Here is a 110,329-nt window from a genome sequence, read left to right as displayed (position 1 = left end):
TTTTTTTTTTTTTATAGAAATTAAGATCGATGTAAAATCAAAAGATAAAAATAATAACTGTCAGCAAATATAAACAAAAGACAGTTATTTTACCAATTCGGTTTAGTGATTGTGTTTTGTATTTTAGATGAAAAACACGCAGACCCGTCTTAGAATACCTAAGTAGAGATACACACAATAACTTGAATTTCACAAGTGCTATAAATTAGATGTTTGTTTTGCAGTTTTCCCCACAAACTTTCTATATATTTCACCCTATCTACATTAAAATTCCAAAGATCAGTACCTACCAAAATCGTCTCTTCTTCTCTACCAAAATCTCAAAGCCTTTAAGCCATGTGTTTTGTCTAAAGAAAACCAAAACACAATCTTTAAGTGTTAGAATAGATCAATTTTAAAATAATTTGAGTTTTGAAGAATACCACATATATATGTTGACGAAGTTTATCTTTTTTAGCTTTCCCTAAACATTGGACCAGACCAGTATTACATCCCAAGTTTTTCTTTTGGTCGCTTTTCTTTAAACATGGACCGAACCACACTATACCGCTTGACATCTCTACATGTTAGTTAGTATATGATTTAAACATACGGAAACAATGGAGGGAATAAGTTAATAACCACACTAAGAGGTAGAATCTGTCTTATATGTAAAACACACACACACACATATGATATGTGACATATCACATCACATATATCGATAACGGCCTAAGTATAATTTAGAAATCGAATTAAACAAAGAATTGATTGAAAAAAAAGTGGAATGAGGCGTGGCCCTCGGTTGTTGAGAATTCTTTGTTGACCTACTTTGACTGATATTATTAGAAAAATACATTTCATCATTCTCTAATACCCAATCACAAGAGTTATAGGGACTAGTGTGGTCCATCCCCTTATCATTTTTATAACACACATTTTCTTTAATGATTAATTACAACAAATATTCATTTGTTGGATGATATAAAAAAAAAAAAAAAGTTGATTCCCAAAGCAAAGAAAACATTATTTCTTTCTATTTTTTCTTTCATCATTACCTTACCACCCATGGTTCTACTTCTATTATAGTCCCAATGTCCAACTTCAAATATTAGCATATAAGAAAATGATACATCTTATATTTTAAAACTGAGAGTAAAACGAATGATTTATTCAAATGATGTGATATGCTACGAGTCTGTAATATACGACTGTTGACTATCTAGCGAAATCAAATAATTGAGACTCAAAAGAAGTTTGGTATACGTACGTGTAGGTTTTATAATGTGGGTTTCTTACTTATGTTTGTTTCTGACTTATAGTCTTATCTTCCATATAACATAAGCTATATCTTAAGAATTTAGCCATAAATAAATTTAGAACCTTTATAAACCATGATATAAGTTTCTATACTAAATATAGGAATATATAGTGTATTTTCTACTATGTATTGAAGCAAAAATTGTTTAAATACATGAAATTCATGAAATTCAAATGTTTATCATACAATTTGAATTTTTTTATATGTAACTATCTTATTTTGTCTTTTATTTTCAATAATCATAAAGATTTAAAATTTGACACGTAAATGTTTTAATATTAGATTTAAAACCTCTCAAATTTAAAATATGAATGGTTGTGTTATAACTTATAATAGATGAACTAGCTCCGTACTTTTTAACATGACAAGAATCACAACACCACCTAATACTTATTTTCTTATAGTTAAAACATTTCTCTTCGCTTCCATGAATGAAGTATGTTTATAGACATTGCTATAATATTATTAGAAAACATAAGTTTTTTTTATAAAAACATCTCCAACCCATTTCTATATTTGCTTTTTAACTCTATTTTAGAGTAAAATCTGTTCTAACCCATGTCTATTTTTACCTCTATAATAGAGATCTCTATTTTTTCCTTTATAATAGAGTTGAACTTTTTTATTTATAAAATAGTCTTTGAACTTTTAACATTTTTATATTTATGATCAAAATAATTAAAATATATATTTAAATAGTCTAATTCCTATGTTTTATTATTTTAAATGATGCAATGTATTTCTTTTAATAAATGTGATATTTAAATAATATTTATGAGTATTAAAATTTTAAATAATATCATAATTTTATGAAAGTTTCATAAAATAAATGGGTTAGTTTGCAAATTTTATTAGTAAAAGGTATTAATAGTAAAATAAAAAAAGAATCTCTACAGAATATTCTTTTTTAGAAGAAAAATAGAATTATTCATTGGAGTAAAAGTCACCTCTATTATAGAGTTTTTCTATTTTAGAAGTAAAAATAGGAAAAACCATTCGAGATCCTCTAAGGACAAGAAAAAAAAAGTGAAAAGGATAAAAATAAAAAGTTGAGGCTATACATTGTCATGTGTGTTTGTGTCAACAGTCTCACGCGTGGTTGGATGGATGCTTGGAATAATTACAGGCACCGCAGGCTCACCCTTTCCTAGGGTTTCTCCAATTTAATAACATTTCAATTTTCTTAACTATTTTTCCTCAGATGTAATATTATAACAACAAGAATATCATAAGGCTAGTACTTAATAGCTACGAGTTACATAGTAATAGACTTTTTTTAACATCTTAAAAGCTATACATTTTATTAATTCAATTCAATTATATAACTAATATTTGTATTATTATATTCAGTTTACATTCGTAAAATTAGGAAATAAAACATTAATTTCGCATAGGCAATATAAACATTTATCTTTGCAAAACGAAAACAAATCTCAAAGCATCCATCTTATAAAACTATATATACATATTAACCATTGTCACACAAAAAAGAAGTGTCTAACGAATTAATAGTGTAATTTTTTATGGGTCAAACTAATGAAGTGTCATAACTAAAATTAAGTGTCATAGTATTCAAGTAGTCAAGTGTAAATAACGTCGAGACTAACGGCTAGGACTTGATATTATATAATGGCGTACATCTGAATTGTCTTGTTGCTTAGTATATTGGTAATTCACTTTCACTACTTCAAGAAAATTTTAGTTATTGTTCTTTTTTATTTTTAGTGGTAATTAGCAATATTATTACAAAGGTAAACAATATTTCGGGACGAAAGAATTTAGAATACTTAAGTGACAATAAACATATTTTCATAAGTACATATAGACTACAAAAATAGCTAGTCTATGTCAAATAAAATCTTAAACATTCTTGGAATTATATATCTATAAGCATGATAGTCTATATTTTTATTACAAAACTATGATATGTGGCATTTTCAATGTAAGACCAACAAAACCAGATGCAATTATTGCAATACCTCACGAAAACAAAGTACGAAATGTGTGGTAAGGCAACTTCGTGCATGTGTAACTGTAAACAAATGTGTGAAACCAAAATGTAATAAGCACCACTAGGTTTATAAGATACAAGGGTAGTTCACAAGTTATATATACAAACAGATTCATAGAATCGATATGATTGAAAAGATACAAAAGCTATCTGAACCGTACGGGAATGTAATAATTAGCTATCGATATAATCAACCATTTCCATTTAAAAAATAAAACAAAATGCCAAACTGATGTGAACACAGAAGAAATCCTCGTAAGACGTGTTGTGATATGACAAACATGTGTACTGGTAAAATACGAATTGAAAGAACGGAATCTGATGGTCACCAACAAATATCTATCAAAGGAATATATATGGAAATTACAAGACGAAGCCATATGATGGAATAGTGATGTACCTCTAATCTTGTACACATGATGAGGCAATGAATAGAGAGACTTCTACAAGCTCAACACAATTCAATAGATACCATAACATAATTACAAAAATCTGTATATATATATATATATATGTATGAGGATATGCATGGCTCCTCATACGCCATCCACGGAGGTCATCGATACTCGATGGGCTAAGCGTATGGCATACAGGGAGCCAGGCATACATATATAATACATCTACCTATGTATATGCGTCATGACGACGTATACATGTTATGTATGGAAACTAATTACCTAAAACAGATGTCTAATTCTATTTTGAAGTAATGCTCTTTCCACCTGGACATGCATGAACAGATATACGCAATAAATAAGGAGGAATAGAAACTATCTATAGCATGGATTGTGATTTGCATGTACGAGAATGGAATTGAAGATCTCTCTTTTCTTTGTTATCTCTCTCTCTCTCTTCTGGAGGGATTGGGTTGGTGTTCTTGAAGCCTTAAATGACGATTTGTTGAAAGACAAAAAAAAGAAGATGAGAATCGACAGACAAAATATGGAGGTGAGATTGGGGATCCAGAGAGAGAGAGAGAGAGAGATTGAAGGTGATTGTGAAAGGAGGAGAAATGGTTTATATAAAACAATTAAGGGTGGGATGAGAGAGAGATACATATGTGTATATACATGTGTATGTAGACAAGGGGTAAGCAAATTAAAGGAGAGATGTTTGGGTCAAAAAGAAAAAATAAAACATGATAAATGAAAATGAAAAAGAGGAGCAAAGGGAAAAAGAAAGACCCACAAGAAACCCTAAGGAAAGGGGCACAAAGAAGGGAAAGGCAAAGGCTAAAGTTAGGGCATATGTATTTATTTTTGGTTAATTTGTTTAGTCTTTTGAGAGTGAAACAAGGATTGCCTTGTGGGGTTGCTTTTGCATCTCAGCCTCTCACACACCCACTAAATATAGACATCCATGACAACATCCATCTATCATCATCACACATGCATGAGATCAGATGATGATGCATCATCATATGGATTGGTGGTGGGTATGATTAAGTGAGGAGCTAGGAAGGATATTTTCACAGGACATAATTAAAGAAGAGGAGAGAGAAAAATATAAGAACCCTAAAAGAGGAGAGAGTGTGTTTGAAATCTCCTTTTCTGAGTCTGGTGGTCTTAAAAAAGCTAAAGGTTGCTTTTCTCTTCTCTGAAGCTCATTTTGTCTGCAAGTGCTTGGATACACATGGATTCCTCTATCTCCTCCACCTTTTTCCCAATCCATTTTTTATTATTATCATTTCAATTCCGCATATATTCTTTTTATTTTATTAATTATCTCTTTCATATACTGTTATATATATATATGTGTGTGTGTGCATATAAAGGCTATTATTAACCGAAAATTATGGCACACCTCATATCTATTGTCTACTGTAGTAATGTAACAACAAACTATGAAAAGAAAGAGCACGACCCATAACCTTACAACTAATTAATCGTACTATTCATCGAGAGGACATTGGCTTTAAGAAAGTATAGAGAGAAATGAAGTAATTGTTTAAACTTTTAAACTAAGATTCTCTCTTTGACTCATCTGTTTAGACTGAGGAACAATCCATAGTGTTAGCTACCTAATCCTTGCTGTACTTTTGTCTACCCACCGATTATCACATGTCTTTATAAATTTATATGCATGCGCAAGCACTCTAATATAATAGTGTATATTTTCATATTTGTTGTGTGTTTCTATGTGAGTTGTACGTAGATTTATTCGCTCATACGCATCTATGGAATGAATAATGGTAAGTTTGTGGACCATCTGCATCGGGTGTGTTCTGTGAATCTATTTTCTCAAATATTTTGGTTTTAGCAAATAAATTTGCATCCATGTTACAAGTCAAGTCCTAGTGTGGACATCACTCTAAAATCTTGGGAATTACATCAGATATTATTTATACGTACCACAAAAATGTTCTTCTTGATTTTTTTTTCCTTATTTTTCAGTTATCAATAACTAAACCGTGGCTTATTACTATGATTTTTTATATATAGTAAACACATTTAATCATGTTCAGATCACAATTCACAAAAAAAAAAAAAAAAAAATTATAACCTTCGTGGAACACTTCCAAATATTGTATATATATATATATATATATATATATATATATATATATATATATATATCGCATTTCATGTATTGCTTGCGGCCGGTGACAGGTTGCTTTACGTGCGTCAATTAATTATGACATCAACGTTTGGAATAAACACGCTTATGTATATTATCAACCTAAATGATAGGACTTACTATTCGAAGTTAAAAAAAAGTAACAATGTTTAATTATAAAGATCAGCAGCATCGGAAGTGTTCATATGACAGGACTTGACTATCCGTGACGATTGTTTTAGATGTTACAGTATGTGTAGATAGTGTGAAGGTATAGTTTGGTGGTCCACGCATGGATTAGAATGTCTCCAAACATACGATGCTGTTAATTAATATTTTGGTGCAGGATCAATAATAATCACTCCAAACAAGTTAGGTGCCAACTAATTAATCAATCCACACACCCTATATATTTCTGTTAATATAATTTTTAATTGAAGTCCTAAATAGTTTTGTTTTGAGATTATATAGAAAACTAAACTTTATTCAAACTTAGTTTATTCTTTTCTACCTAAATTATTATTCAAACTAAATATTACATCTAGACCTAGTTGATCGATTTTTCCGAAACTTGCAAGCATCTCTTCTTAACAACTCGAGTTTAGGCCATATCCTAAGTTTTTTATTTTTCGATTTTTTTATTTTTTTTTTACTTTTTGAATCCTCTTCTCCAGCTTGTTGTTTAGGAAAAGATAATCCATCCTGTTGAAATTGCTACTTGAAGAAACACAACTTTAATTTTTTTGGTTAATGAAACACAACTTTAATTAGTTTATGAAAATGCTAATTTTCTTTCTATTTTACTGATCGTAATTGTAAGTGTTTTTTCTTCTTCTAAATATTCACAGTTTTTTCGTTTGAAATCACCTAAATATTTCAATTTTCGGGTTAGAATTTTAGATTTGTTCGAATAAATAATCAGAGTTAAACATCTTTAGTTAAACTTGATAATAACCCATTAACCAAGCAGAACAGGTGGATTGAACTCGTCTAGCCAATAGATATAACTATAAGCGTAGGAGGAGTCTAATGGTCAGACCACTTCAGTAGATTAATATTAATTAATTCATCTCCAGATTATTAAAAGGGATCCATTATTAAAAACAAGAGTAGACGAAATAGTTGAAATTCGATTTCAGGACCCTACTAGCTCAGGCTTTAGCTTATTTGACACCTTTGACCTTTTGTTGGCCCATGAGGCCATGACCATATTTTATTGTCGACAACCCATGACCATATACATACGTCTGTGTTTGTTATTCAGCACTCGTTTGTGTCGTCGAACGGACCTATAATGCGACTCTCTTTTCGAGTTAACAAAGAAAATGTTTTTACTCTCGGCCACTTTCATTTTTCAACGATTCATCCTTCTTTAGGCTTTCAACTGGTGTATAAGTTAGGTGGTTTTTAAATAAGAATTATTGTTCGCTGAAAGATATTCGGACTCATTCTACATACATATCGTATGAAACTATATATTAGTATCACTTCAAAAATACTAGTAAAATGGGTATTCCGAGTCACGCTTTGCATAATTCGAGTATAGTTCACCATTTAAGAATATGAACTTGCAATACTAGTGGGTAATATTCTTTATGATGTCAAACAGTTTGTGGTCTAAAACAACAACAAAACGTTTCAAAAATAGGTAAAGCTCATCAGTAAAGAATACAATCCGAGGTTTTTATGAATAGTTGTGACTCGAATTAGGCGTTTTGGGAACATCTTTAACGCAACGTAAGTCAATTCTCCCACTGCAACGGAATATAATGAACGAAGAAGTAACTAAGTTTTTTGTTTTTGTTTTGGTAAAGCTTTTTAACTAAGTTAGTAAGTTATGATATTGAAAATATATATTTTTTTAAAAAACGTCATCTATCATGGAAATGGGTCCAATTCAAACACATTTAGTTTATGAAGTTGGTCATATTTTCTACCAGTTTGTGATTGTCCAACTTCTTAGCTGACAAAAATTAGAAGAAGTCTAAGATTCATTTTTTTTTGTGTGCATCGAAATATATGAGTTATTATTAGTCGACAATATTCCCACAGACTATGTATAACACATGAAGGGGTTAAAATTCATTATTCCCAAAAGTAAAAGTTGATCTTGTAATTATATTAGTAATTGGAGGACTTGTTTGATGTTTAAAAAAGAAATTAAGTTAACACGCACGCACGTTTCCGACCAAAGTACGTCGTCGTAAGTTATTATTATTAACTTGTTGTCTTTTTTTTTTTTTTTTTTCTTTCTTCTTCTAGAATACAAAAGTAAACAAACGATAAATTACCTACCATTCCAAATCGTGCGAGGTAAGAAGTAGACACGTGCGAGAGATGACGTGGACAGAGAGGACGTGTGGACCTTATCATCGTCGTCTTCTTCCTTCCTTATTATGCATCAATTTTTTTTTTTTTTTTTTGTCTGCACTTCACCGTGAAACTCAGAAGAAATTGCTCTTTTTTTTTTTGTGGGAAGACCCGTGATCAAATGATAGGAGGAAGACAACAGGAGAGACACGGAGATTCCAATTCCAATTCCTTATCCATAATTGAAGCTTTCCACCGCTTTCGCCTATTTTCCCTCTTTGCTCCGTCGTCATCTAGGGTTTCCTGTAAGCTCCTTTTTCTCTCTCAATTTCTCTTCTTTTTGGTAAATTCTGCCATCTGGGTTTGTGTTAATGGAACCGATTTGTGTTTGAATTTTAACATAGCTTGTAAAATTGGGCGTTTTTGTTTCAATTGGGGGGTTAAGGCGTTTCATTGTTTGCTAATTTGATGATGCTTATGATGTTATCTAGAACGGTACATGGTTGTGTTTGAACATGGTGGCGTTTTTGATTCGTGTAATCAAAGTGATTGTACATGGTTGTGTTTTTGATTAGTTTAGTCCTCAATTCGTTTTAAGGCTCTCTTTTTGTTAACCTTTAGCTTCTCTTGGATCGTTTGTGAATCTTAGTTTGCATCACATTAAGCTTCTTAAAAACCTCTCTTTTTGGCAATAGTGATATCATTCCGGTTGGTAGTAAGTGGTAACATCTACCGCTTTGATACATTATCTAGGCACAACAAGAAGAATGAGTAGCTGAGAAGTGTTTGTTTTCATGTCCTGTTTTGGGTTGATCAGTGTGCTACTTTTGCTTTGCCACTGTTTGATTTTAAGAGACACTAAAAGTGTTTGGGAATTATTTACAGGATGCATGAGTTCTCTACTGTTGATGGTTTTGCGGAGATAAACGAGAGCTTAGCGGAGATGATTAAGTACATTGCAAACGAACCTTCAGTGGGGCTTTACTACATCCAACAGCACGTCCGAAACGCAGCACCAAATGTTCTTAACCTCAACACCAACGTTTTGGACAAGTCTCGTGAGACAGGCTTGCATACCGAGGATTTGGAAGATTCTATCGCCATGGTGAAATCAATGAGAGAGTGTGGTTCGCCTATCGCTGATGATATGATAAGAGACATCAAGAACTCTTTATCGATCATGTCTTCGAAACAACCGAGGAGAGGAGTCATCCTCAGCTCCACAAACCCTTGGAGCAGATCTACCAGTATAACCACAACAAGTCGTGGTTCTGATTACAGCCAGGATGTTAGTGAAAGCAGCAACTTATTCACATCAGTGTTCAAGACGGCTAAGGAGAAGGCAAGCAACATCAAATGGCCACAGCTTGATTTCAAAGAACAGAAGGCGGAGTCTAACCCCGATGATGTGGAAAGCAATGAGTTAAAAGAAGAAGGAGAAGAAGAAGAAGAAGTCTCAGGCAAAGGTGATCATATTGTGGAGACAACACAGTTTGAGGAGTTCAAGGCAGGTAAAGAAGCGAGTCTCAAGGCATGGCTTGGAGATATGGATGGTAATGTGGATGTTGGTGAACGTGTTGCTGAGAGGATTTAGGTTTTTCATGAATGTCGTTGCGGTTACGAGAGACTGCTTATTTATGTATATTATTCACTTTTATCTCACCGATAAAAAGAGTTCAAATTTTGAGTTTACCTTTCATTTCATTACAATCTTATTAATCTGTCAATCAAAACAAAGTGTTTCCACTAAAATATAGTTCTACTCAAAAATCCTTCATTGTGGAGTGAATATGTGATTAATGTTAAAGTTGTGGTTGGAAATAGTTAGTTAATAAAATATCTAAAGGTCCAATTTCTTATAACAAGAGGTTTAGAGGGGGTATTCAACTTGTTTTTTTAAGGATTTTGGAAGATTTTAATATTTTAGAATTTTGTAAGATTTAGGAGATGTTTAAGAGATTTGATTGTGTTTTAAATTTATTTTTATTTTTATTTTTGGATAATGAAATGTGATTCTATCATATTCTATGAGATTTTATAGTAAACTTTGTGTGATTTTAAAATATTTTGCTGTAGATTTTTATTAATCGTTTATTTGTGAAGAATTGTCGATCAAGCTAACAGCCGCACTAACATCTTGCTTTCTGGTTCTAATCAATGATTATATGGATTTTTATTTTTCACAACCTCCTGTGAATTTTCCATGGTACTGTGGCCACAACAATTTCCCATGGTACTGTGGCCACAACATACAAAAAAAAAAAGAAACCAAAGAAACTCATATGAGTTATATATCCGGAGATCAACAAAAAACATACGTGATACTAACTATGAACCCCATATATTTTTAAAGATATGTTTTGTTTGTAAGCCCTTTGAAAAACCATAGATTTGATATTTGGATTCTAATGGGTTTATATTACATCCCAGTCCACAGGCGTTTTTAAGTTTATTTTGATGATATGCTTAGCTGTTTATTATAGTTCCTATGTTCAGAGCCAAATGACCCAATAGCGAGATGCAGCAAGATGTTGGATAATATATTCGATAATGGTTTGGTTGCTTATATTGATGTTTGTTAGTTTATGATTCACTTGAAATCAATCATTTGGATTCACAGTTGAAAACGAAGCTTCAAGAGTGAAAACTGACTGAAGCAGAAGAACAAGGATTTTTGCAGAGTAACACACAAGCCATCAACAGTTCAACATGTGTATCTATCAAACACTCTAATTAATACAATTAGAAACAGAGGATAAAAGGAGCTAGCTTAGCTATTCTTCTCCTATAAACAATGAGGACTTATTCAAAACAAGAAAACGTCAAACAAATGCAGAGTAGTTGCCAGGTTCCGAAGGACTTTATCCTTCATACTTGTAGTTCCTTACTTTTCTACAAGTGATCCAATGAACAGAAAAGTCTAAAATGTTTCTTTTTGGTATATGATGATTTATAGCTCATCTTTGGAACGACTCGAAGGCCAACATGACGATGATGTGCTAAGACTCTCAAGCCATAATTCATCACCAGGACTTGAGTTCGAGTCAGTGTTTCTATGCCACGACCAATGTGCTCGTTTCCCGTCCATAACCTTCAGTCTCCCATGTCCGAAACTCGATTCGCGATATACCGATAATTTTGAATGCTTCTTAAACCTATAATTCAAGCACATTGTGATTGTGATGATGGTTTCTATGGCTGAAAAGAGAGAGAATAGAGATGGTGATGGTTTGTTTCTTTACAACAGCTAAGAACAGAGAAACCAACTCACAAAAACAGAGAGATAAGAAAGTTTTGAGACGAATTCAGGGATGCCAAAGCCACGAGGTGCAGAGCCAGCGATGTCAAAGACAAGAGTGAAAGGAGACAAGAGAAGCTTGATTGGACTGAGCATCAGCGAATTGTGCTAAACGACCTGTACTAAACGACAGGGTCCTCTCAGACATTGGAAACAAAGAAGAAGAAGATAAGGAGCTTTCTGGTTTTGGGTTAGATGAAATCCTTCAAAATTCTATGTTAAAGGGTATGATTTGAGAATATTATTTTTCAACTAAAAAGAAGTAAAAAAGTCTCCTAGAATCATTCAAGGTAGCATTCTAAAAAAAATTGTGATATTTTGAATAACAAGAGATTTTAAGTTGGTTTTATAAACTATTGATTGAATAACAAGAGATTCTGGATTATTTTAAATGATTTTATATAAATCTTAGTTGAATAACATAGGATTTCATGATATTTTTTAAAAATCTCAATTGAATAACAAGGGATTTTAACAATACTTTAAAATCCTTTAAAATGTTAAGTTCAATACCCCCCTCTTAAAGATTTTTTTCTCTTATTATTCATCTGTTCTATATGATACAACATATATATAGGGATACATATTAGGGTTTAAGGTTTATACTAATGGGCCGATAATGGACATCCATATAATACAATATATTTATAACACTCCCCCTTGGATGACTATTATTAAAATGTAGTCCCATGCGCATATGAGATGCTGCCTCGTTAAAAACCTAGTGGGAAAAAACCATGGTTAAAAGAAAAAAAGTGCAGCGCGCTTTTACTCCCCCCCCTTGAGTACATCGCTTGAAATCTTCAAAATGACCGAACCAATATGATGAAGTAACTTCTTGAAAGTAGTGGTTGGAAACACCTTGGTAAATGGTTCGCCAAATCTTCACATGAACGAATCTGTAATAAATGTGTATCACATTCTTCTATTGGTAATGGGTTTCGCAAGTGACTCATCTTTATCATTATCTTTGTTTCTCACGATCTCATCAATGTATATCAAAGATTTTGAAGATGATAGTCTTTCACCATTAGAATCATAATATTCCTTTTCAGGTGTTTATCTTTCGCGTGTTCTTTTGTTGTCTCATTAAAAACCTTTCAAGGAAAAACCCAATGGGATAAAAACCATGATAAGGGAAAAGAGTACAACCACACTTAAGATCATATTTCTCCCTCTGAAAGCATCATCTTCAGGTTATGCATTATGATCATATATATCATCTTTCCTGAACTATTATAAACAACGCTTTCAGGTACAAACTCATATGATCATCATATATTCTACTGGGTCATTGAACTTCAAGTCATTTGAACCCCTTTCATATAGAAGATCTATTTGAACTTAAGCCCAAATATTCTATTACATACAATCTTCCAAACAGTCTTATACATAAGAGTATCATAATCTCCTTTTAAAACCTTCTCTTTCAACTCTTCTTCTTAGTATGGTACTACAAGACCATTTTTCTATGTAAGATGATGTAAGCATCTTGAGATAATATCTCTTTCATCAGATATCAAATTTGTAACCTCAAGAAATTTCATGAAATATCTGATCTTATACAATCTGATTTCTCCATCTTCCAGGAGTAATATTTCATCATTGATTATTTCTCCATATATTTCTTGGTATGTGAAATCTCTACTAAAGATTAGATAACATTTTCATCATCAACATATTTGCACTTGTTCTTGTACCTTTCTTTTACCAAGAACCACTTGTAAGTGCTGAAGAGATAGGAGACACATATAATTTTTCTTTTAATGAGGTTCAGCAAATGTCTACATCCTCAAACTTTCTTGAAAATATTTCTTGAACACAATTACAGTCATTGTTCAATCTCAGATTTACACAACTCTAAGATCTTCTCTTAGCTTGTTCCCGGTCTATTTTCAATCCACCATGAGATCCTTAAGATCAACAACAATGATTTACACTCAGAATTCTCTCATAGAGATAAACTCTCACCCTTTTTTCTTCAAAGGTGTCAAAAAAACATCAAGACTTCTTTTTGCTTTTACAATATTCTCGAGAACTATAAGGTATTGCTTCTAGCAATATAATTAGCAAGATAATTACTTTAAGGGACATCTCTTATAGTTTGAAAACCTTCTAAATAGACTAAATTAAGTCTTGCCTTATTTTCAAACTCATAAGGGATCTACATAGTTGCTTCCACCATATAAGAGTGCATTTCTCATAATAAATATCAAGTATTTATGAGTTTCATTGTACTACTACATGTACTTTATTTCTCAGAAAGATCCCTTCCGTCCCACTCATTTTACACTTTCAAGTGTAAGGACTACAAGTCCAAATATTATCTCTTCAAGAGATTTGAACTATTTCATAGCTATTTCTTTCAATGATTAACCAATCATTCTTTGTGTACACTTTTCAATAAAACTTTTCTATTAACCGCAGTTTTATGATCCTCGATTTTAATCTATAACATAATCAACTGCAACACTGCATGCAAACATATTTACGACGTCGATTTGCTTTTTGGTTCCTTTTCTTTCGAGACATGACTCAACTTGTTGAGATTTATTTTCATTATGATTCTCAGGTACATGAATCTCTTTCTTACTCATGTATTTGTCTCTAAATCTCCTCTAGAGATTTACATAACTCTCTGCTTCCTCGGTGCCATATTAAATTATGCTCATTTTCTTTTCCGAGGATGCTTATATTTGGAACCATAAGTTTATCACACTTCATGCGATCTTTAGACTTACTAGCAGTTGATCTTATCTTTCTAGGATATTAATTTCAATTGGAGCACAACTGGTATATGTGATATTGTCACTCAAGGTCAGAAAATGTCTTCTAGCATATTTGCTAAACTTTGCAAATAAATTATCTTTTTCAATTTCTAGCACACATTTCAAAGTACGAGGATCAAGATAATTTCTCCTAATATATATATTTTCTCCTCCTCATGTTGGAAAGACTGACTCACTGAAACAGTCTCTGCATCTCGAGCCTCATATTATCGAGATATTCATATCCAACATATTTCTAACATTCTTTCAAATTCCATCTTATATCATTGTAGTGGAGCAACCAACATGTATAACACATTTAGATGGCATATATCTGGTTTTTGACCCAAACCAATAGTAATGGGGAGTACTCATGATTATTCGTTGGCGTGATGCGAATTACTTGACATATAGAGTCATTTATGTTAATTAAATGGCATGGTTTCACCACCATTGTCAATTACCCAAATACTCCTGCAAACTCCATGTTGCAAGTTAATAACAAACATATATAGTGGATGATCAGTCCACAATATCGTTTTGTATACATACCAGAAAATTGACATTATCCAAATTTATGGGGTCGGTGAAAGCCATATAATCGACTTGCTTTATAAAGCAGCACACAAAATTAACACACTAAGAAAACTCTTCAGGTTCTCTATTGAATGTTTTCAGAAATTTCTGATTATTCTTTTGCATCATTACTAAGCCGGAATGGCTAAACCTGTCATGCCAAACAATGAGATTTTCACAAAGCATTTTATCTTCTAGATAAAGCATGTAATCTCAAAAATACTTTGATTGTCTTGGGTAATACTTATGATTTCAAAGTATTTTCTTCCTTATTGTCTCAACATGATTACTTTTCAAATCCTCAAGATTTGCTTTATCATATGAGTGATTAAACTCATTTTGGGTGTGAGTATAATTTTATATTTGTTCCATCACCTATGTATGTGGGATTCATGAATTCTCCCCCTCGAGATGATGACACTTCATGTATATCAATCTCGATTTGAATCCCACTTTGTAATCAATAATATTCTCAAATTGGATCATGTATTATACTTTACACCCTTTTGATTTTGAGACTAATTGGGAGACTATAACACATTAATATCAAATTGTGTTCCCATAGACAGTAGTATATATACTCTTCAAGAGCTTTCAATACTTTTTCTACTATTCTTAATATTGTAGTAGAATAGTGGAAACCACTTATAGCATAAAGTCATATTCACTTCAAAGAATATACCAGCCCAATAGGATGTGATTCACATCAACATCTCATAATTTTACTCATTCACACATCACAAGATTATAAAATTTTAAAAATATATATTTTACTATATTGTGTCTACATGATAACAATATTTTGTGACAAGTAGAATATATTTTCTCTAATATATTTCTAACAATGATATTATCTTTTATTATAATCTTGGTTATAAGTAGAATTTAGTTGTTTATATATATTCTCTTATAGTCTTTTAGTCATTTACTTTCTTTAGATTATTCTAAAGAACTAGTGAATTTTTATGGTCATATACTTGGACTTAAGATGCCAAGAAAACATGATCAATAATTATTATTTAGTAATTTGTTACTAAATTTTCAATGTATTCACCATAAAAAAGTTGGAGACATGATTTGAAATATTTTATCATGATATTATATCTAACTTTAATTAGATTTAAATTTGTGATTAAACAAATAAAGTAATCACAAACATTATAAACAATTATATAAATGAGTGCTAAATAAATATTAAACACCATTTCTTATAAATATATATAGTTATATATATTTCTTTGTTACCTAAAGATTTTATTTCAAAATCTAAAAGGTTTTACCAAGAAATATAATTATATTATTATAATTATTTTATAATAAGAAATTATATATATATTAGGGAAACCGTTCCAGCTACCATGATAGAGCATTAGACGATGGTGATTATAATACAGAAATAAATAATACTTATCTCTATAGTAATGGGTGATCGGAAATCAGAAACGTTGTTGAAATTGATATGCATCAGACCATACGTCAGCTAGAGATTTTGGTGAGTAATTATTTCTTCAGTTCTCCATATAAAATCATGTTGCAGTAGTAAACTCTGAACAAACAAACCAAACAACCAAATACTTATATAATTTAGTTTTAGTCTTTATATAGCAGGAGAAGACACTTATAAGTAAACACTCGAATAGGTTAGAGTAATTAAACAATAGAACGTGAATGTTTGTTTACTAAACAACGATTTACTCAACCAAATAACAAAAGTAATAAAACAATAAGATTCCAGCAATAAAAAGAAGCAACATACATGACAACGATCTCATGATTATAATTATTTTTCATTAGTCACGTACTTGATTGACAATTATATATCATATACACAGATCAAGATAAGTTAGACATGTATTATAGTATATAACAAAGCAATGAAATTCTCTTCAAAGAACAATCGGTTAGTGTTGGTGTCAGAATATACGACCCTATAATTTACTAACCGACTTAAACCAACGGAGGTTGTCGAACTAAACAATAATTAAAACTTGACAATATACAAATCTCACCGAACAAGTATCTGTAACAATATACAGATCTCATGGAACAATAATTAATTAAGCATTAAACGATAAAGTATGAGGTTACTTATCTCTATAATGAACGATAAAGGGGAGAAGGCGGTAGAGATTTTGTGTTTGCACCCGATATGGTTAGGGGACCAGTGGCGGATCTAGAAAAAAAATTTAGCCGGACAAATTTTAACTGAAATGGAAAAAAAATTCTATAAAAATTCAAGTTTTTTGGTGAAAAATATAACTCAAATTTTATTTAAGAAAGACAACCCATTTAAAAAATTTGGTTAATTTTTTAAGTAACATAATGCTATTAAAAGTATATGGGGTTGTAATATTGGTAAAATAAATAGACAAATTGGACTTTTAACTTGGGTTTGTATAGATTGGAAGACGCATTTGATGTCAAAAACGTGTGAATATAGAAAAAACTGAGTAACAGGGGCAAAAAAAACATTTATTACCAGGGACATAATTCAAAACTGTTATAAAATAGCATTAGTCTAAAAAAATTTGACAGTGGCAACTGCCCCTCCCTATTCTAACGTGGATCCGCCCTTGTAGGGGACGTGGGAGAAAAAGAAATTTTGGAACGTACGGTGAGACTGCTAGTTTTTTTTTTTTTCTTTTTTTTCATATAGCTAGGATTTAGAGCGTGTTGATAACGTGTTATAACAAAAGGTTTAGGAAATTGTTCTCTTATTATTCATTTGTTTTATATGATAAAATATATATATATATATAGATACATATTAGGGTTTAGGGTTTATACTAATAGACCGATAATAGACATCCATATAATACAATATATTTATAACACAATTGACACTAATTAATTAATTAGTGTCATAACTAAGTCTGATGTTCAATTGATTGTGGAGTGAATATGTGACTAGTGTTAAAGTTGTAGTTTGTCCATAAAACCCAAAAAATGGTTCCCTTTTGCAAAAAAAAATCTCCATAATGCGTTCATAAACCTTAAAAAATGTAGACAATTCTCTTAAAAATAAAAGTCTTCTTTAACTTTTGTTATTAGAAGAAGATCCAATCAATTCATTAGAATTAAAAAGTGGGTCAGTTAGGATTGTTTAAAATCTGGTAGTTTTTTATACTTTGCTTAGCAAAGTACAATTTAGATATTTTTAAGACATTGTTGAAATTTTTAACAAAAATTTGCAGTTTTAATTCTTGATAGATTGAAAAGTTAATAATATATATGTGATTAGAGCTATATATCCATTGCTATGCGCTCCGACATCGTCGCCGTTTCTATATAGCAACCAAGCTTGTTCCAATAACTAATAAAAATTAAGTATTTTTGAAAACTTAAGAAAAATATATAAATATTTTCTTTTGATTATTATGAATTTAATTATAAGTTTTCTTCATGACAAAATATTTATAAGTTTGTTGTTATTAGAAGATCCAATCAAATTAATTCAAGAAAATAATGTTATAATATTTTCTAAAATATCTATACAAGTCTAGTTACATGTAAAACTGGTGCTTTCGTTTGGTTTAGATTCGCGGACCTTCAGTTTTAAAGTGAATGATATATAAACAAAAACTTAAGCAATAATAAATGGTTTTGTACTATAACGATAGTTTAGTTTTCCGGTTCGCATGGATTTATCCAAATTGAATATCTTTAATTAATAAATAAATAAAATAATAAAATATTTAAAATACTATATTTTGTTACTGTAGTTTTAATTCTTGATAGATGATTTTGTTTAACAAAGGATCGTTATTTATATTTGATTATTTTCGTCAGTTCCCCAGTCCAGAAAATGAAACAAAATCCTTATACAGTTGGATACATTTTGTTAACGAAATTGCCCTTTTGTATTTTTTTCAGGAATTGCCTAACGAAATTGGTGTGGTCGAACAAAATCGAAGATGTTGTATACCCAATTTTTATCCAGAATATCAACAAATCAAAGAGGTAGGTTATATATGTTTAACTTTAACATATACTATATCATGCCATACTAGGTTTCGTTTTTTCATACTTATTAACTTCGCTTAATTTGTAATAAATCTACCATGGCCCAACTACTTCGTCCTAACGATTTATGGCGTTGCATGCCATAACATCATTGGGGCCGGAGAACTAAAGGGCGAGAAATATGTGCTCGTTAGATCGAGCCATGGTGAGAAAATTGGTGTCGCTGGAAATTTGAAAGTTTTATGATGGTATGTCTAATCTCTGATGTTGCAGATTCTCTGTTTTATCTCTACCCACTACCTATGCTTACTGGATTTACAATTCCAGTTGTGTCATATCATGAATCTTGGATCATTGATATTGATCCCCGAAATCTTGGATCATTGATATTGAATCCCCGATTCTTTTATTATTAATATAGATTTTTTTTGGCTACGTTGGTTTTAACTAATACAATAAATTTATTTTGTTTAAAATAGATTTGTCCATATTTTTTTTTTAACCTTTTGAACATTGTAGCAACGAAGTCCAAGAGGGTCCCCTACCAGGTCGGTCTACAGAGGGGAAATCGACTGTCTACTTCCACTCTATAGGTTTCTCCAAAACCCTGCAATATATGGTAGACATGCGAACCAGTGACTTCTCGCTCCCACACGTTCTTAGACATTTTTTTCTGCCGTAATTGAGATCTAAAGAAACAAAAGAACATATCAATTGCTAAGATCTTAGACAGTGCTCATCTGCTTAGATGATGAAGCAATTAAGGAAGTTTCAAACCAAAGAAAGCTCTTGTTTTACTTGTTCTTTCAATGATATGCAAAAGTACGCCACAAAATAGAGAGTCCACATTCACCGATTTTTCTTTGGTTTGATTATATAGATATGAGATTCATCTTGAAGAACATAACATATAAATATGACGATATGAACATATACTCTACAGTTAGCTTAGCCTATATATATATATATCCCTTAAAAGAAGAAGAGTTCAGTTGTAGGCTTGTAGCAGTCATCTTCAATTCTTCCAACCCAATGCCTTTAGCTCGCTCTGCTTCAATTCCGCATGCTTCCCTAGCCTGTGTGATATAATTAACATATGAGTTGTAGCAACTAAAAGGTCTGATTTTCTTTCGTCTAATGAAACTAGCTGATAGATAGGAAATGAGTAATTACATAATTCATCCCCAAACGATTCTAATCAAATACTCGAACAACAGTCAAGTGAAATCAACAAACGGATAAGAACCGGAAAAAAAAAGAAAACATAAACAAAGGTTAGGCCTCAATGCAAGAAAACATTACCCAAGATCTGAAGGTAGTCTGAATCCACCTATACGGACACGCTTCAATGAATGAACCTGGAACAAGTCAAGGCAAAACAATTACTATCGGTTTAGTTTAGATATCACGTGATAGAAGTATATTGAAAGGCAAAAAGTGAAACGATTTGGAAATCTCTATCAGTGAATGAACATAATCAAATCTCATAATCACAAAGTCTGCAATTCCAACATGATTAGTTCACAGATGAGTATGTTCACAAGGAATGGGGTATTGATAATATATCAACTCAATGTATTCTCAGACTCTTATGGAGATCTTATTATTATTCGCGAAGAATGTAAATCCAAGTTTAGCAAGGAGAATGCATAAGACGAAAGCTGACCTCAAGCCCAGCATTTTTCACCAATTCCCTAACTTCATGGTTCCTCCCTTCGTGAACCTGCACAGGTCCACACAAAAGAAGTTAACTTTCCACAAGATAAGTCATGATCAGCAAACAACATCAGACTACAATAAAGAAGAACTTAAGCTTTGGAAAAATACCACAATACGCAGCCGTGCTCTTGGTATATCATGCTGCTTTGGCATCAACTCAACTGAATCCGGGACACAGTGTACTCCTTCCACAATTGTCCCTTCACTGATAGCCATTAAGTGCCGTTTGTGTATATCACCGACAACCGTAGTAATATATCTGCCATTACACACAAGACCCTTGAACTATTTAGACGCAACATAAAATGTTCAAAGAAAGAGTAAGTGCTTGAATTGGTACAACTAAGAGGATCAAAGCCTAAAACCATAATATCTCGAATTAGTGACTACTACTACCAGCAGCCAAAGCAAAAAAAATAACTCTGCAATGAACATCTATCTGAATTATAATCATTAAGAAGTATTTGGCACGAGCCAGCCTTTTTCATTAATCTTACTCAACCAAAGGTTCTACATACTAATTGATGATCACCTAATCATGAGTAATGAAGGTCTGTTAAATGAATATGTGAACTCACTCTTTCGGTAAACTAGATGAAGGATGTGAAAGTTTCTGAGCGAAATCTCCTGTATAGCAAGAAATTTAAATGCCTTTTAGAAGAACGGAAGACATAAAAAAATTGTACAAACTAACATGTTGAGTGAATACAATTACCATCATTTGTAACTATTATTAATCCAGTTGTGGCAACGTCAAGACGACCAACGGTAAAAAGACGAGGTTTGGGAGTCCCTGGATTCCTTTTATCCTACATTGCAAAGACAAGTAACTTCAAACCAAGTTTTCTCACCTAACATACTTAAATGGTGAATCAGACAATTCATGAACAGGAAAATAAAAGTATCTTACCCAAGAGGACATGTACTCCTCAAACAAACTAATAACCGATTTGACCTCTTTCTCTCCAGAAGAACAGATGTATCTGCCATTGGTATACGATGCAAATATCAAACAAAGGTTACAAGCTTCCTAAGCTACAAGTGTGAACAAGCTATGAAAAGGCTAACTAACCCTTTAGGCTTGTTGAGAGCAAAGTAAACCTTTGGAGGAAGTTTCTTAGGAATACGATTTCCATTAACATAAATAATGTCTCTTGATGGATCAACTCGAGTCTGCATAAAACAGAAATTGCTAGCTAAGCTTTCTTTTTGTAAATCAAAACATCAATTTTGATTCCCAACAATGAGAAGTAACTTTTTAACCTGTGGAGTGTTGCAGAGAATACCATTAACAGTAACCTTTCCATCAAAAATAAGTTCTTCAGATGTTCTTCTTGATGCCACTATATCAAATTCTCATAATCATTAGAGAAAAATTCCCAAACTTTAATACAAAGGAAGGGTTTGGTTTGGTTTGGCTGATACCTCCAGCAGCAGCGAGAACTTTGCTTAAACGTTGAGGAGGTTCTTTGAAATTCTCATTGTAAAACCTACGCGCAGCTTTAGAGAGCTTTGGCACTGATTTCGAAGGTGGAGCTGAGGCTGAGGCGGAGGAGGAGGAGGAGGTAGTGGCGGTGGAGGAGGTAGTTTGGGTTTGTTTCTTCTTGGGTTTATCTTTCTTCTTAGGGTTTTGTGTAGTGGCATCGATGGCGAGAGAGTGGATTAAACGAGCGGGAGGTTGAGATTGGAGTTTGAGTGTTCCGTCATCGCTACGTACGATCCAAGGGATGAAGAGCTGTTGAGGGGAGACGCCGCCGCCGCGAGTTGAGGAAGGTTTTGGTTTTGGAGGAGCAAAGGAGATGTCGAATTCGAGAGGCTCAGAGGAGGCAGAGCAACGGAGTGTACGGATGGGGAAGAAGCGAGAAGAGAGAGGGAAAGCTTTGATTTTTAGGAAGGAAGCAGCGAATGAAATCGGAGATGATGCCGCCACCGACGCCATTAATCGCCGATGGGAGTGAGAATTGTGAGAGAACGGTTTTTTTTCCGATGGGGTTTTATCTCATTCTTCGGATATTGTTCTGTTTTTTTTTTTTTGGGATTTTTGATAAAATAGGTCCTTTTATTTAACCAAAATTAACAAAACAGATCGTATATTTTTTTTTAAATTAAAAACAAATGGTTAAGTCTAAAAACTAAAAATTGTATTCTAAAAGTATAAACTTTCAAACTAATTTTAACAGTCATGATGTTTTTTAGTAGAGTCGAAACAGTATTTCTAAAAAGAAATTCAGTGTTTATATCAAAATTAAACAATATATTGTAAAAAGCTTTTTAAAAAAGTCGAGAAATCAACATGAGAAATAGAGGATCAATATTTGACCTGATATGCATTTATTGAGAATAGAAAATATAAATTTGAAAATTATTTATACAAAACTTATTTTTTTGTATTGTAAATGATAAACATGAGAAAAAAAAACAGAAGTAGGAGATCAACAAAATGTTATTTTTGCGGACTACATACTCTTGGCTATATAAAATTAAAAACCTGATTATATAAAGTGAAATATGTAAATTAAACATATTATCATCCCGGTTTTTATTTATTTTATGTGTTCGGTATGAAATCCCAGCATGCATATTTCACTTTAGTATATAGAGTGGTAGTAAAACCTAACATTCTCTCCAAATATACCATTGGTACATAAATATGGTTATTCGCAATTTATGTCATGAACTATTTATATCACAGACAATTTATATCCCTTGCAATTTATATGAGTGACGAACACAAATCATCGCTAGGGCCTAGGAGACAAAAGCAGGACATTATGTTGATAAGGAGTGTAATCATATAATTATTCATCACAAAAAAAAAAAAGACAAAAAAAAAATATTGAAATCGTTAATGATTGATGTGTAATGGAGTATCATTTCTTGAGCTGTCTAAACCTTCACTGCGGCATCAATTTTGCACTGATAGGTGTATATCATGATGATTACAATTTTTTGTGATGACAAAACTATCTTCCTTTCTTTCTATTTGTCTCACAAAGATTGATATTTTATAAATTTTAAAAAGTAATCATAAAAAATATTTAAAATTTTGAATTGTTATTGATTTAAAATTAAATAATATTTCTTTAATCAAAAAAAATATTTAAACTTAATAATTATTGTTTTCTTAAAATATGTAAAATATTTTAAATATTAAATTATTATTAGAAACAGAAGGAGTATTAAATATAATTTAGGAAAAGAAAAAAAAAATCAATAATATGTGGGGATGGAGATATATTTTTGATGCGGAGAATCAACAAAGAGAGATCAATTTTGCGCACATGCTCTTGAGATATCATTTCAGAAGAAAAGTCCAAATGAACGAAGCAATAGATCTACACATCAATCATGTGCTTGTGTTCTTGCGATTGGGATTTTTTTTACGGGTTCACATCAATATTACTAGTCAATTTTGCAGAGTGTGACACTATAACAATTTTGATAAAATCTTGATTTAATATCCGTGTTCAATGACTCATTTGTTCTTATCAGTTTAACCTCATTCCTTATTAGTTATTTGACCTAATCTCATTGAATTGATCAAATTTGATACTAGATTTTTATTACCTTGGGATATAAATCATTTTTTAGGATCCATTTTTCATTAGTCCGCTACTAAACATCAACATTTACTTTTGCCAAAAAGTAGGTTAATTCTTATTCTAAATATAAAATCCTCAACAATCATAAGAAGAGAAACGCTCATTCCCATGTTTTCGTAGAACCTTTTTGGTATGTTTTTTATGACACTTTCTTACACACACACGCATATAAAACGTAGAAAGGCAATTTTTGGTCCGTTTTCTTTCGGAAAAAAATAGATGAACAGATTCTCAGTCTGTTGTTTTTTTAAATCAAAATATTTTTTTATAAAATGAGATTTAGAGGATCCCACTATACAAGAGCTGATATATTGCAATGAATAATTTACATTATCTCCATATATATGCAAGATATGGTTTGCCTTTGCCTCCTCGATTCTGCGAATGAGTCATCTTTTTTTTTTGTTTGTGTAAAAAATTAATGACAATTTAATATCTAAAGTAAGACAAAGAAGCAAATTAGTAGTACTCCATTGTCCACCAATCACATTTTGTGACGTGGAACCATAAATTAAAAAAGAAAAACAAATCATTATTAAACCTGCTTAATCTCCATTTTCCACCAATCACATTTTTTGACGGTTTACCACTTGTGTTTGCAAACTCGTCGTCATCCAGTCATCTCCTTGTTGTCCTAAAGCGTGGGTTCTTGTCTTTTTTTCTCCACTTGAGCTGTTGAGCATATGCGCTCGTGTACATACATACATACAACGCTTGATTTTATTTTGGGTTTTACTACACGCCTGATATTGTACGAAAAAATGGTGAAGTTGTCGACAAAAATAAAATTGGTAAAGATCGAACTCTTACATTGTAAATGTAATACTACAAATAAAATCACACCAAAGCTTCATAGTAAAACATTACATTAATTAGAATTAACCAATTAATATTTAATTTTAAAACAAAGTATATTAGGTTTTCTAAATGCAAGTCTTTGATGAAATTATAAAATTCGTCACCGTTACTCAAAAGAGAGAGATTTTTTTGCAACTCATCTTTTTTCTTTAATATATTTTTGTTGTTTCTATTTTAAGAAAACATGCTAGTCACCCAAAAAATTATCAAAATATGTTTTTAAAATTTAGATTCCATTCCACAAAAAAGAATCTCATGGGTTTAAATACAGAATAAAATAGAATAAAATCTTCAAAACAAATTTGGTTACCAAATCGGTTACAATTTCGGATTTCCAAACCATCATATTATGAAATATCTCTATTCGATTAATTACCACTGCAGTTAATATTATTATCCCCACTCAATCATGATTAAATAAGTTAAGAAAAAAGTTTACCCGTAATTAGAGTATTTAATTTAAAAACTTTTCTCCTATTTTATTAGTATTTGTTTTCTAGTCCTACAACAGAGAAAAAGCGGCTCTCTCTCTCTTCCACTCTCATATCTCTATATCATCCTATCAGAAGAGCTCTCTTTCTCTCTTTGCATCTCTCTCCAGCGATTCTGATCCGAAGCACATCATTGTTTTTGAATCTCAACCTAACTCTTTCAGGTAACACCAAACTCTATCTCTACAACAACAATTCATCACTTTCTTTATGACTTGTTTCTCTTCTGTCGATTCAGATTGAACGATGCAAATCTTAATCCTCTCAATTCTATTTCTTCTTTTTTGGTCCGACAATCTTCTTAACAATGTTTTGTCTTGTTTTGTTTCTTGTTGTGATGATCTGGTACTCAATTATTGAAGCTAGCTTCGATTTTTTTTTTCTTTCCAAAATCCTGTTCAAGAAACAGAACATAGACTTTTTTGACAAGTTAGATCTTGTTGACCCTAGTTATCTACATTCGTATTCGATTTTTTTTTCTGAATTTATCAGATTTCATTAGGAGGAAGAAAAGATGAATCACGTACCATCTGATCAAAGCTTTTACATTGAGAGTGAGGACGAAGACGACAGGAAAGATTACGTAGAAGAAGATGGTGGTGGTAGCCATTCTGATTCCTCTGATGATGCTTATGATGAAAACCAAGCTCACACTAAGCCTAGCTCTTACACCACTGCCTGGCCTCAGAGTTACAGGTTTCTCTACTACTAATCCTCATTCTTATGATTCTTGATTGGTTTGGACACAGAAGTTTCACACTTTTTTTTTGTGTTCTTGGTAATATTTTGTAGGCAGTCCATTGATCTTTACAGTAGTGTACCGTCTCCTAGTATCGGTTTTCTTGGAAACAATTCGATGACGAGATTTGGAAGCTCCTTCTTGTCATCTTCTTTGATAAGAAGACATACTCCGGAATCATTACCTGCTGTTACAAAGCCTTTGCTATCACCACAGGCAGATGAACAAGCTTTACCAAAACACAGACTTAGCTCTCATGGCTTGCTCCCTCCTATTCCTTCGAGGAGGCATTCAATGCGAAAGGACGAGAAATCATCCATGATCTCTCATGAGATTCCAATGTCCCGTAATAGCTCATACGGACAAGCTGTTCTAAATGGTGAGTTCAATCTTTATGCTTTAGTAATATACTCTGTCTCCTCCTAGAAGTAGTTTAAAAGTGGCTTGGTGAGAATAGCTTTTCTCGTAACTATAGAGCTTCAAGATTGATTGCAATTGTGCCTTCACCATTACAAATACGACTCTAGATTGTGTGTGTATGGGCCTAGACCGTCTTCTTCGGGGTTTAAAGACTTTTTGTCTTTATAATTTAAGAGAATAGTCCAAAATAACAATCAACTCTATTGTCCTATAGCACATGGAGCACATGAACAGAACATGTCTAGGTTCAAAGAATATGCTTGTAATCTTTTTGCTCTTAGTAAAATTATGAACTTGTGCTATAACATTGTGGGTCATGGTGCAGGATTGAACGTTCTATGTGGGGTTGGAATACTCTCAACTCCTTATGCTGCCAAAGAAGGAGGATGGTTGGGACTAATGATACTATTTATATATGGTCTTCTTTCTTTCTACACCGGAATCCTCCTACGTTACTGCCTCGACAGTGAGTCTGACCTCGAGACCTACCCCGACATTGGCCAAGCTGCGTTTGGTACTACTGGACGTATCTTTGTCTCGGTAAGGGGATCAACTTTTCCTTAAATTCCTACTCTATAGTGAAGGTGCCAAAGATAAGGACCATATAGAAAAAAAGAAAAAAAAAACTCAGTGAATTATCCCCACAGAAAGAGAAATGCCTTTTTGGCCTTTGAACAAATCGAACAACTCAAAAGCCAAGGAAAAGTTAGTATTATACATTTCTTGATGCAATTAGATTGCTATCAGAAGCCAAATAGTAGCTTACCAGTTTCTCACTTTTAATAGTGGAATTTGATATCATTGTTCTCAATTTATATTAATTTATTCTTTTTTTTTTTTTTTGCATTGCAGATTGTACTCTATTTGGAGCTATACGTACGTGTTTCTAATGGATTCGTCCATCAGTTGACTTTAATCTATACTCTATAGAAATAGAAATCCCTTGACTCTTTTTGCCATGAAAAAAGTACATACATAATTCAAGAGATTCCAAGTGGTGTTAGGAAACAAAAACAACACAAGAGATCTTTAAGTGTGTGACCCCATGTTGTGAAACACGTTAGCATAGGGTCCCATAGAGTCCTGCCACTAGTTCTAGATTTGGCACTACCTGAAGCTACTTTAAACTTTTTCTCTTTGTTTCAATTTGTTCCTTCTTAAAGCTACTTTTGACGTCACTCAAGCGGCGAATGTATAATATATTATAGATGGAATGATCCCTTAAAGCTTCTTAAAAGCTATTAGTGTGAAATGATTAGTTTTTTTTTTTTGGTAAGAGTGAAATGATTAGTTTAATAGTGATTCTTTCTGACTTTTTAGTTTAGGTGTAACTTGTTTTCATGTATACTTCTCTGTAAACTGCTTTTAGAGTCTTTGTTTCTTTCATAGTAAAAGGTGTATCATAAAACTCAGATGTTACTTACTTCAATAGAAGTGAGTGTATAATTACTGACTTCACATGATTGTTTATTTATATTTGCAGGCGTGTTGTGTGGAATATATAATATTGGAGAGTGACAATTTGTCTTCATTATATCCAAATGCTGCCTTAAGTATTGGAGGGTTTCAGTTAGATGCACGCCATCTCTTTGCATTGCTTACCACTCTCGCTGTGCTCCCCACTGTTTGGCTCAGAGATCTCAGTGTTCTGAGTTATATCTCAGCTGGAGGGGTGATTGCATCGGTGCTAGTGGTATTGTGTTTGTTTTGGATTGGTTTGGTAGATGAAGTTGGGATTCACAGCAAAGGAACTACACTAAACTTGTCAACATTACCTGTAGCTATAGGACTCTATGGTTACTGCTATTCAGGACATGCCGTTTTCCCCAATATTTATACTTCTATGGCCAAACCATCTCAGTACCCTGCTGTTCTCTTGACATGGTAAGCTTATGATATGGTTTTAACAAGTTCTAACAAAATCCTCTTAACTTTACATTTTTTAGATTGCTCTGACTTTCGCTTATGCAGACTTCACCTTTTTTTTTATATGCACATTCCTCAACTTCTCTAACACATCTAATGGTTGATATAACATCATGCAGTTTTACTATTTGCACTTTGATGTATGCTGGTGTTGCTGTTATGGGATATACAATGTTTGGAGAATCAACAGAATCACAATTTACACTCAACTTGCCTCAAGATTTGGTTGCAACTAAGATTGCTGTGTGGACTACGGTAAGTAGATCAAAATATGTGTTCTTTCCACTAATTGTTGCATGTTGGTTATCACATGGGAACTAAAGCCGTTTTGTATTTAACCATTTTGCAGGTGGTCAATCCATTTACCAAATATGCTTTGACCATATCTCCAGTAGCAATGAGTCTTGAGGAGTTGATACCATCAAGGCATATCAGATCCCATTGGTACGCCATCGGCATTAGAACCGCATTGGTCTTCTCTACTCTGCTTGTTGGTCTTTCAATTCCCTTCTTTGGTAAAATCATCTCTACCATTTTGTTGTTAAAGCTCATCTTCTTCAAAACCATTCTCTTGCTAATAGTGAGAGAACACTCAATAATCTTGCAGGTCTTGTCATGTCCTTGATTGGTTCATTGTTGACAATGCTCGTCGTAAGCTTTCTTTTCCTTGCCTTTCTGGTTTTTCTACTACAAATAAAGATCGTTCAAATTATCTTTTGTTTTGTGCAGACTCTAATACTTCCACCAGCTTGTTTCTTGAGCATCGTAAGGAATAAAGTTACCCCGACCCAGGTAATCTTCTTAGCAATTCTGTATCTATATTAGTTTCATACAAACATCGTTCCTAGCGTTTTTAGATTCATCGACAATGTTTTGGTTTGTTGTGTAGATGATGCTGTGTATCTTAATCATCATAGTAGGAACAATATCTTCAGTCATTGGGTCATACTCAGCTCTCTCCAAGATCATTGAGAAATTGAGCAGCTAAAAATAACTATCTCTTCGTTTTTTTTCTTCTCTTACAAACTCTTATACCCATTTTGTCTTCAGGGGAATACCTATTTTTGTTCTGTTTTTGGTCTTTTGTTTTCGTATAGCAAATTCATTCTTGCATTCAAAGCTTTTGTAATATTCCGAGTGATGTGAGCTGCAACTTAAAGACTTGTTTAAAACAAATACGTCAATGATGTCTTTGATTAATAAAGATTGGTTGATCATTAAACTGATTCTTAAGTAAGGTAACAATACTTTGCCTTAAGCTTCAAAATCAAAATCCAAATCCAAATCTTTCTCTACTACAACTCCTTCATCAGAAAACCCGAAACTATGCCTTCTACTCTTCAAAATCAACTCAGAATTCTTCATCAATTGGATGTACTTCTTCCTTACAGCCAACACAGGATGGGTTTCAACACTAGCTTTATCCCTATAAGGCTCTCTAAGAATAGCTGTACAAGTTTTATTCTTCATAGACAAGTAAAAAATCTGAGGATGTCTCTCAAAAGCCTTATGAACCTTCTGAGGCAATCCGAAAAACTTCTTGAGACATAACAGCTTCTTCCTCTCAGCTGAATGCTCGACGAAGAGACAAAGCAGTTCATGAAGAAACCCAACAACTCTCTTCTCAGCTACATCACTACTTGGATCCAAACATGAATAATCATCGTATGGTGATACATAAGGAAGCTTTTGAAACCCTTTTAACCAATCTTCAATCTTGACTCTCAATCTACAACCTTTTGATGGAAACAGAGGAAACTCAATCTCTTCCAAACTCACTTCTCCTCTCTTCTTTGCTACATTCTTCTGCAACACAGACAAAACCTTATCTCCTCCATTATTATAGTCTACTACTGCTAAACCTTTAACTCCATCTTCCATATCTACAAACCTAAACGAAGAATCTAAATTCATATCCGGAAACTGCAAGTAATCATCAGGCAAACCTAAATACCATTTCATTCCTTGAACTATACTTATTGGCAAAACGTGATCTTTACTCATCAGTATCAGTTTCCTCAACCGATCACGCAAATCCTCAGCGTGAGTTTGGTACACGATTCTCTCTAACCTATCGAGCTCTGTAGCTTCTGGCGTCAATCTGAACCATGGGAGATTATACTCTGGACCAACGAACTCTTCAAAGATCGAAGGATATTTTCTTAGAAACTGAGCGATTTTGGTTGATACATCGAACTGACGAGTCTTCTTAGAGATGGCGGAGATCGGAATGCAGCGATTTGGTTCCTGGACGATGCAGTTTTTGAGACCGACGACGGATCTGAGCTGAGACGATCGGAGGATGTGTTCTATGTTGTCGAAATAAGGATCTTTCTTCCATTTCATGTAAACGTCAACGTAGGTTCGTTTTTGAGTGGAGTTAGGGAGGTTAGTGAAGGAGGAAGCTAGGGTTTGGGCATGGCGGCGAACAGAGAGCATTGTTGAAGAATTGCACAAATCGGAAAACCCTAATTTAATCGGAGCTGCTGTACTGTGACGGAGCTTAATCGGGAAATTAGAGCAAAGAGATTAAAAAACTTCATGCTGTATTATGCTTAACAAAACGACACGGAGATAAAACTGCATGCCGTTTTTATTCATAGCAAAACGACAATGATACTACACTAGCACTTAAGTTTGTTGTAAATGGTGTGTCCACAAAACTGTCCTATAGTAGTAAAACAGTTTGGGATGAGTTATATTATAACGACAATAATATTTGCATAACACAAGCGGTGAGTTGTTGTTGTTGTACTCTCAAAAAATCAAATAGAAGTAACAAGTTTAGGAGACCAAGTAGGCAAATTAGGACAACCATTAACCCCAATCCAAAGTTCAACAAATCTTCTCTTAACTCTCTCCCTCCTTGATGCTTCGAATGCGTCTTTAGGTGTCAAGCTTTTCATCAATGGCAGTCCTGAAGGAGTTTCGTCTGATGTTGTCTCCACTATCCTTTCTAACATCTCTGAGACCTGACTCATTGTTGGCCTAGACTTCGCCTTTACCATCAAACACCGGTTAGCAATTGCAGCTACCTTCAATGCTGATTTGAGGTAGTAGTTTCCTTCAAGTCTTGGGTCGATGATCATCTTGAACTTCTTTATGTCGGACAAGTGTGGTCTGACCCATTCCAAGATGTTCTGCTCGTTTCTTGGGCGGTTACGGTCAAAAGGTCGTCTTCCTGTGATGAGTTCATATAGAAAGATTCCGTAGCTCCACACGTCGCTCTTGGCTGTGAGGTGTCCGGTTTGGATGTATTCCGGTGCTGCATAACCAATGGTCCCCACAACCTGTTATATTCAAAGTTTGGTTATTACCTATTAATCAAATTGTCTGAATCCAACTGAGACACAACAAGGTCAGGCATGGAATACCGCGGTGGAGACGTGAGTGATTCCATCAGAAGGACCCATTCGAGCCAGTCCGAAATCAGAGAGCTTTGCATTCCAATTCTCATCAAGAAGGATGTTGGATGATTTGAAATCCCTAAAGATGATCTGTGCATATAAGACAATATTACAAATGGTTCAAGAACACATAAAAGAGTATTTAAAGTATTTGTGATCATGGATGGAGAAGAGACCTGAAACTCCATGCCTTCATGAAGATAAGCGAGTCCTCGAGCAGTGTCTTGAGCAATCTTTATTCTGGTCGACCATGGGAGAGGAGTGACTATAAAACGATTGGATAAATGGTCTTGAACACTTCTGTTTGGTACATATTCATAAACAAGTAGCCGTTGGATCCCTCTCTCATCATCCTCAGCGCAATAACCGATCAGCTTCACCAAATTCGGATGCTCTACTACTCCCAATACATTTACCTCTGTCACCCATTCTTTATGCCCCTGTTAATATATACATATGTTATTATGTTGTTCGCAACAAACCACAGAGAAAGGAATAGTAGGAAAGAGAGAGATTTGCTTGCCTGTAGACCTCTTCTGCTGAGTTGTTTAACTGCAATATCAATCTTTTTACGAGAATCTTGGGGGTTCTGAATCACGCCACGAAACACACCACCGAAGCCACCTTCCCCGATCATTAATGAGCGACTGAAATTCTTGGTAGCGGTTTTAAGATCATCGAGGGCAAAGACTGTGAGATTGTTACTGTGTGTCTCTGAGAGGACGTGCAAGGAGGAAGTAATGGAAGTAGCAGTACTTGTATCTGAGTTAAACTCAGACCCTGATCCTCCTCTGGCCATCGTAGTGGAACCAAACTTTCTAGTCTTAGCTTCATCATCATGAGATTTGTCTTTGCTGAAGTAGAAACATTTCATTGCTCTAGACGAAACCATCCTCCTCACTGTGCAATACCAAGTCAACACAAATAGAAACACAATTAAGGAGAGAAACAGCCACAGAATCACTATCAAACACCAGACATCAAGTAATTTACAGCATCGCTCAACAACAATATCATCACATTTCTTCAACCAAGAACACTTTTGAGAGAATGTGTAACAGAAAGCGAGAATATAACACAAAAGTAGAAATGTGGTAAGAGTGTTGTGAGAATCGGAATGGGGAAGAGAAGAAACCTGATGTAGAATTACTCATGAGGAAGATTGAAATGCTGTGATGAGGGTCTTCATGTTCATGATTGAGAAAGCTTTAAAGCAAAAGAAAATGGCAGAGAGATAGAGAATGAATAGAAGAAGAAGACGAGCTCACCATGATCGAAAGGAGAAGTCAAATAGGCAAATGGCAGCTGGATTGCCGCTTACCAACCTATAGAAGAAGCCTTATTTATTTTATTTTATTTTGTGTTACACCCGCTTGCTTACTAATACATCATAATAGTGGAATACGAGAACGCGTTGTTTATTCAGCTTTTTATCCATTTATAGTCATGCCATTTATTCACCGTTTAATCTTATAGCCTTCGCTATTAAGGTACGTTTCAAAAGAGAAACTCAAAATGAACGTTCCTCTTCCTCTACTTCTATTGAAGCTTCCTGTAATATTGTAAAAACGGATAAAATTTAAATTATTTATGTATAATTATGTGTATAGTTTTAATAAATAAAAAATTGATAGTCAAATGATACAGAATTTTTAATGTTGTTGAAATAGGTGGTCCTCGAAACCTAAGAAAAAAATTGATGAGGTGAGGAAAAGCGTTGGAAAGAACTTTGGGGGTGAGAATTTTGGCATAGAAGAGACGTACATTGTGGAAGTAGAGAGACTAAGTGTCAGCTATTTGGGAATCCACCTATAGCTATCTCAAAAGTAACCCCGCACCTAAACTTGCATCATCATAACATCTTCCTCCTACCTACTCTTTTAACTCTTGATTCATCTTACCTGGTCCACTCTTTCCACTATTGAACTTCCAATACACCAACAGTCGCATCGTAAGTCTGTCTATTTACTTCGTTTGGCGAGAGCGTATCTGCAAGCAAATTCAAGATATTCTGATCTGAGTTACAGGAAAAACCAACAAAGCAAACATATTTCTACCTAGTGAAACCAAACCCACATAATACATATCCTAATTCGGTGCTTATACAAATATAGAGTTAGACTCCTAAAGTATTTTTTTTACCTGTATTTTTACTGCTATTATTGCTCCACCTCATTGTATTCAACCACTGCATCATACGCCTCCATCGTGAGACTACTCTCCGCAAAACATCTGAAAGAATGTTTTCTTCTCATCAGAAACAGTCGTCAAATTTAATCATCAACGATGACCAAAATCTCAGTCCAAACAGATATAAGCTCTGTGATCAACAAATACCAAGGTTCATACTTGCATGTCACTGGATTTTAAGGTTGCCTATGTGTTTCATATACTACTACTAAATCCCTAATTCCTTAAAACTCTGAAAACCTACAATAATCTTACCTTAGTTCATGCCAAAATATATCCTCTTTGTCAAACAAGAATTTTCGAAGCGAAGAGTTTTCGTCTTCCACCAACATCCCGGTCTGCCGAGATTGTCTAGTATCCTCTCTCTCAAGCCTTTTGATGAAAAGCGCTGACGCAAGATGAACAATAATTGATGGATCAGGATCTCCAAGGACTGCCTGAAGCTCTCTTCTAATCCATGGCTCAATTCTTTCAATTATTTTAGCTTTGGCGTGATCATTCACCTGCAAAACCCTATAATTATCAATTTATCATTCAATCTAAACAAAACGAAGCAGGTATATCCATCAAGCTTCTACTTAACTAAGAGTGCAAACTCCAATACTACAAACATCAAACATAGAATGGGGTTACATTGTCTTATCAAACTTACTAGTTCCAAGCTTCGCCTCGAATGTAATCGAACAGCTCGTAATTGCTTATTGTATATACTGCATTTAGAGCCAACACTAGTTAAAAACTGAGGATTGCAAAGTGAAGGCTACAGAGATAAGAGAATAGAATCAATAGTAAACCAACCTAGCTCGCCACTGAAGCTTTCGATGGAAGATAACAGAATAAGGAACTAAACCTGGCCGTCCAAACGATCTCCTCCATGGCAATGGCCTTGATCTCGACCTAGAGTTTTCCAAAACATCCCTCGACCTTGGAATTATCCTAATTAAGTACATAAGCAAGTGAATATAAAGAAGTGATTTTTTAAAAGAGAAATTTCAAATAGAGGAATGGATCTTAAACACAGAGAGAGAGAGAGATACCTCCGGCGACCGGAATGATTATTCCGATGATAAGTTAAAGTCTCACGATCACGAAGAATCGGTAAATGCTCCTTATGGTATTTTCTAGAATCAAGATCACCGACGATAAACCACGAATCAAAAAGAGTGTTACATAGAGGGCAATTCCTCTTGAACCCGCTCCACTTACGAATACAAACAAGGCAGTATCCGTGCTTGCACGCCGTAATCACGGCGGTGGCTCGTCGGTCGGTTAGGTTTTCGAGGCATATCGGACACGATTTCCCCCGTAAAGCAGTAAAAATTGATCTCTCCGCAAATTTCTCAACTCTTTTCATCAGACTATACCTTCCGGCGATCAAATAAGTGAAGCCACGGTTAAGATCGCTGTTGAAGACGGTGATGGAGGCCTCACCGGTGATAACTGATAAGAGAGATCGTTCGGTGAAAGAGGACTCTTTAAAAATTCGGGTTTTAATGAACCGAGATTAATTTTAAATTGATAACCGGTTATTTCCGGTTCTCTCCGGTTTTAAATTGTTAACCGGTAATTCTCGCTCTGGTTCGGTTTTAAATTGTGTTTCTTTGCTCCGGTGAAGAGCGGCTCTTGGAAAAATCGGGTTTTAATGAACCGAAGTTAAATTTTCTGATGGAGAACCGGTTGTTTTCGGTTCGGTTCGAGATTTCTTTGTTTCAAAATTGAAGAGCGAGCGAGCGTCATACTTCATCGCTGCTGCTCCGAAGAAAAGAAGTCACAACCCATTGCCACTAAACCACACGAGAGAACTCTCTAGTCTCTGAAATGGAGGTTCCAAAGGATCAGATCGCGACTCTAATGGAGCATGGGCTTTACGATTCTGCTGAAATGCTGGTAAATTCTCTAACTTTTCAACTCATTCTGATTCTTCTCTCTCTCTCTCTCTCGCTCTCTTTTAAATCCCTAGTTTTTTTTTTTTTTTTTTGAATCAAGAACTGATGAAATTTTATCTATATATGAATCTAAATCCAGGGAAGCTTTCTCGTTTCATCTTCTACTGTTAGTGCCGAAACTAGTCCTCAGCTCAAGGCGGAGAATTTGGTTAAAGCTTCTTTCTCCTTCGATGTTTTCTATTTTAGTAGCTTTGAGTTTGATATTTTAAAGTTAGATTCTTTCTGGTTTTTTTTGTTTTCAGATTCTACTGGGCGATGCTTTATTTCACCAGAGAGAATACAGAAGAGCTATTGTAAGTTCTCGAAAGTTTAATTCTTTATGTTTCATTCTGCCACCTATTTATGTAAAATCTATGGAGTGAGCAGATTTAAATTTCATATATGTTTTGCTTATTCTTCTCCTCTGGAGTACTTTGGGGTGGAGAACTATGAAGTCATGTAGAAATTCTGAAATTATATGTATTCCTTGTTTTTGTCAGAATACGTACAAGCAAGCGTTGCATCATTATGCAAGGATTCCAAAGCAAAGCTCCGGTATTTCGAGGAGTTCATTATCTTTATCTACCAGATCATCTGTGAGTGCGTCTGGCAATTCTGCTATTAATGAGAGCGAGGTAAATTAATGTGGTGTTTCTGCTTGATCCGTTTGGTTTCCAGAAATGGTGTGCTTTGGTTTTATATCTTAGGGGTTCATGTGTGTCTTCATTTTTCTATCTTTCTTCTCAGGTGAGATTCAAGATTGCTTCATCTCACTTTGCTCTTAATGAAACAAAAGCTGCGATTTCTGAGGTATGTCTTCAGTCTTATTCATTGGGAGTGTCATCTGTTTGTCTGGTTATCAAGATTTATTTAGTTTTCTAGATTTGTTGGTTAACAAACATTGGTACATAGAAAATAAAATATGTATATGAGATGGAAAAAGAGCTTTTAAGTTATCTGCTTCTCAAATTATAGATTGGTTTTGTATAGGATGATTTATATCTCACTATTGTATTTTATAACCAGAGTTCAGTTACTGTAGTTCTCTTCAGTGAAACGTCATTGGGCCGCAAGTAGTAGGTTTTGTTTAGTATCCTGAATCCGAGATGAATTGTGTTGTGTTGACCTTCTCTCCACCCATGAATGCATTTCCATATAACAAGCAAAGTAAAACTACTAGGAGTCTTTGCTTCCAAAACTGGATGTGGTTCTTAAGGGATAATAGGTAATAAAACTCATGGTTTTCTTAGTTCTAATATTTCATTGCACATGTTCCTTCTTTGCCAGATGGAATCTGTCAAGACCAGGAGCTTGGAGATGAATATACTGATGGCAAAGCTTCATCGAAATTCTGGATATAACCGTGGTGCTATTGCTTTTTATAAAGAGTGTTTAAGGTCTGTTTTTCATTTTATTTCCCAACATTTCCTAACATATAAACACTATCATAATCTTTCTGTTTTTACATTATATGCCAATTCAACACATATTGCTTATATATGTATACAATCTTTAATCTCTACAGGCAGTGTCCTTATGTACTCGAAGCTGTCATAGGTTTATCTGAACTGGGAGTCACTGCAAAGGATATCATATCATCTTTTACTCAGGTATCCCTTTCTGTGAGATTTCTTTTACCTTTGAATGTGTTTTGCGCCTCTTTCTCCCCATTTTCAATTACCTTTTCTGTGTAAAATCCGTACTATATTGTAATTGCTGTGTCGTGTTTACATTTCAGACTTCAAGTAGAAGTGCAAAGGTTTCGCTCGATCAGATAGATCCTACCCGTTGGTTGCAAGTAAGCATACTCTTTAACAGTATTTACAGCGTTAAAAACTGTTTGATAGTACCTCTATTAATTATGCGGCCAAGCTATATTTTTAGTTATTAAGTGTCGTATTTTATCTGTGTTGTTCTCCGTAATACGACTTATATATACATAGTAGTTCTATTAATTTTTCGTCAAGGACTAAGTGAATGTAAAATCCAGCGAGTTATACGTTGTGTACATAGGTAGAAGCTGTTCATGAGTGGAAATTGGATTTAATTGTCTCTATAGTATTCCCTCAAATAAATTATTGCTTTCATGTTGATCTGTTAGCATCAGCTAGACTATTCAACTAGGGAACTAATATTGTATATCCCTTTTCTTAGATGGCTTCATTGGTTTCGTGTTGAAGTTTATCTGGAAATAACATTATGTTCTTCTTTGCCATTTTTTGGTAACTTTTCTTCGAATTGACAGCGTTATGTCGAGGCCCAGTGTTGTGTTGCTTCACATGCTTACAAAGGTAGCTCTCTTTTTATTTGTGGAATTCACATGCTTATAGTGCCATGATATGTGGCTTTTAGATCTCTGTGCCTACCCTGTAGATTTCAGTTCGTACATGTAATTTGCGGAAAATTCTGCAATGATTAATCCAATATGCCTTACTGGATTAATGTGTATTTACTCAGGGGCGCTGGAACTCTTTGCTGAACTTTTACAACGATTTCCAAATAATGTACACTTGTTGACTGAGACAGCAAAGGTTAGGGATGGCATTGACTACGATGCAAACAGAATTACACCTGAGTTATCTTCTTATGATTATGATTGACATAATTCTGGTAGTTGATAAACTCTTCCTTCATTGATTTCATTTGTATAGGTTGAAGCCATTATTGGGAAAAATGATGAGGCCATAATGAGATTTGAGAAGGTAGTCACCGCATCGATATTTTTGTCTCATCTCTCGACTACTTTAAATCATGCATAATCATCTCAACGCTTTTGTAGGTTCGGTCAATTGATCCTTACACGCTAACCAGTATGGATGAGTATGCAATGCTGCTTCAGATAAAGTGTGATTATTCCAGGCTAAACAAGCTTGTCCACGATTTATTAAGCATTGATCACACCAGAGCAGAAGTATTTGTTGCTTTGTCTGTACTATGGGAAAGGAAAGATGCAAGGACAGCATTATCTTATGCTGAGAAGGTTAGCATTTTTCTGACACTAAAATTTTGTGCTAAAATCGTTGTGTGATAGCTTATGACATTCACTTTACCATCCAGAGTATCAGGGTAGACGAGAGGCACATACCGGGCTACATAATGAAGGTAAGCTCGTTTAAAGAGGAATTGATTTCCTAAAAATAATTTTGCATATATTGTATATCCCACTATTTTTATTATATTTTAGGGAAATCTTCTTTTACAAGCAAAACGACCAGAAGCTGCAGCAATCGCCTTCAGGGCTGCGCAGAATTTGAGGTCCGATCTTCGTTCATATCAAGGTCTGGTTTACGAGGGATCTGATATACACTTCCACTGTTGTACTGTTTTGGTGGTATAAACCTTTAACAAACATGAAACGGTTGGAGTGTGAATTAACTTGCACTATTAAGGTAATTTCAGGCTTAGTCCATTCTTATCTGGCATTTGGTAAAACCAAAGAAGCATTGTATACCGCCAGAGAAGCAATGAATGCAATGCCTCAGTCTGCAAAGGCTCTAAAATTAGTTGGTGATGTACATGCTAGTACATCAAGTGGCAGGGAAAAGGTAAACAACAGTTCGCTTTATTATGCTTCAGTGGGTTTGGCAATTTTCATTACATCAGTACTCTACCTAGAGTTCCTTCATCTATAGCAGATATATTTCCTAGTCTAAAGATATAGAGATTTGTTTTCATATTAGCTATCCAAATCACAATTTTGTGAAAGCATAGTGTATACCAAATCTGAGAAACAATTCAGAGCTTGTGAGCATCTTCTTATGATCATTTCGTTATGGGTAAATTATTTTGGTGTAAACAGAGTAATGATATGGTTTTACAACAGGCAAAAAAGTTCTACGAGTCAGGACTGAGGCTTGAACCTGGGTACCTAGGAGCTGCCTTAGCTCTGGCTGAGCTTCATCTAATGGAAGGGAGGAATGGAGATGCTGTATCACTACTTGAACGATATCTCAAAGATTGGGTTGATGATTCACTCCACGTCAAGCTAGCTCAAGTCTTTGCTGCAACTAATATGCTACAAGATTCTTTATCACACTATCAAGCTGCACTAAGGTCTATGGGAATTCCAAATCATTAGTTCCTCTAATTCTCGTTATTTGCATGTGAATCAATAAACAGAGTGTTAAAAATGTATATGCAGAATAAATCCACAGAATGAGGCAGCCAAAAAGGGACTAGATCGCTTGGAGAAACAGATGAAGGTTGGTCAATTGTGCTTCATTTTTGAAATAATGGAATCAAATCCAGATTCTACTTATGAAGGTCGAACGATGATCTTTACTAAAATACAAAAATTTGGTGGGGTGTTAATTGCAGGGAATAGACCCAGATGCAACAGATGAGAATGACGAGAACGATGTTGAAGATGTTGATGGAGACACTGAAGAAGCTGAGCTCATGTGAAGAGAGGTTCTTAGTAGTAGTAGGAGGCAGAGAAGAGTGTGTAAACTGTAAAACACTATCGAATTCGTAACATTAAAATATTTTAATAGCATATGTCATTCCTCCTTGTTTCTCTATAAGCTTAGAATATGAAGAAGAAAAAAACTCCTGGCAAGAAAACACAAAAACAAAATAAAAAAATCTAGAATAATGGATATCGTGACGTGTAAATACGCGATTGGTTAAAACATGCAAAGAGTACCCCCATCACCAAAGTCTCACGGAGAATCCCATCTCTTTCGCCACGCCAAGTCTCAATCAATCTTCCCTTCGTCGTCGTCAAAAAGCCAAGCGTTTTGCTTTTTATTCTTGATGGGTTTCATCTCTTGCATCTCATTTCCTTCGGTCAATTCGAGAATTCTATCGACCCACCGTTTCTCCAAGCTATCAACTTTAACATCTTCTTCTTCTTCTTCTTCATATTCACTTAAGTTTGCTTTGAGACGCCAGGAGGAGGAGGATAAACCCAAAGTCTCCTTCTTTCTTTCATCAACGTCTTCGATAATGACGACTCCTGTTCAAGCTTCTTCTTCCTCCACCACCACCATTGGTATCCTCACTTTCTGTTTCTTAATTTCGACAGTTGTAAGGATTAGTGGAACTGTAGCTGAACTCTCGTTGACTTAACAGAGTTAATCCGATGTTAATTTTGGAGGATTAGTGAGTTACTTTAGAGTCTGACAATGATTAAAGACTTTAGTGATTATATAAATGAGGAAGCTTAGAACGTGGTAAATTTAAGATTTTGTGATTCTGCTTTTCCAAGTAGTGACCTTTTTATTCTTTTTTTTTTGTATGAAGATGAGACCAGTGATGGCTTGAAGGTCCAGTCTCATGTTTCAATTGGGGCAAATGATTTGCTGATCGTTGGACCAGGTGTTCTTGGACGCTTAGTTGCTGAACAATGGAGACAGGTATAGTTTTTGTGTTGTATGTTTCATACATCATTTGTCTTCTACAGAGATTGATCTTTAATTTGATAGTTGGACATATCTTTCTTATAGAACATCCTATAGATATGGTGTTTATGTACTATTAACAAGAAAAATGTTGTATGTCCTGTAAATCCCTGTTTTATGTGTCTTGAGTGTTTATCAATGTGCTCTGTGTTGATCTTATACAATCTTTTATGGTAATATTCTGAAATTCTCGTGGGTATATTGACTAGTTCCTTTGCAGCATAACGTTTATAATAAGAGTCATGTTTTCACAATATGGAACTTTATATGTGGAGCAGGAACATCCAGAGAGTCAAATCTTTGGGCAGACAGCAACAACAACTCATCATGATGAGTTGGAGATGTTGGATATCAAACCATTTCTTAAAGGAACCGAATTTGGGGACAAGTTCTCGTATTTGATCTTTTGTGCTCCTCCATCACAAAGCCCTGATTATGCTGGCGAAGTCAGGTGATTAAATTCACATGTATCAACTACTGGAAAGTCTATGAATTGTTACTTCTGATGCCTTTTCATTTAATACCGTTCTGCTACTGAATGCCTGGTCGGTCTATTGTGTGGTTAACTTAATTAATTGGTGAAGAAAGATGAAGCTAAACGTTAGTTTGTGTTTATTGGTTCATCCTTAAGACAACATTAAAACTAATTTGCCTTGGTTCAACTATATCTAATATTGGCAATTGGTATGTGCTTGTGTTTTACAAACGGTTCAGGAATGCAGCATCAAACTGGAATGGGAAAGGATCATTCTTATTCACATCTAGTTCTGCACCTTATGATTGCTTTGATAATGGAGAATGCAACGAGGTTTGTCTCAGCACCTGAATGCATCTTTTCCTTCCAGTTTTCTCCATCCTAATATTCATAATTTTAGGCTTTAGCACCACAATATAGTATTCTATTTCAAAGTTGTTAACACACATAACATCAGAAATGATTGGATTTGTTGATGCTATTGGGGCAGACAGCTCTGATAATTTGAAATCTATGAAAATAAAGTATACATTATTCCAGTCATACTGCAATTTCTTTGTTCATTGTGAATATGTATGCGATATTCTAGAAGAATCTCATAAGTTTATCACCCTTCACTGCAGGATTCTCCAGTAGTGCCACTGGGAAAGAGCCCAAGAACCGATGTGCTTTTGAAAGCTGAGAAAGTAGTGTTGGAATGTGGAGGGACAGTTCTTAGACTGGCAGGGCTTTACATATCCTTTTGGATTTCGAAATTTGATACTCAATGAGCAAATACTGATAGGCTTCTAAGGTCTCTAGCGGATTTGAAAATTATGTTTGTCCTGAACTTTTTATACACAGAGAGTAGAGGTGCGCATACTTACTGGTTGAATAAGGGGACAATTGATGCTTGTCCTGATCATATCGTGAATCTCATACACTATGAGGTATATTTGTGATTTTACTCACTCCTTTCTCCTGTTCAAAGACCATGAACTTCAATATATGCTTATGATTGGTCTGCATATGTAATATAAGATAACCCATTCTCTAGCATTGGCACTATACTATATATTAGTCTCTTCAGTTTCTGTAATGTGTTTCTGAACAGGATGCAGCATCGCTGGCAGTTGCAGTCATGAAGAAGAAATCCGGTGGTCGAATTTTCTTGGGTTGTGACAACCATCCTTTGTCAAGGTAATGCTGTTCTCTTTCTAACTTTGAAAGTATTTCAAACATTTGACATTTCACTTCTTTGACTTCTCATTCTTCTCAGGCAAGATGTGATGGACCTGATGAATCAAAGCGGAAAATATGATCAGAAGTTCAAAGGTTTCACGAGTGAGTTTCTTCAAATATTGACGTGTAATTATCTTGAAAAAACTTAAGCTTCATAGAGTCTGACTACATTGGCTTGTTGTAGGCACCAGTGGTCCTTTAGGGAAGAAGCTAGACAACTCACGGACACGAGCAGAAATAGGATGGAAGCCGAAGTATCCAAGCTTTGCTCAATTTCTTGGAGTAGCAAAGTAGTATTTTTAATCTGGATCAAACTAATATGTTTACTCTCGAGAGATCAAACAGCTGAAATGTTCTGAATTATTTATCAAGCTCCATGTTCATAATAATACTGATATAATTAACTTGATACATTTAGCAAACGGGTCAAGTACGCAAACTTAAATCAGTTTGTATTATATTTTATAAACATGGCTGAATCATAATAATAAAAATCTCTTGGATCATCTAAAAGGTATGAATTCTTTCTGTCAAGATGTAATGTAAAAGCTTGTGTGTCTTGTTCATTACCAAATTAAAGTTCTAACAAAGAAATAGGCCAAACAAGCAAGGCCTCAAGGTTTGTGCCTAAACAAACACATTCATGCCTCCATCTCACCCACATAATTTGATGCCAATAGTTTTCATTTTACCTTTAATTAGTAGAATACTTATTCATTAACATGCTCACAATTCATCTTATGGTGACATGTGCAACCAGATAGATCTAATTCATAATATTTATCAGTTATCATACTTGGTGTCTTACACCATTTATATATGGAAGGTTGTAATAAGTTCTTATTACACAATGCATGTCATTGTAGGTGATAGGTGGAGCAGACCAGTAATGTTGGATCTCAAAAAAAAAAATATATCAAATCTTAAATTAATTTGGCTATATACACAAATTAAACCAGATTCAGAGGGTTGCCACTTAAGGTGTATGATATGTCTTAATTAAACTAATTGACAGAAATGATTCGACTAAAAGATAGTTTTAAGCCTAATGCAAAAAATAATACTTTGTCGGATTTAGAAGGCCTAACAATTAGGAACAACCCTACCTAATGACATGACGTTCGAACGACTACCTAAGCTCCTCCACAAATCTTAGGGTTCACACACAGTCGATACTTTTTGCATGGTATTTTGTGACGTATTAATAGAGAGATGTTTTAGTTTAGTGAATTTCCAACAACAGCGACAGACTTACGTTGATCAGAGAGCTTTCTTTCCCGATACATTTTGTGGCAAAAAAAAAAAAGAAGAAAAAGATTTTACAACAAAATTTGATATATGCCTAAAAACATCACAAAGCCGATGCAAATTATATCATCCCAAAAGCCAAAAACATTTCACATTCGCAACGTTTTTGTAATACATTTTACTACATGATTTTCATCATGACATGATTGACGTGGGTAAAAATATCATCAGTAGATACTCTCCATAGCAAAATGGTCAAAAAATCATCGACTCCCCCAATGTTCATAATCTCGAGATTAGTTCAAGTGAAAGGAACTAATCACTGTGATAGAAAAGAAAAAAAAAATATATATATATATATATATATATATATATATTCTAAGATGGTTTCCTCGATCAGAACGAGAATTAAAATTGGTTTAACAAAACGAGAAACTAATGAAATTTGCTGGTTGGCAAAGTAAAGACGCATTTCAGAAGTCACCAGCAATTTACAGCCAATCAGCCATGCAAGAGTTGTCAGTGCTACTGAGTGAAACATTATATTGTACAAAAAAACAATATATTTCCAAGAAAATGTGAACCAAACTTTTGTTTTTTAGTTTAAAAAGAGAAAGAAACAAAAAAAATGGGGGACAAAATTGAGAATGCAAGAATGACTCACTTTTCTCCAAGACCAATATAAAATGGAGGACATGCATGACGAAACTAATATCAAAGAAAATCTGAAACGAGCAAGAGTGAGAGAGAGAAAGGAGAAAGTGAAGAATGGTGTTCATCAAGGTTCATCAACTTGCTTTTTTCTTTGGTCTCATGGGTAATTTATTTCCCTGTATTTTTCTTTTCTATGCTTTTTGATTTTGGAAACTTCAAATAATATCCACAATAAAAGTTACATATCATATACTTCCAACATATATATATATATATATAAGTATAACCCATTTTTTATTTATACCATTTGTACCCAAAATAAATAAGCTCATACCACTAATATTTTAAATTTGCCTTTTATTTTCAGGCAACATTGTGTCTTTTGGGGTGTTCCTGTCACCAGTGTAAGTGTCTAACTTCTAGAGTCATAAATACTATATACTAAAAGATTGTGTAAGGATTTGACTAATTATATACATATTATAGGCCAACGTTTTATGGGATATACAAGAAGGAATCATCAAAAGGGTTTCAGTCGATACCGTACATATGTGCACTAGCAAGTGCAACTCTTCTTCTCTACTACGGAATAATGAAGACACATGCTTATCTCATCATTAGCATTAACACCTTTGGATGTTTCATTGAGATCTCCTACTTGTTTCTCTATATCATTTACGCACCAAGAGAGGCCAAGGTTCCTTATAAATATATTTCTATTTTTAGTAGGATAAACATTTTATATTCTATCAATCAGTTTGGTTCGGTTCGGTTAAATTTGATGAAACTCTATATGATCTACAACTAATCTGGAAGTACACTTGGCAGATATTCACGTTGAAGTTGATAGTGATATGCAACATCGGTGGACTTGGTCTCTTAATCCTTCTAGTCAATCTTTTGGTTCCAAAACAACACCGTGTCTCGACCGTTGGATGGGTTTGTGCTGCTTACAGTCTCGCCGTCTTTGCTTCTCCCTTAAGCGTCATGGTGATACATCAGCTTTCTTTTCAACATCGTGCCGTTGTTTAATTATGAATTGGTGTTTAAAAAACGATGTGTGATGTTGCAGAGGAAAGTTATAAAGACGAAGAGTGTGGAATACATGCCGTTTCTTCTCTCCTTGTCTCTTACTCTTAACGCCGTCATGTGGTTCTTTTATGGACTTCTTATCAAAGACAAGTTCATCGCTGTAATACTAATTTACATTTTTACATTTCATATCTTTCATCATTTTTGTTAGTTATTTTACTAATTAGTCTCTATTGCTTTGTCTTCAGATGCCAAACATTCTCGGTTTTTTATTCGGTGTAGCTCAGATGATACTATACATGATGTATCAAGGTTCGACAAAAACGGATTTACCAACAGAGAACCAACTAGCAAATAAAACCGAAGTCCCAATCGTGGCTGTTGAACTGCCTGATGCAAGATTAGACAATGTTGAACCGGCGAGGGTTATGAAGTGAAGGGCAAACATGGAGAAGATGTGCATGGGAGACATTATATCGTATGTTGGAATAATAAACTTTTATTTCTATGTTATGTCGGTTTGAGTTGTCTAGCACACCAAATGATCCATTGTTTTGATCATCACCAAACCTTGATAAATTGATGTTAATCTATCCTAAACTACTTAATTAAGTTTGTGTCGATGATTGGCTAAGCTAAGCTCCATTAAACTATGTACTTAAAATCAGCCCGTCTTAAACAAATATGGGATTTCTGTCAAATTTTTAAAAAACCTAAAAAGCTTTAATAAATTTTTTTTTTTGAAAAAATTGGACCCTTTTGCTTAAATAAAATTTTTAATATTTAGGATGGACCCATGACATTTGTCTACTCTGTCATGGGGTAGAGACGGCCCTGCTTAAAATACTTGCATACATTCGGAACTGTAAAATAATCAATCTGATTTAGATTGAAGACAATATTTCAACGGAATTTCACTATTTCAACGGATTTTCAATATATATATAGATATTGCTTTAAAAGGTTTATTAATTTATTTTTAAACTAATTTCTAAATTAGTTATATCCATTTATCCATTTACCATTTTGTTCAGTATTACTAATTTCTTTCAAGCTTACCATATAGACGCGGTTTCTTATGTCGGCATTATTTCTATTTTTTATAGTAAGTTAGTACTTAGTAGGAAGGAACCAAAGAAAACTTCGCTGTCTTATAAATGGGTTGTGTTGACATGTGTAGATAGCCTGCAAGTGCCGTGATGGACCTTGATGGTCTGACTCACGCAGCAAGGACATCACTTTTGTTTTGTGCAGCCAAATTAAACTTAATGATGCTAAGGACATCACTTTTGTTTTGTCCAGCCAAATTAAACTTAATGATGCTAGATTGAGCTCCCAAAAAAATTGAATGTGATGTCTACTTAAGCTAATGGTGATGTCTTTACTCTTTACATTTAACCTTATAAAATTCTACCATTTCACAAGAAACTGATTTACTTTAGGAATCAAGCTATTTTTGTTTTATTTAAAGGATCATGTTACACATAAAAAATGGGAGACTCATAAAAATACAAGATGTCTCTAGTTTGCAAATCCTATACAGCTGTGATATAATCGTGAGTGCAAGTTTGCTTTAATAAACTAATCAACATAATTCTATAAAATCAGTGATTTTATCTCCTATCTCTATAGTTTATAGCAGCATAGTTTGTTTACAGAAGATTCTGTAACAAAAATAATAATAAAAAAGATATCAAAACAAGAAACAAATATAAACCAAATGTACAGAGTGTATGTGTATCTGTAAGAAAAAGGCATACTTGAAATACAAGATAGATTACAGATGCCAACCGCACAAACTCAACTCTTACAAGACACAACAAATCTGAACTTTTGTTTCTTTCTTATAGTTATTCATAAACACACACAAACCCACTTTTTACTACTTCACCCGCCAATTTCCTGCATTTACAAAAATCAGTTAAAAAAAAGAAGAGGTTAATTCACAGTTTACCTCATGGTCTCCAGATTGATCCAAGTAAAGCAGAAAAGGTTAACAAAAGGCTTACAGAAAGGAAAGATCTTCCAGCGCTGGTTTTCTCCTTTGTTCCAGTCCCAAAGGACAATAGTCGTGCCATCACGGACACCACCAGATTTGCTGTCACCATGAAATGCATCAACGTTTAGCCTCGTATTGTTTACCATCCTTATTGTGCGATATCCATCTCCCAAATCCTTGCTCTCTGTCCATAGTACCGACTCGTCGAGTCTATCAGGATCATATCGAATTAGATGCACCTGCAATACCCAAAGATATAATTATAACATATTGCTCAAGGACGTGACCATAAGAAAGAAGATGGTGAGATTTAAAATCGTAAACTTATTTTTCTGACAGGATCAACAAACACAATGCAGAATCACAGAACAAAACTAGCAGAACGTAAGTAGAGTTTCTGTTTCCTTTTCTTCCAACTAATATCCCTATTGGTGACTACTGTGATTTCTAATGTTTTCAGTCTAATGTTATGAAGAATAATATCTACCCAAGTTTGCATTGGACATAAATGATAGTATGCAGGACAAAGACTGTCTAAGGAAGGAAGAAACGCTTACAGGATGGGTAGCTCCCACAGAATGCTTCATTGCTTCACCAGTAGCCTTGTTTACAAGAGCAAAACAAGGATGACCGTCTGCGTCCTTCACCCGAGTGCTGTACTTCTCATCTTTGTACCAGTGCTGCGCATTCGTAAAGGAAGCAACTATCAAATATATAATAAATTGAAACTCTTCCAACAAACAACCACTAAGAAATAAATACTAATAAACTATGATATCATCAGCAAGCTTGAAAATGCTCAATCAATGGAAACATCCAGATCAATACTAGCCTATACAAGCCGTGAAAACATGAACATAACAATAGGATCTAACAACCTAAACCACAAAACTAAATTCTAGAGTAACAGAGAATAAGACAACTTGTAATCCTCTTTCTTCATCTTCATCTTATATGGTAGACAACTCATTCCAAACACATGGAGCCAAGTGGTTAAGTAAATTGGATCGTGGTGTGAGTGAGAGAGATGATTAGACATACCTGTGCTTCATCAGATGGATTAGCTGGGGCGAGAATGACCTTACCATCTCTAATCGTCAGATAATAGTTAGGCTCCGCCTTTGAATACACCTTCACCGTAGCCCTTCCGGCGAGTCCGGCAATATTATCAGGCACACGGTTCTTCTCATCAGGACGGTGGTCAAAACCAGAAGGCGGGTAAGGTTGAGGGCCTTGTGAGCTATGGTGAGCCACGTGCGTGACGCCAGTGTGGCTCTCTAGCATCGAATCAGGCGGCGGATGAGCTCCGTATCGGTGGTGATCCGGTGGGTAGGACTCGTTGGAAGAGTGATGACCGACATGGCTCACATGACCAAACGGAGGCGGCGGTTCCGGAGCATCGAAGTAAGGCGGCGGTGCCGGAGCTCCGAAGTGAGGCGGTGGTGCCGGATCTCCGAAGTGAGGCGGTGGTTCCGGAGCTCCGAAGTGAGGCGGAGGCGCGTAAGGGTCGAAAGGAGGTTGTGGCTGGTAAAGGCCATGGGGTTGCGGTGGAGCATCGGGGAAATTGTTGCGCGGCGGTGATCCTCCAAAGGATTGACGATCTTCATCGCTGTCGTCGCGTTGGTGGTGGTGGCGATGGTGGTGGTTGTGGTGCTCCATTAGCTTTGATTTGGTTTGATCAGTACAAAAGTTGAAGAGATGATCGGAGGGGACGAGACTTATAAAGGACTGTAAAAGGACAGCTGTCGCAATACTAATGGGTGTTAATAAACCACACGTTTTGTAGACTAATCTACTAAATTTAATAGTATTAGATAATTTTAGGCTTACTTAAGTAAATTAGTAATTACATTATATTAAGTTATATATTATACTATTTTTTGCTTTTTTTTATATCTTTCAAATAGTATAAAATCTTGCTTCTCTTTAATTTTTCTAACATTAACTTCTTTCTGTCTTGTGACAAAAAAAAAAAAAAGCTTCTTTTTGTCTAATAAAATATCTTTGATTAATGTTTGTAATTTAATTAATTAATGGTTTATGCTAATATATTGTTATGTTATCATCCCAATTTATTTGTTGAGAGAAAAATAAAACTACATTAAATAATATTGATTCCAAGAAACAAAACTTAAGTGGGGATTATTGGTTTGAGATTTGAGTAGAGTTTTAAAAACTTTAAATGTTATGTAGAATTTGTTGTTATTAGATCAAAATTTTGTTAAACTTTACTAAAGTTTAGTGTTATTAGTTTATGATTTGTAAAAATTCATTTAAAATCTTAGCAAATTTGGGTTATTGGATTCAGACTTTTATAAAGATATTAAAAGTTTTGTATTCAATTAAAACAAAATATCTAGAATTGTTAATGAATTCAGTTATTATGTTATTGGTTCATGATTTTATACATTTTCATCACAAAATAAAGTAATGGAAAGTATCACAAAAATAAAGAGATTATTTGGAATATTTTACAAGATTTTATAAAACTAATCAACAAAACTATAGAATACTCTCTAGTAATTTAAATTTTTTTTCACTTATTCATTTTTTATGATTTTGTTAAAATCTTCAAAATTCTTTATAAATTAAATCCAATATGACCCCTTAATGAAAAAAAAAAAAATGTTCATCATATGAGCTGAAGTCAGACATGTTGGGCCTTAGTTGTGTGAGTGTCCATCAGGGTTCGACCCCTTCACTAGGATAATTAAAAGTGGCCCATATGAGCCCAAACACACAATAACTTGATCATAATAATATGACATAGTGCCCATATGAGAGTTGACATACTGCAATGTAGGTAACAAAAGTTGGGAGTCAGTTATTTTGGTCGCTTTCGAAGTGACGACGCCATCTCAACTCTCAGTTCAAATTCAACGTTTGAGCCAACGTAAATGTACTTGCCTCCATTTAACATTTTTCACTTTATGTGATCTAACTTTTTGTTTGTTTGTTCTGAAACTTCCGTCAGTTTAATTTCCGTATGGAAAAAAGATTTTTCATTTGGAAAAAGACAGAAGAGTAAGCTCCGCTTGCGACGGTGAAGTAAGAAAATATTAAAAATGCCTGAATTTATGTAAATTGGTCATGGATACAGCAGTGAAATCTATAATATATCTGCATAATGGATGTTCACGTTATGGTTCAATGAAGCTAAATGATTATTGCAAGAAATTATAATTATTTCTAATTAATTCTGTTGACTTACAACCTTAATAATTTAATCCTTCATTTTCACAACACATACAGGGAACTTTGCTTGGCCACCCAGATATATATTATTATTTCAGTAGTTATTCAATTGCTAAAAGAATATTAAAAATTCAACGGGCATATGGGGTATCAAGATTCAAGCATCAGTTTCTATATAAAGCAACTCTGCCAAGTGCATTCCTCAAATACAAAAAGAACAAACAAATACTTCAAAGCAAACATCAAAACTATAAAGTCGAATCATGGCTAAGGGTGTTGAGTTTCGGATCCTATTTCCACTTGTTTTGTTTTTGGTTATGTTACTTGGTGTTGATGGTAAGAGATTCAATAACAATGGCCATAAGATGAGAAGAGGAAGATGGGAAGGTAAGCTGAAGATGAACTTCTATCACAAGTCCTGTCCTCAAGCCGAGGATATCGTGAAAGAGATTGTGTCCAAGAAAGTCGCAGCAAACCCTAGCTTGGCTCCCAAGTTACTGAGGGTTCATTACCATGACTGCTTTGTTAGGGTATGATATGCATATATATTTTTAATTCTTTATAAATAGAGAATATCTTTCTTGTAAAGATCATAAGTCTAATGTGGACTGATGATATATAGGGGTGCGACGCGTCACTCCTTTTAGATCGAGTCGCTGAAAATGCGGCGTCCGAGAAGGAAGCGAGACCTAACCTGTCGCTATCCGGGTTTGAAATCATCGATGAGATTAAATCTATTCTCGAAAAGAAATGCCCTGAAACCGTCTCTTGCGCCGACATTCTCACCTTAGCCGCCCGAGATGCCGTCTCGTATGAAGTAATATATATCAACAAACTCGTCTAAAAAACATTTCATGATTACTAATCAATCAAATAATGAAACCAAGAATCGATTATCATTCGCTTCGTTTCTATGTTTGTGATTGTAAGATAAACAATCCTGTTTTTACAGGAAGTCGGATTATTTTGGATTTTGAGAGAAATCTATGAATTTTCGAAAAAATGCTAAACCCGGAATTTGATATGTTGTAGTTTCAACGGCCGCTATGGAATGTCTTTACTGGACGTGTTGATGGAAGAGTTTCATTAGCAACGGAGGCAGCCAGAGATTTACCTTCTGGAGGGTCAAACTTCACCACTCTACAGAAACTCTTTGCCGAGAGCGATTTGGACGTCGTTGACCTCGTCGCTTTATCAGGTTTAGCATAAACCATCACATATACGTTACTGATATAATAAGAAGCAAGTAAAATAATAATAACGACCTTATGAAATTGGGAATAATTATAAGAAAATCGCGGGAATATCAGAGCACGTGCATGTCCATGTTACGAAGTGTACGGGATGCTACAAATTTAATCCTTCCAATCTTCAAGAAATAGTATATTTCTATATACGAAAAATATATATACATAATTCGAACATCATATATGTAAAAATTATTTTAAATTCAATTAATTTCTCATTAATCAACTAATTTAATTGCTAATTTTTCGATTTTATACTTAAAAGAAACGAAATTGTATGAAACAGGAGCACACACGATAGGAACAGCACGTTGCGGTGTGTTTGGTCGGAGGCTCTTGAACTTCACCGGAAAAGGGGATACAGATCCATCCGTGGACCCTAACTACGCCTCCTTCCTCAAATCCAAATGCTCCGACAAATCTCTAAGACTCAACTCTTCAGCCGTGGTCGGAATGGACCCTACCGGACCTCTCTCTTTTGACAGTGGCTACTTTGTCTCTCTCCTACGACACAAAGGACTCTTCACCTCCGACGCCGCCTTGTTGACTGATCCCTCCGCTGCTCACATTGCAAGTATTTTCCAAAACTCTGGCACTTTTCTTGCTCAGTTTGGTCGGTCCATGATCAAGATGAGTTCCATCAAAGTTCTTACACGTGGAGATCAAGGTGGTGAGATTCGCAAGAATTGTCGCCTCGTCAACTAATAAATTTTACTTTCTATCTTATTCCTTAATTACCGTAATTTAATTATCATGTACTCATCAATTGAGATTTCTTTTTTTCTTAATTCTATTACGATATTGTAATTTTGTTGAACGATATATAATATATTGAAGTGGAATTGTATCATGTCTTCAAATTATTACTTTTAGGATCACGACAAATTTTACTAGGACCTAAATTATAACATGTGAGTGGAACTGTGGAACAGTCAAACAGAGGTTCGTTTCAAAAAAAAAAAAAAAATCTTCAAACTTTATTTTGAACATGGCTTATCCTTTTATTCAAATCCGGAAAATACAACAGATAATGTAAATCAAAGTAACATAACAGGAATCACAGTTACATTAACCATCTCTACTTAAAAATCTTGCGATGTACTTAATTATTATTCAACAAAAGAAAAACAAGTGAGACATACAAAGTTTAAAGGAAGTGATCGATGGATGGGTCGAGTACTCAGCAGCAAAACCAAATTCTAGATGCTTAGCTTGTCAATAGCTTGAAGTGCATCGCCAGTAAGCCTACAAAGTCTCCATTCCTTAAAAACTATAGCACCCATCTGCTCATAGAAGTTGATAGCATTCACATTCCAGTCAATCACAATCCACTCCACTCTTCCCATACCCAACTTCACCGCTTGCTTGGCCACAGCGGTTAGTAGCATTTTTCCGAAGCCTTTTCTCCTGTAAGGCTCTCTCGCGAAGATATCCTCGATGTAGAAACTGCTCTAATATGGCAATCAGTTTTGAACACAAGTTGTGGAGAAAAGGCTTCGGATTAACGCATTAAATAATCACGAAGATATCCTCCTGTAAGCCTTTTCTAATATGGCAATCAGTTTTAAACACAAGTTGGCTCTTCTGCGATTTGAAACAACACACGACATGCAACATAAAGACGCGCGGTCATCTATACCGTTTACATGATCCAATCTTCGTTTCACTTGGTGTATATATATATGAATCCAATATTAATTTAAGAAGAAATTGATGAATTATTTCGATAATACCATCACAAATTTTTTTATGTCGATGAAAAGACATGGGATTGAAGAAACGTGAATCACATGTCGTTATATCGTGGAAAAAAGACATCTTGTTACCCAACAAAAAAGCCAAGAAATTTAAATGAGTATGGAAAAAAATGGACACCCATGTCGTTGTTTCACCTCATAGAAGACTCTAGACGGTACACGTAACTACTTTGATAGTATTGTCGTTAGCGCAAAATGGGTAGCCGACATTAATAAGTGCGTTCTATATATGGCTGTAATTGAAGATGTTAAAACTCGTAGTCCAGATTTCTCGACAACGAAATCAATTATTTCTCTTCCAACTTTGGATTCATGTAATCACGACAAAACACTACAATTTTGTTCAAGATAAAAGGGAAAGGAAATAAAAGTAGTATCAATTGGTACTTTAATTCTTTATCTTGGTTTAATTCTTTAGTATCAATTATAGTTTTAATTGTTAACGAATGGATATGGCTCTGGGTGTAAATCCTAGCTAGTAAGTAATATTATCATAATACACATGTAAAGGTTATGTTGGAAATTGAAACAAAAATCAAAGATGGACTTTGTATTAAACTAGAGGGGCTTAACGGAGATGCATGAAAGGGAAGTTTGAACCGCATCCTGTTTTAATATAGGTATCTGTCCACTTTTACGTCTAGGTTTATGTGTAAGTAGAACTGGTTTAGCAAAAAAATACTAGTCTAATTCCCTTTTTACATTTGGGTTAAGGCTTCAGGTTTGTCAATTAATGAAAATGAGATTATTTACTTCTCAATTTCTCATTGACTAAAATGGTATTGAAGGCAAAACTGCTCATTCTTCTATATGATTTGTTTCTCTTTCTTCGATTGGCCTTGACTATTCTTCTAAAATTCTTCATTTCCACTTACCGATCTTCGAACTTGCAAGTGTGAAATAATACCAATCAAAGTGATGTTTTTAAAATCTAGGGGGACAACTAGATTTTGGAGTGTTTGTGATTTCATGTACAAATTTTCTAACTCACTTAAAAGTCTATATATATATATATATGTTATAATATCGTCTCCTTCAAATATGATATTTTGTTCTTTATGTTACACAAATGTCGAAAAGCTTCGAATGGTTGTAGTTTTTCAAATGTTTTTTTTGGTTTAACTTTTCTAAATATATATTTTATAATAGCCATTTAAGATATTGAAATAAATGGATATCATATCATGAAAAATTGTTTTGTTAACTTTTTAAAATCAATTTCTTTGCTAATTTCTTAACAAAATCCAAAATTCCACTTTAATAAGTTTTTGAATTTTATTTCACAAAGTTTTCTCAAAACTATAATTTAAACACCACTTAAAATCTCCTAAACATTCATCACAACTTGACATTAAATAATGTGCTGGTTAATTAATATAAAACGAGAATTTTTTGTGGCGAATCTTTCTGATATGGGCATCAACAAGTGGATATGTGAGAAAAAAATGATTGATCACATAACACATGTAAATTTAATCAATGCGTATGAACATGTACATGATGTATTATTTTGAGTTTAAATCATTTTTAAAAGAGAAATTCCTTCAAATACCACTAAAAAGGTTTTTTTTCTAAAAATACCATTTTTAGTTTTTTTTTTCAAAATTATCACAATTTTTTTTTCCAAAATTACCACAAACCCAAAAAATTGATTTTTAAGGATGTAGATTTTTATTTTTTGGTTTGGGTTGACACATTTAGTTTTAGGGTATAGTTTTTAGGGGTAAGGTTTAGTATTTAGAATTTAGGAATTAGTTTTTAGTATTAGAAATTTAATTCAATTATGTGGTATTTTTGGAAAAAATTACATTTTAGTGGTATTTTTTGGAAAAAAACTAAATTGTGATATTTTTGGAATAAAAACATATTTTAGTGGTATTTACGACAATATCCCCTTTTAAAAATCATATGCTCCGAATTTACACGTTTTAGAACATATGTATATGATATATCATTCATGGTAATCAACTTCATCTTATCTAATATGTAGTTCACAATTTGAATCCTAAAATCATATTTTTTTATGGACTACAAAATTATAATCATATTTTTATTCTAATAATTTTTAGTTTATTCAACAACCTTTATCTGCAATACTATATGAGAATTGATAGGGTTTATGAAACTCTGAAAAAAAAGTTTTTCCATGCGGGATAGTAGTGAGCTAGTTTAAATTGAGAATAAGAATCTTAAGACTTTTACTAAAAAAACTCTTAGAAAAAAATAAAATTCTCTTAAAAATGCTTAATCAACTTGTTAAATTATTAAACCAAAAGTCTCTTGATAAGTTTTTTTTTTTAAATTCTTTTTTATGTTATTATGTCTCTAGTTTATTTTATGTTTGATAATCTAATAATATAAGCATGTAGTTTAGATTTTAATATTTGTATTTAAAGATAGAGGATGCCTCAGCAATTTGGCAATTAATTGTCAAAAGGAGTTTAAAGATCAATTGAAAATGCTATAGAGAGACCTATTTATAAAAATGTGTTTTGTTTTTAAGATAAAATATTTATAAATGTAAGGAATTATGTGATATTCAAGAATTTGCAGCAGTTTGGGGCCAGCTTGGCCCACGTAGAAACTTCACTATAGTGTTTGGCTGTGAGGTACACGCGCCCGCGTGACAAGTTGTGTGGTACACGCTCGTAAAGTTTGCTTAGAGGGTTCAAGCCCAATATCCAATGGATTTATTTTCCGGACAAGCATATAATGTAATCGGGTTAGTTAAACCGAAATTGAACCAAGTTTTTTAATAATTAGAACAAAAAAAAATTATCTGATACCGGATAAACCAAAATTCGAACTGAACACAAATTGATGCAACTAAACCGAGTGAACCAAGTATATTGAAACTTACGCAAGAAAGCTCGTCTCATATAGTTGCAACCATCCATCTTACGAGTCGTACCTCGCAATCAACTTATAGAGACCCGTTTTGACCATGTTTGATTCTGGTTCAGTGGTTCTGCCGTTGGTGGTGGTGCAGGTGCAGCGGCTGCCATTTTCTACGCAGAGCAAATCAGGTTGTCTTCATAGTCTACGTACATGTCCTAGTTGAATGTGGTTCATTTGTTCCATTTGAAATTTCAATTTAACTTCAAAACTACTCTTAACATTCCATTCTCTATAACAGTAAAAACGTGTATCCAATCAACTAATTTTTGTTAAAATGACAATTTCCTGCTTTTTTTTTTTTAATAAGTTCGACCATTTTTCATACATCACTAGATTTAATATTTATAAGGGCATCCACAACAGCACTAAGCGAAAATGACCATTTTTTTGCTCAGTTCCATCGAAGTCCTTATACTTGAAGATGACTGTGGCGAGATTCTTGGCAATTATTGCATTGTTCAACTAGTAAAATCACTTTCCATCCAAATACTTCACCAGAATTGAATTCTCATGTAAAATAATCTTTCAAGATTTGTTTTGTCTAATCTATCTGACTTTTGATGGATAAACATTGTGTATGCCCCTTCAAGTGGAATCGTATCATGGCTAAAAGCTGGACACTTCTTCAAATGCTTAGCATTGTCATAGATGTGTGAACGACTTTGGTCACCCTCGGCTTCTACTCTAATTCGACCAGGATTCGTTCCTCAACCAACTCAGCTATGTTGGCGTCAAAGGGAACAGCCGGCTAAGCCAGGTAAACTATCACACATCTATACAATAATGAGAAAAGTAACATTCGTCTATCACTCCAATCTTGTTTCTGTGAACTATGGTTATGACCAAACGGACCAATTTATCCGTTTTCCACTTCTATATCTTCTCGATTCGCTATGATAATTCTCCAATTTTTCATATCCGTAACAAGCAACCATGACTAGAAAACAGAATTACATAACTCTACTAAGAACTTGAAAACATTTCATACATTCCACAAGAGTTTTTCTCATTGAGTATCAAGTAAGTAAGTAGAGAGATACATCATCATCATCATCATCATCATCATCAATGCCAACACTTCCATAACAGCAAGAACAAGAGGAAACAAACAAAGAGCAAACATTAAAGCTTGAAAAGCAAAAGGAAGTGATCTAATAGATTTGGTTAACTCTCAGCACTCTCCAGCACCAAAAACATCAATCTCTAGATGTTAACCTTATCAAAAGCTTCGAGAGCATCACCAGTAAGCCTACAGACTCTCCACTCCTGCAAAATCTCAGCACCCATCTGCTCATAAAACTTGATAGCATTCACATTCCAATCAAGAACAACCCATTCAACTCTACCATAACCCATCTTCACAGCTTGTTTCGCCACAGCACTCAACAACATACTCCCAAACCCTTTCCTCCTATACGGCTCCCTCACGAATATATCCTCAATGTAAAAACCAGGTTTCGACAAAAAACTCGAGTAGTTTGGAAAAAACAGAACAAACCCAGCAACGACGACGTCGTTCAACATATCCGGCGAGAAATTGTAGCTCTCCGGATCCTCAATCGGGAGATCGAGGCTATGAGTTTTGAGAAACGGAGTGAAATCGGGAGATGACGACGGAGAAGCAGCGGCGGTGGCGGTGAATGGAGAACGAGAGACCTCTAAGAGGAAGACTGTGAATGATTGAAAAGGACGAGAGTTGAAGAGAGTGGAAGCGAGACCTGACTCGGTGGCGGCGAAGAGATGAGTGAGGCGTTCGAAGACGGCCATTTGGTGGATTAGTTTGTGGATGAATGGGACGTCTGATGGTGTCGCGAGGCGGATACGGGAGAAGACTGGGTGGCCGATTGGGGACTTTAGTGGTACCATGTTGGTTGGTTCTGGTGCTGCCGTTGGTGGTGGTGGTGGTGCGGCGGCTGCCATTGTTTTTTTTTTTTGTGTTGAAATTGTTGATTGTGAGAATTAGGGTTTTCTTTAATTGAAGGGAATGAGAGTGAAACTGAAAAAGTGAAAAGGATGGGAGAGGTTCTTCTAGAGAGGAAGGTGGGGCGGTGCTCTGGTGCGCTTTTCTATTTTTTTTTTCTTGTGCTACGTGCAGGTTAATTTTGATTTTATGTTTTTTTTTTATTTGCGTAAATAGTATAATCAATTTTTTTTTTGACCTTTAAAACTATTTTAAATAGAAAGAAAACTAATGTTTCCACCGACTTTTACCGACTCAATTTTCCGGTATAATCTTTCTGTTCTACTGTGGATACTAGTTTCCGGTAGTCTTGCTGGTCATCATAAAATAAATTCTGTTATCCTCGTTTCAAATCTGAAAGATGGCGAAGGACTTATGGAAAAATTTTTAAAATCTCACTCTAGACTCAGAAAAAACCCTTTTGCGGATGTCTGTTCAAGCAATCAGAGATCGTGAAGCCAGTAATCGACTGAATTTAATTGTTAAGTGTTTAAATCCTCAGCATCAAAAGCTGATTGGAATAAAGGGAGCTCTTCCAAAGGCCTGGAATTTACAAAATCGTGTAACAAGTAGGATAAACAATGATGGGACAGTTCAATTCTTCTTTCAAGCGGAACACCACCTGATGACAGTTCTCGAGAATGGTCCCTGACACTATAATCTCTGGATGGTAACAATTGACCGTTGGACAAGAAGATATCTACCAAACTTTTTAACGGAAAACTCCTTTTGGGTCAAAATTCTTAATATCCCAGAAGATTTTCGATCTGATGCTGTGGTTCGTGAAGTTGGAGGAGTTCTTGGTCATATTGATGAGGTCCGATTTCATGAAGCTACTGATGATTCTAATGGAGAAGTGTTGGCTCATGTCAAGATAAACATCAATGATTGTCTAATCTTTGTAAGGTATATTGAGTTTGATCCCAGCAGACCGCCAGTCATGATAAGATTCATCTTTCTGAAGCTTAAAAAGTTTTGCTTTCGCTGTGGATCCTTAAGGCATGATCAGACAGTATGTGAGTATGCAATGCCAATTCCACAAATTGATGATGAAGCAATTCGTCAAGCTTTAGAACCTATGCATCCGGAAGCTCATAATGAGGATGAAACTATGAGTGAAAACACTGATTCCATATCTCAAGCTAATAGATCTATTAGGCATCAGATTACTAATAGACGATGGGAAGATGATGATATGTCTGTAACCCCATAATTCATACCTTTTACTATCAAAGAGTATGGTGCAACATCTAGGCTACCAGCTGAGGAGAGAAAGAAGGATATTGACACTGATGCTGACCAAGACGACGATATCCGAAACTCTCATCAAGGAAGCCTCGTTAATCACTCAACCTCTGCTACCAGAGGATTTTGTTGTCCAAAGAGAAGTAGAACCCCTAAGTGCTGCTCTACGTCATGTCCCACTTGCCAATGAAGAAGTAGGAGAAGCCATCATTAATACAGATCAAGGTCAAAAGAGAAAGGGAGAAGATATTCTAGAAGAAGACCAAGCTTCAATTTCAAAACCGAAATTCATGGGAGCATTCAAACTTCAGGGGAGGGTGGATACCCCGAAACCACCCCAGCCAAAATGAGGATACTGCATTGGAATTGTCAGGGGCTAAAGAGGAACCCTCTGACAATTCCTTATTTAAAAGATATCAGGAAGTCTTCTAGACCTGATATCTTGTTCCTCATAGAAACAAAAAACGGTGTTAAGTTTGTGAATACTTTAGGTAAAGAACTTGGTTTTACAAATAGCTTTATTCTCCCTTCAAATGGTCTTAGTGGTGGTTTAGCTATCTTTTGGAATGATACGGTGCAGGTGGATTTTGTTGATACTCCTACCTTAAATTATACTGATATGTACATTTCAGAACCGGTTTCACCAACCTTTTGTCTTACTTATGTATATGGGGACCCGGATATAAATCATAGGACTAGTATGTGGGACAAAATGACTTTGTGGGCAGAAGCACGAATGTATAGAAGCAAGCCGCATTTAGTTCTGGGGGATTTTAATGAAATTAAGAGCAATGAGGAGAAATTAGGAGGGCTTGTACGTACTGAAAACTCTTTAAAAGCCTTCCGCAGAATGCTAAATTCTTGTGGTCTTCATGATTTAAAAGTGATGGGGGGAAAATTCACTTGGTGTGGTAATAGATACTCCTACTCAATTAGATCAAGAATTGATAGAGCAGTAGCTATAGCCGATTGGCAAGATTTCTTTTTATCAGCATATGTGCAACTGCTGGAGTGGATAGGTTCTGATCACCGCCCACTATTAATCCACACAGGTGATAAGATGAGGAAAGGATGTCCACTTTTCAGATATGATAACAGATGGCGTTTTAATAAGGAGATCAAGCAAGAAATTAATAAAACCTGGAATTCTGACTGCTATTTTCTTCCAGGGTATCAATTCCATAAAGCTCTCAAGAAATGCCGATCATGCCTTTCAAGATGGAAAACGAAGAACAGTAACAACTCAATGAAGAAAATTCAGGATCTCAAGCTTTAGTTACAAAAAGAGTATAATTCTACCCCTCTTGATTTTAATCAAATCGGTCAGCTAAAGTTGGCTTTAGCAAACGAATACAGGATGGAGGAGGAATTTTGGAAAACGAAAAGCAGGATCCAATGGTTACAAGCAGGGGACCGTAATACGCATTTCTTTCATGCAAAAACTAACCAAAGACGATGCTACAACAGAATCAATGCAATTACTGATGCACAAGGCAAAGTATGGTCCTCTGAGGAAGGTATCAGTAAAACAATCATAGAATATTTCGAGTCTCTGTTTGTTTCGAGTAAGAATAAGAGCCATATTGAATTGAATCTGTTGTGCGGAATATCAAACCTCGAGTATCTACTGAAATGAATAGAGATCTCACTAAACCAATTACAGAGGAGGAGCTCTTTAAGGCTGTCAATAGTATGGCACGGGAGAAAGCATCAGGACCAGATGGATTCAATCCAGGATTCTATCAAGATCATTGGTCCACAATTCAAACAAGTGTGTATAATTTTGCTAAAACTTTTTTTGATGAATGCAGTTTAGATCCGGAAATAAATAAGACACACATCTGTTTGATACCGAAGGTGGGACAACCTAATGAGGTTAAAGATTATAGGCCAATCAGTCTTGCTAATGTAGCTTACAAAGTCTTGTCAAAAGTACTAGCAGAGAGGCTAAAACCTTGGTTAGATAATATCATATCTACAAACCAATCTGCTTTTATCCCAGGGAGAATGATCACATATAATATTCTCATTGCCCATGAGCTAATTCATTCTCTTAATACAAAAAAGCTTGTTCAACCTTATATTACTCTAAAACTGGATATCAGTAAAGCGTTTGATAAGGTTGAATGGTCTTTTATTGAAGCAGTCATGAAGCAGATGGGTTTCTCTGAGCTAGGGTGTAGGTGGATCATGAAGTGCATCACCACAATTTCTTATTCTATACTCATCAATGGCAAACCTGTTGGAAAAATTAAGCCCCATCGAGGTATTCGCCAAGGTGACCCTATATCTCCATATCTCTACCTGCTATGTACATAAGCTTTGTCTTCTTTGATTCAGGAAAACATTCGATCAAAAAGACTCCATGGCTTTAAGGTAAGCAGAAACGGACCTGCAGTCTCGCATTTGTTGTTTGCAGATGACTCATTGCTTTTTTGCAAAGCTACTACGGAGGAATGTGCAGTCATGATCCATATTCTGCAACAATATGAGAAAGCTTCAGGTCAGAGTGTCAATTTTCAAAAATCTGCTATTACTTTTGGTAAAGGTTTGGATTCAGATAAAAGGAAGGAAATTAGTAGTATAATGAGAATCCAAAAAACTCAGGGTTTTGGCAGATATCTAGGATTGCCTGAATTTATTGGAAGGAACAAAGCTAATGCATTCTCTTATCTAGCACAGAGAGTAGACCAAAAAATGACAAACTGGTATACAAAGCTTCTCTCTCCTGCAAGGAAAGAGGTGCTTCTTAAAGCGGTTGTTATGGCGATCCCCTCTTATAGTATGTCTTGTTTCCTCCTACCTACCAAAATCATCAATCAAATCACTTGTGCTATGAGACAATTTTGGTGGTCAAGTTCTAAGGAAAGACACAAGATCACGTGGGTAGCATGGAATAAGATCACTGATCCAATAAAGTTAGGAGGACTTGCGATCAGAAACCTGAAAAACTTCAATCTGGCTCTCTTAGCAAAACAGGGCTGGAGGATCCTTCAACAACCATCTTCCCTTATGGCTAGAGTCTTCAAAGCTAAATACTTTCCAAATACTGATCTGTTAAACTCCACATTCAGGCCAAATTCAAGTTACGCTTGGAAAAGCATATCCCAAGGTATTGAACTACTTTCTCAGGGAGTTAAATATATGGTGGGTAATGGTAAAAAAATTAATGTTTGGCATGATCAGTGGCTTCCTTTAGATCCTCTGAGACCAGCTAGAGGCCCAGGAATACATATCTACCCACAATTAAAAGTTAGTGATCTGTTAATGCAGGGTAGATGGAAAGAAGACACACTGCAGAGCATCATTGATCCTCAAGATATCCCATTTATTACAAAACTCCAGCCATCTATAACAGGAGCAAGTGATGTAATCACTTGGATCCATACAAAGGAGGGGCAATACTCAGTTAAGTCCGGATATCACCTCCAATGTAAGCTTTCTCACAACAATTCTTCGAATCATAATAATGCTGTTCATTCTAACGCGCTTTTTGCTAAGCTATGGTCCTATAAATTGCCTCCTAAGCTTAAACATTTTTGGTGGAAAGTTCTTCATAATGCTTTGCCAATTGCAGCAAATCTGAAGAAGAAAAGGGTATTGACAGATGATACATGTCAGAGATGTGGTGAAGATTCAGAAACTGTCAATCATCTCATTTTCCATTGTAGAATCAGTAAAGAGATCTGGAATCTTGCCATAAATCATTCGCATACTCCAGGTTATCTCTTTTCTCCAAACTCAGTAGAATAAAACATGGAAATGCTGTTGAGCCACAATAACAACCAGATAAAGGATGCAAGTTTTTTCCCTTTCATTGGTTGGCGTATCTGGAAAATGAGGAATGATCTTCTCTTCGCTAGTAAAATATGGTCCATTCCTGGTACTATTAATAAGGCTCTAATCGATTTTTAGCAGTGGAAACAAAGCTCAACTTCCAATAATCCGGAGCTACAGAATTCCCAAGGAATGCAATGTAGGAGTCATCAATCCATACCACAAGCAACTTCTAGTAGTTCCATCATACAGCAAATGAAAGATCACTGTTGCTTTGTTGATGGATCATGGAGCTCTTCAGTTGAATGTGCTGGAATTGGCTGGGTCTTATATAATAAAAATGCACAGTTTATTTTTCGGGGTATGGCATCCATTGCTCCAAGTAATTCTCCCATCGAAGTGGAAGCTGAAACTTTAAGAATGGAGGTTCTTCACGTTAGCAGGTTGGGATACAGTAAAGTTACATTTTGTGGTGATGCAGAAATTTTGTACAAGAAGATGGGACAGATCTATACTGGTATTATCATCAGAGTAAGCACTCTCCTATAGCTACCCAACAGCAGGATATTAAGAACATTGCCCAATCCTATGAAAATATTGCTTTTGTTAAGATTCCTCGTAATCTAAATGTTGTAGCTGACAATCTAGCTAAGAGTGCTAGAGTACAAAAATCAAAATTTGTATGTAATATCATAAAACAATGTAATCTAAATCTATGTTAATACATAGTTTAATTGTCGACAAAAAAAAAAAAAAAAAGAAAGAAAAGAAAGAAAACTAATGTAAAATTTGGTATCTCATATTTGGCTTAATTATAATAAATCGTAATTTCAACGACGTCGAAGAATCAAGTAATGTGGTCAATGTGCATATAAAGTTAAAAACCATCGTAAAAGTGTGAGAACTCATCATCATTATGAAGGTTAACGAGAAAGTTAAGTCTTTTCTTTATATAAAACGAAGTCTATATATTTAATTAGGCTTCGATGATCAACCTTCATAGTAAATTCAATAAGATCATGCTAAACCATTAACATGTAATTGAGCTTTTTTTTTTTCTTTTGTCCACTTTGAATTTAATGGTTTCATATGTATTTGTTTCAATTTTCCTTGCAAGAAAGAATCCACATCTTAAAACATTCCCAACTTCAAAGAATCCTATATAAAAAGCCAAAGTTGGTGAGGAATCAAGAAACAAAACTGCTGAGATAAGCATAATTAGCCCGATCAATATATATATCCCCGTATGTTTAGATAGAAACTGGATTTTTTTTTGGTTTGCGTTGAATGATTCTTCATGATAATTAACATCGATAGAGAGACTTGCTTCTCTTTGGATTGGGGATGTCCTTCCGGTTCATGCAAATATTTCAAAAATATCGTGAAATCAAAGTGATCGTTGAAATTTAAATTTATCCACAATGCAAGTACTCTTTGCAATGAAGTATAGGTGCATATCCAATATTGGTGCGGGATTTAGCACCCCCTACATACCAAACTAAACGAGAAAGACAATTTGGTTATTTAACTGGGGATCCGGTTAAGTGCTCAGTTAGATCATTTTAGCCCACTTCGGATAGAAGAAGTCCAGCCTCGAGAATGAAGAACCGACTTCCACTTCGCCCGGCGGCCGATCTAAGAGATAGAGTAACTTTTCTTATTTCAGTTCGTCTGATAAGGAAAGTTAATATATTGTACGATTCATGAATATGTATAAAGGGGGAAGGACTTCTCCATTGTAAGGCATCGATTATTGAATACAATTATTGAGTTCTCTTCTTGTTCTCAGCAATAAAAACCCTAATTCTTCTAATATCAAAGCCTAGATTAGTTTTCTAAGAGAGTTTTCCTTACTGAATTTGTTTTCCCCCATAAACAAATTCATTTCGGAAATCCAGTTTCTACATCCAATTAGTTTAGTAGCTTGTTCAGCAAAGCTAGAACAACTACCGCAGCTAAAACCACTGCAGTAAATTGCCAGCCACTTCCACGGCAAAGTCTTCCCGAGATCACTTTGAAGTCAAGTACTCGTCAGCTTCTTCGTGAAGAGAAGAGTTTGCTCCTCCTTCAGTGATAGCTTTTTTGTTCTAAGATTAGAACAATCATAGGTTAGGTATGAGATACGAAATTACAACTAAATATAATGGAGGGTTAAATAAGATTAGCTAAGGAGCATTACTTTTAGCCAGAAGCTCTTCATAGTTCGACTGAGAGTGAGACCAACACTCGGTGATGATAGTAGTTTGAGGGAATGATCCTTCCACTCGTTTACAAGCTTTCTAAGAAGAGCAACACTAGCTTCTAGATTCTCTTTGTACAGATTGTTCCAGTGATCCCAGCAATCTCCATTTTCAGTCAGAGACCAGATAGCGATCGTTGTAGCTTCCTTGGCTACAACAGGATTTCCTGAAACAATGGCTACAAAATATAGAATTCTATTTGAGAGAGGGAAGCAGAGAAAAAACTCAAGGATTCTTCTCATCAAAGTTTGGTTTGTTACTAATAGTACCTTCTCCAGCTAATCTTAAAGAAATAGAGAATATGCATTCAGTGTGGATAGCTACTTGCGATGATAGCGCATGACCATGTCTTGCTAGTTTTGGGGAATATTCCTTCCAATTCTCTACAAGCCCTTCAAGAAGAGCAACATTAGCTTCTAGATTCTTATAATGGCAAGGGTATGTATACTATTTTCTTTTAAAATTATTAAAATATATTTTTTAGATATTACAAATAATATTTTTTCTAGTTTTGATATTTATTCAAATGGCAAATATTTAATTATGTAATAAAATTTATAAATAAAACATTACTTTACTAAACCTACTTCCGAATTAATATACCAAATCTACTTCCGAATTAATATACTCTTTCTTCATTATCATGTATGTACAATGATAATGAAGAAACAATAGGCGTAGTAACATCATTATAACAACAGTATAAACTATAATTAAAATTTAAAAAGGAATATGCATATGCAGATAACTACTAATTCAAAATTTTGAAGAATAATATATGACAAAAGAATAATGAAATAATTATAGAAAATGTTCACAAAAACAAATAAAAATATATAATGACACAAAATATTAAAGCAATGTGAAAATTATCAAAACTTTGCATCACTATTTCCAAAATCAATTACATAAGTGTTAAGGGATACAAATTCATTTGCATCAATATGTAGAATAAGTGACACAATTCATTTTTCTTTAGTGACGTATCAAGTTGTGTATAGAAAGTTATAGTGATGATGGATCAAAGATATAGAAGCATTGATAATTAAGTAGAGGAAATAAAAATATCATATGCATCAAATAACACATACATTCACACGAAGGCTTGTATGGTACAAATTGTTACACTCAAACCTCCCATCAAAGCCACAAATAAGACACACTACAATGTCACTCACCGAAATATTCATATTTTCTTTATATGATTTGGGTCCCCATTTTTCCTTTCTCCTTTTGTCCTGGTCCAAAGATTCTTCACCTCTTCGATAGATTGAAAAATCAAAATCAAGCGTGAAGCTCGTGAAGTTGGCTTCTCACTGACCCATAGGCCTTCATAGCACCAGCTCTCAACACAAACTGATGGTAAAATGCTGCAATGGCTGCACCCACAAATGGACCGACCCAGAATATCCACTGTAATTGAAAAACAAAATGCTCATTAATAAGTTGATCTAAGGACTAAGGAGCAAGAACGAGTAATAGATGGTAAAAATAAGAAGGAGCAAGAACGAGTAATAGATGGTAAAAATAAGAACCTGATCATCCCAAGCCTTTTTATTGTTATAGATGACGGCAGCTCCAAAACTCCTAGCTGGATTAATTCCGGTGCCAGTAATTGGGATAGTAGCTAAATGAACCATGAACACGGAAAATCCAATAGGCAATGGTGCTAATACCTTCAATTCATTTAATGTCATACAAAATAAATCAATCTTCGTCATTAACAATGATATATAGACATTTGAATTTGAATGAACTATATAGGTACCAATATTACTAAAAATAGACAAAGAATCAAGTAATGACCATGTGCATAACAGAAAGATTTGATCTTGTAAAAAATCATATATACTTGAAAGGACAAATATCATGGAAACTGTATGAACATATACACATGGGTCGTTGGAAAATGCAGAATAGATATGGTCATATGGACCATTTACATACAAAGACATGTGATGAAGAGACGTGGAGCACAAATAGGGTATGTCGTTATAACGTGTAAAAAGACATTTGGTACCAAAGAAAGATACAAGAACTTGAGTGAAAAATAATTGGACACCCTTTCGTCGTTTATCTCATAGAAGAAGATAGACGCTACACTTATCTGGTCCGTATTATTTTCGTTAGGGCCAAAATGGCTAGACGACATCGTTATCAGTATTAAAATAATAAATGCGTTATATAGCTGGCACTATATTTTGATTCTGTACGTTCTTTAGTCCATTATTTTTCGACAACGAAATCAAAAAATCTTTCCTGATTTATCTTCCAGTTTTGATTTGTGTAATCACCGCTAGTAATACATTTTATTGAAAATAAAGGAAACAAAAGAAAAAAAAATCAAATCTATGTACTACTTTATCTTTAGCTAGGTTTTTGATACTTTTAAATGTTAATTCATATGATCGAGGTTTGTAGCATAGTTAAAATTACTTACAGGAATGTGAGAGTCACGGGCATTTCGCTTAGGGTCGGTAGCGGAGAAGACGGTATAGACGAGGACAAAAGTGCCGATAATCTCAGCGCCAACACCAACACCAACATTGTACCCGTCGGAGAGCATGTTGGCTCCACCCCCATAGCGGTTGAAATAAGTCGACTGGAACAATTTCACCAAACCAACTCCGCAAGTGGCTCCGAGACATTGAGCCACCATATAAGACACAGCTCTCACCAATGATACCTTGCTAGCCAGGAATAACCCAAACGTCACCGCGGGGTTAATGTGTCCACCTATATATACACACACATATGATTAGTATTTTATATAACCAGCTGATCAAGTTGAGGTAAAAATTTACATTTGTAGAAATATCAACATTTTGTATCAACAATCATTTGACTACTATAGTTGGTTCAGTTCGTATTTTGAAAATATTACTTCTTTGTTATTATGACTCAGGAGCCCCAAGTTACGAAGCATTTGCATTTAGCTATGCTAATCAATACAACTTATTAATATGGTTAAGGAGAGAGAGAGATAAACCAGAGATTCCGGCAGTGCAGTAGACGAGGATGAAGATCATGCCACCAAAGGCCCAAGAGATGCCGAGGAGGCCAACGCTAGCGCAAGCTCCGCCACCTGCTTTGGCATCAGTCTGGCTCTTGAAGCCGATGACTGTCAAAACGGTAACGTAAAGAAAGAGGAAAGTAGCTATGAACTCAGCTATGACTGCTCTGTAGAAGGACCACTTCTTGAGCTCCCTCGCCTCGAACATCTTCACAGGCGGTGGGTCTAAGTAGTCCTTGCCGGAGAACGACTCATCCTCAATCGACTCCTCATCCTTGGTCATTGTTTCAGACTTAGCCTTCACAGACTCAGAGAGACAGAGAGAGAGAGAGAGAGAGAGATAGACTAGTTAGAAGATTTGGATGGTGTGCAAAGACGATGGTGAGTGGTAGTATTTATGGTAAGATGTGGCTTAAGGGGTTTTCCTCTTTTGCCTTCAGGTTTTTTCTATTAAAAAAAAAATTATCGTAAAATAAGGGAACACTACAGGTGTGTATGATAGTGTCTATGAAGTACTTTTTTGTTGTCTAAAGAATATGCTTTCAATTTATTTCTATTTGGTTATCTTATAACTAATTTGTTGTAAACATAAATCATGACTAATCTAAAACGAATACAAGGCTCTGAAATGTCTTTTATTTAGAGCATTATATCTATCGCCCTTTCTTGTACGTAATTAACGAACTATTACTGCTAATCTCGTTACACCCTAGGGTTTAAGTTCAGATAGAAGATAATATATTTTATGCCAGCTCAATGCTAACATGGTCTTAGACATTCTAGGCTAGTTATATTTTAGGTTTTGCGTATTATATTTAAAAGACCAAATAATGCAAAAGTAAAAGAACTTTTATTGATTTAGCAAAAATAACAGTGAATTAAGCCAAAACAGTTAGTGATCATGATTTGTACTATGTTATCATTATGTCATCACTGTTACTCGATCTTCTCATGTATAATTCGATTTCAAAGTGTCTCTCTTTAATTTAAAATTTGTAACGCAAAAAGAATCAGAGTCATTTAAAAGTTGGAAAATGTTATATATATTACAAATTGTAACAAGTTATCAGATTACACAACGAGCAAGTGAGCAACATTAGATAGAAATGGACATGAGAGTGAAATGGGACGAACGTGGTCGAAACCCTCATAATCAAGGAGTCAACAATCACCAACGAAGAATGTTTTTTTTTTTTGTTTGAAAAAACCAATGAAGAATGTTGTCTAAAAATATTATCTGCTATATGAGAACTATGAACAAATGCTTGCACGCGATATAATTCAACGATCATTAGATTTTAAGAAAAAAAATTCTTAATCCTAACATTTCAAACGTTTCATATGTGAAACTCAAATCCAACGTATACTATACGAAGGAATGTCAAATATAGGCTTAGTGAACGAGAATTACGATATGAAAGAAAGAATGGAGAATGGTTTCAGAATGGAGAATGGGAAACCATATCAGTCGATAAATATCTTCCAGTTTTACTTCTAATGGATAAATTTGAATATTTTTGGATAAACGACCGACCTCCATAAAAATCAAACAGGGTCCATGTGGTGTGCGTGGAAGACCCATATCTACAACTTTATACGTAGCTAGCTAGGTTCATCCATGGCCGAGTACGATTGGACACAAAGATAAATACAACCTGACATTTGAAGCGAAGCATTTGGCGGATTTGCCAACTTCTACAACAGATGATGTATCTATCACTAAATAATACCAAAAAAAAAAGGTCTCACTTAATAATCAACCCGACGACCAAAATTGAAAATTATTTGCTTCATCAATTATATTACTAATTTGATTTAGAGATAGGACCGTTCATAAAGGTATCACGGGTATATTGATAGCAATTTTTTTTTGTTTTTATTTTCATACGCAGTTTTGTAAAATAAGATTTATCTAAACGGATTCAAATCCATTGTAATATAAATTATATGTATTTAATTCATCTTTATCCATGCTTTTCTAACATCTTACAGTATTGTTTTGAAAAATATTTTTTGACACGACATTTTTATTGTCTTTCTGCTAAACACCTTGAGAAAAACATAGCTTTCATTTATTGTTCTCCAGAGAATATACTATAGCTTACCCCAAAATGGCTTATACAACATTCGATCAAGTATTAATTAATGCAAGGGATTTATATGAATCAGTGAATCTTCATTCTCACACGGGAACTTCTTAGCAGGATGGACAACCACACGGTTAGTACACTTCTATGTTGTCGCCGATCGAGACACGTGGCGAGATTTGTGGATCGTGCATGATAGCCGCTTGCGGCTGGGGTCGGAATGTACATTGTCTTTTTGGATAAAGGTTCAGTGGCTCACCAAATTTCATTGGATTAGAGCACAACTTTGAAATCTCCCAGTTGTCCACGTCAAGTTTTTCGCTGAAATTTCTTTCCTCTAGATTGTTTCTTTTCGCTGAACTTAACAAATTTAAGTTAATCTTTAATATAAAACAAATAAAAATTAGAAAATATTTATCAATTTCCTTTCTTTACTAGTAATGAGTTTTTCTTATTATCAAATAGTATCAAGTTTAAATTAAATTGTCAAATTAACTGGGGTCGGCGAACCATTTCCAGTAATATAAGAAATTAGAAATAAGAGTAAAACTACAAACTACAGTATATGTAAACGGCAAATTTGATTCTAGATGTTTTTGCAATATGATTAACTCCTTATTTCTTTTTCTTTTTTTTTAACAGTTGCAATCATTGATTAATGAGAAATGTGATCCTCATAATTAACTCCTTTTTCTTAATCATAATTCATAAACCTAATGTTACAACTTACAGTGGGATGAGCTACCGTATTGGTGGGTTAGAGCAAGGCCAATGGTGAGCTTTAATTTTGAAGTTTTTATGTACTGTTTAAATTTTTAATGAATATATTATGTACTGTTGAAAAAATAAGAATTCTTGATTTTCAAATTAAAATTATTTCCTCCAATGGTAGGATATAATTTTGAGTTTCTTATATTTTTAAATATAGTTTTTTGAAATTATTTTTTTTAAAATAAAATAGAAGTAATATAAATGTTTAAACATTGAAGATTTTATAAATATGCATCATATTTGAATATTTGAACACATGCAAGCAAGAACACTAATTTTCCAACAAACATGAAAGAACCTTCACACAATGCTCTGCGTCATCATTATACACTATCAATAAGATGTTTACCTGATGATATCATCAAATATTCAGACGAGTGTGTATTACGAGAAGTAAAAATTAGATCCCCTAAACCTTTTGTATAGAATCATATATAGGCAAAGAAGTTGAGAGAGGTTTGACCTTAGATGCACCTTGGGGGATCATCTGGACATTAATCCCATTGGTTGCAGAACCCGGAAGCCCTGTTTGTTGATCAATTGGCAAGTCACTGAGTAGACCAAAAATTTTAATGATACAAACCAAACCAAACCAAGCCAGAGAGTTAACTAACCTTCTCTAATATGAATGAAGATCTCTGAACATTTCCGATGAGAGAGATAATTGATCTGTGTTGAAGCAGATTTACAATAGCTATCTTCTCAAGTTCCTCTACCACGTGATCAAGCTCCTATTCACATGGCCAAGAATTACAGATACAAATATGAGTTGTTGATTTGATGTTCTGTGCTCCAAGGACAAGTGGGTAGCCTCGAAGTTTTCTCAAATTAAGAATACAAAGCAGATACAAAAATTCACAAGTTTACCTGTTGAATTAACTCCCTGGGCACCAAAGTAAGCAAGTTCAGCTGCCTCATCAAATGTCAGGTGTGGAACAGGTTGAGCTCCGCAGTAAATGTTTGGATCACAAGTTAAAACTCCATCCACATCTTTCCAAACCAGCACCACATCACAATACGTAGTATATATGAGTTTAACAAAGTCCCATCTTCATTTCATTTGCATTGATAGAACATAGAGTTGATCACAATCATGCGCAAATTGAAAACAAACTTATCAATCATGCCCAAATTGAAAACATACTAGAAGCTAAATCGAACAAGAACAATCCTATAAGCTAGAAGCTTAATCGAACAAACAGAACAAAACTGTCGCGAATTCTTACTATCAGAATGAGAAACTTACCATGAGAAATAGATTCAAGCTCCTCTGATTCAATCTCCTCTGATTCCAATCGATTGATTCGACTCCGAATTCAATCTCCTCAGATACAATCTTGTCCAAGTTCAATCGGGCCAAAAAAATAATTGAGGGATTCGCGACAGAGAGCGAGAGAGAGGAAGAGGAAGAGAAATTCTGATAATCTTAGGAGTTTATCGGGATAGAAATGTAACCAGAAATAATGAGGGAGAGAGGTATTGTACCGTTAATGGCGGAGAGGAGATAAGAGAAGAGATTAGAGATAGAGATGAGAAGAAGAAAGAGATTAGGAATTGTTTTTGTTGATTATTCATTTTATGAGGAACCCTAAATCGGATGATCCCTTTAAATACAACTTACCCAAATGTAACTTAAGATAAAACGACATCACATTGTTGTATGGAATAAAACCTAAACCTTCTTCCCCAGACATAAGCTCTCCCATACTTCGCTCTTTATGACTTGTTGCTTCATTAAACTCCTTACCAACGATTGAGCCTTTCTTCCCTTTCTCTCCTGTTTCTTCCTTATAAGCACCTGGGACATGTGACCTATCAATACTCTGGTCCTGAAGAACCAACTTGTCCTCAAGTTGCAGGTCCATCGTTAATCTACAGAGTCCACACTTCATGTTCTCCCTTCTCAAGGTTGATGCCTTGCTCCTACTTATTCCGTACATGCTCAACAAATTTCCCAACATTGCAACAAAAGAGGATAAATTTCAGTCTGGTTCAGTTCTCTCAGCATCTATTCCACCTTGTTGTTCTCACTATATCCACCTTGAGACCTCATTTCTGTTGGAGTCCCCAACATTGACCCTACTAAGCAGATAATCAGCTCTGGTGGCCTTGGTGAATGAGACACTCCAAAAGCGAAGTTTCTAACCCAATCAAACTCCACAGGATAAACAACATATTCCATTCGAAGGTGACGCTCAAGCAGTTGCTTTGGCATGTAGACACTTTTTTCTTTGTCCTCTAGTAACTTTGGAATGAAGGGAGATCCATCTAACATCGACATGACTTCTTTGTAGTGATAAATAAGCTTTTGTCTCTTCTTCGTACAATAACTCGTTCTCTTCTGTTGCTCACTACATTCACCCTGCACCAGCAATTCAGTTTTCATCCAAATCCTTGAACCCATTTTGCAGAGAGACATCTCAGGCGGCCTTGGTGAATGTGACACTTCATAGGTGAACATTCTAATCAAAAGATTCTCATACTGTTCCAAAGTGAGTTTGACAAACCTACCTACTTTGACAATATCTTCATTGCTGATGACAAAAATCAAGCAGGTCTTCACCAAATTTCTAAAGCCATTGATGTAATCAGTAAGCTTTGTTGCTCCAACAGTCTTACTACTCCCACTCCATAAGATCCATTTGAGCTCCACCCTAGAAATTCCATTGGATCTCCCGTTTTCGAAGCTGATGAATGAAACATGAAGTCCAACGACTTCAGTCCTTTCATTAAATTCCTCAAGAACCGTTACCCCATGTAGAGCTTCAACTCTTTTGACATGCTTCACAACAGGAACAACTCTAATTAATCTCAAGTGATGGCCCCTGTCCAGTACTTCTTGTTGTGATCTCACTCCCACAGACGTGTAAACTATCTCCAATTTCCTGCTATGAATCCCAAAACAGAAAGGCAACCTCACCCATTTATACCTAGGATTAACCGCATAAGTTCTCAATCCTTCTTCCTTGGGATAAATTATCAATGAAAGCTCATCCTCAATCATTTCAGAGGTCTCACTCTCAAGCACAATTGTAAGTTTCAGATCTTTCTCATTGTCTATCTTAATGATGAGGGTTACCTTAATCTTTGACCTCCTAGAATCAGCATCTCCATGGTGTAGAATCTCTCTTTTAGCATTCTCCTCAAATATGCACAAACGAGATCCTCTTATGGCTCTGGTTTCTCTCACAAACTCCTTGTATCCATACCATGAGATCCATCCTACATCCTCACAGCTACATAATGATTCAGATACAAACCATACCTTGAGACTAATCGCAACTTTAACTATCCATTCTTGAATGTCTTCCCGTTGCATTAGTTTCAAAGTTCCATCATCGTTGTAACACAGATCCAACCAGTGCGAGTCCATACGTACAACATATGATCCACCAGGCTTCCACACATGATTAGAGTTACCGGAATCTAACGCATATGTCACATTAGTACCAGCTTGGACTAGCAGAGAAATAACCTTATCAAACTGACACAATCGACCCTTGAATGGAACTTGAAATATTTTGACAGCAGTAATCATTATCATTCGATCACAACCCTGTGATACCACTAACCTGTCCCTTTTAGCTTGTTCATCTATATATTCACCCGGCTCCCATACGCACCTAACCGCAGATAGACTAGTCATGTGTTCCTCGACCTCACAATCATCCACCAAAATTTGACTAACATCATAGATACCCTTGTTTACAACAGATCACAGAGTGCCTCCTAGACTTGTAATTAAACCTAAACGACTTTCCCGTAATGGTAAAGCAAAAGAGTCACATTGCCTTCCTCTTTTAAATCGGGCTCTATGGAAACATTTCTTCACCAAAACATTTTTAAGAAGCATTGACTGTTTTGAGCAAGGAGGTTTTGAAATCCCAAAATCATAAGAAACTTTCTGGGTGGAGACGCACACAACCTGTTCGACGCGATTTCCAAGAGGAATTGTTGAGTTTTCCACCAGCTTTTGTTCACCAGATTTTTCTCCTGAAGTATTCTGCATCTCAAGGTTTTGGGTGGGTTGTGGTGTTGGAATGGCCTTCTGAATTCGAACATCCACCACCTGTTCGACCAAATCGCACACATGAATTTTCGAGTTTTGTTGAGATTCTTCAACCTCAGAATCATTAGGTTTCTTAATCTCTGTAACCCAGACGCTGCGATTGTTGCACTCCTTCAGTTCCACACACGACTCTGGAAGCTCCATCGGTGTAGGTTTAGATGTCGTGGTTTGAATTTGTTGAAGCTCAGCTGCTTCTCGTTCTTGTTTTAGAATCTTCTTTATCTCACGGGTGTTAGAGAGCGACGCCTCCAGTTGTTCATGTATCGCAAGCAACAGATTGAAATCTTCTTGACTAAACATTAACATTTTCAAAAGTCGATATGATCGGGAGTCAATGAAAGCACCAATGATAAGCTTAGGAGCTTATCAGGATAGAAATGTAACCAGAAATAATGAGGGAGAGAGGTATTGCGCCGTTAATGGCGGAGAGGAGATAAGAGAAGAGATTAGAATAGAGAGAAGAGAAGAAGAAAGAGATTAGGAATTGTTTTTGTTGATTATTCATTTTATGAGGAACCCTAAATCAGATGATCCCTTTAAATACAACTTACCCAAATGTAACTTAAGATAAAACGACATCACATTGTTGTATGGAATAAAACCTAAACCTTCTTCCCCAGACAGAAGCTCTCCCATACTTCGTTCTTTATGACTTGTTGCTTCATTAAACTCCTCACCAACGATTGAGCATTTCTTCCATTTCTCCCCTATTTCTTCCTTATAAGCACCCGTGACCTATGACCTATCAAATTCTTTACCCAACCATGCACTGACACGTCACCGTCTCTTATCCAAAATCGAATATACTATATAAAAAGAGTTTTTTTTTTTTTTTTCTTTTTTTCTTTCTGATTTATTTTTTTTCTCTCTTTTCCCTTAAAATTCGCCTAAAAACGTCCGTTGGAGAAGGTCTTATATTCTCTTCGTTAAAAAAAACGTGTGAGATCTTATTACATAAAATATGATTATTATCTAGACTATAGACGAATATTTCAATGTCCAGTGGGCAATTTGATCGGTTGAACCGGCCGGTTTGCTGTTAAATTCCATCGCCGTTTCGGTTTGGTAAAGAAATAAAAAGTTAGCAAGAAGCAGAAAAAGCACGGCGAACGGAGGAGGAAGAGACAATGCAGAGCAGCACACCGTTGGGGTCGACGGCGGTTTCACCAGTTTCAATCAAACACAACAACTCTTATGGCCGCATCGTTTCCTCTTCAGGAGTCTCTCTCAATCGTAGGAGACGCCACTCTTCGTCTCTCTTTCTCCTCTCGCCTAGTGTTTCTATTTCTCATCCTCCTTCCAAAATCAAATCAGGTATTGAATACCTCTGTTTTTTGTCAAGCCTTGATGAGCTCTCTGATATGGGTATTAGAAATCGTTCTAGATTAGTATTGAGTTAGATCGAGTTTCCAATTCCTCCTAACCACACCCACTAATCTATTAAGTTAATCGTCCCAGATGAATTCAATTAGAGACTTTGTAGTGTGTAATTTGACCATCCTCTTGTTGTTTACCGACTCTGAGTGTTGAAAGATTGAAACTTTAACCCATCTTCAAACCAAACAGTTGATTGTAGCCAAATTAGTTTTTGCATGTTTGCTTTAGGAAACTTAAAAGTCTTAAACTTTGCGTGATTTGAGCAAATCAACTGTGGTATTGTGTAATTCATAAACTTGAGACCTCTTGTCACAGTTAGTCTTTGATGTAATAGATCTAAAGTTTACTGCTTTCATGAGGGGTGTTGAGTTTTTATGGTGAATTTGTATCAGTGGATGATGAATTTTGTTATTTTTGATTGTTTATATATAGGAGGAGTGTGCAATGCAAGTCAAATTGTTGATCTTTTTCCAGCGGTTTCACCTGAAATCGTTGTCCGGGAAGCAAGATTGGAAGACTGTTGGGAAGTGGCAGAGACTCACTGCAGTAGCTTCTTCCCTGGATATTCGTTCCCGCTCGATGTTGTTCTTAGAGTAGATAGGTTAATGGCTATGGTAATGGGATTTTCTGTTCCACCAGGGTGCCGGAGGACTTGTTTAGTTGCTGTGATAGGTAGTTCCGCAGATGAAGCCATCTGCTTTGGAAGTGAAGATTTCAAAATTGGAGCTTTTGATGCAAAGATCAGCTTAAACAAAGGTTATGTTGCTGGAATCTTGACTGTGGATACTGTGGCAGATTACCTTCCAAGGAAAGGACCTCTCCGCCAGAGAAGGTTCGCTTTCTGTCTCATCTTCTGTTTAAGCACTGTGCTTCTCAGTTCCTAAGACTAAGGACCAAGTATCAATATGTGCAGCTAAGTAAACATTTAGGTTTCAGGATCCTTAGCGGCTCTTGTCATTATTTGTTTTGTTTAGATTGTGTTGTTGCTCCACACTGTAATCCTTTGATTTGATGGTGTGTTACTAATTCAAAGTCAGGACGGGGATCGCTTACATATCAAATGTGGCTGTTCGAGAGAATTTCCGGCGCAAAGGAATAGCCAAGAGACTTGTATGGAAAGCAGAGGCTTTAGCCAAGAACTGGGGATGTAGAGCTATCGGCCTTCACTGTGATCTCAACAACTTAGGAGCGACCAAGCTTTACAAAGATCAAGGTTTTAGATGCATCAAGATCCCTGAAGGATCGACTTGGCCACAACCAAAGACATCTCCAGACACCAGGTTTAACTTCATGATGAAGCTCGTGAACAACAACAACAATACACAAGCTCTTGAACAGTTTCGGTAAATCCGACAGAAAAAGGAAAGTTGAATACCGTTCTTTGTTGATAAAATAGCTCTGATTATGTAAATATGTTATTTGAGCCTGTGGCCTGCATTTGTTTGTCTCGCAGTCTTGTATAAAATCCTACTGTCTATGATTTCAACCAACTACGTTTTGTAACTAAGCTTTTGTAGCCTCGGCAACTTTTTGCTGATCCGGTGAAGCATGTTTCTAAACATTAAGGCCTTTAGCTAGACTTGATCTACCAATGTAAAAACAAGAACGTTGAAGAATCGTATTCAAGATACATAGTTTGAACACGAAAAGTATTATGAAACGCAAGATTAATATCATTCAAACAAGAAAAAAACCAACATGAAAGTCCAATAGATCCCTTACTCCGAGATAATCCTTAATTTAAATCAAACCAAGCTATAACATAATGCATTACTACATTTCACCACAATTTACCTTTTCGCAACCCCTCGTTTTTATATCTGCTGAATCATGTCTCAAACCTCCATTTTATGAACTCCTTTCTCCAAGACAGCGAGTTTAATTATATCGAGCGATTCTACCAAGTCATCGCATAGTAGATGAGGGTCTGGAATCACCGTTGTATCGACAGCTAGATTGATGATAATCTTGTTTACGTAGCTTACGAAATGGATAATAAGAGCCTTGTTCAACAAGAAACATAAACAACATGTTAGTTAATTACAAATCATCAAAGTTTTCAAGGATTTATAAACGTATTTTATGGCATGATTAGCTATACTTACTTGTGGTCCACCCGTTGCGCTTGCGGTGACATAAGACATGGGATGGCCAAAAAAACTTACTTCTTCGTCTGGACCGATCACATTTGAAAATGTCAATGTTGTGTGATCCAATAATCTCTTCACAATTGGTTCGATTATCTGCATTAACGAATGTACATATGTTTTTCTTAATACAGATTCTCATTAACAGTTTTATAAAATTTTTATAGATTAGCTATTTAACATAGATGTTATATTTTACCTTTTTCCCGAATATTTTCAAGGCAAATTTGACGAGTCCATAAAAAAAAAGTGATTCCATGGAGATTTTTTTCATATCCATAGTAGCTTTGGCTCGCCGGATGTATTCCAATGGATCATCCTCAGATCGTATCCATAAAGGAAACATAACAAAGCCTACAAAGTTTCCCCATCTACACTTTGCACCCTTTGCCATCATATTAGCGAGATCCTGTATTCTCATGTGTTATCAACCTTTTGCATTCCAATTTACTAAAACGGTAAAAAGTGAAAATGATGGTTTCACTGATTTTACGTCGATCTTTGTATCTGGTCTTAAATTTACAACTACCGTACCACTTAGACGAATTTTTTCTAAGGATAGTTTCTTCTCGACCACCATATCTTCATCTATTTTTTTTTTCTACTAAGATATTAGAACCGCATTTAACAGTAATGTTTATATTTTCACTAATAGAATGGGGACGAATTTGACGTTACCAAATTTTTTGCTCAAATATCTTGAGAGGCCTGCTTGTGTCATTCCAAGAAGTACATCATTTACTTTCTACAAAAAAAAAAAAAAAAAAAAAAAAAAAACATGCATGAATTACAAATTTCTTAATATAGGAATGTATGGTCAGTATATAGAAGAATGACAATAAACATTAATATATCTACCATCTTCATTGTATTCTTCACCAACTTAACATCATCAAGGCTTACAATCCGATGTATAATCTTTGTTGATCGAATTCTGTCTCCCGGTTTACCAATGAGAGGAGTTTTTGTATCTCGCAAGAAACATAGTGTAAGAAAAAACTTAATCACTTCAATAAGAGTTGTGAAAATGATTCTTATCATTAACCAAAACCTCCCAACCAACCACCAACTCCTACGATTGAAATCAACATGTTGTTTTGTAGCCGCAGTAGTAGGAAGAGCCTCGGGGTCTGATGTTTTTCTTGAACTAGCGAGTAGAAGAGACATTAGAGACATTCCATCACCCAGTGAATGATGTAATTTTCCTATACACAAAGATTCTGCATCTGATGTCTTTATATTCAGTATATGAAATTCCCATAAAGGTTTGGAAATGTCCATTGGAGTATTTGCTAGGTTCGAAGTATAGTCTTCGATAAATTGATCAGGATTTTCAATGTTGGAATAATCAAGATCTGGAACAATAACATGATCTTCTAGTCGAACACTAACAGGGATCCAAAACGCTTTTCCATTTTTCTTCATCTCCTGGAACGTAACATTGATTTTTAATGATTTAAGATATTTTTATACAGAATATTCGAGTTTTCTATCGAAATAATAATCACTATCAAAGTAAGAGGATCATATAATTAGGTATTCTAATAATTTTTTTATTATGATTATGACATTCCTAAATTTCCCTTGTACGTATGTTTTTATATGTAACAAATGAGGCATAAATATATATATATATATATGCTTACCACTTTGCTAGAGAAGCGAGGGAGATTGATCCATGTCTTCGTGATACCTTCTACAATGGCGGTTGGGTTGCATCTAGTTTGAAGCCCTAAAGTTAAAACAATGACGCAGTAGAGACTCGGTGTAGCGAACAGCTGTGAAACCGGGCTAAGCGGCTCCGTTGGTGCTGTCTCTTGCTCATTTCTCGCCATGTCTATTCCCTTTTTCAAAGTTATTTTAGTTATTATACAGTCTTTCCTTCAGCCACGCTTGGTGAGTCTAGTTCTTATACTAGTGTGTGTGTTTTTTTTTTCTACTTCTAATCTCTCTCTTGATTAAACACGTATTGAAATGATAAGAATCATTTTCACAACTCATAAACCTCCCAACTTTGTCATTTTTATGACTTTATGTCTTTATTATATTATTTTCTTCTCTTTCTATTCTGGATATATCTAACGAGTTATGCATTTAGCATTAGGAGTTAAGAGTTGATTTAGTTTATCATTTACTTCAATTCGTTTTCTTTGATCTATCACGAGTAAGTGATGTTTCTATTGTCCCTACTGTGTTTGTGAGTCTCATGCATTTACTTTTCTAGTCAGAGACCAACGTCTTAGACCTTACGTGGGATTGGATTTGTGAAACAAAGTGTAGTTGTAAAGCTTATGTACTTTTCCGGAAAACAGCAAATCGACCGTCCAATTTTTAATTGTAAGGGACAACAATTATATCTTCCTAACATATGTAGCTCATTTTTTGGGGTTTTAATATTTTTGTTTTCAGAGATGTGTAGGTTAGATCTATACTGACGAAATATATATGCCAAATGGAAAGGATAAGAACAAAAAAACACTAGAGAAGATAATAGATCAAACGAGCGAGGGACATTAGAGATTTTGTTGGGCACATTACATATTTTTTATTAAACTTTAGGTGCGGATTATTTAAGAACTATAGACATTTGATAGTCAAAAATTAGATTGTAATCCCAATTACATCATTTTTTTTTAACAAAGATAACAAAAAAAAAAAGAGTTGAAAACGAAACTATTTGTGAGAGACTGTATATGATATGGATAGAGTAAAATGTTAAAAAGAATTAGTTTAAATGGTTCCCATGGTCCTGCTAACATAAAATGAATGATTTATAGCACACATGGCACAATGTACGAATCAACCTTCATTATACAGAGCCTACACAATTTTTTTGTATGGTAGAAAAATTAAACACGAATTGATTGCATAGTAAACAAAACCTTCAGAGTCTCGTCCTCCGGAAAACTTTGGTTTTAAGTACACTCGGTTCCTTATTGGTTTAGCTCTCTGTTGGTTTGGGTTCCTCACCTACATAGTTGGTTCAACTCTTATTCAATTTGGCTAGAATTAATTATTTTTTAATAGCTGGAAATGCTTGTAAAACATCTTACTATATTTTCATAGAAAAATTTGTAAACGAATGGAAAATTAGTACTCGTAATATTAAAACGTAAAATGTAATAACAAAAATAATTCATTAGTTTAACAAAAAAAAAAAAAAACGTAAAACGTTTTACCAATCAAATAGGCATGATATTTCCACATTTGGTATCCCTTTACATTTAAATTCATATTATGATAGGACGATACTATAGAATAGAGATATAAACTTTTAAAAATTTATAAATTGAGGTCATTGGATTAGTGAAAGCATCTGCCTTGGCCCTCCATATTTATTACAAAAACTTTTGGGTCCCCGTTTCCATAACATCATTTATATGCACTGTCTTTTTCCTCCAAATTATATGTAAATTTATGTTATTATATCACCAATTGTCTCCCTTTTTTTTGTAGCGATTTTTTTTTCGAGGTATTTTACTTCTTAAGCTTAAAAAAAACATGATCTTTGTTAGGTGTACCGAAAACTACAAAACACTCAATAGAACTAATAACATCAAAATATTATGTACATACTGGTCTTAATAAAATATCCTAATTAATAATATATATACCATCTAAGTCATCTACGAATAGATATTTTGTAAAAGAAACCAACAATTTTTTGGACTGTGCGTAGCAAGAAAGGAATGGAATGGATGGATTTACATAGGAAAAAACTGATTTTTTTTGGTGTTTGAAATAAAAATGTAAAAAAAAACATTAATCTTGCAAAAGTTTATAAAGAAAAAGATACCATTACATTACTACATTTCACAACATTTTATCTTCTGAACATATTATATCTGGTTATACATGTCTCAAACCTCCATTTTACGATCTCCTTTCTCCAAGGCAGCATGTTTGATGACATTGAGCGCCTCTACCAAGTCATCACACAGTATATGAGGGTCTGGAATCACTGTTGTGTCGACTGCTAGATTGATGATAATCTTGTCTACGTAGCTAACGAAATGAATAATAAGAGCCTTGTTCAACAACAAACATAAAACAAGTGTTCGTTAATTTCATAGGATTTTTCTGTGATTTCTAAATAGATTAACTGAGCATAATTTAGCTATATGAGAATAATTAGCTACACTTACTTGTGATCCACCCAATGCGCTTGCTGTGACGTACGACATTGGATGACCAAAAAAACTTGTTTCTTCGTCTGGACCCACCACATTTGAAAATGCCAATGTTGTATGATCAAATATTCTCCTAACAAGAGTTTCTACTACCTGTTACTAACAATATATAGGTAAGCATTTTTTTTTTTGGATACCTTAGTTAACAGTGATTTTTATATTATTACCTTTTCCCCGAACATTTTCATGGCTAATTTGATGCCTTGGTAGCAAAGAAGTGATTCCAAGGAGAGCTTTTTAACATCCATAGTAGATTTGGCTCGTCGGATGTATTCTAATGGATCATCCTCAGATCTTACCCATATAGGAAACATAACAAGACCTACGAAGTTTCCCCATCTACTTTTTGAACCCTTTGCCATCATAGTTGCGAGATCCTGCATTTTTCATATCTAGTAAATATATATACCTTATGGTTTTCTTTTAGTATTAAAAATATTGCTTTGTAATATAAAAGTGAAAATGATTGATTAGAGTGAGCCTACCTCGATCTTTGCAGTTTCTCTTAGATTTACAATTACTGTACCCCGAAGACGGATTTTTTCTAGTAGCTTTTTCTTTTCGACCACCATATCTTCATCTAGTTTTTAAAATATCATAATTTGAATTTGCTGTCAGTGATATATTACAAATTTCTAATAAATGTATACACATGTCTATAACTTTTAGTAGCTCCTTTGTAAAAAAAAAAAAAAAAGTTGCTAAACAATATTTTAATCTATATTACAACATTTTTCTCAACGCCATTAGACAATAGACACTAGTGTATTTTTACGTTTCTTTTTCACTATGTAATTTTTTTTCTAAACATAAATTCTATTAGAACAGGTGTTAAAATATATATATATATATATATATATATTGTATTAGAACTATATTTAGCAAAATTAGGGTCAGTGTAATATTCACTGGTAGAAAGAGAAATAATTTGAAATTACCATATTTTCTGCTCAAATATCTTGAGAGACCTGCTTGTGTCATTCCAAGTAGAACATCATTGATTTTCTACACACAAAAAACACACATAAATTATTATTTTCTTAATATAAGAAAACCAAACAAATGATGATTATAAAGAAAATAAAACAAGTTGCCTAACATAAAGAAACGACTATATAAATATTAAATATGCCAACCATTTCCATTGTGTTCTTCACCATCTTGACATCATCAAGGCTTATAAACCTCTGGATAATCTTTCTAGATAGAATTTTATCTCTCGTTTTACCCGTGAGAGGGGTTAGACTATCCCGCATAAAACATAGTGTAAGAATATACTTGAACAATTCAACAACAGTTGTGAAAATGACTCTTATCATAAACCAAAATCTCCTAACCAACCACCAATCCTTGTCGTTGGAATCAACATGTTTTCTAGTAGCAGCGGTTGTAGGAAGAGCCTCCGGGTTTGATGTTTTTCGTGAAATAGCAAGCAGAAGAGACATAAGAGACATCCCATCGCCGAGTGAATGATGCAGTTTTCCTATACACAAAGATTCTGCATTTGATGTCTTTATATTTAGTATATGAAATTCCCATAAAGGTTTGGAAATGTCCATTGGAGTATTTGCTAGGTTCGAAGTATAGTCTTCAATAAATTGATCAGGATTTTCAATATTTGAATAATCAATATCTGGAACAATAACATGATCTTCTACTCGATACGTAGCAGGAACCCAAACCGCTTTTCCTTTTTTCTTCATCTCCTAATACAATGTATGCTAAAAAAATTAGTATAATTTATTTACATATTTATATATTTATGTTGTTCCAAAAAAAAAAACAACTACCATTATCGATAACAATTATGATGATGATGCGATTATGAAAATATCCTTGCAAGTTATTATGTGTAACAAATAAGGAAAGTAATTAAATATATAAATATGTTTACCAATTTGCAAGAGAAACGAGGGAACTTGATCCATGTGCGCTTGATACCTTCAACAATGGAAGATGGGTTGCATCTAGTTTGAAACCCTAGAGTAAATATAATGATGCAGTAGAGAGTCGGCGATACGAACAACTGTGAAATCGGGCTAAGTGGCTCCACGGCTGATGTTGTCTCTTGGTCTTCTCTCGCCGTATCTTTTTCCATTTTCATTGACATTTTGATTATTCTTCAAAACTTACCTTTAGCCACACTTTCCTCTTATACTACTGTTTTTTTGTTCCCTGTTACCAATTTGATTCAATGCGTTGACAGTACACTGTCTTATTTTTGTGAATTTGCTTATGTCTTTTTAAAAAAATCTATCATTTTTTACTTTTTGGACTAAAAAAATCTATCATCTAATTTCGCATTTACTGCAGTGATTTGGATAGAGGAGATCAGACGCGTTAGCTAGCCGCCTCTTGGCTCCTGGAGTTAAGAGTTATTTATTTCATAGTTTGTTTTAATTTGTTTCGTTTTATATCACGAGTAAGTGATGTTTCATTGTCTCTACTAGTCGTTAAACCATTGTAATTTGACTTCTCTAGAAAAGGGCAAATCGCACATATGTATATCTTTCTTACGTAGTTTACGTATGCATGCTAAGTTGAGTTCAGTTTTGGTTTGTTCGCACATATCAAAGAAAATGGCTACGTTTTTTATTTTAAATGTGGAGGTATTATCAGTTAATCTCCGCCATTTAAAGTAAAGCATGAGAGGAAGAGAACCCTTGTACTGTGTTCGTCTGAGACGTGTTTTGATAGGTTGTACTTGATAATTTATGGTATCGAAAACGCAGTTCTGAAGTTAAAAATATACATCCAGTATGCATTCACATTTTATACTCATAAATCAATAGGAAATTATGTACTTTCTTCTTTCAATATATACATATACGCGATGTAATAAATTACATAAGTTATTATAATTTGGAATTTTGTTGTATTGCAGCTTATAATCAAAAATTACATTGACATTCAAGCAAACAATCTTTTCTATACATTAAAAAAAAAAGACATTTAGATATCGTAAATATGTTTGAAATGGATGGATTAATATTTTTTGAATAAAAGTTAGTGTAAATGGTTCGTTGGCCATGCGTAGAACAACTAAATAATTTCTAACAGACATGTCAACATTCATTAGATGGAGCCTACAACAATTTTTTTATGGTATAACTTCAAAACAGAAATTGATTGTCTCGTCCTCCAGAGACTTTTTGGTTTAACTCAAGCTCAACCACGATACCTGACTCCTCATTTACTCGGTCCATTAATGGGTTAGGTTTCTGTTGGTTTGGGCTCCTCACCTACATATTTCGTTCAACACATTCAATTTGGCTATTATTAGTTTTGATAGGTATAAACCTTTTCATATACTTATAAAATGGAAATTTCTAAACTTAATAAATATGAAGACATAAAATATGTTATTACTGTATATGCCAATCAATAGACATAATTCTTTCACATTTGATAAACTTTACATTTTCTATCTGAACTATAATAGAACGACAACAGAAATATAAACTTTAAAATTATAAGCATCCTCGTCAGATTAATTTAATTTATACTAGTAGATACACCTAACTTCTTTTATAATTATAACTAACTAAATTATTAAGTAGTAACTCTTTATTTCAACATTTACTGTGAATTTTACCCAAAAACAAAAACAAAAAAAACATTTAGTGTGAACATATTTATTACATACCACATAAGTGATCCGTGGTCGTACACTAAAATATACGAGTTTTTGTCTTTTGTGGTCATGCGAGACAAAATACTATCAATATCATAAATATTGTTAGCACCTAGCGGTGCCAAAAATTACAAAAACTTTCATAGAACTAAAAAAATCAAAATATTATGAAAATAGCAAAAATACTGCTGATCTTAACATTATAGATATTTTTCAAGAAACCAACAAGATTTTACGTATGTGTCGAGCAAAATGAAACTGCAGAAACTGATTTCTTGGTGTGTGAAACAAAACTTCGAATATTATAAATAACGCTAGTTAATTCCCAACATCTTCAGAATATACAGTTTCACATAAAATAAATAAAAACCATACAACTTCGTTTTTCTATGATGAGATACATATCTCAAACCTCCATTTTATGAACTCCTTTCTTCATGGCAGCAAGTTTGATGATATCGAGGGATTCTACCAAATCATCACATAGTAGATGAGGGTCTGGAATAACTGTTGTATCTACAGCTAGATTGATGACAATCTTGTTTACGTAACTTACATAATGGATAATAAGAGCCTTGTTCAATAAGAAACATAAACTACTGTTAGTTAATTACTTTCATCAAAGTTTTTTTTTATTGATATACAAGTAAGACATGATTAGCAATACTTACTTGTGGTCCACCTATTGCGCTTGCTGCGACGTAAGACATAGGATGGTCAAAAAAACTTATTTCTTCGTCTGGCCCCAACACATTTGAAAATGACAATGTTGTATGATCAAATATCCTCTTACTAAGAGTTTCCGCTGCCTGTTAATTAAAAACAATTTTTTAATTTTTGTTTTCTGTATAATACATGAATATATAATTATGGACCACTATAAATATAAAAGAATTAGGCATAACCAGTTGATAGTGATTTAATAATTTACCTGCTCCCCAAATATTTTCATGGTAAATTTGATTAGTCCATAGCAAAGAAGTGGTTCCATGGAAAGTTTTTTAATATCCATTATAGATTTGGCTCGTCGGACGTATTCCAACGAATCAGCTTCAGATCTTATCCACAACGGAAACATAACAAAGCCTACGAAGTTTCCCCATCTACACTTTGAATCTTTTGCCATCATATTAGCAAGTTCCTACAACATTACATATATACGATATATGAAGTATGAACTTCTTGTATTCTTATTTTGTTAAAAGTGATAATGATAGTTACATTGATTTACCTCGATTTTTGTGTCTGCTCTTAAATTTATGAATACTGTACCACGAAGACGGATATTTTCTAAGATACTTTTCTTTTCGGCCACTATATCTTCATGATTAAAATTGGAATTTTATTTAATGAAACATTATACAATGATAGTGCAGTCATACGATATATGAAACAACAATATATATGATACAAAAGTTAGATACGTAACCATATCTTCTCATTTTTAAGTAACTAAATATCATTATAATATATAAATTCCCATCCATGACAACAGTATATACTTACAATAAGGAATCACTCATATAACTAAAATCAAAACAGAGTCTATCATAATAAAATATTTAGTGTGAGTTTCGAAATATCTGAAATTTAATTAGATAATATATATAACTAATTTTAAGAAAACCTACAAACATAAGTATTTTCAAAATTTTAAAATAATAATCTGAACTCTGTCAAGTAATAACTAATTGTTATAAGAAATATTTTATATTTAGCGAATTTGGTCTCAAGGCCATTGATTGCATCTTTATTTCTTTTTTTTTCACCTTTGTCTCTTCATCTAATTAACACACAATTAGACCCGGAAAGAATTTTATATTACCAGATTTTTTCTTCAAATATCTTGAGAGACCTGCCTGTGTCATTCCAAGAAGAACATCATTTACTTTCTACATAAAACACAAAAATTAGTGACATTTATCAAGCTCTTAATATAGGAAAACAAAATAAAATGACTAATATAAAGAAACATTAGTATATAAATCTTAAACATGCTAACCATTTCCATTGTGTTCTTCACCAACTTGACATCATCAAAACTTATTATCCGATGGATAACCTTACTAGATCGAATTCTATCTCCCGTTTTACCCATGAGAGGAGTTTTAGTATCCCGCATAAAACATAGTGTAAGCAAGTATTTGAACATTTCAATAACAGTTATGAAAATGACTCTTAGCATGAACCAAAATCTTCCCACCAACCACCAAACCTTGATATTGGAATCAACATGTTTTTTGGTAGCAGCGGTAGTAGGAAAAGCCTCAGGGTCTGACGTTTTTCGTGAACTAGCTAATAAAAGAGACATAAGAGACATCCCATCGCCAAGTGAATGATGAAATTTTCCTATAGCCAAAGATTCTGCATTTGAGGTCTTTATATTAAGTAAATGAAGTTCCCATAAAGGTCGGGACATGTCCATTGGAGTATCAGCTATGTTCGAAGTATAGTCTTCTATAAACTGATCAGGATTTTCAATGTTGGAATAATCAATATCTGGAACAATAACATGATCTTCTATTCGAACACTAACAGGGATCCAAAACGCTTTTCCATTTTTCTTTATCTCCTGAAACATTAATTCATGCATGATCAAAGAAATGGTTATATATAGCCAAAAAATATTCAGATATAAACTAGTATATAATGCATATTGATATTGATATCCATAAAAACAAAAAAAATCTATTAAATAAACAATTATTGTCCATAAAACTAAAGATGATTGTATATAAATGAAAAGTGAGAGTAGATGTTCAAGTCTAGTTTATTATTATGATTATGACACTCTTAAATATTCCCTTTTTGACGTTCTTACATGTAACTATTAAATAAGGCAAGCAAAATATATGTGTTTACCACTTTGCTAGAGAAGCGAGGGAGCTTGATCCATGTGTTCTTGACACCTTCAACAATGGAGGATTGGTTGCATCTAGTTTGAAACCCTAAAGTGAAAATAATGAAGCAATAGAGACTAGGCGAAACAAACAACCGTGAAACCGGGCTAAGCGGCTCCATTGCTGTTGTCTCTTGCTCCTCTCTCGCCATGCCTTTTCCTATTTCCATAGTAGATTTTTTGATCATTCTACAACCTTGCCTTAAGCCACTTGGTTCTTATACTACTGTTTTTTTTTTGTATGCCTCTGTTATCCTTTTTGATTAAATGTGTTGGGACCTTGCGTCCATACACTTTGTTATCGATCGTGTCTTTGCTTATGTTCTTTTAAGGTGTATAACTTAATAACTAGTATCACGTTTCGCATTTATTGGACGGAAACATTAGCTGAGTGATGGTTTTTTCATTAACTTATCTAAAACCTAATTTCACATTTATTAGACAGGAAAAATAGTTGCATTTAGTGAGATTATACAACCTAAGCAGTTGTAACTTGATTTAGACCATCTCTAATGGTTTTCCCTATTTTTTCCTCTATAATAAAGATCTTTATAATAGAGGTGAGTTTTACTTCAACACATCTTTATTCTCACATCTAAAATATAGTTCCTTTATAGAGGAACCCTTTGTAGAAAAAAATAGAGTTTTCCTATAAATAGAGGAAAAAATAACAATATTTATTTTAGAGGTGGATTGGAGCAAAATTCACCTCTATTATAGAGGATCTCTATTATAGAGAAAAAAAAATAGAAGATCATTCGAGATGCTCTAGTGTCGAACAGAACAATACTATTTTTTTTATTATTACTTTTAGTGAATTGTGCGATTTTATTTGATCATAAGATTTCACTAAATCAAGTTTAGGTTTGATTTGACTGAGCAAATAATTGTACCGATCAATGTTAACTTGTTTTTTTTTCAGGTTCCGGTTCAAAAACTTCAAGTCGGTTATTATTCCGGTTACTCCAGCCATGTATCTAGAGAAAATAAGGTAAATACTTCTTTAAACTACTCAGGTAAAAAATTCATAATTAAGAGTCAGTTGATTGAGGAGAGAAATTAAAATAGGTACAGTACAAGTAAGGACTCCGTATCTTCAAACTCACTCACTTAGTGCACTGTTTAACTTAGTGGTTCCGAAAAGGAAACTTGCTAAATCTAAAAAAGATGATGAAAAAATTGAGGAGATGCAACAAAATGCTACACTACTACATAAGGTATACCATCAAATTAATCCAAATACAAAATACAAAGAGAACCAATAAACAGACACAGATTCTTGGCCTTTCCTTAAATAGCAAAGGGACTGTTGGAATCTAAATTTATCACTGCTTTGCTCCAAAATTGGAAGTAGAGATATTGCTATTCTACTTTCTCAACAAAAAGCTTTCTATACCCAACTTCATACCATATTTACCACACATTACATGAAATACTGAAACAAGACTAACTTACAAAACCATGAAATCACCAACTTAGATTCACATTTTTCTCCCCCTTTGCCTGCTTCTTTTTTCTTATTTCTTTACAGAGAACAACCACCCCAAAAAGAGACCAAAATGTTTTCGGAGACATCAAAAAAATAAGGCTGTTACATTTTACACTGAATTTTGATTATTTTGTTCACATTGGCTTTGGTTGAGATGCAAAGGATAACAAAGGGTGGATCAGTCTATGATGATGTGATGTGGCCTGAGATCGGTGTAGCATCTCAACCATTGATGGGGTTTGGTAATATGCATGGACAAAGCTTGAACCGTCTCCTGATTCTCCTCTTGCTGTTGCTCTTTGCCATGAGTGTGAACTAAGTCCAGAAAGAATGTAAGCTCTTCCCGACACCTCGTAGACATGCCTACTCGCCATTCTTTCTTGCATTTCCTTTAGCTCTCGGTCCAAAGAGACACAAAACCCGTCACCCGATTTTGCTGACACTGTCTCTGCCAAAGCCAGTCTGAAATTCTGGATCACGGTGACACCTGCGGCTAAATCTTCTCCCTCTGCTAAAGCTCTGGCCTTTACCATTGCCTCCGCAGCTAGAAATCTGTTTCTTTGCCTGTCCACTTCAATGGACACACCAACTTGTTGACAAACGGTTTCTGGTCTTTGAATCTTAAGCACATGACTTTGAAGGGTCACAATTTCTTTTGTCAGAAGATCTTTGTAGACACATCTCATTTTCAGAAGTGGTGTCTCATTTCCATCTCTCTGAGCAGGGATGTTGATAGATATCAAGAAATCCCGCTCTTCATCAGCATAAAGATCACCAATATTAACACATCCTGACCTACCATCACCACTAACATGGCTCCCGTAACTCCCAGCTTTAATCGAGCTGAGATGAACATCTGAGCACAGACCATCGATTTCTAACCGTAGCTCCTGTACTGCAACGCTTAAAAGTCCACCAATGCACTGTGCAAGAGCATCTTGGATCACAGATTCGCTCTCAATGAAAGAGAAAGTTCCCCCAGAGGTTTCAGAAACAGAATGCATCAGTGAAGCATCATGATCTGATCCAAAACCAAAAGAATGAACCGGGATCTGAAACCGCTTGCTTTCACAGCCGTGCATAGACAACGGGAGTAACAACTTGTAGTTTGGATCAGGTTGGTTCATGGTATATGTATCTCGTCCATCAGACAAAAGGATAATGCTAGCAACGGGATTGTTATCTCTTCTATCTTCCATCACCTTGACACCTTTCCTAAGCCCTTCAGCGATGTTGGTCCCGCCATTCGCAACCAATGAGTTTACAGCTTGAAGGGCTCGGTGCCTTCCAGCATCAGACATCTTAGTCAAAGGAAAAAGACGACGAGCAGTAGAAGAGAAAGCAATAACCGAGAGCCTATCATTTGAACCAAGGTTCTGAATCACAAAACCCATTGCCCGTTTGAGTAGAGCCAGTTTAGTTCCAGCCATGCTACCACTAATGTCAAGGACAGTGACAAGATCAACTGGAGCTCGAGGATACCGAGATATCTGGTTGTTGAGGGAGTTGGCATTTCCAGTGACCATGGCAGCAGCTCTCAGATGCACCAATACAGCAAACTTCTCACGGGATTCAGCTCGTGGTATAGCGGAAACCTCGGGATATATTTTCAAGTCCATCATTCTTACAGGATGATTCCTCTCCAAAGCATCATCACTATAGCTCTTCCCAGAAAGCACAAGCTGCTGCTCTAACCGTTCATCATCATCAAACATAGACGGCTCAGGAGCAAGAACTCGTCCTTGATTCATAACTCCACGAGGTCTAGGTAAGCGGTGGACAAGGCTAATAGCTGCATCACTGTTAAAAGGTCGAGCAAAAAGATAAGGAAGATCAAAACTTGGGTGCTGCATTGGGATCTCCTTCCACTTTGCACGGCACACAGGGCAAACTTGGTTTCCGTGTTTCACATTCGAAGCAATGCAGTGAAAATGAAACGAATGCGAGCACTCCGCTGTGAAAATCGCATGTCCTCCTCCTTCTTTCATCTTATTCAAGCATATAGAACATGTCTGCTCACCAAAAAGAGTAAGCAAAAAGTGTGAGTCCACGTTCTAGAGGTTTAACAAGTTCATTAGCGCTAATAAAAGGAACAAACCACTACAGTACTTCTAAGTAGCAAGATATAGAGAAAGAAACAATCTTTAACTCTATTACAGCCACAAACAGGAGGATCGTTGTAAAGATCATGGATTATTCTCAGATTCAATGGCTGGAGATCTATGAGCACAATAAGTAACAACAGAGTTGAAAGGTATCAAATTTAACATTCCATTTTCACAAAGGAACAATACCAATAACTAGAGTAATTTTGGAAAAACTGAGATAAGAAGAAACAAAAACAAGAAGAAGACAAACTCATATCCAAAGTCAACTCACAAAAGCAAAACACAAGATTGAGAGAGTGGGTATCGTAAAAACCAAACCTTTGAAGATTTAGAGCTGTTTCTGGACAATTTAAGGCCGTGAGAGGAAGGTGTTGGAGTCATAGGCCAGTTAAGAGGAGAGAGCAGAGCAACATCAGATAATCTCTCTGTAGAGTTTAAAGCAGGAGGTGGTGAATCCTCTAGGGTTCTTGGGAGGTATGTGCAGAGATTCAAACCCAAAGCCAGTTTCATTTTCCTCCATTTAGTTCCCATTTTTTCCGGATTATGTAACCTAGAAAACTAGTGAAGAGTCTAAAGCAAAATCAAGAACACACACCAAAAACGTAGAGCAATAGAGACTTTGAAGTGTTGAAATTATAAACAAGAGAAAGTGTTTCTCAGTGGAAGTGTTTAGTGGTGGTGACTGAGAGAGAGTGAAGAAGAAGGAGAAGAAGAGATTGAGGAGGAGGAAGGCTTTGAGATTCGCGACTGTATTTTGACCTTTGTTTTGGGTCTTTGTTAATAAATCCAGAAAATAGTATTAAAAAGGAAAAGTGAATCTACAAAGTTAATTAATGCTTCTGCTTTTTTGCCAGTTTTAAATCATTTATGTTTTTGTCAAAAACAAAATCATTTTTAAGTATTTGTATAGCTCTTTTTTTCAAATTGTCAATATACCACGGCGATTTATTTTTCATAATTATAAAAGATAAGAAAATCCATAAATTGTTGTAATTATTAGATATTTAACTATATACAGTATTGGGATTTTTTTAATATAAAAACAAAATATATTTTTTGACAGCTATGACTATGAGTACGTTTAAAATTGGTTTAATAAAGCCTTATAAGTAAACCTTTTTTGCATGTATTTACATTTTTTAAAAACAATTTCGTAGATATGAAAATAGAATAAGATGGGAAGAAAAAAAGAAGCTATGATGAGAGGAAATGAAATGATGAGAGTAGTATGATGAAAACATTTGATTTGCAACAATACTCCCATCCCATCCCTGTGCGATTAATAATGATAAGGTGAGTTTTTATTTGACTTTGCACATGACACTGTGATGATGAGGTTTTGGGATCACACGTGCACTACGAGTCTACTGCTTCATCCTCCTTTTCACCCTTGTCATAGCCCCCTCACAACGCCTTAATTCATGCTTCATCACAGCTTACATTTGCTTCTTTTCTAGTTTGTAAATTATTTTATTTTTAGATATTGCAGGGAAAAGACTTGAATGCTAAAGTTGTAAAGTATAATTTGTTTCGTATAACGTTTTAAAAATCCGTTTTACCTAATAATAAATAGAAACCGATTTTATTTTATTTTTTTTACATCAAAAATTATTTTATATCATAGAAAGTAAGATAGAAGCCGATGAACTTATGTAGGAGAAGGAAATTTAATTGTTAGTGTTTAGTAATATTTAAGATTTATGATTACTTTGTCAAAAAAATTGTATGTCGTAACTTTTTAACTTTAACATACTGTATTACGAAAACAGAAATTATAGCGAACAAGTCCCCTTTTTTTGTTTTGTTTACTAACTTTACAACTTGTATATGTAAGCAAATACACATGTTAATACTTCAGTGACATACAAATGCTTATAAAGGTAACATACCACCTATATCAACGACCCAATTTAATGTTAAAATTATTTCGTTTTTAGTATAAATATATTTCGATATCAGCTACTAATAAAAATGTGTGCAAGTTGCTGCACTTTGGTAGAAACGTGATTGGAAAAACAAAGTGTCTACTTTATTCTCGAACATAGTAGTTAAATACAATTAAAGTCAATCATGTGGTGCGTCCGTTTGTAAAACACTAGTTAATCACAAAAAACTGACCATTGTAATAAAGATCATAGACGACAACAATCATGAACCACATTATCTGAAGACACATAATGATATCTATTACATCGCTAATCAGCTTTTGCTTGGAGGATTGTAGATCGCTTCTCTATGTATACGATACCGGAGAAACACCAAACAATAGTGAATCATCTATCTAAATCAATCTCACCTAAGCAAAATCACACCTACAAAGCTCTAAAGTTTTTCCATGGCACTAACAAAAACGCTACTATAACATCCTCTTTTTTTTGGGTATAAATGCTATGATAACATACGCTGGCTTGCACAAATGAAAATGACTTATGGATGCGTACACGGTTTTGATATATTGTTTAATATCATGCCCACTAATGATCACGAGTATCATCATAATCTTATCAAAAAGGTGAGATTGTTAACATAAAACTATAGTGTGTGCAACGAATGATTACGAGTAATTAGTGTTGTCAACAACGCTATACTCATCTATTTCAATACTATTATTCTTTTATCACTTAAATAGCTATGCACCTTCGTCATCAGTGGTGGATCCAGCCAAAGCTTCATCAGATGCAAAAAGAGCAAAAAATTGTTTTAGTGGAGATTTGAACCCTTGACCTCTTAAACTATGTGGTGCATTCATTACTACGACACCACTTTTATCAACAAATTTATGGTAAAACCAAAGCATTTTTATATTTTATCTGGTGCAGTACTCCAACCAACGTGGGTCCATTCCTGTTCGCATTGCTACTTCACACAGCCTTTAGAGAAGCAGCTATCAACTTTTATATATCAGAAGTGATTGATTAGCGCTAATTATAATATTACTCTAATTTTCTTAGTATCATTAGACCAATTTATCTGATAATATTACACCCAAAAAAAATTCCGATAATAGCCAAACAATTAATGTATATATCTTTTTGTCGACGATTATCATATATATTATTCTATATACTGTAACAAGCTATGACATCTAGATTTTGAAAGAAAAAAGAAATATAAACGACTTTGCAAAATATTCTCATTGGGACAATCATCTGTTTTGTCAAACTCGATTAATGAGACTACTATTTGTTTGCATTAGAGATTTAAAAACTATTAGCAACATATAAAACACGAATAGGTCAATTTGTGTATCCAAGAAGTGTCGTGTGTGTCTTGGAGAGATTTTCGAAGTGTTTGGTTTTTGTAGGATTGTCGAATAAGGCCACGCAAAAAAACTTTGAAAGACGAAAGCCGAAGGGCTCGAGCGGTCAATGTCATTTGGTCAAACACATGTTACGTTTAGCAAAATCATCCCAACACTATTCTCGGATGGCTCCACTTTTGACGTTAACTTCAACTTTGCATTATTATATAGAAACGTATCCTCAACTTTCCAACTGCTTATATATAACAATGTAAGATCTTATTGGTCCGTTTACGATTTTATGTACCTAATGCTTAATCATGAAAAATAAAACTATTTTTCCAAAGTAATCAAGTAACTTTTATGTACCTAATAATTCTTAATCATGAAAAAACAAAACCATTTTTTTCAAAGGAATCAAGAAGAAAATATATTAAAAAACTGAACGAAATCAATTAAAATTTGTGTGGAGAATTAGAGATGAAGAGCACCAATGGATCAAACAGAGATTAGTTATCTCTAATCGACTTGTGTTAATTGAGATAGAGATATACACTCAGGGGAATCAGAGATTTGGTCATATATATATCGCAAGAGAAAAATAAACAAAGGCTATGAATCAAAAGTGGCATCATAACGACGAAGATTATAAGATATCATAATACTAAACATATGATTTTTGAATGAGGATGTATGTGACTCTGATTTTCATAAATAACACAATTGTTCGAGTACTATTAGCAAAATTATGCAATTGTTTTTCATAATTTGTTTGCCAAATTAAGTTTCACTAATAATTGTGTTTAACCCTTATAATATATGGGTATCCTATAACTACAAGAAAACAAATTCAACACACTTCAAGCCAGATAAAGCATTGAAAATCAACGCGTAGCAGTAGGCATGGTTAATCAATACAAGTCTCTCTTAAAAAGTATCTCAAAATGGCAAATCAGCTGTACAACAAAATGGAACACACTAATAATAAGCCAAGAAATAAGATAACATACGGTCAGAAACAGTTGAAATATTACATATACCGGCTAACTGCTATAAACAATGCCGTCACTCAAGGGAAAAAAACAATTGGAATCACACAAGAACGACATGACAGCTGTGGTGTTGTAGCTAATAGCTTGTAGTTACCAACTTGGATACATCGAGATTCAAAATTTTGAAGGCAAAGGAAAAGAAAGGTAAAAGAGAAAAGTTTTGAGCCAAAAGCAAGAAAAATGAATTATAAATACAATTAATGTATCATAAATTTATTTTGATATTTATGAAAAAGAGTGTATTTCAATGGCCTTTGTCTGTTCCCACTACCTTTTTTTATCATCTTTTGTTCTTGCAAAAATACTACTATTTTTTTTTCTGAAAGCGATTATTATTTAAAAGCTGAACTTTATTAAAAAGAAGAGCATCAAAATAAATTTTATCAAATCTTTTTGCCATGCAATTTCACTTACTCCTTTGACGCTACATGAAGAAAAAAAACACCATGACATTGACTTCCATATCCTCACACACACTCATTCTAAAAACAAAATCGAAGTAAAGTTTGGAGGACATCTATCTTCATCTACAATACTAATTACTAAGTACTAAGCAACATGTATTATTTCTCATTTTGTGACCTATCGAAGTTACAACTTCAGAAAATGTATCCATCTTTTTCCTATTATTTTACAATCATAATAATTTGTAAACCAATTGTTTTATTTTAAGAATATATAACGAGATTAACGTCAAATAACAATATACAAACTAAGTGAGAATGATATAATTGCGAATTTTGAATTTTCCTATAAGCAAATACTATAGAATGACCACATCACAGTTGTAGGTTTTGGGGGTTTAGTATATGTTTTGGTTTAGTATCGTGACTATCGTCAGTTCGTCACCTTTATAAAACAAAACAGGAAAAGAAAGCTTTATACATACGTAGAGGCAAAATATTAAAAGAAGAAGAGAGAATGAAAAAGTGCTCTCATTGATTGAGGTGGAGGATAGGATTCCCTTTATAGTGTTCTCTTTATGTCTCGCACTATTTCTGGCCTAAGTCAACCGCAAAAGCTGACCTCTTTTTCTTATCTTTTTTTATAATTTGTGTGTTTTCGTCTTCTATATTATAAGTACACGAATAATTCTTTTTGGTAATCTCCTTGCAATACATGTGAGTGACACTCAATATTCAAAAATATTGAGGTGTTTTTACTTTTTAGCTGATTACTACAAAATATGAGCACCATTGGCTTGGCTCTGATCAAACAATTAGTGCGTTTACATGCATCTACGATATGAAAACACAAATGGTTGATAACTTCTACACTAGAGATATCAGGTTTACTTTCCTAAAGAAATTTGAAAGTTCTACTATACTATACTGCAGATAAGTTGGCAATCAAAGTTTGATACATGGCATGTGTTGGCAAGTGTAGTTAGATCTGCAGCGTTGTACACCAAACAGCAACATTTCACAATGGGAGGCTTGGTGAGTAGACAGTTTATAATCTGTGACTGTAAACTGATGATACATATCAAAGAAAAACAAAATTCTCTTCTATCCATTCGAAAATTACTTCACATTCACAAGGGACTGTAATCAATTTCAACATCCTTACAATCTTTTTTAGTTCATGTAAGTTTCTCTAAAGTCACATGAATCAGTAAAGCAAAAAGGTCTCGGCTAAGGGGTGTGGCATCAAACAAGATAAAGAATGCTCCACCAGGTTTGTAATCTAATCAACGGGGCTTTGTATAACTGTTTCCTGCAAAATTAACCTCTCTTACTTTACGACAATGTATACTCTCCCGCCATCACTTCGCTTGATCCCACAAGCCCCAGACCTCACTGAAGATATAGCTAGCTACTCTTCCCATAAACAGCTGCATTTTAACAAGTGGTTGCCAGAGAAGAAAAATATTATGAATCTTGTTTCACTTCTCTATTAAGGTCTATAAATTCTATAATGCTTTCTTACCTTTTGTTTGCGCTAAAGACGTCATTATTCTCTTCAAAAAGCTGTTCCCAGGAGATGCCTGTCCTGCTATTCTCTCGGCCGCAGGACTCATGTCATGAACATATTTCACCGATTCAGATAACCGGTTGAGAAGATTCATCAGTGCAATCACTTCATTCCTTTGCAATTCGAGCTGAAGAAAACAGGAAAGATGCATAAGTTCCAAGGAAAAATTAAGGAAATATACGGTGCATCAGTTCCTATAAAATGGACAATGTGTCTCCCAGGTGTGTTAGAAACGCACATTGTGACGCAAATTGTCTTCACCATTGACAGTGAATAGGATTTTCAATGCAGTGCCGAGACCGAGAACCTGGAGCTTTCCCCAAAGACGGCATTTCTCACAGCCTACACAGTCCATTATTGCACTGAAATGCAAGGCCATCAAGGGATAAAAAGAATTGAACTGTCAGTAGAAAATTATTATCATTGCTCAAAAGGAGGAATTAAGGATTTGAAAAAGGACCTTATGTTTCTGAATTGTTTTTGTATCTTCTCTTTCAGTTCTGGTCCACGTTGGCCTTTCCAGAGCTTAGCCTCATCAAATGGCACTGGACAAGCTGCTTTAGTTTTGGGGTCACTAACTACTTGCTTCACCAGAGATTTGGTCTTCAAATCCTCAATGACATTACCAGTCTCATATTCGGCCTCTACCAAGTAATCTTCTGCCTACAAATCATTTAGGAGAGGAAATAAACTAACTGTGAGCCTGTGACTATTCTAGACTATTGAGACCCTTTCCTTGGATTTAGACAAAGAAAATTGATTTGTAACTGACCTTTGTTACTGCTCTCAGAACAAACAAAAATGTGAAATATAGGTTCTGGACGCGATCTGGGTATCTTAACACACGATCATACAACAAAGTCAGGTTTTGACCCCACTGAAACACACACAAAAAAGGAGTCACTGAATCATCTAATTCTGCGCAAGAAGTATATACCGTGGTTAAGACAGATTCAGAAGGCAGGTCTTACCAAGTTTGTAGCTTCATCAAGTAGATAATCTGAAGCGATGTGAACTGAAATAGATGAGTGAAGACCAGAGACCAATTTGTACAAGATCTTCTCTTCTTGGCACGATTCTGCAGATGTATCTAAGAAGCCAGTATAATTGGAGGGGTTAAGACAGCCACTTGGTGAATAAGAGTAATACATCGAGAAAACAAGAAAGACTTTGGAATGGTGACGCTTACGTTTGGGACAGTTCTCAGAGTATATAGCATCCCATATTCTTCTAGCTGACGGCCCAATATAGCCAGTGTACCGTTCAGGATTTAGCCGAAGATTAACATATGTCATTTCATCTGCGTGATCATTCAGTAATCAAAAACCGCATCTAAGACAATGCGATGCATTTGATACGATTTGCTTATAGAAAAGGATTTGATAGATTATAGAACTGGAATTACAAAAGGAACTGAGGATTTTGTTAATGGAGCTCCTCCCACTCCCCCTAAAAGACCTCACCAAATACTCGATGAAGCTCTCTAACCCTCTCCACATTGTATATATAGATAGACAAAAGAAATAAGCTAAACCAGCCCCGGTTTACTCTCACACTAAACCTTTGTTAAGTTGATACTTAAGAAAAATATGATTAAGCCATTGAACTGCTTCTATCAATACCCCTGCCTTTGAAAACAACCTTGTCCTCAAGGTTGAAATGAGCAAACTGTTTAGCCAACCCCTTCTTTGAGCTTCCCAGGACATTCAAAATATGGCATCACTTCCCGCTTCAGCAACAACTCTTCATGCCCTGTTTTCAGATTGTCCCTGGCCTCCAAATCCAAATTCAGCTCTGATCTGACTTGGAGATTTTCCTTTAGCTGCGCCAACATTACGTCTCTTGCTTGTATCAGAGTCTCACACGTCAACATGTCTTCAATTTCGTCATGACTAATATTCTCTGCGAAAGAGGACACTGAACTAGGCAACATGATTATCTGTTTGGCCGTGACATCATCCAGTTGAAACACCATTTCTATCTCCCAAGGTTTTTGCTCCAGATAACGAATTTTCCACGCCATGCCATTCTTTTCTTTTTCCCGTTCAGCCACCTTGTTTAGATAGACAACAAGAAACCCCCTCTCCATCAGCTTAACTTCTATTTTTCCACTAACAACAGCCACACTGATTTTTAGCACTATTTGAAATTCATTCGCCCTTCCACTTGCAGTAGTGTAGGCAAACCCATCCACTTGCAGTATTGTAGGTAAATGAAACTGTATGCTTCTGTTTGCTGAGACCTCCATTGCAGCAACAATTTCCAGAGAAGAATCATCACCACCCATGAAACCTGCACTAAGAACCAAGGGAACTATCTCCAGGCTAACACCCTGCCTCCCATCCAACGCTTTCAAGCCCGCACTAAATAGTTCTTCAATTCCCAGCACTGACAACTGAATCCATTTGTTAACGTCAATGCAAACTGCATGTCTTGTGGTAGCAATGGCAAACTCTTTACCGAGCGATAAGGCCCATGTTCTTTTGAAATATGTCGTTTCCATTAACCCTTTGCCTAGTGGAGTTTCTTCTTTCGTATACGTTCGCAACACCCAAGTGTTCCTGTACTTCTTTTTAAATTTGACTCTCTTCCCACTAGTCATGGAATGCTTCTTATCTACTGTCATCAATTCCCATAACAGCTTCGACTTGCGCTTATGTCGAAATTTGTGTCTCTTTCTACTAGACCAACTCATCATCTCCATAGCCGTTCTGATTCCCACTTTCAGCACGTCCAAGATCACTTGATGCATTTGTTTGTCATGCTCCTCTAAATACGCGACAACCCAGCTTATCAACCCTATTATGTCAGTCATTTCGCCAACTGTCATGTACGTCATGTCAAGGCTCTGCGATCCTCTCACTGTCTCCATTCTTTCACGTATGAACATGTTCAATCTTCGAAGCCAAATTAGCTTTGTCCAGTCCAGCTTCACAGTTTTGCACTTGACCCTATGTGGCTTGGTATAGTCTATCTTCCTCTCTACCTCAACATGTTCTCCTTTCCACGACTCTTTCTTACACCATTCCTGGACGTGTTTCTCATAATACTTGAACTTGAGTATAAAGTTCAATGTCAAGACAACCTGATTTCTAGAGAACCTCTCTTTATTCTTCTTCTCATGCTTGTTGCGTTTTTGCTTGAATTTGTGTTTCCTCCAGTTGGCGAGCTTCTTCAAAACTGTTAGATATCTCAACGACAGCTTTTCATACACCCATTGATGAACATATAGGTAGTGCGTGATACCCTTGCTCGCATACTCCATCTTCATCATGTTTTTCTTCTGTTGTGCGTGATACCCTTGCCACAACAACCTTTTGTTGAACGTTCGGTGGTGCATCTTCATCTTGACACATGTCTTCTTATTCCCCATCTCAACCGAATCTTTCAACAGACCACAGTTCCACCATTTTGCAACAATTTTCAGCATCACTCCTTCACTTTCACACATCCCTCTGCCACTCCATGTGGGTTATAGTTATTTGAATGATTCTTCCATGGCTTCTTCTTTTTCTTTCTCGTGAGTCTATTATCTCCCCTCAACCTTTTGTTAAATACTTGGCTGGCAGATAGCAAATGATAGTTTTTTCCAGCATAGACCAATATAGTTGTGTCTGGTCTGTCATGTATGTTCTTCATCTGGATTCGAGAGGTCCCCAATTTCACTATTCCAGCTTTGTATTTAAACCCCTTAGCCTTTGTGAACTTCTTCCGAATTCTCTTCGTGGTAGTCTTTTTCCCTCTTTGAGACAATTCCTCGAACACCTGGTATACATGATTTGGCTTAGCTGCTTGTTCCTCTAACACCTGCGGCAAATAGAAGTTCATATGTTCTTCTATTCTCTTTGTCAATAGCTCCACAAAGCCTGTATCTCCTTTGAGTTTGAAACCACTTTCAGACCCATCAATCTTTGAAAACGTTTTCCATCTCTTCTTCTTTTTCTTCTTCGTGTTCACTTTTCTTTCCATAGGCATTTGATCGAACACTTGGTGGACATGTTCACTCTTCTCAATATCTGGCTCTTTTTGCACACCCATTTGTTCTTTTTGGAAGATATTATCCAACAGATCTTCTTTTTCTGCGACTCTTTGACATACCACCACTTCTGCTGCTGCAGTCTTCTCCTTCTCTTCACCACTTGGTTTTTCAAGACACTCCTCAGTCTCTAGGAGATATTTCTCTAGCTTGTCCAAACAGCTCGTCCATCTGCTCATCTTAGAGTCAAATTCATCACTCTGCGTTAGATCAGCCACAACGCTCTCTTTCCCTTTGCTGAATCGTTGAAGCAGACCGATCTTGATCTCATTCCAGCTTGTAAACGCAACATGTGACTCCTGGAACCACAATAGAGCAACACCTTCCATAAATCCATATGCAAAAGAGATCTTTGTCTCTTCTGTGAATCCATGGTCCGTGAAGTAATCTTCAACCCATGAAATCCACATCGCCGGATCTTCATCACCATAATAAACAGGAACCTCCACAGAACCATCACCATCTCCCATTGGGTCGAACTGCTCTGATACCAATTTGATACGATTTGCTTATAGAAAAGGATTTGATAGATTATAGAACTGGAATTACAAAAGGAACTGAGGATTTTGTTAATGGAGCTCCTCCCACTCCCCCTAAAAGACCTCACCAAATACTCGATGAAGCTCTCTAACCCTCTCCACATTGTATATATAGATAGACAAAAGAAATAAGCTAAACCAGCCCCGGTTTACTCTCACACTAAACCTTTGTTAAGTTGATACTTAAGAAAAATATGATTAAGCCATTGAACTGCTTCTATCAATTACTCAAAAAACGCTACTTGTTAAATATCTTCTCATGAGCCAGTTATATAGGAACTGAGTAACAGAGTGTTGACATATATGTACCAAATGCATAGAATATAAAGACAAAAAGGAATTAGAAAGTGAAGAAAACTTACCGTTGTCAGTTTCATCATCACTTGTCCAGGGATTGTCAGTGACAGTCCAACCCCCCCTGATAGCTCTAGTGTCTACAGTACGATCAACGGTAGCTTGTGGTTTCCCTTCTTGACAAACAGGATTGTATTGGCTTAATGGCTTCTTGAATATTTCAGGGAACTCGCTATCAGGACACTCACAAACACTACAGTCTCTTAACCGGCACATACCATCATCAGGCCAAAACGGGCAATCACACCACAGTTTAACCTATAAAAACGGTTTCAGACCTTTAATCACAACACACACCTCCAAATCCTCTAGAAAAACTCATATTTCATTATCAAAGAAAGATCATGAACCAACCTTGAAGTATCTGTAAAACGGTGTCTTAACAAGATCTTGAAGTAAAGGATGCAACACTTCCGTATTCAACCGATTCACAGTCTCGTAATCGCAACAACAGTCTTCAACAATCCCAATGTACTTCTGCTGCTCAGCCTAAAAAAACAAAATTAAAGTATACGAATTGAGAAGTCGCCTATAAAAATCAAATCAAATCAACGTAATCTCTGAGATTCAATCAAAGCTAATCTCCTCCTTACATAGAAAACAGTCACACTAACCTAACCTATTTTTTTACTACCACAAGCTCCAAATTGAGAAACTCACAACAACAAAAAAAAAAAAAAAAGCTTTTTAGAAATACCTAACCTGACGGCAATTGCATATTTTTCCGGTTAACTCAGAAATCGACGAATTCTGAGTATTGAAAATCACAGCAGCCACGACGGCTAAAAGAACGCCAGCTATAGCTCCGATCAGCAATATCCAACTTTTCCCCGATCCTTTTGCCTTCGCCTTCACGCTTCCGACGTCCGTCTCCGCCATTCGCGCTATGACAAAGTGGAACTAAAATATCTCTTAGAAAAAAATCTGATACAGACGACGACGACGACGACGAAATAGAAATCTCCGACTCGGAGTTTTGAATTTTCTTTTTTAAGGAAAATAAAATGTCAAACAAATCTCCATCACATAAAGTCATTACATCCAACGGCTGTGCATTTTCGCTTTAATTAACTATTAAAAAAATTGGAATAGAGATTATAGTTTATATGATTTTAATGGATTTGGAAATCCAAACAAAAATACTTATTAATCATTGATTTTAAAATATTTATCAAAATTATGTGTTATTGATTTATTGTATATAATTTATAAATAATAGTTGAAATTAAATGTTATTCATTTAATAATTTGTTTTGATTTTCATAATTTTACAAGAATTTACAAATCATTTTATATGGATTTACATATATGTGCTTAAACGTATTTAACGTCGTAACCAAAGCAAAAGAAATCCATATAAAATAAACTCTGGAGTTAACATGTTAAATCCATAATTTTACAAATATTTTAATGTCGACCAAAGCAAAAGAAACTGTGGAGTTGGTAGGTAAACTCGAAATCTTTTTGCATCCATTCAAATTGTGCTTAATCAATTACTCTTAAATATTTCATGACATTTCGTCTACGGACTGATATATTTTTTTTTTTAGAGTTAGACTGAAACGGCTCATGTGTTGTACGGAGTATTCTATTAAGCAAAACACATACTAAACAAAAATCATCATTGGCTTGTTACTTAAAATATGTTAAATTGGGTTATATACGGAGAACTCAACTCCAATTAACCCTAAAATACACAAAAGATACCTACTTTTTTTACACCGTGGTGACATTTATTTTCCGACAACCAAACCCTTTTTTGTATGTAGCTTCATTTGAGAACAATCTTTTTCCACACAATGATACGACTGTGTACATATGATATCATTTTGTTTCGTATAAGACCGTCGTCATATGTCTTCTTACGAATATTAATTTGCAAGAGTTTAAACATATGAGTAAGACGAGTTGCAGGGCGTTCTCACAATGGTGGAGTCAAACTGCTAGAAAAAGGCGTTCTCACATTGCAGTATTTATACATAATAACGTTGCAAGTTACAACACTTAACACTTAAACATACTTAAGCGAGATAGACGAGTTGATGATTACTGTTAACAGACAAGAAAATTGCATAATTAAGATTTATTGACCGTTGGTTTGTACCGTTTTACATCATCTTTTTCGACATGTCAAGCTTCCTCTTCTCAATCGCATCAAGCATCCCCGCTTCTTGCCTCCTTATACTTTCACTATTCACCCGCATCCTCATAAATTGACTCGGCACATATCTATCACATCATTTGTTCCAGATAATTAGAAACTCATATATATCTTCTTACGAATATCCAATCTCATATCTTATTTTCCCGTAAGAGTTTTAAGAGTACGTACGAGTGCATATAAAGCTTACCGAGATGTTGTGCTTGACACAATGGTGGAGTCTCCAAGCGAGTTATGACAGTTGCTTAAACAAACCTGAGAGAGTTTCTCTTCCGACAAGCCACACTGAATCAACAATAAAATGATCATCAACAAAGTTTAACAAACATGCATCAGGAATTCAGGATATCTGAGATAACATAAATATATCTGCTCAAAGAGTGGTGGTACTAACCTCGATTTCAGCCTTTGCCGACGAGAGACCGAAGTTAGGAGGGTGCTTAGGTGTAACTACTCTCAGGCAATTCCGAGACTCGTTGTCCCATTTGATGAGGTGGAGAGGTAAATCTTAACTAAAAACGACTCCATTTTGTTATAACAAAGCTAAAAAAGAATATTTACCTAAAAAGATGTTATTTGTAACAAGTAGTTTTGTTGGTTTGTTAATTTGTCACATTTTATTCATGAAATGGGTTGGATTGGTATTAGTCTGGATACAGCAAAATAATTCTATTAGGTCTGATGTACTTATTAGATCTAATAAGTATAAGTTCCTTGTGTCAGAATTGAGAAATTCTATGGTTCGAATCTTTAGTATTCTTTTATTTATTACCTGTGTCTACTAATCTGATAATATAGCAACAAGGTGAGCATCCGACCACCTGGATTCCAGCGGCGAAATGCAAACTATAGATAGCTTGTTAGTTCCGCTTGCATCTGCTTTGTGTGGGCTGTGATCTAACAGATTATCTACTAGCCCCAACTTCTCAATAAGGCTTTCACCGTTCATCCCAAGAAAATAGGCCTCGAGTTCCGCCTTCTTGGTACGAGTGTATAAAATTTTCCTTTCGTTATCAACGACCATCTCTACAACAGGATCAAAATCTCCATTGATGCATATGCGGCGTAAGCATTGGCTAGTTTATAAATAACACATACACACAGAGACAGACAAAAAAAAAAAAAAAAAGAATTAGTTAGTAGAAGAAGCTTGTCATTAATTCATATCGTAATCAAAGGACACAGGGGTCATTTTTGTGTACGTACGTGTTATACATCGCCGTATACAACTCCTTGATAGTAGTAGATCCGCATTTATAGCTGAAAGAAAAAAAAGGAGTTGGTTAATTAGTAGAAGAAGCTTGTCATTTTTCAATTCGGCATTAAAGAGCAGAGAGGAGACAGGTCGAGTAATGTGTACCAATGGATAGCATAGTAATTAGGGTCAGGGCCAAGCAGTATGCAGCAAACTAGACGGCAAGGTGAGCCAATAGTATAGAGCAGCTCGAATATGAGACCGTTGTATATAGCCAAGAAAATGCGGCCTTTATCAGTAGAGGCAATACAAGTCATTGTAACTCCATCAGTTGAGGTGGTGTAGTCAACCAGCTTCTCTAATGAAATGTGAGAAAGAGTATCTTCGCCGCCTTCTTGAGACGAGCAGCATACTCCAAAAAGCAGCAACTCATCTTGAGTTGCGAGCACCAAAATCTGGCCGAGGTTTCACTAGACAAACCGCAGAAATAGGCTGCTCCTCGCTGGTTCTGTGCACCCAAATTTGCGCATCCCTGGTTGGTTCAAAATTGTGTGTTTAATACAAAAGCACAAATCTTAGAAAACGTACGTTGAAGTTGGGAATTTTTTTATCGTTACCATTTGTCAAAACGCCACAGAAGGAAAGAATGATCATCGAGTAATACCCACGCACGTCGAATCTCCGGGAATTTCCCATGTGAGACCATCATCCCCTCTTTATTATTATACTTAACTGGAGAAGGTAAATCCCACGACGGCCACTGCAACAACAGCAAAGACAAAATTAAACACTATGACAGAGAGAGAGAACAAAGAAAGAAAGAAAGAATAAACCCTGAGGCAATTGCAGCAAGGCTTCTTTAGATCTTAAACAGAGCAGTTTTAGTTGTAGATCTGCTCTGTTTTCGAAAAAACAAAAATAAAAAACCCCTAATAACTCAAAACCACGAAAACAAAGCAATTACATCCCCTTGATGCTGACCTTTATGCAATCCACCGTATACGGTTTATGATGGAAGTTTCTTGCTTTTTCTGGATCGAGCGAGGCTTTTTCCACATTCATCGTCGAAATCAATCCCTCAAGCGAAAACATCCCCAGTGGAATCGATGTCCTCGATTCTTTTATTACAAAACCCTAGCTCCCCTTTTGGTGTTTAACAGTTTAAGAGAAGTCAAAACTAGAACTATTTGACCTAACTCTTGCGACCGAAGTTTTACACATTTTTTTTTTGTCTCATAAATTTTTCATTGTGTTTTGGACCCATGCTACACAGCATGTAACACATTTTTTCTTCTTCTTATTTTATAACTTAAAATGTGTTAATTTTTTAAATTAAATTTCTTATTGGATAATATAGAAACTCTTACATTTGTTTTCTAATACAACATGTAGATATATGGTAGAGTAGTGAATTTTTGTTTCTTAGATGTATATACAAGTTAATTATTTTTGTTTAGAAATCAATTAATTAAAATTAGTTGTTTTAAAAGTAAGAAGGTATTAATATGTATAATATTTTGTAATTCATATAAGAAATAAGGATATCATTTTTAGCTAAATTAATTTAAAACATCGATAATATAT

General features: G+C 34.8%; 24 protein-coding genes, 2 long non-coding RNA genes and 1 pseudogene across 40 annotated transcripts; 11 read left to right on the top strand and 16 right to left on the bottom strand.

Moving 5' to 3' along the window:
* Positions 1 to 8,263: 8,263 nt before the first annotated feature.
* Positions 8,264 to 9,869, top strand: LOC104782369 (uncharacterized). The gene is made up of 2 exons (XM_010507282.3): positions 8,264 to 8,482; positions 9,063 to 9,869. The coding sequence occupies exon 2, from the start codon at positions 9,064 to 9,066 to the stop codon at positions 9,769 to 9,771; it is 708 nt and encodes a 235-aa protein (XP_010505584.1). The 5' UTR covers positions 8,264 to 8,482; position 9,063; the 3' UTR covers positions 9,772 to 9,869.
* Positions 9,870 to 10,829: 960 nt separating this feature from the next.
* LOC147946292 (uncharacterized) lies at positions 10,830 to 11,692 on the bottom strand. The gene is made up of 2 exons (XR_015596194.1): positions 11,449 to 11,692; positions 10,830 to 11,332 (listed from the first exon to the last, which is right to left on the bottom strand). It is a non-coding gene; the product is annotated as an uncharacterized LOC147946292 (long non-coding RNA).
* A 7,859-nt stretch (positions 11,693 to 19,551) lies between these two features.
* LOC104782368 (putative ribosomal large subunit pseudouridine synthase SVR1, chloroplastic) lies at positions 19,552 to 23,400 on the bottom strand. The gene is made up of 10 exons (XM_010507281.3): positions 21,927 to 23,400; positions 21,765 to 21,844; positions 21,574 to 21,674; positions 21,412 to 21,484; positions 21,217 to 21,310; positions 21,080 to 21,128; positions 20,610 to 20,760; positions 20,449 to 20,505; positions 20,085 to 20,140; positions 19,552 to 19,858 (listed from the first exon to the last, which is right to left on the bottom strand). Exons 1-10 carry the CDS (start codon positions 22,438 to 22,440, stop codon positions 19,798 to 19,800), a joined length of 1,236 nt encoding a protein of 411 aa, XP_010505583.1. The 5' UTR covers positions 22,441 to 23,400; the 3' UTR covers positions 19,552 to 19,797.
* A 1,995-nt stretch (positions 23,401 to 25,395) lies between these two features.
* Positions 25,396 to 29,759, top strand: LOC104782366 (amino acid transporter AVT1C-like). 4 transcript variants are annotated; one of them, XR_015597244.1, is made up of 12 exons: positions 25,453 to 25,616; positions 25,945 to 26,148; positions 26,245 to 26,570; positions 26,937 to 27,151; positions 27,464 to 27,487; positions 28,095 to 28,304; positions 28,393 to 28,495; positions 28,657 to 28,792; positions 28,887 to 29,052; positions 29,145 to 29,188; positions 29,267 to 29,329; positions 29,427 to 29,759. XR_015597244.1 is itself a non-coding variant. In XM_010507276.2 (11 exons), the coding sequence occupies exons 2-11, from the start codon at positions 25,967 to 25,969 to the stop codon at positions 29,523 to 29,525; spliced, it is 1,656 nt and encodes a 551-aa protein (XP_010505578.1). In that variant the 5' UTR covers positions 25,396 to 25,616; positions 25,945 to 25,966; the 3' UTR covers positions 29,526 to 29,759. The 4 variants fall into 4 exon arrangements, 2 of the variants coding, with proteins under 2 accessions (XP_010505578.1, XP_010505579.1); XR_015597245.1 differs by having other exon boundaries at positions 25,469 to 25,616; positions 25,955 to 26,148; XM_010507276.2 differs by having other exon boundaries at positions 25,396 to 25,616; positions 28,095 to 28,495.
* On the bottom strand, positions 29,703 to 31,115 carry LOC104782367 (protein WHAT'S THIS FACTOR 9, mitochondrial pseudogene; annotated as a pseudogene). Its single transcript, XR_015597246.1, has one exon. The product of XR_015597246.1 is annotated as a protein WHAT'S THIS FACTOR 9, mitochondrial pseudogene (transcript).
* Positions 31,116 to 31,173: 58 nt separating this feature from the next.
* Positions 31,174 to 34,137, bottom strand: LOC104782363 (serine/threonine-protein kinase PCRK1). Of its 5 annotated transcripts, XM_087510987.1 has the most exons (8): positions 34,087 to 34,137; positions 33,846 to 33,933; positions 33,213 to 33,496; positions 33,080 to 33,127; positions 32,468 to 32,844; positions 32,121 to 32,384; positions 31,912 to 32,034; positions 31,174 to 31,827 (listed from the first exon to the last, which is right to left on the bottom strand). In XM_087510987.1, exons 4-8 carry the CDS (start codon positions 33,096 to 33,098, stop codon positions 31,303 to 31,305), a joined length of 1,308 nt encoding a protein of 435 aa, XP_087367113.1. In that variant the 5' UTR covers positions 33,099 to 33,127; positions 33,213 to 33,496; positions 33,846 to 33,933; positions 34,087 to 34,137; the 3' UTR covers positions 31,174 to 31,302. The 5 variants fall into 5 exon arrangements, with proteins under 5 accessions (XP_087367113.1, XP_087367112.1, XP_087367114.1 ...); XM_087510986.1 differs by having other exon boundaries at positions 33,080 to 33,496; XM_087510988.1 differs by lacking the exon at positions 34,087 to 34,137 and having other exon boundaries at positions 33,080 to 33,150; positions 33,270 to 33,496.
* On the bottom strand, positions 33,532 to 35,605 carry LOC104782365 (uncharacterized). Of its 2 annotated transcripts, XR_015597247.1 has the most exons (7): positions 35,172 to 35,605; positions 34,933 to 35,070; positions 34,787 to 34,844; positions 34,390 to 34,637; positions 34,087 to 34,176; positions 33,709 to 33,933; positions 33,532 to 33,628 (listed from the first exon to the last, which is right to left on the bottom strand). XR_015597247.1 is itself a non-coding variant. In XM_010507275.3 (6 exons), exons 1-5 carry the CDS (start codon positions 35,486 to 35,488, stop codon positions 34,104 to 34,106), a joined length of 834 nt encoding a protein of 277 aa, XP_010505577.1. In that variant the 5' UTR covers positions 35,489 to 35,605; the 3' UTR covers positions 33,532 to 33,933; positions 34,087 to 34,103. The 2 variants fall into 2 exon arrangements, 1 of the variants encoding a protein (XP_010505577.1); XM_010507275.3 differs by having other exon boundaries at positions 33,532 to 33,933.
* A 261-nt stretch (positions 35,606 to 35,866) lies between these two features.
* Positions 35,867 to 40,567, top strand: LOC104782362 (anaphase-promoting complex subunit 7). The gene is made up of 18 exons (XM_010507270.3): positions 35,867 to 36,021; positions 36,160 to 36,228; positions 36,323 to 36,373; positions 36,560 to 36,694; positions 36,807 to 36,869; positions 37,347 to 37,456; positions 37,585 to 37,669; positions 37,798 to 37,857; positions 38,305 to 38,350; positions 38,517 to 38,590; positions 38,711 to 38,761; positions 38,839 to 39,039; positions 39,117 to 39,161; positions 39,244 to 39,337; positions 39,459 to 39,604; positions 39,883 to 40,112; positions 40,201 to 40,261; positions 40,377 to 40,567. The coding sequence occupies exons 1-18, from the start codon at positions 35,953 to 35,955 to the stop codon at positions 40,461 to 40,463; spliced, it is 1,677 nt and encodes a 558-aa protein (XP_010505572.1). The 5' UTR covers positions 35,867 to 35,952; the 3' UTR covers positions 40,464 to 40,567.
* Positions 40,568 to 40,585: 18 nt separating this feature from the next.
* On the top strand, positions 40,586 to 43,663 carry LOC104782361 (uncharacterized). Its single transcript, XM_010507269.3, has 9 exons — positions 40,586 to 41,052; positions 41,304 to 41,416; positions 41,740 to 41,912; positions 42,176 to 42,269; positions 42,560 to 42,670; positions 42,776 to 42,865; positions 43,030 to 43,115; positions 43,195 to 43,259; positions 43,342 to 43,663. The coding sequence occupies exons 1-9, from the start codon at positions 40,692 to 40,694 to the stop codon at positions 43,449 to 43,451; spliced, it is 1,203 nt and encodes a 400-aa protein (XP_010505571.1). The 5' UTR covers positions 40,586 to 40,691; the 3' UTR covers positions 43,452 to 43,663.
* A 1,385-nt stretch (positions 43,664 to 45,048) lies between these two features.
* LOC104782360 (bidirectional sugar transporter SWEET9-like) lies at positions 45,049 to 46,725 on the top strand. Its single transcript, XM_010507268.2, has 6 exons — positions 45,049 to 45,222; positions 45,427 to 45,463; positions 45,546 to 45,756; positions 45,888 to 46,049; positions 46,132 to 46,251; positions 46,340 to 46,725. The coding sequence occupies exons 1-6, from the start codon at positions 45,174 to 45,176 to the stop codon at positions 46,526 to 46,528; spliced, it is 768 nt and encodes a 255-aa protein (XP_010505570.1). The 5' UTR covers positions 45,049 to 45,173; the 3' UTR covers positions 46,529 to 46,725.
* A 1,057-nt stretch (positions 46,726 to 47,782) lies between these two features.
* LOC104782359 (ricin B-like lectin EULS3) lies at positions 47,783 to 49,955 on the bottom strand. Its single transcript, XM_010507267.2, has 4 exons — positions 49,132 to 49,955; positions 48,648 to 48,770; positions 48,101 to 48,329; positions 47,783 to 47,993 (listed from the first exon to the last, which is right to left on the bottom strand). Coding segments are annotated over exons 1-4 (972 nt in total). The 5' UTR covers positions 49,750 to 49,955; the 3' UTR covers positions 47,783 to 47,991.
* A 1,512-nt stretch (positions 49,956 to 51,467) lies between these two features.
* LOC104782358 (peroxidase 24) lies at positions 51,468 to 53,382 on the top strand. Its single transcript, XM_010507265.2, has 4 exons — positions 51,468 to 51,815; positions 51,908 to 52,102; positions 52,318 to 52,483; positions 52,819 to 53,382. Exons 1-4 carry the CDS (start codon positions 51,549 to 51,551, stop codon positions 53,235 to 53,237), a joined length of 1,047 nt encoding a protein of 348 aa, XP_010505567.2. The 5' UTR covers positions 51,468 to 51,548; the 3' UTR covers positions 53,238 to 53,382.
* A 4,773-nt stretch (positions 53,383 to 58,155) lies between these two features.
* On the bottom strand, positions 58,156 to 59,322 carry LOC104782357 (GCN5-related N-acetyltransferase 8). Its single transcript, XM_010507264.3, has one exon. The coding sequence runs from the start codon at positions 59,105 to 59,107 to the stop codon at positions 58,391 to 58,393; it is 717 nt and encodes a 238-aa protein (XP_010505566.1). The 5' UTR covers positions 59,108 to 59,322; the 3' UTR covers positions 58,156 to 58,390.
* Positions 59,323 to 59,814: 492 nt separating this feature from the next.
* Positions 59,815 to 60,360, top strand: LOC147946291 (uncharacterized). The gene has a single exon (XM_087509564.1). It carries the CDS (start codon positions 59,815 to 59,817, stop codon positions 60,358 to 60,360), a length of 546 nt encoding a protein of 181 aa, XP_087365690.1.
* Positions 60,361 to 60,738: 378 nt separating this feature from the next.
* LOC147946290 (uncharacterized) lies at positions 60,739 to 61,668 on the top strand. Its single transcript, XM_087509563.1, has one exon. The coding sequence runs from the start codon at positions 60,739 to 60,741 to the stop codon at positions 61,666 to 61,668; it is 930 nt and encodes a 309-aa protein (XP_087365689.1).
* A 356-nt stretch (positions 61,669 to 62,024) lies between these two features.
* LOC147946289 (uncharacterized) lies at positions 62,025 to 64,718 on the top strand. Its single transcript, XM_087509562.1, has 6 exons — positions 62,025 to 62,146; positions 62,204 to 62,670; positions 62,812 to 62,901; positions 63,133 to 63,504; positions 63,712 to 64,113; positions 64,432 to 64,718. Exons 1-6 carry the CDS (start codon positions 62,025 to 62,027, stop codon positions 64,716 to 64,718), a joined length of 1,740 nt encoding a protein of 579 aa, XP_087365688.1.
* A 1,167-nt stretch (positions 64,719 to 65,885) lies between these two features.
* Positions 65,886 to 67,048, bottom strand: LOC104782356 (uncharacterized). Its single transcript, XM_010507263.2, has 4 exons — positions 67,013 to 67,048; positions 66,679 to 66,832; positions 66,349 to 66,587; positions 65,886 to 66,256 (listed from the first exon to the last, which is right to left on the bottom strand). Exons 1-4 carry the CDS (start codon positions 67,046 to 67,048, stop codon positions 66,179 to 66,181), a joined length of 507 nt encoding a protein of 168 aa, XP_010505565.2. The 3' UTR covers positions 65,886 to 66,178.
* Positions 67,049 to 67,454: 406 nt separating this feature from the next.
* On the bottom strand, positions 67,455 to 69,960 carry LOC104782354 (putative aquaporin PIP2-6). Its single transcript, XM_010507262.2, has 4 exons — positions 69,399 to 69,960; positions 68,850 to 69,145; positions 67,945 to 68,085; positions 67,455 to 67,822 (listed from the first exon to the last, which is right to left on the bottom strand). Exons 1-4 carry the CDS (start codon positions 69,703 to 69,705, stop codon positions 67,694 to 67,696), a joined length of 873 nt encoding a protein of 290 aa, XP_010505564.1. The 5' UTR covers positions 69,706 to 69,960; the 3' UTR covers positions 67,455 to 67,693.
* LOC109132715 (uncharacterized) lies at positions 68,702 to 69,954 on the top strand. The gene is made up of 2 exons (XR_002037776.2): positions 68,702 to 69,201; positions 69,315 to 69,954. It is a non-coding gene; the product is annotated as an uncharacterized LOC109132715 (long non-coding RNA).
* Positions 69,961 to 77,199: 7,239 nt separating the features above from the next.
* Positions 77,200 to 79,287, top strand: LOC104782352 (GCN5-related N-acetyltransferase 4, chloroplastic). Its single transcript, XM_010507261.3, has 3 exons — positions 77,200 to 77,663; positions 78,159 to 78,558; positions 78,764 to 79,287. Exons 1-3 carry the CDS (start codon positions 77,477 to 77,479, stop codon positions 79,071 to 79,073), a joined length of 897 nt encoding a protein of 298 aa, XP_010505563.1. The 5' UTR covers positions 77,200 to 77,476; the 3' UTR covers positions 79,074 to 79,287.
* A 91-nt stretch (positions 79,288 to 79,378) lies between these two features.
* Positions 79,379 to 82,025, bottom strand: LOC104782349 (wax ester synthase/diacylglycerol acyltransferase 3-like). Its single transcript, XM_087510982.1, has 7 exons — positions 81,520 to 82,025; positions 80,732 to 81,301; positions 80,552 to 80,618; positions 80,367 to 80,461; positions 80,073 to 80,282; positions 79,832 to 79,969; positions 79,379 to 79,729 (listed from the first exon to the last, which is right to left on the bottom strand). Exons 1-7 carry the CDS (start codon positions 81,706 to 81,708, stop codon positions 79,562 to 79,564), a joined length of 1,437 nt encoding a protein of 478 aa, XP_087367108.1. The 5' UTR covers positions 81,709 to 82,025; the 3' UTR covers positions 79,379 to 79,561.
* Positions 82,026 to 83,556: 1,531 nt separating this feature from the next.
* On the bottom strand, positions 83,557 to 86,272 carry LOC104782351 (wax ester synthase/diacylglycerol acyltransferase 3-like). The gene is made up of 7 exons (XM_010507260.3): positions 85,958 to 86,272; positions 85,200 to 85,769; positions 85,002 to 85,068; positions 84,549 to 84,643; positions 84,231 to 84,440; positions 84,019 to 84,156; positions 83,557 to 83,901 (listed from the first exon to the last, which is right to left on the bottom strand). Exons 1-7 carry the CDS (start codon positions 86,171 to 86,173, stop codon positions 83,734 to 83,736), a joined length of 1,464 nt encoding a protein of 487 aa, XP_010505562.2. The 5' UTR covers positions 86,174 to 86,272; the 3' UTR covers positions 83,557 to 83,733.
* A 1,696-nt stretch (positions 86,273 to 87,968) lies between these two features.
* LOC104782348 (wax ester synthase/diacylglycerol acyltransferase 3-like) lies at positions 87,969 to 90,934 on the bottom strand. Of its 3 annotated transcripts, none has more exons than XM_010507256.2 (7): positions 90,560 to 90,934; positions 89,700 to 90,269; positions 89,523 to 89,589; positions 88,929 to 89,017; positions 88,629 to 88,838; positions 88,369 to 88,506; positions 87,969 to 88,271 (listed from the first exon to the last, which is right to left on the bottom strand). In XM_010507256.2, exons 1-7 carry the CDS (start codon positions 90,782 to 90,784, stop codon positions 88,104 to 88,106), a joined length of 1,467 nt encoding a protein of 488 aa, XP_010505558.1. In that variant the 5' UTR covers positions 90,785 to 90,934; the 3' UTR covers positions 87,969 to 88,103. The 3 variants fall into 3 exon arrangements, with proteins under 3 accessions (XP_010505558.1, XP_087367107.1, XP_010505559.1); XM_087510981.1 differs by having other exon boundaries at positions 87,969 to 88,293; positions 90,560 to 90,915; XM_010507257.2 differs by having other exon boundaries at positions 88,929 to 88,963; positions 90,560 to 90,915.
* A 1,033-nt stretch (positions 90,935 to 91,967) lies between these two features.
* LOC147946288 (E3 ubiquitin-protein ligase WAV3-like) lies at positions 91,968 to 95,446 on the bottom strand. The gene is made up of 2 exons (XM_087510984.1): positions 94,512 to 95,446; positions 91,968 to 94,097 (listed from the first exon to the last, which is right to left on the bottom strand). The coding sequence occupies exons 1-2, from the start codon at positions 94,722 to 94,724 to the stop codon at positions 92,220 to 92,222; spliced, it is 2,091 nt and encodes a 696-aa protein (XP_087367110.1). The 5' UTR covers positions 94,725 to 95,446; the 3' UTR covers positions 91,968 to 92,219.
* Positions 95,447 to 99,976: 4,530 nt separating this feature from the next.
* On the bottom strand, positions 99,977 to 106,426 carry LOC104782345 (endoplasmic reticulum oxidoreductin-2-like). Of its 4 annotated transcripts, none has more exons than XR_015597243.1 (10): positions 106,092 to 106,398; positions 105,744 to 105,878; positions 105,398 to 105,647; positions 101,650 to 104,980; positions 101,432 to 101,550; positions 101,233 to 101,337; positions 100,921 to 101,123; positions 100,699 to 100,822; positions 100,416 to 100,587; positions 99,977 to 100,320 (listed from the first exon to the last, which is right to left on the bottom strand). XR_015597243.1 is itself a non-coding variant. In XM_010507250.3 (10 exons), exons 1-10 carry the CDS (start codon positions 106,266 to 106,268, stop codon positions 100,298 to 100,300), a joined length of 1,419 nt encoding a protein of 472 aa, XP_010505552.1. In that variant the 5' UTR covers positions 106,269 to 106,426; the 3' UTR covers positions 99,977 to 100,297. The 4 variants fall into 4 exon arrangements, 3 of the variants coding, with proteins under 3 accessions (XP_010505552.1, XP_087367109.1, XP_010505550.2); XM_010507250.3 differs by having other exon boundaries at positions 101,650 to 101,760; positions 106,092 to 106,426; XM_087510983.1 differs by having other exon boundaries at positions 101,650 to 101,760; positions 106,087 to 106,389.
* Positions 106,427 to 107,330: 904 nt separating this feature from the next.
* LOC147946287 (uncharacterized) lies at positions 107,331 to 108,058 on the bottom strand (the record flags this gene model as incomplete). The annotated part of the gene is made up of 3 exons (XM_087509561.1): positions 107,331 to 107,618; positions 107,741 to 107,835; positions 107,945 to 108,058. Coding segments are annotated over 3 exons (330 nt in total), but the record flags the coding sequence as incomplete, so codon positions are not given.
* A 164-nt stretch (positions 108,059 to 108,222) lies between these two features.
* LOC104782344 (nuclear pore complex protein NUP155-like) lies at positions 108,223 to 109,952 on the bottom strand. Its single transcript, XM_087509106.1, has 5 exons — positions 109,727 to 109,952; positions 109,363 to 109,505; positions 108,911 to 109,277; positions 108,757 to 108,810; positions 108,223 to 108,626 (listed from the first exon to the last, which is right to left on the bottom strand). The coding sequence occupies exons 3-5, from the start codon at positions 109,060 to 109,062 to the stop codon at positions 108,332 to 108,334; spliced, it is 501 nt and encodes a 166-aa protein (XP_087365232.1). The 5' UTR covers positions 109,063 to 109,277; positions 109,363 to 109,505; positions 109,727 to 109,952; the 3' UTR covers positions 108,223 to 108,331.
* Positions 109,953 to 110,329: the final 377 nt, after the last annotated feature.

This window comes from Camelina sativa, chromosome 4 (genome assembly GCF_030686135.1).
Source record: "Camelina sativa cultivar CO46 ecotype springtype chromosome 4, ASM3068613v1".
NCBI lineage: Eukaryota > Viridiplantae > Streptophyta > Magnoliopsida > Brassicales > Brassicaceae > Camelina > Camelina sativa.
The sequence above is the reverse complement of the archived record's forward strand: the minus strand, read 5'-3'. Positions and strand labels throughout refer to the sequence as shown.

What these genes read in the sequence shown, in the direction of transcription:
- LOC104782358 (XM_010507265.2), top strand. Translation starts at nt 51,549, where the DNA reads ATGGCTAAGGGTGTTGAGTTTCGGATCCTATTTCCACTTGTTTTGTTT. An exon ending in GAGATGCCGTCTCGTATGAA is followed by an intron (nt 52,103 to 52,317) that starts GTAATATATATC and finishes GATATGTTGTAG; the next exon opens with TTTCAACGGCCGCTATGGAA. An exon ending in TGACCTCGTCGCTTTATCAG is followed by an intron (nt 52,484 to 52,818) that starts GTTTAGCATAAA and finishes TGTATGAAACAG; the next exon opens with GAGCACACACGATAGGAACA.
- LOC104782369 (XM_010507282.3), top strand. Translation starts at nt 9,064, where the DNA reads ATGCATGAGTTCTCTACTGTTGATGGTTTTGCGGAGATAAACGAGAGC.
- LOC147946288 (XM_087510984.1), bottom strand. Translation starts at nt 94,724, where the DNA reads ATGGGAACTAAATGGAGGAAAATGAAACTGGCTTTGGGTTTGAATCTC. An exon ending in ACAGCTCTAAATCTTCAAAG is followed by an intron (nt 94,098 to 94,511) that starts GTTTGGTTTTTA and finishes TTTGGTGAGCAG; the next exon opens with ACATGTTCTATATGCTTGAA.
- LOC104782366 (XM_010507276.2), top strand. Translation starts at nt 25,967, where the DNA reads ATGAATCACGTACCATCTGATCAAAGCTTTTACATTGAGAGTGAGGAC. An exon ending in TCTTTCAATTCCCTTCTTTG is followed by an intron (nt 29,053 to 29,144) that starts GTAAAATCATCT and finishes ATAATCTTGCAG; the next exon opens with GTCTTGTCATGTCCTTGATT. An exon ending in CATTGTTGACAATGCTCGTC is followed by an intron (nt 29,189 to 29,266) that starts GTAAGCTTTCTT and finishes TGTTTTGTGCAG; the next exon opens with ACTCTAATACTTCCACCAGC.
- LOC147946289 (XM_087509562.1), top strand. Translation starts at nt 62,025, where the DNA reads ATGAATAGAGATCTCACTAAACCAATTACAGAGGAGGAGCTCTTTAAG. An exon ending in TTGGAAAAGCATATCCCAAG is followed by an intron (nt 63,505 to 63,711) that starts GTATTGAACTAC and finishes TTGATCCTCAAG; the next exon opens with ATATCCCATTTATTACAAAA. An exon ending in AAATCATTCGCATACTCCAG is followed by an intron (nt 64,114 to 64,431) that starts GTTATCTCTTTT and finishes AGCAAATGAAAG; the next exon opens with ATCACTGTTGCTTTGTTGAT.
- LOC147946291 (XM_087509564.1), top strand. Translation starts at nt 59,815, where the DNA reads ATGGTAACAATTGACCGTTGGACAAGAAGATATCTACCAAACTTTTTA.
- LOC104782365 (XM_010507275.3), bottom strand. Translation starts at nt 35,488, where the DNA reads ATGAAAAGAGTTGAGAAATTTGCGGAGAGATCAATTTTTACTGCTTTA. An exon ending in CGAGGCGAAGCTTGGAACTA is followed by an intron (nt 34,638 to 34,786) that starts GTAAGTTTGATA and finishes AGGGTTTTGCAG; the next exon opens with GTGAATGATCACGCCAAAGC. An exon ending in ATATTTTGGCATGAACTAAG is followed by an intron (nt 34,177 to 34,389) that starts GTAAGATTATTG and finishes ACATTCTTTCAG; the next exon opens with ATGTTTTGCGGAGAGTAGTC.
- LOC104782351 (XM_010507260.3), bottom strand. Translation starts at nt 86,173, where the DNA reads ATGTCAATGAAAATGGAAAAAGATACGGCGAGAGAAGACCAAGAGACA. An exon ending in TGAAGAACACAATGGAAATG is followed by an intron (nt 85,069 to 85,199) that starts GTTGGCATATTT and finishes TTTTGTGTGTAG; the next exon opens with AAAATCAATGATGTTCTACT. An exon ending in TGAAAATGTTCGGGGAAAAG is followed by an intron (nt 84,157 to 84,230) that starts GTAATAATATAA and finishes TGTTAGTAACAG; the next exon opens with GTAGTAGAAACTCTTGTTAG.
- LOC104782352 (XM_010507261.3), top strand. Translation starts at nt 77,477, where the DNA reads ATGCAGAGCAGCACACCGTTGGGGTCGACGGCGGTTTCACCAGTTTCA. An exon ending in TCCTTCCAAAATCAAATCAG is followed by an intron (nt 77,664 to 78,158) that starts GTATTGAATACC and finishes GTTTATATATAG; the next exon opens with GAGGAGTGTGCAATGCAAGT. An exon ending in GGACCTCTCCGCCAGAGAAG is followed by an intron (nt 78,559 to 78,763) that starts GTTCGCTTTCTG and finishes ATTCAAAGTCAG; the next exon opens with GACGGGGATCGCTTACATAT.
- LOC147946290 (XM_087509563.1), top strand. Translation starts at nt 60,739, where the DNA reads ATGAGGATACTGCATTGGAATTGTCAGGGGCTAAAGAGGAACCCTCTG.
- LOC104782359 (XM_010507267.2), bottom strand. Translation starts at nt 49,749, where the DNA reads ATGGAGCACCACAACCACCACCATCGCCACCACCACCAACGCGACGAC. An exon ending in ATCCATCTGATGAAGCACAG is followed by an intron (nt 48,771 to 49,131) that starts GTATGTCTAATC and finishes ACGAATGCGCAG; the next exon opens with CACTGGTACAAAGATGAGAA. An exon ending in CTGTGGGAGCTACCCATCCT is followed by an intron (nt 48,330 to 48,647) that starts GTAAGCGTTTCT and finishes TGGGTATTGCAG; the next exon opens with GTGCATCTAATTCGATATGA.
- LOC104782345 (XM_010507250.3), bottom strand. Translation starts at nt 106,268, where the DNA reads ATGGCGGAGACGGACGTCGGAAGCGTGAAGGCGAAGGCAAAAGGATCG. An exon ending in CTCTGAGAACTGTCCCAAAC is followed by an intron (nt 101,551 to 101,649) that starts GTAAGCGTCACC and finishes CTGGCTTCTTAG; the next exon opens with ATACATCTGCAGAATCGTGC. An exon ending in GTCTTTAGCGCAAACAAAAG is followed by an intron (nt 100,321 to 100,415) that starts GTAAGAAAGCAT and finishes GTTAAAATGCAG; the next exon opens with CTGTTTATGGGAAGAGTAGC.
- LOC104782349 (XM_087510982.1), bottom strand. Translation starts at nt 81,708, where the DNA reads ATGGCGAGAAATGAGCAAGAGACAGCACCAACGGAGCCGCTTAGCCCG. An exon ending in TGAAGAATACAATGAAGATG is followed by an intron (nt 80,619 to 80,731) that starts GTAGATATATTA and finishes TTTTTTTTGTAG; the next exon opens with AAAGTAAATGATGTACTTCT. An exon ending in TGAAAATATTCGGGAAAAAG is followed by an intron (nt 79,970 to 80,072) that starts GTAAAATATAAC and finishes TCGTTAATGCAG; the next exon opens with ATAATCGAACCAATTGTGAA.
- LOC104782362 (XM_010507270.3), top strand. Translation starts at nt 35,953, where the DNA reads ATGGAGGTTCCAAAGGATCAGATCGCGACTCTAATGGAGCATGGGCTT. An exon ending in CAAAAGCTGCGATTTCTGAG is followed by an intron (nt 36,870 to 37,346) that starts GTATGTCTTCAG and finishes CTTCTTTGCCAG; the next exon opens with ATGGAATCTGTCAAGACCAG. An exon ending in TGTTGACTGAGACAGCAAAG is followed by an intron (nt 38,591 to 38,710) that starts GTTAGGGATGGC and finishes TCATTTGTATAG; the next exon opens with GTTGAAGCCATTATTGGGAA.
- LOC104782363 (XM_087510985.1), bottom strand. Translation starts at nt 33,894, where the DNA reads ATGCGACTGTTGGTGTATTGGAAGTTCAATAGTGGAAAGAGTGGACCA. An exon ending in TCAGCAGAAGAGGTCTACAG is followed by an intron (nt 32,385 to 32,467) that starts GCAAGCAAATCT and finishes ATATATTAACAG; the next exon opens with GGGCATAAAGAATGGGTGAC. An exon ending in TCACTCACGTCTCCACCGCG is followed by an intron (nt 31,828 to 31,911) that starts GTATTCCATGCC and finishes TGAATATAACAG; the next exon opens with GTTGTGGGGACCATTGGTTA.
- LOC104782354 (XM_010507262.2), bottom strand. Translation starts at nt 69,705, where the DNA reads ATGACCAAGGATGAGGAGTCGATTGAGGATGAGTCGTTCTCCGGCAAG. An exon ending in CTGCACTGCCGGAATCTCTG is followed by an intron (nt 69,146 to 69,398) that starts GTTTATCTCTCT and finishes GTGTATATATAG; the next exon opens with GTGGACACATTAACCCCGCG. An exon ending in AAAAGGCTTGGGATGATCAG is followed by an intron (nt 67,823 to 67,944) that starts GTTCTTATTTTT and finishes TTTCAATTACAG; the next exon opens with TGGATATTCTGGGTCGGTCC.
- LOC104782356 (XM_010507263.2), bottom strand. Translation starts at nt 67,048, where the DNA reads ATGAAGAAAGAGTATATTAATTCGGAAGTAGATTTG. An exon ending in TTTAAGATTAGCTGGAGAAG is followed by an intron (nt 66,588 to 66,678) that starts GTACTATTAGTA and finishes TATATTTTGTAG; the next exon opens with CCATTGTTTCAGGAAATCCT. An exon ending in TGAAGAGCTTCTGGCTAAAA is followed by an intron (nt 66,257 to 66,348) that starts GTAATGCTCCTT and finishes TTCTAATCTTAG; the next exon opens with AACAAAAAAGCTATCACTGA.
- LOC104782360 (XM_010507268.2), top strand. Translation starts at nt 45,174, where the DNA reads ATGGTGTTCATCAAGGTTCATCAACTTGCTTTTTTCTTTGGTCTCATG. An exon ending in CTTCTCCCTTAAGCGTCATG is followed by an intron (nt 46,050 to 46,131) that starts GTGATACATCAG and finishes GTGATGTTGCAG; the next exon opens with AGGAAAGTTATAAAGACGAA. An exon ending in TCAAAGACAAGTTCATCGCT is followed by an intron (nt 46,252 to 46,339) that starts GTAATACTAATT and finishes CTTTGTCTTCAG; the next exon opens with ATGCCAAACATTCTCGGTTT.
- LOC104782361 (XM_010507269.3), top strand. Translation starts at nt 40,692, where the DNA reads ATGCAAAGAGTACCCCCATCACCAAAGTCTCACGGAGAATCCCATCTC. An exon ending in TTCCTCCACCACCACCATTG is followed by an intron (nt 41,053 to 41,303) that starts GTATCCTCACTT and finishes TTTTGTATGAAG; the next exon opens with ATGAGACCAGTGATGGCTTG. An exon ending in ATAATGGAGAATGCAACGAG is followed by an intron (nt 42,270 to 42,559) that starts GTTTGTCTCAGC and finishes CCTTCACTGCAG; the next exon opens with GATTCTCCAGTAGTGCCACT.
- LOC104782344 (XM_087509106.1), bottom strand. Translation starts at nt 109,062, where the DNA reads ATGACTTGTATTGCCTCTACTGATAAAGGCCGCATTTTCTTGGCTATA. An exon ending in AATTACTATGCTATCCATTG is followed by an intron (nt 108,811 to 108,910) that starts GTACACATTACT and finishes TTTTTCTTTCAG; the next exon opens with CTATAAATGCGGATCTACTA. An exon ending in TATACGGCGATGTATAACAC is followed by an intron (nt 108,627 to 108,756) that starts GTACGTACACAA and finishes TTTATAAACTAG; the next exon opens with CCAATGCTTACGCCGCATAT.
- LOC104782368 (XM_010507281.3), bottom strand. Translation starts at nt 22,440, where the DNA reads ATGGCGTCGGTGGCGGCATCATCTCCGATTTCATTCGCTGCTTCCTTC. An exon ending in AGTTCTCGCTGCTGCTGGAG is followed by an intron (nt 21,845 to 21,926) that starts GTATCAGCCAAA and finishes AATTTGATATAG; the next exon opens with TGGCATCAAGAAGAACATCT. An exon ending in TGAAAAATGCTGGGCTTGAG is followed by an intron (nt 20,141 to 20,448) that starts GTCAGCTTTCGT and finishes GACTTGTTCCAG; the next exon opens with GTTCATTCATTGAAGCGTGT.
- LOC104782357 (XM_010507264.3), bottom strand. Translation starts at nt 59,107, where the DNA reads ATGGCAGCCGCCGCACCACCACCACCACCAACGGCAGCACCAGAACCA.
- LOC104782348 (XM_010507256.2), bottom strand. Translation starts at nt 90,784, where the DNA reads ATGATCAAAAAATCTACTATGGAAATAGGAAAAGGCATGGCGAGAGAG. An exon ending in GAGCAGACACAAAAATCGAG is followed by an intron (nt 88,839 to 88,928) that starts GTAAATCAATGT and finishes GTAATGTTGTAG; the next exon opens with GAACTTGCTAATATGATGGC. An exon ending in GCGCAATAGGTGGACCACAA is followed by an intron (nt 88,272 to 88,368) that starts GTAAGTATTGCT and finishes TTATTGAACAAG; the next exon opens with GCTCTTATTATCCATTATGT.